The sequence below is a fragment of the Pogonomyrmex barbatus genome, unplaced genomic scaffold, assembly GCF_055798465.1.
Source record: "Pogonomyrmex barbatus isolate J1 unplaced genomic scaffold, ASM5579846v1 scaffold17, whole genome shotgun sequence".
Taxonomy (NCBI): domain Eukaryota; kingdom Metazoa; phylum Arthropoda; class Insecta; order Hymenoptera; family Formicidae; genus Pogonomyrmex; species Pogonomyrmex barbatus.
In genome coordinates, this window is record NW_028297113.1 from 188,298 (window position 1) to 332,476 (window position 144,179).

Consider the following 144,179-nt stretch of genomic DNA (forward strand, 5'->3'; position numbering starts at 1 on the left):
AAACAAACAATAACGATCTTATAAAGCCTCCAATTACAACAGAAAAAATTGAAAAAAGCAATATACTTCGCAAAAAATAACAAAACGATGGGATCAGATGAAATGCCATCAAATCAAAACTCTTAAATAGGAGAGGCATGGTGATTCTGCACAGGATATTCAACAGAATATATGATACTGACTATATCGCTCACATCAAATTTTGTACTCTTGCCAAAAGGAGCAATGCAAAAAAGTGTGGGGACAAACTTAAAACGGAGTAGTTTTTCCCGAGTAGCATTCGTTTGACCACACGTTAATATTGACCACAGTCCCAATTGACTACGTTGCAATTAGCCACGTTGCGATTGCCCACGTTGATATTGACCACTTTGCAATTGACCACCGTCCCGATTGTCCACCGTCCCGATTGACCATAATCCCGGTGGATACCGTCCAGATTAGCTATTTTGAAATTGATTATATTTAATGTACTGTTGTTATCATTGTGATTAATAGTATTTTTTTACTTCATATCAAATAATATGTGTAGTCTATTCTAATACGCGGGATATTCGTTTTCTCCTAACTCTGCCGAATCTTACATGTTGCAATAATAATTAATCTTAAATCTTGATAATATATAAAGAAGAATTAGTTTTCCAGAGATTATGAAATATAATATATCAAATGTACTATATAATTGTCACTATATTTATATTCATCATTTCGTGTAATAATAGTGTAAGTTTTACCTAAAAATAGTTATTCAAAAACGTACGTGGAATATAACGTGGATTTCGTTTTGCCTATAAGTATCGGGAGGCAGGGAGGGTGGAGATGGACCTCGCAATGTAGAAACTACCCCTATGTAGAAACACGATCTTTTTTCCGATAGCACATATAGTCGTTGACTATTTAGGATGTGCACTATCAGAAAGAAATGCATTTTTTTTCCGATAGCGCATATTATCTAATAAGTTAACATTAGTACATTGAATATGATCAATTTCAAAATAGCCAATCTGGATGGTGATCAATCGAGACGGTGGTCAAATGGGATTATGGCCAAACAGAACTGTGATCAATCAGGGCTATGGTCAATCGGGACGGTGGTCAATCGAGATGGTGATCAATTGCAATGTGGCCAATCGCAACGTGGTCAATTAGGACTGTGGTCAATATTAACGTGGTCAAACGGGACGCTTCCGTTTTTCCTCGTCTGAATCGGATGTGTTTAATTTGAGCGCGGAATAGCTCGTCGATCGTACGGTTAATTAGTCGTCAGACGTCCGTGTAAACTTAACAATTAATTTATTGAATAATTGATTGATTATAAAATATTGGCTGTACAAGTATCGATGTTGATACAAAATATAATATGTTACAATGTTCGATCGATGATAATTTATATTGTAACAATTGTTACAATTTATTTCAGCCGCACGCGAATAACGCGCGATTCGCAAGTCGCGCGTTGCAGACGGGTACTTTTTACGACGGTCAACAAATCTCGGGATAGCGCTTGGGTGTCAAAACGAAAATAATGGTCGCGGCGTGTTGTCAATCTCGCGTGCCTGATAACGCACGACGCTATTTTTTATAATATCGCAACGCGAACTTAATTCGCGGCGAGGCGTTACAAAGTACCGCGTTTGCCCCTCCCGAACTAATCGCGTTTGCGTTTTGCGGCGCGACGCGTATCGATGACCGGTGAAATTTGGATGGAGAATTAGGATCTTATATGGAGGCGCAACCGACCGGCAACTTCCGGGCGGAAGCAGGTTACCCTCATCTCAGTTTGTGCACTTTTTCGGACTGATTAAAATCGATATTAGAATTCAATGGTACTGGTAATTTCTGGAGGCAGGGAACGATCCTTACCTGATATATTTCTCTCGTCGGACTAGGATGCGGAGGTTTTCTGGATTCGCTCAGTCCGCCGGTAATTTCCTGATGCGGGCGGATTGCTCTCACTTCAAGTACTGAGTTCTTTAGGAACGGAGCGTGGATCAGCTCGTGGAAGTGAGTCTCGATTCAAAGAAGATCTGATCTCTCGGAGCGGAGGGTAGCTTTTTGTACCGCTGCAATTCGATATTCGAATAGATTCGATCGGATTCGGATCGGATCGTGAGTAATTAAGCCGCCGCCGCCGCTCCGATATATTTTTATCTTTAATTATTTTTTCGGCGATGTTCAGTTGTTTTCGTATGTCGCCAAGATAAGATCTCATCTCGTCGGCGGTGCTCGGCTGTATTCGGCGAATCGGCGTGGGACGCATAATAAACAGCCGTTTTGTATACACGTTGTATACAAAATACGCGGATTTTAAGACGATTAAAATTGATGCAAAACATCTTATGCCGACGATGCCGGTCGAGCTCACTTAGATAGCGAATGGCGACCGCGGAATGGTGCATAAAATATGCACCTGTTACGTCCTAATTGTCCGTTTTTAGATCAATACATTTAAGTACTTTACCCTGGGATTGGACCGGTTTGTGAATTAATCAACCCCGAAACGAATTTAGGAAACGAATTTTATAAATTTTATATCGGGGATATAAAATCTCCTTCTTATTAATTTGATTATAATTTGGATAATTTACCTCGAAATCAATTTTTCTTAATTTATATTTAGGAATTTGCTTAATTATTTTAGTTTTAATTTGTCTTTCTCAATTTTTAAGTTTTAGGAATAATGAGAAGGGATCTTTATTTAAAATTATCGTTTAATTTAACTGAAATCTTAATCTTTTAACTTTGAACTTTGCGCCCTCCTCTTTTGGGCATGAATACGTTTGAAAATAATTATTTATTTTTTATATTTTTATTTTATTTTATTTTATTTTATTTTATTTTATATTTTTATATTTTTATTTTTATTTTTTAATTATTTATTATATTAAGATTCTAAATTCAAATTATTCAGTCGCAACACCATTGGCTGCGACTAAATGGTACGCTACGCTATTGTTAGCGACCGGTTTTGGATTTAGAATTATGATCTTGATTTTAATTATGAAGAATTTAAGATTTCAGTTTTCCCAATTATTTTAGTTTAAAATTACCTTTATTTAATCGAGGAGGCTTTTAAATTCTCCTAAGAGAAATATTACAAAAATTGATTATAAATTTAAGAATTTAACCCTAAGGTTGATCCACTGATAAGGCGCCACTGACTAATGTCACCGCTTAGTTAGTACCGAAAAAAGGCACGGCCGCTTTTTCCGCATATTTATAGATGGTCAGAATCCCCGCGCGAGCTTCTCACCACTTCCTTCTTTCAAACCCATAATTAAGAGGGGGAAGGTTCTTTCTCAGAGGTGTCATCTGAATCTTCGTTGGCAACAATCGAAGGTACCAACTGGTACCAACAAGAATTCAATCAATAAATCAATAAATCAATATTTTATCATATTACGCGCATTCCTTCATTTAAAATTATAAGATGTAGATAGCCGTGACACCTCCCCTCTTAAGTCATACGTACTACCTTATGTTATTACGTACGAATAATACTAATTAATCTGATACAAAATTAGCTTATTTCTATACAGAGATTACTATTATTCTTATTATCATTGTATTTATATATTTGTTATTATTTTGTTTTTTTTTATGATTATTTATTTATTATTTGTTGTTATTTATTTATTTGAAAGTAATATGGTTTAAATACAAAATATGTTCCACTTTTCCCCTTTTATTTGTTTGTTTGTTTGTTTGTTTTTATATTGTTTATTTGTTTATTTTATTGGGTAATTGCTGTATTATTGAGTATTTATTTATTTCATATATTTCATGTTAAATAAGTATATTTTCTCTGTGATTGGTTTTTTTTCTAATATATAATTTCTAATACATTTTTCACAATTTATTAATTTTTTAAATTTAAAAAGTGTCTTATTACATTTTGCGCATTTTGTTTTGATGTCTATATTATTCTCATTTATAATTGTGTGACTATGTCATCTTGCAAGGGGAACTTTTTTGAAGTTTTCTGCGCTATTTTTCATTGGGTTAAAACAATCTCCACATATTTTCCTTCTGGGAGGTAAAGTTTCATAAAAATATATAATCATAATACTTTATCTGTATTTATAATCGTATCTGTATAATTTATTAAATTTGTCTGATCCTGTAATGCATTTTAGATCTGGATCTCCTAGCATCTTTTCGTAGTTTATTTTTTGGTTTTGTTATTTCTGTATCTTAAAAGGAAATAAATTTATTATTATATTTATTATATTTATTTATTAATTAATTTTCTCAGTTACTTACAGCACAATCAAATTCTGGATCTTTTATTTGTTTTTTAAAGTTTTCTATTTCCTTTTCGTCTTTTTGCATTTTATCCATTGGTTTAAAATTTTGATGTGTAGTATGAGTCCGTCTCATACGAAGAACAGAATGATTCTGAATGATTTTTTCGGCAAGGCTCTTGGCCCTTAGCTTATGCACTATGCCACTCTTATCTTATAACGCTTTTTGTTTAGGTGGGAAAGGTATTGGATTTCATTACCTTTGTTTAATGTGGACTTATCTATTGCTTCCTGTTTCATTTTTCATGTATGTAGTGTGTTGGTATATATGTCTTAGTAATGTATGCATGAATTTGCTTTATGTATATTCTCTTTATTTTTAGTATTATACTTTTTATTTAGGAATTTGTTACATATTATTATATATATATTTGATTTTATATTTTTATCATTTATTATTACGAAGGTATATAGTTATTATTAATTTATTTATATTATTATTTCTATACTTTATTACAGTATTATTTCTATATTATACTATATTACTATATACTATATTATTTCTATTTATATGTATGTAATATATAATTAATTTTCAATATTTTCATAATTTCATACATCTATTTCGTCTTTCCAGTAAAATTCTTCCTCATTATTAATAAATTCTTCTATGCATTTTATACATTCTTTAGCTGGTCTTAAATATAATCTTTAATATAATTTTTCCGCAACAATAGCATGTACGTTTAATTCCCTGAATTTGTTCTTCAACCTTACAAAGCATGTGCCAATTTCTTACTTCCTCGATAAAATTGTGAATGTCGAGAGCAATGTCCCAGAAACATTCATCGCAGACTCATCTATAGGGTATGTCTTTTTCCCTGTAGATTGTCTCTTCTTCGTTTATTGCCGTAATGCACATTGTTGTTTCTTTCAGTAAAGCTTCACAGACGTCTGGATGATTTTGGAGTAGTACACCGTCTAATTGTAGTTTTTCTTCTTGTTGTGTCGGCGGTCTCATTTTCTCTTTTGTATATAAAAAGAATTAGTAAAATTTAATTTTGATGAGTTAAAATGTGATTTAAAATTTACCTGATTTGTTTTGTAAGGTTGTTTTTTATTAATTTACTATTATAATTTTGTTCTTTCTTCTTACACGGCTGAACTTCAACTGTTAATTAACTCTACCGTAAGAATTTGCACCTGTTATCTTTATTTGTCGCTTGATACATGTTTTGTTCGATCGATATAGGGCTCGTCTTTCATGCTATCTTTTCGTTATCTCTTTATAATCACGGATATAGGGTTTGAATTTCGTTGCGGATAAAAGTTTGACTTGAATTTCCAATTTCATTTTCTATTTCAACTTGTGTTTGTTGTTGTGTAGATATTTGTGTTATTTCTTGTTGTTCATTTGATTGTTGATTTCCTTCCTCTAGTCTTTTTTCTTCTAATTTTCTTTCTTCTTGGGGTTTTTGTTTGGCTAGATGTAATAATAGATTTGTGACTGAGTCCCAAAGTGCTCCGATGAGATATGTTAACCAACCATAAATTGTGTGAAGTGCATAGCCATGAATTAGTGTGTTTATTATTAATTTGATTGTTCTTATGCAGAAATATAATCCAATTAGTCCTGCACTTGCGTTTCCGATAGATAGGAATGTTCCCCAAATTTTCTTCCATGCAGATTCGATAATTTTATATAGAGAATTTTCATCGAGAAGATGAGATAGTGATATTCCTTGAGATAAGGTCGATTCTCCTATTACACCACGGGCCATCGTGTTTAAAATTCCGTTCCTCTCTGCTGGAAACATAATATGATCTCGTAAATTTTCGAGTTCGCTGTTTGTATATATGCCGCTTGCTGCCAATGATCCAGGATCGTTGTATTGCCAAATCGGTTTCGTCATTGGTGTTAGTTTTAATGGAGATTTGCTGTATTCCAGAATTGGTGTAATTTTATACCATCCATCGTTTAAATAATACATTGTTGGAATTATTCTGCTGCAAGTGATTTGCGTTCCGGTTTTGAAAAGAATATGAGTTCGTGGTGCTAAAAAGTATGTTTCATTTCCTTTTAATATTGGTAATTGTTGATAACACCTCCTTCTTATGATAAATTTTAACTTCGACTCGACTTCGACATTTGATTATATGGACGACTTCTCCTGATATTGCTGCCATATATCCAGGTCCTTTCATAATTTGATATGCGAAATTGTTTGGAGAATGTGTGGCTATGCTAAGTGCATTTTTCATAATTTGTTGCTCCAAATTGCACCGTTGTTTACATCTGTGTATAAATGATTCATATTTTGTGTTCGTATATGTCTTTCTACGTAAACAAATTTTGAATTTACATAAGCAAAAATATCTAAATTTTCAACTGATAATTTTCGAATAAAAGTTCCTTCATTTTTAATTTCAAGAATTAATAATTTTGGATGTTCTGTTTTTATTAAAGTATATATCCGCAAAAAAACTCTTCTCCAGTTTGAGTAAGCGCAAAAGTTGTATTTTGAGTTGACAAGGAATAAATTATTTGTAATTTTTCATTTATGTTACTAATCATTTTGTTCGCTTTTTCTTCATATAATACGTCATAATAATTAAATTTACAAAAATTCGTTGATATTCCAAAATGGTTTTCCAAAAAGTATATCTACCTTCGATATCTATGCAATTTCCATCTGAATATTGACAAATTGTTCCTGTTTTTAAGTGAATTTGATTTGTTTCAACATTTATTATTGCTTGATATGAAAATAAACTTATATTATAGTCATTATTCCTTGTACAACTTGCCAAGTTCCATATGGATCTGAATATTGTGTTCCAAAGCATTTTCCATCGGTTGTTACAGATCCAGCAAAAATAATTGGTCGTGAAGTTGTATAATTTACTTTTAATTAATAATACTTTTTAATTATATTATTTATGTTTACAGTTAATGTTCCGGTTTTGTGCATATTTTTACATTGGTCGAATGTTGTGTCGATTATATATTCTGCTTGCGCATTTTGTACAGTTGATATATATGTGAATACATGCCGCAATAATAAATTGTTCGCAAAATTGAGATTTTACATTGTATAATATTGATAGATTCGAATTTTGACAATTGTAATAATTGAATTTTAATTTCTTGTATTTGTGATTCGATTAGTGGTATATTACTTTCTTCTGTTTCCAACAATGACAATGTTGTGACATTCAGGTTGGATGTTCCGCAGTCAAAGCCGATAATTCCATAGTTTTCTTCTACCAAGATGTTCTGGATGAGAATTAAGAGAAAGATTTTTGCTTTCATCTGTTTTGAAAGAAATATTATTATGAATGAAGTTGAAATTGTTGCGCGGTACAAGTTCAATTTCTTAGGTAATTGTCATTTTTTGGTTTTTCGAATTTTATTAGGATGAACAATCTTTCCTTTGAAAAGAATTTTGATATTTCCATTTGATAATATATCTGTTATTATATATGATCCAGAATATTGATTACCTAGTTTTCCTTTTCTTGGTTCACATAAAAGAAAAACTTGATCGTTAACTTGAAACTCTTGTGGATTAATTTTTCGATCATAATAATGTTTGGATTTAATTTTTGAAGCTATTAAACATTCTCGAGCCAATTCTTGTAAGTTGTGAATATTTGTCATTAATTTACATAAATAATCGTCATATGTTTTTCCGTTTTCTGTATCATTAATTATTTCACTGGACAGTTGTCTGGCTATTTTGCCAAACACCAACTCATATGGAGTATATCCAGTTGATTCATGTGTACTCGTATTATAAGAAAAAGTTGCATATTCTAATAATTCATCCCATTCAGTAAATTTATTAACATATTGTTTTAAATATTCAATTAATACTAAATGAGATCTTTCCAAAGCTCCATTGGCTTGTGATAAAAGGATGTTGTTTTAAATTATTTAATTCGAAATTGTTTTGTAAATCTTTTCATTAAGTTACTCATAAAATTCATTCTTTGATCTGTTAATATAGCCTTAGGGGCTCCAAAAATATAAATAAAAATATAAATAAAATATTTTAATAATGCGTCAACGACTTTTACGGCAGTTATTGATTTTAAAGGTATTGCTAGGGAAAATTTGGTTAAGTGATCTTGGATTAGGATGTAGGAATTTCCTTTCGATGTTTCTGGTAAAAGTCCGACTATGTCCATTGATATTTTTTCAAATGAAGAAAAGGGTGTGTCAATTATTAACATAGATTATTTGGTTTTGACTCGAACTAACTTTTTTATTTGACATTGTAAACATTGATTTATATAATTTCGAATTTCAGTCTTTAAATTATCCCAATAAAAATTTTGCCTAATTCGATTATATGTTTTAGTTACTCCTTTATGGCCTCCAATTTTTGATGAATGAGCTTCTTCTATTATATTTTTTCGATTTTCAACTTCTGGAATTCTGACTAGATCGTGACAAATTATTAATTTAACTGGAATTCCTATAATGGATTCTCGAATTCGATTTAAGATTTCTTCCCATTTTATATTATCAATTTCTTGTGTTTTTGCAATATTTAAAATTTTAATTGAATTTTCCTTAATTGCTTTTCGTAATTTAGTAGTTAAACAATGCAATGTTTCCTTAGTTATCTTTTCATTAATATTATTTTTGCAAATAAAAATTAAATGAAATTTATTTCCTTTCTTTACTATTTCAATATTTCTTATTTTTCCTTCTTTAATTTTAGAAATTAAATTTCTACTTTGTAATGCTTTTGATCCGTTATCACAAGGTTTGACCGTCTGCAGTTAAAAGGTACAAATAATTTTCTTTTTGCATAAAAATTTTGTCACGACTGTTTATTATACTTTGCTTTTGTCCGCGTGTCATTATCTGTCTTTCTTTGTGTCACTTATTTCGTCAAAAGTCATTTGTAAGTTTCGTCTATGTCTTATTCGCTGTCATTGTCTTCGTCTTCGTCAAATTTTTCTTCATTGTTCTCTTCGATATCTTTTTCTTCAATGTAGTCGTCAATGAAAATTTGGTTCTTTGGACAATTTTTTTTTTCATTTTCGCTTTCTGGCATCAAATTTTCTTGAACTTCTCCTCGATTAATTTTATTATTGTTTCCTGTTAAGTTATCAAGAATTTGTAAAAGTTTTGGTGGTATTTCTATTCGTGAATTTGAATTATTATGATTTTGTGAATTTAATTCATCATAATTTTCTGCATCTTCGTAATTTGAAATTTCTGACTCTAGTGTTGAGTTTTGTTGTATATTATTTTCTGTGCTGTTATTAAATAAATTTTCTGTGTAATCAGTTTCGTCTGTTTCTTCTAATGGATTATTATGTATTTCTGCCTGAAATATATTAGGTGTACAAAAAAGTTCTGAGCTTTAGATTTCATACAACCGAAATAACAATTTAAATTTTATATATCTTCCCGCCCTTTTGCGGTTTTAAAGCGTTGACATTTGGCCTTCTAAAATGCCATACGGTTTGGCGTTTGATGCACATAACCTCAAAAATCAGTAGTGTTCACGATGGCAATAACAAAAAAGCATATTCGATTTTCCATCCACTTCGCGTTTCATCTGAAGAAAAATGCTGCTGAAGCCACTGCAATGATTTGTGCTGCATATGGAGAGAACGCTATAAGTCATACTATATGTAAAAGATGGTATCAAAAATTTCGCCAAGGAGATTTCAGTCTTGAAGATGAACCGCGTGCTGGACGCCCTCAAAAGATTGAAATGCACGAATTGCAAGCACTGCTGGATATAAACTCTGCGCAAACTGAAAAAGAGCTTGCAGAACAGTTTGGCGTTACGCAGCAAACCATTTCCGTACATTTACATACGATGGGAAAGGTTCAGAAGGAAGGCAGATGGATTCCGCATGAATTGTCCGAAGACAACAAAAATCGTCGGCGTGACACTGCACTCACTTTACTTTCAAAGTTCCGGAAAAAAGATTTTCTGCGCAAAATCATTACAGGCGATGAAAAGTGGATTCTTTATGATAACCCTAAACGTAGAAAATCATGGGTTGACCCTAGTCAACCTTCGACATCGACGCCAAAGCCCAATATCCACGCCAAGAAGGTTTTGCTCTGTATCTGATGGGATTGGATAGGTGTGTTGTATTACGAATTGTTACAACCGGGCGAAACAATCACAGCAGACCGCTACCAACAACAATTGACCAATTTGAGCGATGCATTAGAAGAAAAAAGGCCATTTACTGGTCAAGGACGTCGTAAAGTGATTTTGCTTCATGACAATGCTCGATCACATGTTGCGAAAGCGACTCAGGACCATATCTTTGCGTTAAGCTGGAAACTTCTCCCGCACGCGGCGTATAGCCCAGACATGGCGCCTTCCGATTACTACCTATTCCGGTCGCTACAGCATCATTTAGCTGATACACATTTCGTGAGATTTGAAGAGATACGAAAATGCATTGATGACTTTATCGCTTCGAAGCCGGTGAGCTTCTATCGTCAAGGAATTCGCAAGCTACCCGAAAAATGGCAAAAGGTCGTTGATGCAAAAATATTTCGCGGGGAATATTTCGCTGATTAAAATTTTTCGTTTGTTTTTGAATAAAGATTGAATTTTACAAAAAAAAGCTCAGAACTTTTTTGTACATCTAATATATTCATAAAATAAAGATCCATTTAATTCTTTTTTAGTAAATGGTACACTTTCTCCTTCTGACTTTTCTGTATTACGCGTCTTCATCCCTAAAACTGATGGCTCTAGTTTTTCTATCATTGTTCTTCTTCTTGGTGAAGATGATAAAGATCTTGGATTTGCATTTCTGTATCTAGCTTCTTCATCTTCTGAACATTCTTCTATCTCATCGTACTGAGGTTGTATTGGATATATATTTGCTGTAAGATTTCTAGATAAAGCATCGGCATTAGCGTTAATTTTTCCTGGTTTATATATTATTTCATAATCATATTCGGCCAATTTTATTCTCCATCTTGCTAAGCGAGAAGTTGGATCTTTCAATTTATGAAGCCAAATTAATGATCGGTTATTAAGAAAAATTTTTTACCATAAATATAAAGTCGAAAATGTTGAACAGCATATACAATTGCTAATAATTCTTTTTCTATAGTCGAATAATTTTTCTCTGCATCATTTAATACACGCGAAGTATAACTAATTGGTTGATCTTTTCCAATCTGACCCTGACTTAAAATTGCACCTATTGCTGTTCCAGAAGCGTCAGTAGTTAAAAGAAAAGGTTTTGTAAAATCAGAATATTGTAATATCGGTTCTTCATAATGCATTTCTTAACATATTAAAATATTCTTGTTCTTTATCTCCCCATTTAAACTCTATTTCCTTTTTTAATAAATTAGTTAGCGGTTTAGCTATTTTTGAAAATCCTTTAATAAATCTTCGATAATACCCAGCTAATCCAAGAAATTGTTTTATATTTTTTGCATTTTTGGGAATTGGAAAATTTTGAACTGCTTCAATCTTTTTAGGATCAGGTCGGACTCCGTTTTCTCCAATTATATGTCCTAAATAAGTTATTTCTCTTCTTAAAAATTCACATTTGTCTGATTGTAATTTTAAATTTGCTTCTCTTAATCGTGAAATTAATTTCTCAAATTTAATTGCGTGTTCTGTTAATGAACTAGCATATAATACTATGTCATCTAGATATATAAAAATTTCGCTTCCTTGCATTCCCGTCAAAACTAAATCCATTAATCTTTGAAATGTGGCAGGCGCATTTTTAAGTCCAAAAATTCTATCAAATTCATAATGACCATGAGGGGTAGAAAATGCTGTTTTATGACTATCATCCGGATGCATTTTGATTTGATGAAAACTTGAAGCAAGGTCGAATACAGAAAAATATTTTGCATCACCCAGCTGACCAAGTATTTCTGTTATGTTTGGAAGTGGATACGCGTCACCTATTGTCTTATCATTTAGGTCACGGAAATCTAACACCATTCTCCATCTCTTGTTTCCTTTCGAGTCCGACTTCTTAGGGACTATCCACACAGGCGTATTATAAGGTGATTTTGATGGTTTAATTATATTTTGCTCTAACAATTCATTTACTTGTCTGTTAATTTCATCTTTATGAATTACTGGAAATTTGTATTGTTTAGTATTTATTGGAATCTCATTTACTGTTGGAATGCGATGTTTTAAGACATTAGTATGATTAAGATTTTCACCGAGCAGATGAAAACAATCGGCACTTTTCTTTATTAATCTTTCATGTTCACGCTCTTCATTATTTAAATGCTCAAATCTTAATGCATCAATTATTTTATTCTTTCTTTCATTTTGATTTATAGAGAAACATGATCTTGAATTCGAGCTTATATTAAGATTTTCATTTGAACTTGACTTTGAGTTTGAATTTGAGTCGAGTGTGAGATTTCTTTATCATTTGTTTCAAATTTGTATATTTCAATTGTGAGAATTAATATCCTTTCTTCTTCTTCATTTGTATTTATTACTTGTAGATAAGCTTTACCGTCTCTAACTGTAACTAAAGCATCACCTAAGTAGATACCGTCTGTTACAATTAATCGCGGGACATATCCTTTTAATTCTGAATTCGTGACTCTAATATACATTTGTGAAATAGATCTAACAGGAATTGTAAATTCTTCTTCTTGTTCTTCTTTTAATGCAAAAGATATAATAATACCGTTCCATTCTAATTGATTTTCTTGGTAATTAACATTTACTTGAAATTGTTTGAAAAAGTCTGAATCCAGAATCCCATGTTGTGGTATTGGAAAATCATCTTCCACCAAATGAAAAGAAACTGGACATCCTAAGATATCTATCAGTGCCAGTCCTAAGGTGGTCACGTGATGCGTTGTAATTCCACTTAGTTTCAAAATTTCATTCCTGTTCACGAAAGTATCTGGTGTTATAATACTTTTAATTATATTCGGCCCTGATCCACTACAAGGAAATTGAGAGTTTCTTTAAAATTTAAGCTTTCTAATTTCACTGTTGATACCTCCTTAATAGGCTAAATTTATTGTTCTGCATTTGATTCGATTTGAGCATTGATTTTCTGTGCGGGGCGGACATTGGTTTTTCCCGGGGTTGCCCCGTTCCTCTCGGGAATCTGCCCGTTTCCCTGAGCTTGTAAATTTTGTCTAAAATTATTTCCATTGTTGTTATTTCGATTGTTGTTCAAATTATTATTATAGCTATTATTACGAGTTCCGTTGTTATTGTTATTATTATTATTATTATTAAAAATTCTTTTCCGACATTCCTCAATAATGTGCCCTAATTTTTTGCAATATCTGCAAGTTATCGAATTTTGATTATTCCAACTTGATTGAAATCGTGGAAGTGGGGATTGTACTCGATTGTTGTTTTTATTATAATTATTGTTATTTAAATAATTATTATTCTTTTGTGTATTTTGGGAAAATCCCAATCTATTTTGATTTTGATTTTTATTAATCAACCAATAACGATCAGCTGTATGACCTACTTTTCGACAAAATTGGCATGTTATTATTTCAGCTTCAATGCGACGGGTCGTCTTTCAGCCGGCGCGTTCTCTGCGAGTACTACACGTCTTATCATGTTTACAGTTTCTAATTCTTTCTCCGCGTCAATTGCCCGTGCCTCTACTTCTTCAAATGTTCCTTCTTTTGATATTATTATTTCTCTATTTAATCCGCGTAAGAAGCTTGTTTTTAAATGTTTCTTAATTGAATTTTGAAATTCCAAACTTAATATTCGGTTTCTTTTTTTTTGTGCATCAAGAATTCGCTTTCCTAATTCCCTAACTCGATTTGCATATGCTGCGACCTTCTCGTCCCTCTTTTGATATAGATAAGCTAATCGTCCTTGCGCTTCGTAAACTGTTTCCGCGGCCCGTATTTTGCTCTTAAAAATTCAATTAGTTCTTGCATGTTTTCAAAGATTTTTCCCAATATTGATCTGTGAACATCTCCTTTTAATTTATTACGTATTGCCCGAACTAGAATTACTTCTTGCGTGGAGTAAACGCGACTATACTTAATGCTTCTTCGCAACCCTCGACGAAGTATACAAACGGAATATTTTCTCTATCGAAATTAGACACCGCTTCTAACGCGTCTCTGATCGAAAATTGTAAAAAATTATTTATCGTTCCTTCCGATGATAAATTAATGGCTTGACTTCGTTGCTGTTGCTGAAGCTGTTGTATCGTTCGTTGTTGCTCCTCAATTAGCCTCCGTAATTCATTCATGTCTGTCTCTCCTGAGTTTTCCATGGTATTTCTTGATGTTATTTGACCAGATCCCTTCATGTTCTTTAATTTATTATTTTTTATTTATTTTTTTTTGTTCACTTTTTCACTGTCTACTATTGTTTCTTTCCATAAACCGTTTTAGTATCCCACCGCTGTCACCAAAAAAATGTTACGTTCTGATTGTCCGTTTTTAGGTCAATACATTTAAGTACTTTACCCTGAGATTGGACCGGTTTGTGAATTAATCAACCCCGAAACGAATTTAGGAAACGAATTTTATAAATTTTATATCGGGGATATAAAATCCCCTTCTTATTAATTTGATTATAATTTGGATAATTTACCTCGAAATCAATTTTTCTTAATTTATATTTAGGAATTTGCTTAATTATTTTAGTTTTAGTTTGTCTTTCCAAATTTTTAAGTTTTAGGAATAATGAGAAGGGATCTTTATTTAAAATTATCATTTGATTTAACTGAAATCTTAATCTTTTAATTTGAACTTTGCGCCCTCCTCTTTTGGGCATGAATACGTTTGAAAATAATTATTTATTATTAAGATGCTAAATTCAAATTATTCAGTCGCAACACCATTGGCTGCTAAATGGTACGCTATGCTATTGTTAGCGACCGGTTTTGGATTTAGAATTATGATCTTGATTTTAATTAAGAAGAATTTAAGATTTCAGTTTTCCCAATTATTTTAGTTTAAAATTACCTTTATTTAATCGAGGAGGCTTTTAAATTCTCCTAAGAGAAATATTACAGAAATTGATTATAAATTTAAGAATTTAACCCTAAAGTTGATCCACTGATAAGGCGCCACTGACTAATGTCACCGCCTAGTTAGTACCGAAAAAAGGCACGGCTTTTTCCGCACGCATATTTATAGGTGGAAATGGTCAGAATCCCCGCGCGAGTTTCTCATCATTTCCTTCTTTCAAACCCATAATTAAGAGGGGGAAGGTTCTTTCTCAGAGGTGTCATCTGAATCTTCGTTGGCAACAATCGAAGCCTGGTATCAACAAGAATTCAATCAATAAATCAATAAATCAATATTTTATCATATTACGCGCATTCCTTCATTTAAAATTATAAGATGTAGATAGCCGCGACACATCATTACAAACTTAGCCTTGAGTCACACATTAAAATTGTTTCTTAGGGTGACGTCACATGCGGCGTAACTTGTATAAGCGTAACTTGCGCTGACCAATCACATCGTTTCATTTGAACATCAGATTTCGCCTAATTATTTTTTGCTGTTTACGTTATTATTATTACGCTGAATCTAATTTTTTTCGGAAGAAACAGTAATGAATAATTAATAGAATAATCAAAGCTTTTTTGCAGCAAAATGAATAAATATCAAATCAGGGTATGTTAAGACATAGCTTCATTGAATTAATTTAGCTATTTATTTAATATCTATAATAATGTTTTAAAAATTTATATCTATTTCTCACAATATGTCAATACAAAATTGTAAGGTTGAAGTTATATATCAAACCTGTCCATGTTGCTTGTATTTTTTGCATGTAAAATATTTGCTTTCTCTATATTAAATGCTTAATGTATATTTATTTTGTTTTAAATATTACAAACAATTTATTTTGTTTTAAATGCAGAAAGTTTTGAAAGTTACAAGTAATCTAATATCAAGATATTCAAATGATATAATAATATAATAATAATATAATGTATAATAATATAATTTGTTGTTGTTGTTGTTGTTATTATTATTATTATTATTATTATTATTATTATTATATAATATATTATAATATAATATATCCTAATTTTCGTTGTTGAAGTTGCTTCGTCTTCTTCCACTTTTGCTATCGCTTCCATATTATTAATAATAACAAATCAAGATTTATGATGACTTCTGAATACATTCATACAAGTTAGGTTCGAATCTAATTGACTCATTCGTACACATACTCGTATGTAGTCTCGGTTCCTCATGAAGCGTATTTTTCCAGATACGCAAATCACAAAAACCAATCACAAATTTGTTTATTTCTATTAGAGAATATAAAAGCCCTAATCAACAATTGATTGTATTTATTACGCATTTCTCGAAATTCCGCGAAATATGCCCTATATAAAAGCCGATTTTCAGAATGGCGTATTCTAGTAAAATATTAGAATACGCATATTACACTTACACTGTTACGCATATGACGCACCCTCAAAGTTATACATTAAAGAATATTCAAAAAATGTGAATAAATTAATGAATCGTAATTCGGATTTAGACAGAGTTTGGATACGGAGGCTGTAGTGGTAATACAGATCCTAGTGTAGAATTGCTACGATCAGAAGAAGAAAGTGCTTATGCTTCAAAGATTATGAAAAAGTCTTTGATAAAGTACATCACAAACTTATGGAGATTCTAAGAAGACATAAACAAAAAATCCGCTATATAGAGAATCCAATCTATATTGGAATCAATCGGCCAGGATAAAAATCGAGGAAGAAATATCTGATAAAAATTCGCAAAGGAGTTTGACAGGAATGTATTCTTTCACCCTTCTATTTTGAAAATATTTGAAGAGGTACCCGAGAGCATTGAGAAGGGTATAAAGATCAATGGAAGCTAACAATTTTCGATATGCAGATGTTATATAGTGCTAATCGTCAATAAAAATGGAGCAACTATTAAATATCAAGAAGCCATAATAAAAATATGACTTTAAATATTAACACAAAATGAAATTTATGATTATCAGTCGAGAAACAGACATAAACAACGAACAGAAACATTGCACTGAATTTTGAAAATCAATTAAGTGATTAAGAAAATATTTCAAGATTTGGCTATGTAAAAACTGTATTTGATATAAAAATAAAAGATCGAATAGAAGTTGCTCGAGGAGCATTCACAAGATTTAAAAATGTTCTTACTATCACTGATTTTGATTTTAACTTTAGATTAAGATTTGTCAGATGCTATATATCAGTGCTTTTGTATGGCCTGGAGGAGTGGACATTAAAAATACCTATGGAATAAAATAGAAGTCTTCAAAATGTGGTTATATTATAGAATTCTCAAAATACCATAGTCGGCAAGAATAACCAACGATAAAGTCTTAGGCGGATGAATGGATGAGGACGTGAAATAATGACTGCAATAAGAGAAGGAAAATAGTATACCTGGGACATATCATACAACACAAAATATTACCTGTTAGCAGCTGAATATTGAAAAGATTGACGGTAGGAGTGGGCTAGAAAGAAAATGTCATGGCTCCGAAACATAAGACAGTGGACAGGAATCAAGAATGCCGGAAAATTTGAGTAAACTATCTCTGCGAGATAGTTTATTTTGCTGACATGCTATGCCAGAAGATTGGCGGCAGAAATCGAACAGAGCCTGTTGACATACTATGCGAACAGCTTGGTGACAGAAACCGAACAGAGCCTGCTGACATGCTGTGCCAGCAGATTGGCGGCAAAAACTGAGCAGAGCCTGTTGACATATTATGCGAACAGATTGGCGGCAAAAATCGAACAGAGCTTGCCCTAACTTTCTTGTTGGACGATTATGTCTTGCATCAAACATATACGTAAATAATAAATGCATGTTTAAATTTTGATTATGATTTCGCTTATATAGAAAGTTTGATAAATTTTGCATGCGAGAAACGGACATCATCTAGCAGTAGTTTTCCAATTATTGTGTTTAAATATGCTGTCGCGAGCGCCGAGAATGCAATCGCGCCCACCGCTGACAAAGCGGATTGCGGCAAGCGATATTTTATCCGATGAATTATTATTTTACCAAGCGACAGCGAATTGTATTAATCGCGCAAATATGGTGTAATCGTTCGACATGAAGCAACTGTTAACCGGGTTGCGCGGCCCTTACGCGGAAAACCGCCGCGCGACCCAGAAATATATCGCGAACGCTGACGAGCATGTTGATGATACGGCAAGGACCGGCCGCCCGGAACAGGATAAAAACGGGAGACCGATATGAGGAGAGGACTCGTCGAGATCCGCGTGCCGTCACGTCTGTCGCGGTCTGAATAAAAAAGGACAAACTGTATTGAGTGTTAATAAAATTTATTGCAATTAAACTAAAGTGGTGAGTGCTTCCTCCCGCCGACTCCTGGACCGATCCTTCGAAACGATCCGCACAACATATCTGGTGGCAGCGGTGGGATCGTTTCGCAGCTATACCCAGTCATCTGGAAGGAACAGACGATCGGAATTCAAGGAAAAGGCCGGAAAAGAAGTCGACATCCCCGCAGTGAGAAAGAGTCACGGTAGAGCCACAACGCAGAGCATATCAGTGACACCGGAGAAGCCACGACCTACCGCAACAGCCAGCGCCGTGTCACAAACATGCGAATTGCGAGCGTAATGTAAGTCATAGAAAAATAAGCCAAGCGCATTAGATAGCGAGAGAAGCGTGTAGGTAGATGTCGAACGAGGGAGTTAACCAAACTCCTGCCCAAAGAAACACGTCGTGGCTACATAGTGCGTCAGCCAGCCGAGCGCTCAGCCCGAGCCCTCCGAGCCTTGAGCAGACGGAAAATTCACGCGATCCGCGCGATAACGTACGCCGCGATTTAAGTAATTATTATTCTGACGATAGTCTGACGAGTCAACCGGAATTACATCCGAACATTGTAATTGAACGCGTGTTTTCGCTTAGTGACATAGATAATAGCCGACTACCGAGTAGTGAGAGACGCGACGACGCTCTATTGCAACCAACAGACGCAAGATCTGACCATAGCGACGGCACAAACGCAAGTAATCCTAGCCGCGGAGAATTCTCATTGACATCTTACGATAGTAGCGTGTTCGATCCAACCGAATTTTACACCGCTTCACGAAACATAAATCCAGCGGAAATGGCAAATCAACCCTCGGGCACACCGTTAAAATCGATCGCGGAAGAACAAGTAGTAAACAAAGAATTGGACGACGAAGTAAAAAGGATGAGAGCCACTTTAAGCCAGGCGCACTGGAAACCTGACCCGGCGGAATCTTCGCACGACGCGCGAGATGCAATGTTGGTCGAATTGATAGAAGGCATGCGAGCACTACAGGGCCGCATAAGCCAACTAGAAGTCGTTAATTACGATCGGAGTGCAGAAAATGACGAACCGATAGAAATGACATACGGGCGTACACGAGACGATGTCCGAAATTCGCGAGATCCCGCACATACGTTTATGAAATTGAAAGAAGCCCGCGATATGATTCCGGAAATGGACGGATCATCGCGGAACCAAGTTCAAAAATTTTTAAATGCAAGCACGTACGCGATGAGCGAAATAAATCCTGCCGACGAAAAATCATTATTAAAAGCGATCCTGTGCACGAAACTAACAGGGAAAGCCATGCACGATTTCCAAACGAGGGATATACGCACGTTCATGCAACTGAAGCGCGAGATCGAAATGTGCTATTTGGCAAAGCGTAGCACTACGCACATTCAGCGAGAGTTTAATATAACCCGTCAAAAACCCGGGGAAAGCGCGCGAGAATACGGACTCCGCGTTGACAAACTAGCCATGGAACTCTATCAATCTATGGTAGAAGGACGCGAGCACACCGCGGAACAACGAAAGGCAATCCTAGATACGATACAAGAATTAGCCCTAGAAAATTTCCAACTAGGATTACGCGACGAGATACAAACAATAGTACGATCCAGGAACTATACGAATTTAACAGCCGCGATGCTAGGCGCGACAGCCGAAGAAAAATTAAAAGGTAGCCAACCTATAAAAATGTATAATAACGAGAAAGCTAGAAGCAACCAAGAACCGTATAGAAACCGCAATCAAAAACTGGAGTGCCACAAATGCGGTAGGCTAGGACATTTGGCGCGCGACTGTCGTTCAAGCCGATACATAAATAAATATCCGCTACCGCGAGCCGAACGACCGACGAACGTAAATAATATTGAGAAATACTGCGCGTACTGCAAAAAGGCAGGTCATAAGCGCGACGAATGCTGGTCACTGAACGGCCGCCCGAGAAAGGGGCAACCGAGACGCACGAGACAAGATAATGAAAAAGGGCGACAAATAAATACCGCTGTAATAATGAAAAAGAATAAGCAGCAAAGGGAGAGCGATGACCTATCGTTCACAAGCAGTGGCGACGACGAAGAAGAAGAGAAACCGAGAACAAAGATAACGCAAACCGTACGCGAGCATCAAGTGACACAGGTGAATACGCCTCACACAAACGCCACGTTAGACTTGATTACCCTGCCGATGCGAGAGACAAGAAAGGGAAAAACAAGTTTCCTCCTCGATACAGGCGCCACTTTGACATTAATAAAAGTAGGAAATCTAAAGGGAGACACACTAATGCGCGAAGAACGTTTAGCCCTAACCGGAGTTACGGGCCACAAGATACACACACTCGGAAAGATAAGAGCAACGATAACGCTAGGAGACCGAGAGATACGGCACACTATGTACGTGGTAAGAGATGACTTCCCAATAAATTATGAAGGGATACTGGGACTAGACTTTTTGAATAAACAACAAGCGAAATGCGATCATGGGAAAAAACAAGTCCGTATTGGCAACACAACTTTCAAACTCTATCCGTACAAGAAAACCATGCTAACGCCTCGCAGTGAAACCATAATTCAGGCAATAACCGATAGGAATAGCATTGGAATAGTAAATGCAGTCGAAACCAAACCCGGAATCTTCATAGGAAATTGTTTGGTCATACCGGAAGAAAACGTATATCCAATAAGTGTGATAAACACCACAGGAGAATCAGTGGAGATAACAACGCCGCTAGTCACGGTGGACGAGATAAGGACAAAAGACGCCGCACACATGTATACCATGGAGGTGTCAAGTAACGAAACAAGCGACGAGCCCATTCAAGCTCGTAAAGAAAAATTGCACAGACAAATGCGAACCGAGCATTTAAATAATGAGGAAAAGAAAACCTTGCACCAGATTTGCGAAGATTTCTGTGATATCTTCCACCTAGAAAACGATCGCCTATCGTACACTAATGCAGTAGCACATGAAATAAATACGCGAGCAGATAGCGCGCCGGTGAATGTCCGACCATACAGATTACCAGAGAAGCACAAGGCAGAAGTAAATAAACAGATAGCGAAAATGCTGGACGACGAGATAATCCGTCCCAGCACGAGTGGAACGCACCCTTACTAGTAGTACCAAAGAAAATAGACGCATCTGGAGAGCGAAAATTACGAATAGTTGTGGACTTTCGGAAATTAAATGACTTAACAATCGGCGATTCTTTCCCGCTCCCGAATATCACTGACATACTAGATCAACTAGGAAACGCGAAATATTTTACAACATTGGATTTAGCATCGGGATACCATCAAATCCCTATGCATGAGGAACACAAACAAAAAACAGCATTCTCCACACCTTACGGGCACTACGAATTTAATAGAATGCCTTTTGGACTAAAAAATGCGCCTGCAACATTCCAGAGACTTATGAATTCCGTATTAACCGGATTACAAGGCCTCAAATGCCTAGTCTATCTAGATGATATCGTAATATATGGACCAAATTTGAAAGAGCATAACAAAAGACTAATTGAAGTGTTCAAAAAACTGAGAAACTACAATCTGAAACTACAACCGAATAAATGTGAATTCTTAAGAAAGGAAGTGACATACTTAGGACACATTATCTCCGAAAACGGTATAATACCAGATCCTGCGAAAATAACGGCCGTAGCAAACTTTCCAATACCAAAACGGGTAAAAGATGTGCAATCCTTCATAGGATTAGCCGGATATTATAGAAGATTCATTGAGAATTTTTCGAAGATAGCAAAACCCCTGACAAAACTAACAAAAAAGAATGAGAAGTTCGTTTGGACAGCGGAACAACAGAACGCATTCGAAACATTAAAAGAAAAATTAACGACCACACCAGTTCTAGCTTATCCGGACTTCACTAAACAATTTATAGTAACGACAGACGCATCCGGATATGCCATCGGAGCAGTATTGTCGCAAGGGCCAGTAGGCCAAGATCGACCAATTGCATACGCAAGCAGAATTCTGAATAAAGCGGAACAAAACTACAATACAACAGAGAAAGAATTGCTAGCCATAGTATGGGCCGTCAAACATTTTCGACCATACCTCTATGGAACAAAATTTCAAATAATTACAGATCACAAGCCATTGATCTGGCTATTTAGTATAACAGATCCTGGTTCACGATTAATCAGATGGAGGCTCAAATTAGAAGAGTACGACTATGAGGTGATACACAAGGCAGGTAAAGGCAATACAAATGCTGACGCGCTCAGCAGAAATCCGATCGCGCCTGACACACAGATAAACAGCATCGAGCGCGACAAGGAAGAACGCGAATATAACAAAAAAGACAAGGAGCAAATAATGTACGAATATCATAATGCCCTCCTCGGCGGACATCAAGGCGTAACACGTACCGTAAATCGAATACGACTAATGCACAATTGGCACGGACTAATACGAGATGTGGAAGAATACATCGCCAAATGTGAATACTGCCAGAAAAACAAACTAAGCAAGAAAACCAAAATGCCTCTAGTACTGACCGACACGGCAGAAAGACCGTTTCAAAAATGCGCCCTGGACATCGTAGGACCACTCACGGTCACCATGAAAGGAAATAAATACCTACTAACATTTCAAGACGACTTAACAAAATTTAGTAAGGCAATACCGATATCAGATCAGGAAGCAAACACGATTGCCAAAGAGTTCACCACAAAAATAATATGCGAATTCGGAATACCGGAGACAGTACTGACAGATCAAGGAACGAATTTCGTCAGTGAAATGTTCAAGGATGTATGCACCCTCTTAAAAATAACGAAAATTCAAACAACCGCGTACCATCCTGAAAGCAACGGAGCCCTGGAGAGATCGCACAGGACTCTGATTGAATACTTAAGGCATTATATAAATGAGGATCAAACCAACTGGGATGAATGGATTCCATACGCGATGTTCACGTACAACACAACACCGCATACAGCAACGGGCTATACACCTTTCGAATTGATGTACGGGCACCAAGCAACATTACCTACAGCCCTGGCAGCGCCGCCGAAACCATATTACACATACGATAACTACGCGCAAGAATTAAGAGAACGACTCAGAGCCACACAGAAAGTAGCAAAAGAACATATTCGCGAAGCAAAACAAAAGGCAAAAAACTATGCAGATAAAAATACGAATACTAAAATTTTCAAAGTAGGAGATAAGGTCCTCCTGCATGACGAAGCAGTGCGCAGAGGACGATCGAAGAAATTGGAAGCACCATGGATAGGTCCATATCAGATAATCGAGAAAACCTCTGATGTCAATTACAGGATTAAACAGAAACGAAAAGTTACGACGGTGCACGCGAACCGACTCAAATTATTCATCGAAGATTAGCAAACAACGTATACGAATAATTACCCGCAACAAGCAAAAAGCAAAAGCAGTAAAATAAAGATAGTAACCACAAAGATAGCATAGATTAGACTTAGAAAAAAAAAAAAAAAAAAAAAAATATACAGGACTCACCAGTCACGAAGGACAGCGACGAACCGTTGCCCGGTGGCAACACAAACCCGCACCCGTAACGGGTCGCGGGGGTAGAGCTCCTCACAGGCGGGTTGAGGGGGCACAGGAGACCTCTCCACGCACGTTTGAGGACAGGGACGACGCTCCCCCGTCCAGACGACCGTAGTCGGCCACCTGGACGACATCCTTACAGCAACCCGTAGGGCCGCCAGGCGGTAGGACCGCCGCACACACTCACTACACATTATCGGAACATGTTCCCGCCCGCACCTAGTGCACTGCATGACGGAAAATACGATGAAAAACACTTGATAAACAAAAAAACCACCCACGACGTGCGATAGACCACGGTCGAAGGCAGACTGAACAATTTATAATATTAAAAGTAGCGCATAAAAAAATGCACGACGAGGATTCACGGAAAAGTAACCTGAACCTAAACTTGCAGGATGCTCCTTATGTGGAGAAGAGCAGGACAAGCGACACCTGACTCTCAGTATAATCTTGACTGGGAATTGTTCTCACACCAGCCAGGAATCTACTACGAGGAAATCGGTCAGCTGAGACAGGCTGAATCGGCATGGAAATTAGTGATAAAATTGAGCGCAAAAGAATTAGAGATCAGACATCAGCAATTGCAAGACTATATGGAGGAAACCGAAATACAGTGCCGAAAAGTAATAGGCAACGCACAGTTAGGTTGCCGAAACATTATGAGGATAATAGAAAGAAAAAACACCAAACTGATCACGCTGTTGACACAAGTAGAAACGCTATACAAAACGACTGACAAACGACGAGGACTGCTAGATGCGGTCGGGTCGGTCAGCAAAATATTATTCGGAACGATGGACGCCGACGATCAGAAACTAATAGACGAACAACTGCAAACGTTACGAACAAACGGCAAGGTACTGCAGCACGCAGTAGCAAACCAAATAAAAGTAATCAACGCCACAATAGCGCACTTGGACGAATTAGAAAATACTCTAAATTATAATGAAAATCTGATAATGAGTGCGACAAAACGACTAGAACAACGATTGACCGAGTCAACACTACAGGCAGACGTAGACGAACACTTATTAATCCTGACAACGATAATGAACGATTTAACGAAGGACACACCAAATGTAATATTAAAAACACGAAAAATTGAGGGAATAAAATATATTCAAAACTACCTCCCCGAATACAATATAACATTAGAAATAAAAAATAAGGACACCGATAAGAACAAGCTAGCGAAAACCGACACGTTACGACAAATAATTAAGAACCCCGTAGATTTAACCAAGTTAAGCATAAGTCTAGAAGAAATAAGAGAAACTCTAGAAGATAGCGATTATAATTTACTCAAAAATAAATACACTGTATACTCTATGGGAACAGGCACCTGCGTAGTAATAATAACTATAATAGGATTAATAACATGGCGCATAAACAAAAACAAAAATAAAAAGCAGAAGAAAAGCGAGACTGCACAGAGGCGCCGCGACGATGCTATGTTATATTAGTCATAAGCACACGATTATATTACAGTCACGCGACAACATATGTAAACTAACAAGTAAGATCACCTTCCATCGAAGGGGGGGAGGGATGCCGCGAGCGCCAAGTAAGGGGCACATGAAAGCCGAACCCCCATGGTTCCCTTCCATCACAGGGGGAGGGATGTCGCGAGCGCCGAGAATGCAATCGCGCCCACCGCTGACAAAGCGGATTGCGGCAAGCGATATTTTATCCGATGAATTATTATTTTACCAAGCGACAGCGAATTGTGCTAATCGCGCAAATATGGTGTAATCGTTCGACATGAAGCAACTGTTAACCGGGTTGCGCGGCCCTTACGCGGAAAACCGCCGCGCGACCCAGAAATATACCGCGAACGCTGACGAGCATGTTGATGATACGGCAAGGACCGGCCGCCCGGAACAGGATAAAAACGGGAGACCGATATGAGGAGAGGACTCGTCGAGATCCGCGTGCCGTCACGTCTGTCGCGGTCCGAATAAAAAAGGACAAACTGTATTGAGTGTTAATAAAATTTATTGCAATTAAACTAAAGTGGTGAGTGCTTCCTCCCGCCGACTCCTGGACCGATCCTTCGAAACGACCCGCACAACAATGCGTAATGACAGGCTCTGCTCGGTTTTGCTGCCAATCTGCTGGATAGCATGGCAGGCTTTATTCGATTTTTGCTAGTAATCTGTTGGCATAGCATATCAGCAAGCTTTATCATATTTTTGAGGAGAGTTTGCTCACATTGTCAGACATTACAGATATTACAGATTCTGTGTGCAATTTGTTGCCTTTTTGCCATCAAACGTTGGTAACAGGTTCTGCTCGGTTTTTGCTAGCAATCTGCATAGCATATCAGGCTTTGTTCTATTTTTGAGGACAGTTTGCTCCCAATGTCAGATATTACAGAATCTGTGTGCAATTTGTTGCTTTTTTCAAATATTGGTAGCAAGCTCTGCTCAAAATCTGTTTCTGCAAGTTTTGCTATCGGGGTAATACTTCTATTTTCTTATCTCTTATTTAAAAAAAAAATAATTTTGAATTAATTTATTAATAAAGAAGTTAATATATTCATTATAACACAAATAAGTTATGAAAATTTTTTAAAAGTATAAAGTATATAGCTCTTAATTTATTACTATATTATTCACTGTCTTTCTGCAAAGACACAATCACATCCAACAGTAAATGTGTGTAGAAGATATGCAGATAATAATGGCATATCAGAATTTTGCTTATTGCAATTTTGATTTTGTAGAGAATCCGACAAATTTTATAGCGAGAAACGGACGCTACAATCTAGCTGTAGTCTTATTATTACGTTTAACGATAGCGCAGAATTTGATCGATTTCTGCTGTCAATCTGTTATCAGCATTATGCAGATCCCACTTGATTTCTGTCACTATGTTGTCAGCAAGTTTTGTTTAGAAGTCTTTATTAGAAGAGGTGCCAATTGCCTCAATGACGACCTAATTATAAGGCGCGAATTATGAATGAAATACAAGTTGCCTTTGATCATTCACTATCATAACAAGAAATTTGTGGCGGTATTCATAGGACGGTATTTATAAAACAAAAAAACAAAATAACAAAATACTGTAACAAAATATTGTACCTATAACACTTACTATACCTCGAAGCGTCCCAGATGCGCATTTTCAATCAGACACACCACTCACATCAGCAGATGCTTAGGAATTTTCTAATGAGCCTATCAAAAATTTTTTTATTTAATCGACCAATCGGCAATATGTCCGATTGTATCTCACCCTACCTATTTCTATAACAAAATGCTGTACCTCACAAAGATACCTCTTTTACCAATCTTCAGTTAAGCTAACTGATGGTTAACTTGATTGCCAACAACTGAGAACTAAACTGTTTATTATAGATAAGTGTTAAAATTTTTATTTAAGCGAATGATTAATAATTTTTATTTACATTAATTATTAGATATTACTTACAATTTCATCTACCTACTAAAATAACTATAACACGAAAAGAATATTAGGTTAAAGAATACACACTACTTTTTGAGCATTGAATTACAGTTGGCACTCCTGCGAGTTAATCGTCGGTTAATTTAATCGAAGATTAGTAAGAGAGACTCAAAGATTGGTGAAAGAGGCTCAAAGAGTGATACCCATTTGACCACTAGCCATTCACAGCACTTGAACAGTGGAAAAATTCTAGATGCTGGCCCTTGTGGTCAATCGGGACGTGGTCAAACGGGTGTTATCCCTCAAAGCCTGCTATTGCCATTTGATGTTCAATTTGTTCATCCAAATCCATATATTTCTAATGGCAAATTTCGAATGGCATCAGACTTTTCTGTTGGTATACAGTGAAAATACTTCCCTTTTTTCTGCTGCGAAAAACAATTAACCGCACAACACTGTGGCATTTTTACTTAAAACAGCGAAAGATTAAATCTAATTAAATCCGAATTTTAAATCTCTGACAATTCTGGCTGCGTTTCAATATTCACTGCCAGTCCTGAAAATATATAGTTTGGATCACGTATATTATAGATTTTCAGTAATAGTGGCAGTGAATATTGGAACGCAATCTCTGAGCGTTCCAATATTCAAGTCAATCATGGCAATCAAAAAGAGAGGGGTTAATAGAAAAACGCGATTGTCAGCATTTGCTCAGATAAAACGATGGCACCACTCTTCTAATATAGAGCTCTAGTTTTGTTTAGAGTTCCTAGACCAGAGTCTGGCCATTGAGGCTAGTGCAGAATAAAATGGCGTCTATTACATGATTCGTATGTTATAACGTCATATGATATCGAAATATTACGATTGATACTGTAACACTTATAAAATATCTTAAATAGTGCAACTATTATATTGAATCTTGCTTTTGACAATATATAACTGTAAGAAAAATCTCACCAAACTCTCATTAACCTTTTAATTTTTAATTATTCATTTTGAAAGTCTTTTTTTTTTTTCCCTCCGGGAAGGATGGAGGATGTCGAATATTTCCGACTGTGTGTCTTCAACCCTAGGGTTATATGACATAGGTTTATCTGATTCCTTTTTAAGTTTCTCTGTATCTTGTATTAGATAATTAAATGATTCTATTTATTTTTCTAAAGAACTTGTAAATACACTTCAACACCATCCAATCCAGTTCTCTTATCGCGTCCATTAGGTTCACCTCTCCTCTCACCCCCATTCTCTTCAGCTCCAAGTCCATCCCCACTCTCTCCTCATCATACCTCACACATCTCCACACCACATGCTCCAAACTTTCGCACTCATTACCGCAATCGCACCTAGCGTCCTCTGTATACCCTTTCCTGGCTAATGATTCATTCAAATTGAAGTGATTTGATCTGATTCTATTAATCCATACTATAAAATACCTTTCCTCGTTAGTATTACCGAACCACGGTTTTCTCCTTTTTCTTTTATAAAAGTTCTCAAAATAGAATTTTCCTTTGTACTCTGCATCTTTTATAATCTTATTTTGTGTATTATTCCATAATTCTCGTTTAAAGATACTTCTGAAGTATATGGGACCTTAATTTCCTCCGAGGGGGGTTCTTGAGAAGCCTCTTTCGCCAATTTATCTGCTATTTCATTACCCGTGATCCCTTCGTATGCAGGGACCCATCCTATAATAATCCTGCATTTCTTGCTGTTTATTATCTTCCTATATAGGGATCTGGCTTTTATTATATACATATTTTTGTATACCTGAAGTAAGTTGTTTTCTAGAGCTTGTATAGTTGACAGTGAATCAGTGAGAATTAAGTAGTTTTGTCTTTCTTCTATTTTTTCTTGATGTATAAGTTCTAGTATGGTTTTGATTGCGAAAACTTCTGCTGTGAATGATGAACATTCTTTTGGCAGGCTTATATTGTATGCTGTTTCTTGTTCTTCTATGACCAATCCCACTCCTGTAGATTTGCTCGCTCTCCCCCTGGAGTCGTCAGTGTACATTACGTTGATAGTGCCTCTGATTTTGTTATTTTCTATGATAGTTTCAATCAACTGTTTGTCTGTGTGAATTTTCTTTTTCCATTGTTTCGCTGTGTATTTGTCGGTTTCCATTTCCTCAGTAATTTCCTCATAATCTGTCTCGAAAATCTCAAATTTTCTACTTTCTCCTGCGTGTTTCTTTAACCATTTTATCCTCGACCAAGCATATCCCAGACAACTTTTGTTTTTCGATGTGGGTCTAATATAATGTTCGTAGTTTTCGTTTGCCTCCAATTGATCTATTCTCCGTCTCATCTCTTCATTTCCATATATCATTATTTTTAAAAGAAAATTCCTCGCTAGCATTTCTGTTCTATCCTGTAACAACATAACTTTTGATTCCGCTATAATTACATTATTCGGTGTGCTATTTCTGTAGCCTAATGCTGTCCTGAGACCTGCGTACTGAGTCCTTTCCATTACTAACCTTTGGTTGGCTTCTCTAGGGAAATAAATAAATAGGCCATAGTCCACGACTGACCTTACTATACTCTTGTAAAGCAGCAGTGCCGTGTTAACTTCCATACCTCTTTTTTTTTTATTTAGATATTTCATGAGACCATTTGCCTTCTTAACTTTATTTCTGACCAGGTCGACCTGATGATGAAAGTTAACCTTGTTGTCAAACCATAATCCAAGAAATCTTGCCCACGCTATTCTGTATGTCCACCTCTCCTAACCTTATCTTCACTCTTTTATCTCGTACTCCCTGCTTGTTGAATTCCACCAGAACCGTTTTCCTAGGTTCTAATTCCAGTCCCAACGTCTCCAATCTGTTCGCCAGATGGTTGGCCGCCTCTTGAATTGCGAGAGTGTTTGACTCTCTATTTAGACTTGTGGTGTACATAGCAATATCGTCTGCAAATTGAATTGTTCGTATTCCCCTTCCTAACTCCTCAGTAATATTCCTCCTATATATTGAATACAGCAGTGGGCTCAGCACAGCTCCCTGCGGTAGACCTTTATAAACCTTTCTATCCACAGTTTCTTCTCCAGATACGATAAACTGGGTATACCTGACCCTGCTTCAAGCATACACAAATCTTACTATGTCACTGGGACATCCTATCTCTTCTAGCTTCTCAATAAGTATGTTTAAATCTACGTTATCGTAGGCCACAGTTACGTCCACAAATAGCGCTGTGGTGTGCTCCCCTCTGAAAAATCCATTCCTGATGTCAGTGGTGATTTGCGTCAAGTTGTCGGCACAAGACCTTCCTCTTCTGAATCCATTTTGGTCCCTGGTTATTAAGTTATTCTTTTCTACCCACCATACCAATCTTTCGTTTACCATTCTCTCCATTACTTTACCTATACAAGACGCAAGAGCTATCGGTCTGATCTTCTCTTGCCCTGGTTTGTCAATGAAAATCACTTGATATTCCTGCCAACTCTTTGGTAGCAAATTCCTCTTCCATATATCGTTAAGTACCACCAGCATTTCCTGTTGCATTTTATATGGTAATAACTTGATCATGTCATACTCAATACCGTCCCTTCCCGGTGATGTATTCTTTCTTATCATACTTAATGCTCTTTTCCATTCCGCTGCTGTAAAATTGTCCTTCCATCCCAATCTCTCCTCTCGTTCCTTTCTAATTTCCATCGGTGGATTCTCCACAGATGAGGGAGCTAGTTTTTCTATCATTTCTTTTATACTTTCCTCTCTGTTCCTGCTTTTCCATTTGTTCCATTCTATCTTTGCTTTGCAGTTCTTGAATATCCTCATCGTATTTCATACATAATTCATACTTATATTCTTATTAATAGATTTACAGAATGATTCAAAGTTCTGTGTCTTTTTTGATTTAATCACTTTTCTCGCTATGGCTGCACCTCTTGTATTCTATATATGCGTGCATCGTTCCTTTTCTGACAAATTTCTTTTGTGCTTTTTTTCTGTTTCTAATCACTTCTTCGCATTCTCCGTCCCACCATTTAACTGGGAGTAATCTTTTTTTGTTCATCTTATTATTTTCATTTTCTTTCTTCTTGTCTCTTCTCCTCGGGGTGATCTCTTCTATGGCCATTTTCATACTTTCACATAGTAAATTGTATCTTATCCGTGTGTCCTTATCTCCTGAATCCAATTTTAACACTTTCCTTGCCTTTTTCCAGATTTCAGTAACCTTTCTGCTATACTCATCCCATTTTGTCTTACTAGATGAGATTCTATTTGTCTTTTTAATGTAGTTTGTGACCTCAAAGTCCATTTCCATTATTATTGGGTAATGATCTGAACCCCAGGAATCCTGCAGCTGATATGTCCTTATATTATCCAAATCCTAGTATTAAATCTAAATTGTTAGACGTTTGGTCTACCATTCCCATTCTGGATTTTGTATCTTCATTATAACATACCAAATCCCTCTCGTTCATTATCTCACACATGTTTTCACCATTTCTATCTGTATCTCCACAGTTCCATACAGTATTGTGTGCATTGAAGTCTCCAACATAATATGTTTTGTATGTATTTTCGTTGTTTGTGAGTATCTTTCGCCATGTGGATTTACCCAACCTAATGTCTGGTCTCCTGTATACCGCGACTATGTTGACTTTTTCTGAAATATTCTTTAACGTAATGCCCAACCTTTCAACCGATTCGTGTATATCCTCCCGGCACTTTAAGATATCGAATTCTAGTCTATTGTGTATCACCATAGCTATTCCTCCCTTACTATCTAGATTATTTGATCGATATGTTTTATAACCTGTAAAATAAATTGGAACATTTTTTGGTTGTTTAGTTTTTCCGTTATAACTGCTATATCATAATTTCCTATTCTCATGGCCAATTCTTCTTTTTTATTTCTGATCCCTCTACAGTTCCATACTAATATTGTGACTGAGGCCATTGTGTATGGGTATAATAAAATAGCAACTTAAATATTTTATAAAAAGAAAAATTACTCTAGGTAAAAATTTTCGTAGTGGCCTTTCTTATAAAATAACGATAATAAAATGTAAAATAAATAGAAATAAAGTTAAAATAAAAATAAAATAATCTAAGAATATAAATATAAGAATATAAGAATATAAATAAAAAATTTTTTTTTAAATAAAAATAAAAATAAAAAAAAACAAAAAGCAATTGAGTATCAAATTTAACAATGCATACTAAAAGTATCAGTCTTATGGATTGACTATGATTCTACTTGTACTATGAAACGTAATGATTATGAACTACCTTATTGTTAATCTTATTGTCTAATATTCTTTAAGTTTTATCTGTATCTTGTAAACGATCTAAATCTTCCTAATCTTATTATAAACTATAAAAAATGGTAAACGGTTCTTAATTTGTCTCTTAGGTTCTAACTTAATGCTATGATATGTCTTTTGATCTATTCGTTATCCTTCCAAAAGTCCTGTCTCATTTTTTCCACTATCCTATTTTCTCTGTGTTTTCTTTCTTCTCTATATATCCTATTTCTGTCTCATATAATGTCCTTCTGGTTGTTCCTTATCTTGCTCTCTGTTCGTCTGGTCTCCTTCCCAACTCTTGTCTCGTTTGAGCTCGTGTGCCTGTTCCAAGAGGGATTTCAAATCCCAATCCTTCTCCACTGCCACCAGTCTGGCTATAAATTCCTTTCTTTTTTCATTCTCTGTGATCAATGTCTTCCCTATTGAGTAGCCCTCCTGTTCATTGCTAGAGAAGTTTGTCAAATTTCCTTCCTTCTCCTGTGACGCAATTCCTCTCCTTTCCTTCGTAATTTCTCCTTCTCTCGTGTTGAACTGTGCGTAATAATTGGTTCTCGTTGCAGGTACCTTTGTCCTTCTTCTTCCGTCCTCACTCTTCTTTGCCTGTCTTATGAACCCGGAATTGTCAGGTGAGAAGTATGGCAGATCATCGCTGCTTGTATCATCTGCATCTTTCACTTCCCCTTCCATTCCTTTTCCTTTTCTGTTGTTTTCTTTACCTATCACTTTATCTCTATACAGAGGTTTCTGCCTCTGATTCACCTTCTGTCCTGGTTTGTTAAGGAGTGGCCAAGTATTTGGTTTTTCGTACTTGTCGTAAACCTCTGTTGAACCTTCCTCACTGCCTTCCAGGATTTCAATGGCTTCCTTATATGAAGCGTTATTATATGCCATCACTTTTTTAATCCTTTGGTTTCTTTCATATACATCGCACTTCCTGTCTGTAGATTTATGTCCCTTTCCACAGTTGCGACACTTTGTTGGTTTGTCGCAGTGGCCATGTGCTTTTTCACCGCAGTTGATGCAGCATTCTTCACTCTTACAATGTATCTTTCTGTGACCATATCTGAAGCACTTATAACATTGCATTACTGGGGCCACATATGGTCTTACTCTTAGTACAGCTAGATCGTTAAAAAAACTTATCTTGTCCCTAGGCTGGTTTCCTTTAAAAGTGATTATCACCGAATCAACCGGCTCGAATTCTATCTTATTCTCCTTGTTCCATCTTTTTCTCATCATTTTTTCTATTCTTACGACATCCTCTGTGACATCCTTTGTGAGTAAATCGTAGAAGTCCATGATTGAGTCTAGGTATAGCGGTACACCTTTGAAGCACCTGTCCCGGTCTTCTATTCCCGCTCTGTACCCTTCTTTTTCTTTGTCTTCATTAATCTTCTTAATGGCACTGTTCGCGTCTATTGGATTTAAAAAATACAATATAGCCATCTTAAATCCGTTCATCATTATACGTTTAGGATATATTCTTTTATCTTTTAACATATGCATAATCTTAAAGTAGTTGCTGCCTTTTTTGGCTGTACCTGTTCTTTCCGTTATCCTAAGTGTGACCTTGTAGTTGCTTCCGAAATTTTCTTCAAATTCCAGTCTCCTACTAACCTTAGACACATCGATCTCACTAATGTGCAGCTTAAGCACACCATCCTCCCTCACGTATGCTTCCCTCTTCCTTTGCTCATTACTCGTTGCCATATTGTTCGTAGTATTTGTCCGTTGTATTTCGCTACTTACTGACTGCGAGCCTTTGTTGCAGCCCGCCGTTGCTAACGTGTCTCCTTCCCCCTCCGTTTCCATTTCTTTTTCCGATTGGTCCCCTCCTATATCATGTGTCTTTGAGCCATTCGGATTGTTAGTTTCTCCCGCGCACTTCTCAGTCTTTGAAATTTCTTGCCTTTTTCTTCTTTCTTTCTACAGTTTTCCATTCTTCATTCTCATTCTCGGTGTTCGTCGCATCTAACATCAATTGATCCAGCGTGTCTTCTGTCGCTGGCCTTTTTCCTTTGTTACTTTCTTCATTCATCTCTACGTTTAGTCTTGCTTCGAGCCTCCTTATTATCCTCTTTAGTATCTCATTCTCTCTCAGTGCCAAGCTTATGCTTTCCCTTCTCTCCTCTCGCTCCCCCTCTCCCGAGGGCTCCTCGCAATCCTTTATTTCTTCTATATTGCCCTAATAATACATCCGTTCCTTAATAGATTCTACTATTGCACGTCAATCTATACCTATTAAGCTCTGAAAAGAGCTGATTTACCTAATCCGAGGGTTTCTAACACTAAAAAACCGCCAGGCACCACTCGAACACGTCCGCACCACTCGAACCGCCCTCTCTGCTCTCTATTTTGAAAGTCCGTTGGAAGAAGGTTAAGAATCTTCTTCCTTTTACATTAATAATTATAAAATTAAATAATTAAAATAATAACAGTAAACAATACACAGAAATTATTGCGTTTTGGAGTGTAAAAATAATAAAAAAGTGATTTTCTATGCACCCACTTCCAACTGATCTTACAAAAAAATTATTATGAATTATTATATTGAAAAAATTAATAGAAAAGATTGGAATTCCTAAAAAAATGGTTTATATGTAAAAAAAAAAATGTTAAAGAAAATTTTTATAAAATTAAAAATGTTAAAATGTTAAATGTTAAATGTTAAATACTAAATGTTAAATGTTAAATATTAAACATCGAATTAAAAATTACCGTGACGCATCAAATGTTTAAAAATTAAAAATGTTAAAAAAAAATTAAAATGTTTTAGAAAAAACACTTTATTTTTTGTCAGTGAACAAGTTTTTGAATATATTTATAAAATGGAAATAATTATTCATAAATATCTGCCATATTTAGGAAATAGTAAATGTAACTTTATTCATTTCGTTTTGAAAAAAATGCAAAGCATTTTAATTGTGAAACAATAAAAAATTGTCACCTATCTATAAAAATTGTCAACTATCTATAAAAATAAGAAGCGTTTTATATGTTTACGTATGAGAATCGCATGTCAAAAGAGTTGATTAAAAAATGTAGTATACAATAGCAAAACAATGGCAATGCATTCTGCAACTAGATAATTTTTAAATAATTTTAATGCTATAAGAGAATAAAAAATCTACACTTAAAATTGTTTTCTGATTTATTGTATCTCTCTTGTTTGAATTAGCCGAAATTTTGTAATAACTCTCATTGGTTCCGCCACACTATTCTTAAGCTTAATTCAGTCAATAGGCGCGAATACAGTGAGTAACCAGGCTCTGATTTAGGGACTCTAGTTTTGTTTCGATTACTGCCGCCATCTATCGGCATAATATGTTAGTACGTTTTATCATATTTTTGACAGTCTATCGATATCATTAGATATTACAAATTTTTGAAATTTATTGCTTTTCTATCATCATTGATACATATTCATATTATATTAAAAATTTGTCTGTGCAAGTTTGATTAGAATAAGAAAGGGAGCGTCCCGTTTGACCACGTTGCGATTGACCACAGCCATTTACAGCGGCCAGTACCTAGAGGTTTTCCTCTGTTCAAATGCTATGAATGGCTGGTGATCAATTGCAACGTGGTCAAACGGATCGCATAAGAAAAGTAACATCTCATCATCTTTAAAATATATTGCATATAAAATCTTAAATCTTGTTTGAATTATACAAGAGTCGCTTCCAATTTCTGAAATGTGTCCAAATTCTGAAATTTTTAAATATTTTACATATAAAAACTTGAAATCCATGAAATATGAATTTTATTTTATTTGTAATTTATTACAAAATGGGAATGCTTGTGTAAATTTGCACTCGCACTGTACAAACGCGAGTACAGATTTATTCCTAATCCGAAAATTAATGTAACCCAAACCAACTTTTAGTTTTAAATTAGAAATTAATTTGGATAAGGTTCGATTTTTGAATAAAAAAAAAGTGAAAGAAAGAAATCAGATCTCGCACTTTATTTTCACAATATTTTTGTGTTTCATTATATTATTTTGAAGAGCGAGCGTAGCATAGTAGTGCACTGGCCTATTATGCTAGAGGTTCTGAGTTCGATTCCCGGCAGAGCCAAAAATATTTACGCTCGTCTCCTCTCGAAAGGCAATGGCAAAACCACCGAGAGTAATTTTGCTATGAACGTCTTTCTATCAAAAATTTGCCGGAACTGGCGTTAAACTGGTCCTATATACCTGTGTATAGTCGTGCGCATTACAGATATATGAGAGAAATCACTACGTCCGGACACGAACAATAGGACTAGATGATGATATTGTTTTGATTTTTATAAAAAAAATATATCTTATATGTATCATTCATTTTCAGTTAATTTATTAATATCAACTGAAACAATACAAGCATACCGGTAAGCAATTTGTTAGCAGTTAGATATCAGATTGTCGACAAATTCAAACAGATTTGTCTGACAAATCTATAGTCAGTTGATAAACATGTGATCTACAAATAATACACTATTTGTTTATAATGTATACTTCAAACATTTTATTAGAGGCGCACTAAGCTGATGTCCTATTATTTTTAGACCTCACATCTAAATATTTCGCCGCTCTACTAGCAACTGCAAATGCGCATAATGCTAAATGGTCATATCTCGCTGCATTTAATATTATTTGTTAATGGGCTGGATAGATACGCGCTATTCGGCAATCTTTAATAATTAATAATTTATTGCGAAAATCGATACAAAATGGTTTTTTTTCTACGAAGTTTGACCCATTTTATTTGCATACCGTTGTACTATTTTAACCTTGTATTAAAAATGTATAAAAAATAATTGGTAAATAATAAAAAGTAAGTTTAAAATCCTATCCGACTGTGTAATGTTATAAGCTTATTGTCTGTTCAACATGTCCGATACATATCCAGATACATATACTTATTTGTTAATCGATATGTATATCTTATTATTATTGGAATGGTGCTTAATTTTGTAGCATTCTTTTGTCAGTTTATTATACGATTGTTGAATGAACGCAGCTTCACATTGGCCAATTCTGTAATTAATTAATATCATGAATTAAAATATTTAAACGGTCAAAGTTCACATGTTCGTCCTGAGCGTGGAATATCTCCATTTATGTCAAAATTTCCCTCCCTAAAACGAGAAAACTGTTTTCTTGCTATTTTCGCCAATTACATCCTCCACATATACATTATTTCTAACTGCCTCTGCTGAAGTGATTCCCTAATTAAACTTAAACAAAAGCACATATTCGGAAATTTTCTTTTTCTTTTACTTGACACTCCATAATCCTTACTCAACTAAAAAAAAATTATTCAAAAGATTCGAAACAATAAGATCAGGGCTTTAAAATAATTTGTATAGAACATTATAAACATTCTTTTTTTTAAATAAACTTCCATTAAACAGAAAACGATATGAAATTATGCATCAATCCAATGGAAACCGAAAGCATTTCTTATATATCACAGAATTTTATATTATGCAATATATTCCAAGATTAAGTTAATCGATGAAGTAAATCTTTTTTATACATTTACCATGAATAAATTTTATAGAAAATTTAAAAAGAAAAGATAAGGCATTTCAGGAAGTATCCTAATTCTTTTGTAGCAATCATATATTAAAGTTTATTTAAATAATATATACAATTAGAAATCAAAAGTCATAAAGAATTGATTAAATTGAACTAAAACTAATATTTTTTGCAGGGTAAAGTAATCATGCACGATCCGTTTGCCATGAGACCGTTCTTTGGTTATAATTTCGGACACTATCTCACTCATTGGTTAAGTATGGCGCATGTGAAGAATGCTAAATTGCCAGCAATATTTCACGTAAATTGGTTTAGAAAAGATTCGAATGGAAAATTTCTATGGCCCGGATTCGGTGAGAACTCACGTGTTCTTGACTGGATTCTTCGGAGAATTGAAGGTGAAGATATTGCCGAAGATTCAGCTATTGGTTTATTGCCAAAACCAGGATCTATCAATATAGAAAACCTCAAAGTTAATGTGAATATGACAGAATTATTTAGATTGCCAAAAACTTTCTGGCAAAAAGAAGTCGAAGATTTGATGAAATATTTTGATGCTCAAGTAGGAAACGATTTACCTGAAGCTATAGTAACAGAACTTACTCGTCTTTCTAATAACGTTAATAATCTTTAATATTTCATAATCATATATATAATTATGTTTAATAATTACATTTTATATTTAATATTATGCTTTAAGTATTTACAACTTTAATATGAAATTATAATAACAATACAATTATAATTTTGGTTGTTATGTAATAAAATTACATAATAAAACTTTATTATAATGATTTTGAATAAAAGAAAAGATTTTGCAAAGGTAGAATATTGTAACAAAATTTAATGTAACAATTTTATATTAAAGTAAAAAAATACCAATAAAAAATTGTTTACAAAGAATAGAAAAATTTAAGAATTTCTTATATAAAATGTTTAGAGAGCTCTTTGATAAATTGTTTGACAAACTTTTCTTGGCAAAAACTTAATGGATATTATTAATTTTCAATATTACATATATAATTAAATTTTTAAAATTAAAATAGATTAATATTTAAAATATAAATATAAGATTTTGCTATTTATTTATATTATTAAATTTTTTTTAAATTAATAAAAAATAATTAATTAATAATAATTAATAATAATTAATAAAATAATTTTTTCAATTATATGGATTTATTAATTATATTCTTATATATATTCTCTTACTTCAATGTTAAATTGAAAATAATTTATTTTATAATACGAATTGAAAATATGCACATAATGTGACTAGTATTAAAAGAATAAATGCTTCATATTCCAAATGTTCCAAAAAATAAATTCTGTTTTAATTGCATTTTTATTAAATTTCAATAAGAATATTTTTAATACTGTATTAAATATAATAATATTATTTATATTATGTCTTTGCTATTATGATTTATGTCTCCATTTAATGGAAATTTATTAATTTGCAATAATATGTGAAAATAATAGTAATATTATAACAATAATAATACAATATTGAATAATTATTTTAATAATATTATAAGTGTATGTGTATTTAAGGCTCTTGACTATTCAGCTAAGTACTCCGCGTTGACGGTGGCGACACAATGTCGCAGCAATATTTAGAATTATTCATTCTTGTTCATCTTATTCATTTTTATCCTTGTTCTTATCTATTTTTATATTAGGCGTAAAAATAATATGTTGACAATACAATGACATTTTTTATTGCATATTCTTTCGTTATTATGTACTTAATGATACAGATGTAACTTATCTCGTATTTATTAAATTCATAAAAATGGACAGCAAATAAAGTTACCTTTGAATTTTATATAAAAGCATATTTTTCATTTTTTCAACAGCTGTCAAATCGTATGTTTTTTTATCCAAATAAACTTTATTTCACATGCTTTTTATGGCTATTTATTGACTATTGACTAAGAAAGTATAGTAGAGAAATTATAGCCATTTCTACAAGTGTCTTAAAACCATCTCAAGTATCGTTTTATTCAAATATCTTTTTATTTGTAAATTTACGTGCAATAAATGTCACTGTGTCATTTCTCGTTTATGACGATTCCAATATGACCAATAGTCAGGGGCCTTAAAAGATGTATTTTTATGAAACAAGAAATAATTCTTTATATTCTAACTAAAAACGATCTCGCTCCCGGGATGTAGAATGCGAAATGATAGTTAGAATATTAGGCAGAAAGAGTTATATGTAAGATATTGAAAGTTTTGTTAAATAAAGAATATTTAATAAAAGAAATATAACAGCTGTTTTCCGTGAACCTTTACTATGAAACTTTGACTTCTGAGCAATATTCGATAGCATACTCGATACTATATGGTTAGGCGTAGGGTTAATGACGACTTGCAATTGTGTGTCTTCGCTCTTGGAAAAATTTATTCTAAATAAAGTTTTTAAAAATAATTAAAAGTGTATTTAAGAATTTTGTAATCTAAAGTGATCTAAGAAATTTAAAGTATTTCAAAATCGACTTTAAAATAATCTTCAGGTACTCTAAAGAAAAAGTAGCTTTAAAGTAATGTCAGTAAATCTTAGGTAATTCAAAAGTAACATTAAACTTTTAAGTTTTCTTATAATTTTTTATCTTAAACTTAAAGTGGAAATAAACTTTTAAGAAGATTTACCTTATGGTTAATTTTAAAGTTACTATTAAGACTAAAAGTACTATTACGGTCTCACTCTAGTTAACTTAATCGATCGATTATCTTATTGAAATTGAACTAACACACTTGTCGTTAAACTTGTCGTTAAACAAAATATACCAGAATTGATCACTCATGATTGGCACATTTATGCTTGATTCCACAAACGTAGATTAACTTTAATCTTGGTTCAACTTGCTCTTTATTTTTTATGAATTTTTAGAATTAGAGATCGAGATTAAAGTTAATCTATATAGAATCTTTGTGGAATCGAGCATTAGTCGATTAGTTTAACCGGAGTTGGTAAGACCGATTAAAATTATTCTCTTTATTTGCTTTATCTAAAAATTTTAAAGATTTTTAAGAGGATGCTGGACTGACGAGCGAACTCTGACGAGAACGTTCACATATGCACATTTAAATATACATAGGTACATTTGTATGCATACATGCACTACATATATTTCTGTATACATATGAACTTAACTTCCTAAACTTCGCCTACTTTCGTACTTTTCCATTTACTTCTATAAGCTTTCAAATCATATTTTGAAGTGCTTAAAATATTCTTAGATATTGTACAAATATGGGTAGGTAAATTTTAAATTCAATAGTTATTTGGTATTATTTATATCAAGTGAATAAGTAAATTAGACGGTAACAAAAAACTGTAATACAAAATTTGTTTTTGTTTTTTTATATCAACTAATATCTTTCCATACTTAGTTGGATATTTTCTCTCATTCTATAAAAGGATTTTTTAATTTATGTAAGGAAAGCGGAGAAAATAGAAAAGTACTAAATATATATTCAGTCGGTGAAACAGACGAGTCTAGCATCCTCTTAAGTTTCCTTTTAAAATAAAACTAATCACTTAGCTACTTTCATATCTCACATAGAACCGTCCAATAAACGTCCATTAGACATCAGTTATGGATATTCGGAATTTCCAATAGACGTCCACAAGAAATCCACAGTTCCGTTTTGTGGAAGTCTATGAGATCTCCATTAGACATCTTCCAGACGTCTGTTAGACGTTTGTTAAGTGGATCACTAATAGACGGAGTCTCGGTAGACGACCACACAGAATAAAAACCTCTAATATGTCCTCTCTAGATGTCCATTAGAGGTCCATCATGGAAGTTTGTAACCTCCATTAGACATTCATGAACCTTCCAAAAGACCTCTACAGAAAAAGTTAATAAAAAGAATTTTTTATAATGCTGAACAAAAATATTTCTTTGAAGGAACGAAGCGCATATACATACGTAACGTGCAATGGAACTAATGAGATCTTTTGTTGCGAAAGAGTAAAAGTTTATTCGTACTTTATCTAGAACATGAAAATATAGGCCGGGAATAGAGAGAGCCGAGAAAGATAACGAATTCGGAAGTGACAATTGATCGATCTATATCTCGATCAATATATATATCGATCAATAGACTAGTTCAGAAAGTTCCTGCGCATATGCGTTAAGTCAGAATTTGGCAGAACCGACTTTGTACTGATAATCGCTTTCTTTAGTCTCGGCTATCATAGAGTACGCATCCGTACTATTAGTACTGTAAGCGCGAGTGATTGTACTAAACGTTCACTAATTAATAAAAGAAAATTAATCAACCGTCTAATATCTTTTTTATCTTGTAATGTCGGTAATGTCAGTTTTCTGAGGGTCATCCATCCTTGTAGTATGGTCGAACTCGTTTCACCTTTGTGACCGGCTGAAATAAGATACTAGAATAATAATATAATTAAACTTAGAATTTTGATGTAAAATATGACAGATCTCCGATCAGTAAATGTTAACACATTGTTATAAAAATTCAAATAGTGTCAATGTCCTGATAGCGTGTGTAATTTTTATAGATAATTTAATTATATATTAGGTGTACAAAAAAGTTCTGAGCTTTAGATTTCATACATCCGAAATAACAATTTAAATTTTATATATCTTCCCGCCCTTTTGCGGTTTTAAAGCATTTGACATTTGGCCTTCTAAAATGTCATACGGTTTGGCGTTTGATTCACATAACCTCAAAAATCAGTAGTGTTCACGATGGCAATAACAAAAGATCATATTCGATTTTCCATCCACGCGTTTCATCTGAAGAAAAATGCTGCTGAAGCCATTGCAATGATTTATGCTGCATATGGAGAGAACGCTGTAATTCATATTACATGTAAAAGATGGTATCAAAAATTTCACCAAGGAGATTTCAGTCTTGAAGATGAACCGCGTGCTGGACGCCCTCAAAAGATTGAAATGGGCGAATTGCAAGCACTGCTAGATATAAACTCTGCGCAAACTGAAAAGGAGCTTGCAGAACAGCTTGGCGCAGCAAACCATTTCCGTACATTACGATGGGAGAGGTTCAGAAGGAAGGCAGATGGGTTCCGCATGAATTGTCCGAAGACAACAAAAATCGTCGGCGTGACACTGCACTCACTTTGCTTTCAAAGTTCCGGAAAAAAGATTTTCTGCGCAAAATCATTACAGGCGATGAAAAGTGGATTCTTTATGATAACCCTAAACGTAGAAAATCATGGGTTGACCCTAGTCAACCTTCGACATCGACGCCAAAGCCTAATATCCACGCCAAGAAGGTTTTGCTCTGTATCTGATGGGATTGGATAGGTGTGTTGTATTACGAATTGTTACAACCGGGCGAAACAATCACAGCAGACCGCTACCAACAACAATTGACCAATTTGAGCGATGCATTAGAAGAAAAGAGGCTATTTACTGGTCAAGGACGTCGTAAAATGATTTTGCTTCATGACAATGCTCGATCACATGTTGCGAAAGCGACTCAGGACCATATCTTTGCGTTAGGCTGGGAACTTCTCCCGCACGCGGCGTATAGCCCAGACATGGCGCCTTCCGATTACTACCTATTCCGGTCGCTGCAGAATCATTTAGCTGATATACATTTCGTGAGATTTGAAGAGATACGAAAATGCATTGATGACTTTATCGCTTCGAAGCCGGTGAGCTTCTATCAAGGAATTCGCAAGCTACCGGAAAGATGGCAAAAGGTCGTTGATGCAAACGGGGAATATTTCGCTGATTAATATTTTTTTGTTTGTTTTTGAATAAAGATTGAATTTTATAAAAAAAAGCTCAGAACTTTTTTGTACGCCTAATAAAATTAAATAAAAAATATTGTTAAATAGCACGACTAATTATGTAGCTAAAAATATTTTTTCCAAGATGGAGATTTAATGGAATGTATTTTTTTTATTTTTATACCTTCAGGTATGTCGTGCGCACACAAACCGTAGCGTATATGAATGTATACTTGGAGAATAAAGTTAAGTATACCTTTCTCCCTTAAATATTTAATATAATATTTAATATAATAGTATGCTATAGTACCGTATTTACTATAATTCACTGGGAGCAGGGGTGGAAATTGTTAAGATTGGTAAATAAATTTAACAGGTTTTTCAATACGTTCGTATGCGCATTTGACATACCTGAAGATATAAAAATAAAAAAAAAATACATTCCAGTAAATCTCCATCTTGGAAAAAATATTGTTATAGCTTGAAATGAGTTTTTGTTCACTATGCTACGATTAATAGAACCGTGATGTTAAATGTTAAAAATATACATGCACTAATTTTTCACTAATATTTAAAAATTAATAATAAAAAAAAATATTTTGGACAAATGAAAAAACACGTATCTCTTTTTTTAGTGTATATTATATGTAAAAAAAATTTCAATCGATTTAAAAAGTATGCTTTTTTTGCTTGACTGTTTTCAGCTGGAATGACCCATATATTTATTATTATTATATTATTATTTATATTATTTATATTATTATATTGTTATATTATTTATATTATTATATTATTATATTATATTATTTATATTATTTATATTATTATATTATTATTTATATTTATTATTATTTATATTATTTTAGAATATGAAAATGTGAAGAAGAAAGTATGAGGAAACTAGAAAACGAACAAGAGAATTTATTTTATTAATATATGTATGATTCAGGTTTGATAAATATTTAATACTAGCAATTTTAAAAATATTAAAATATTTTCAAATATTTCGACACATTACAGCCGGCATCTTTGAATTGGCTTTACAGATTACAAAATCCTTTTGTGCAATTGAAACATAGCACAAAAAAGAAGTGCAGGATTTTTTATCGATTTCGATAAAAAATTAAATTCACTTTATTCTAGCAAACAAGCTTATTGAACATCTATCGACTCCATAGATCGTTTGTCTTTATCTTTCCTCTGCAACGCCATCTATTGCAAGATCTATCAACTACAATTACTGCTGTACTGCTTTACTGCTCTACTATATATATATATATATATAAGTATTATATATATATATATATATATATATATAAGTTTTATAGTTTCTCGTATGGACAAAATAATATAGTTCCGCAGTTTGAATTATTTTAAAGAACAATATTGATTGACGCCGTGATTTTATGGTAGATGGCGTTACAATCTGATTCTGATGAAAGACAAGGATAAATACACGAAAAGAAAGACGGACGATGTCGTCGAAATGAGAAATAATTATACGCATACTGTTGATGCTTAGATCTTTTTTGTTAAGCTTTTGATTGTAATTTTACAAGCTCAGTATTGTTCTTTAAAGTAATCCGAAGTGCGGAACTATATCATTTTGTACATGCAAAGCTGCAAAACTTTTACATTCGTCGAAATAAGATATCGTGTTTCTGTCTTGCAAAACATATAAGACAAATGTACAAATTGTAACTTAGAAAAGAAATTTTCCCAAATATATCTGTCATACATTTTGTTAACTATTTCAATCATGTATACAATAGGAATATCAGAATCGAAACGGTGATCGACGAAGTTCTATGGTAGAGTGGCAACGTATAAGACTTGACATGCGAAAAGCTCGGGTTCGATCTCCAGCCATTCTACGCTAGGAGATTATGCTATCCGCTCATACCTCCTTTTTTTTTATCTTTCTTAGAACATAAAATATACGACTGATGTCTGAAAAATTTAATTAGAATAAAAAATTTTTAACATTTTATTTGCAAAAAACATTATGGTGCTATATATTTGTGAATTTTTATCATGGTGCGGGTGTATCTTTAAAAATATGAACAATTTATATATCATTGGACATTACAAATATATAATGTAATATATTTGTACATTATTTATATATATAAATATTATAAATATATTTTACATATTTGTAATGTCCAATGATATATAAATTGTTCATATTTTTAAAGATACACCCGTACCATGATAAAAATTCACAAATATACAGCGCATAATATTTTTATTTTGCAAATAAAATGTTATTAAAAATTTTTTATTCTAATTAAATTTGTCAGACATTAGTCGTATATTTTATGTTGTAAGAAAAATAAAAAAAAAGAAGATATGAGCAAATAGCATATCTTCTAACGGAAAGTGACTAGGAATCAAACTCCAGCTTTTCGCACAGAAAGTCTCATACATTGCACTCTATCAATGTAGAACTTCTGATTGGTCATCGTTTCAATTCTGATATTTTTATTGTATACATGATTGAAATAGTTAACAAAACGTGCAACAGACATATTTGCGAAAAGGACTATATTTTATTGTATTATTACACACACAATTTATTACATAATTTATTCTCTTTTTTACTGTCGTACATAAAATTTATTTCCGATAAATTTATTTCTCGAAATCGGCCGCTGTAATATAAGACCGATGCGAGGCGTACACACACACACACACACACACACACACACGCGCGCGCGCGCGCGCGCGCGCGCGCGCGCACGCACACACATACACACATCTTCTAAAATTACATATATAAATATGTAGTGCGCGCGCGCGCGCGCGCGTGTGTGGTGTGTGTGTGTGTGTGTGTGTGTGTGTGTGTGTGTGTGTGTGTGTGTGTGTGTGTGTGTGTGGAGTAGTGGAAGAATATGCAATATTATCACAAAATTTAATAAAATTATATACATGTTTGTACTAGATATCGTAGACAACTAGTCAATAGCAATAATACAAATAGTTCCATGTCTTTCTATAGCAAAGAATTGCTTCACTACGTATGTGCAATATATGTTCTCTTTGAGAAAAATACATGTAGTCCTTTGTATCCTGGCCTATGAGGATATTGGATATAGCGAACGTCGTGAAGAATGACTACTGCATTGACAATGTATACAATATATACATGTGTTTTCATTTATTTAGTAAAATGATAAGGTAAAAATTAATATGAGTAAACGGAATTAATCATATCGATAAGATATAGACTTTTTAAATTGTCGATAATATCGACTTTTTAAATTGTCGATCGTTACCGACATTTTTTTAATTCCGTTTAAATGACATTAACGGACGGCCGTCGGAGTTCGTTCTTCGCTTTAGGATCCCCTTAATGTCGAATTTGAGATGGATAAACATATCTGTCTTAAAAAATATGTATAGTATAAGATATGTATAAAAAATATGTATAATAAATTAAAAACAATCCTTATTCGTCATAACTAGATACTCATGTTAATATTTCTTTTGTGATTTTATACCATTTTTCAAATTCGTCAAATTGCATGCAGAATAAATTTTCGATTCTAAAAAGTTTTAAAATAAAGAAAAAAGAGCAGTAATATCAATATTAAATTGATAATCAATAATGTTAACAAGCATCTAAAATATAAAATGATGTGAATAAGAAAATTTTCCCTTTTGAAAAACAGTTAAAAGAATTTATTAGGCGCGCATTTCATATACTTAAAAATAATATTTAAAATTACACAAGACATTAGCATGAACATCCAGCTTTAATCGTATAAAGCTTGATTTTAATTAATTATGTTTTTACATGTCGATCAATATTTTCTTATTATACATAATCTTTAAAATCAACTTATAAAAATTCAAGAAAATTACAATGAAATACATCGATGATTTAATATTTCCAAAAAAAGGTCGTATATAAAAAAATACATATTAATTTATCTTCTGTGGACATAAACATATATGCATATTTTTCTATTATACAACACATATATCAATTTTTTATTATAACTAATAAATCACACACACACACACACACACACACACACACACACACACACACACACACACACAGTAATAAGCTAGGAACTATTTTCTTTAATAAATTGTATTGTGTATCAATACTTTCACAGTCTTTCACTGACTTGATGACTCTCATTTGATACTCACACACTTGATCGATAGACTTATTTACAAACAAATTTATTAGTTTGTTATTATCAATCACTATCGATTAATTATTCGGTGATTAAAAATAACTTGAAAGAAAGAAATACACATTATATGTAATCACAGTAATCTATCAGAAGTTCTCTTTTATAAATTGTCAACATGTTGACGGATTTACTCACGCATTTGATCAATAAAATCATTTATGAACAAATCTATCGGGTCATTACTATTAATCATCACTGGTTAATTATCCCGCCAATTGAAAATTATTACAAAAAACGCGTTACATACACAGCGCACGTAACCCGTCGCGGACTCTGCTCGACAACAATCAGACAGATTATGTTCTTAGTGTAGTAAAGTTAATTAATTCGCCAAGTAATAATGAACTAACTTATCGACCTAATGTAATGTAAATCAGATCGATAAGTCAGCCTATTATCATGATGCAGCGCGTTAATGACCGATAGTGAAACGCTTCGTAATACCAAGTAATAATAGATAAGTTCGATAGATGATATCGGCAGGTAATGTCCTCCTGTCGAACATAATTGATTTGATTTTTTGTTGATTTTTTTTTTAATAATTTGTGAATTCGAAGAGAATGTCCCCCGAAATAAAATATTTGGTTGCCTTGAAAAGGGCAGATAAATTATTATAGAAAACTTCTTTTCTTTTCATAATAAATGTTTGAAATGTCCTTTCTAATGCAAGCTCTCATGCGTTTCAGTAAATTTTCTTGCGTTTTCTCCATAACTTCGTTGTCGATTGACCAAATGGCATGGTGAAGTTTGTTATTTAGTTCTTTGACATTCTCGGGAAACTGTCTGTAAATGATTTCCTTGCAGTATCCCCACAAGAAAAAATCTAATGGATTGAGGTCTGGGGATCTTGCAGGCTAACGTATCGGTCCATACCGGCCCATCCAACGACCAGGAAATTGCTGATTTAAAAAGTGACTTTCTGGTGTTCTATTCTGGTGTTATGTGGACCAGCACCGTTCTGTTGAAATATAATTTTATTTCTGTTTAATAATGGTATCTCTTCCAAAAAGTTCCGGCAGATTTTCTGATAAAAATTCCAAATACGATGCGCTATTTAATCTTTCTGGAAGAATAACTGGACGCAATATTTTTGTACCCATAATCCCAGCCCAGACATTTAGTTTCCAACGAACTTAATAATTTCTGAGTCGTATCGCTAGAGGATTCTTCGTCCTTCATCGTCCCATGTGCACATTATGCGAATTTAAAATTCCTTCTTGTGTGAACAGCGATTCATCACTGAATATTACACGAGAAGGAAATTCTCGATCTTCGTCTACTCTTCTTAGGAAATTCTCTTTCTCCGAGGATAGTTTTCTTGTCGCAAATGTTGCACGCGAGTATAATGATAGGCATGTAATTTTTCTTCTTTGAGTATTCTTTGGATGGTGGAATAAGATAATTCGTGCTCTCGAGCAATGTCCCGAATACTAGTTTCAGGTTCTTGCTCAACAGCACGAAGGATTGTTTCCACGTTTCGTAAATTTCTTGCAACACGATGTCTGCCAGTGTCCTTTCTTTTTGGTAACACGCTTCCGGTTTCATATAATCTTTGAGCCGCTTCAAGTATAAAAGTTATATAACACTAGATCTTGGATGTCTTGTTCGGTTTGGATATAATTCGACGTATCTCCTCGCAGCAACGTGATATTGCCCTTGACACTCGCCAAGTACCATCATCATGTCGTAATACTCTTCATTCGTGTAGACTGCCATATCGTTCATGTTGTCAACAATATTTTAATAATCAAAAGAGTGAGGAAAGATTGTTGATATCGTCCTGACAAGAACGTTCTAATAATCAAAGAATTATTGAGGAAGTATCGATGTCGCTCTGATAAGAACGTTTTAATAATCGGAGAATTGTTGATTGAAGTCTCGATGTCGCTCTGAGAATGTCCTACAGTCGACGGTTTATTGATTGAAGTATCGATCGGTTCACTTTATTTATACGGTGTTCGTGGAGGGATCGATGTCTTCTCTCCGCCTTTTCCGTCGAATGGGACATTGGGATCCGCGCACCGCTATCGGCGACAGACCGCGACGTCCCATTCGGCGGAGGAGGCGGAAAGGAGACATCGATCCCCCCACGAACATTGAGAAACGCACGCCAGCCTGATCGCTATGCACATACGCGCGCTCATTCGTCACTTTTAATCCGATCCACTGTAAAAACTACTCGTTGCACACAATTTTGCTAAAGGAAAAAGTTGTTTCTTTTAGCATAAAGAATCACGTACTCCAAATGCAGGAGTTTTGGGACACCCTGTATATGTAATATTACTTGTTAAGAGAGAGAGAGAGAGAGAGAGCGTGAGAGGACGAGAGAGAAAGAAAATAAAATAACGAAAATAAGAGAATAAAAGATTAAGATAAGATTATAATGTAAAAGATAGATTGTGAATGAATAAGTAAATGAATGAGTGAGTGAGTGAGTGAGTGAGTGAGTGAATGATGAGTGAGTGAGTGAATGATGAGTGAGTGAGTGAGTGAGAGAGAGAGAGAGAGAGAGAGAGAGAGAGAGAGAGAGAGAGAGAGAGAGAGAGAGAGAGAGAGAGAGAGAGAGAGAGAGAGAGAGAGAGAGAGAGAGAGAGAGAGAGAGAGAGAGAGAAAGTATGAAAGCAAGAGAATCATATAGTGTGAAAAAGCCAAGGATAGAGTGAAAGAAAGGAAGAAAGAGAGAAATGTAAAGAAATGGAGAGATATTACTTTTTTCTTTTTTCTTCCTCTTCTTTTCTTTTTTCTTTCTTTCTTTTTTTTCTTGCTTGCTTCTTTTTTTTCTTACTTTCCCTTTTTCTTAATTTTTTCTTTTTCTTTTCTTTCTTTTATTTTTCTTTATTTTTTAAAGTTTATCATTTTATCTATTGTAATAACGTATGAGCACTTAAATGTTTGACTTAATTAAATAACAAGTGATATTTGTTTATTTATTTTCACATATTAAATTCATATGGCAACGAAATATATTTGAAGTTAAACGTTTCATTGATCCTTAAGAGTGTATTACAATTGTCATATGCAAATTTTTCAAGCATGTTGATTGGTTGCGAGATATAATTCTCGAGTGTCTAAAAATCTCCTATTCTATAGTTAATATAAATGTAATACCAGCCTAATAAAACTATGATATATGATTAATTCTTTTACTGCGTTTACTTTATGAGATATTTACTACGTTTACAAGTTAATCCGGTTTAGTAACAACCGTAATTAGTGAAATCTCGTGTTAGATTGGTACATTCTTTTAAATCTAAAATTGTGATCCAATTAAATATAAAAAATCACTAACAACGGTTGTTACTAAATCGATTTAACGGCGCCGTGTAAGCGTAATAATTGTTTTTGTTTGACATTTTGACAAATCAAGACGTCAAGCATTTTGACACATCACATCAAATAGCAGATTTATCAAAATTGTTTTTCAAAAAGACATTATTACGAAAAAATTGTTACCAAAAGAAAAAGTTACTTCGAAAGAATTTCAATGGCTTGTTAGTATTATAATAAAAAATTTATGTATGTGTTATATAATATGAAAATATATATATATATGTGAACATTTTTATGTCCACAGAAGATAAACTAGTATGTACGTATTCTTTTTATTATATATGACTTTTTTATTGGAAATATTAAATCATCAATGTATTTCATATAATTTTCTTGAATTTTTATATGTTGATTGTAAGAATTACATATAATAAAAAAATATTGATAATATTGACATATTGACATATTGATAATTGAAAATATTGACATGTGAAATCATAATCAATAAAAAACAAGCTTTATTCTATTAGAGCTGGATATTCATGCTAATACGTCTTGATTTTAAATATCATTTTTAAGTATTCAAACTACACGTCTAATAAATTCTTTTAACAGTTTTTCAAGAGGGAAAATTTTCTTATTGACATTATTTTACATTAGATACTTGTTAAGATTATTATTAAATTGATTATCAATTTAATATCAATATTACTGTTCTTCTTTCTTTATCTTAAAACTTTTCAAAATTGAAAATTTATTCTGTGCAATTCGAATTTGAAAAATGGTATAAAATCACAAAAGAAATATTAACACGTATTCAATTTTGATCGAATAAGGATTGTTTTTAATTTATTATACATATTTTTTATACATATCTTATATTTTTTAAGACAGATATTTATCATCGTCAAGACATATGTTCATCCATTTCAAATTTGATATTAAGTTGACTTGTATTCACGTACTGATATGTACTGTTCCGGTGGATTCGAGAGAATACATGTATATATGTATATTGTAATATATGTATATATATATGTATCATTGTATTGTTGACGTGTTATTCTAAACGTTACTAAATATCATCACATGCCTCGGTAGTCGAAGGGATAAGATGCCTGCTCAGTAAGCAGGAGATTCAGGTTCGATTTCTGAGGTGATACTTTTTCGTAAAATAATTACGAGTTTTCACGACTGGTTCGTAGTCGGGCCCTGCCGTGATGCACACTCTCCCTTCTTATTTGGGAGGGTGTGCCATATTGAACATTTTGCAATATTATGTACTCATATTTATTAATTGAGAGGTAAGTGAAACTTTGAATCTTAGAAACTTTGTGTCTGTAAAGATTTTGTCTAAATTTAAACTGTTTGCACGATTTATCGAATATGAAATTCAATATAAGTAGATATACTAGGCCGGTTCTAACCCAGGTCTTCCGAGGGGGTGCGGGGGGGAACGGAGGGCGCGGGGAAGAGGGGAGGGGAAAGTCAGAGATGGCGATCCTTTGAACTGAGCCGTGGGGGAGAAGATAAGATAGTAGGATTCGGTGAAGGGGACATAAACAAGTGAATAAAAAAGTAGATAAACAAATAGATAAACAAGAAGAGAAATACATAGATAAACAAATAGAAAATTGTGACTCGAAGGACATGACATCACAGGAGGGGGGGTAGTGAAGAAAGACGAAACGAGATGAGATAAACAAATAGAATAAGATAGCAAGGCAGATATAAACAAAACGGGTGGCGAAGATGATATAAAAAAATTGGACAGGGCGCGTGGACATGACGTCAGGGGGGGGGGCCACTGCCGCGCCCGCCGCCGTCGCCGCCACCGTCGCGCTCGCCGCCACCGCCGCGTCGCCCGATGCCATGTTCTTTCTCTATACTTACTTACTCTATACTTATTTATGCGTCTCTCTCTCCCTTCCTCCAGACTCTTTTTATATCCGTAATGATTTTTGACTTTTTTTAGTTACATGTGTTTATATATGCATTTATATGTGTTGTAAAAAGATTTTTTTATAGAAGAGTATAAAAATATGTTTTAGCAATTTGTGTTTTGGATGGCGGGGAAAAAGAATAAAAATACATAATTCGTATATCATATTTAGTTATTTTATTCATGGTTATCTGACCACCAATTAAATAATTTGAATACATTTTGTAATACGCAATTAGTATAGTGATATCCACTGCATCGCATAGTATTATCAGCGTCCAGTTTAGAGAATCTATATCGTCTTCAACATCCAGAGTCTCGATGTACACGCGCTCATCGTCCAGAAGCAAATTCCACAGCCATTGTCGTTTTTCATGTCCCTTGACATATACGACAGCATCGCTGTCATCGTCGTCATCGTCGTCGTCGTCTTCTTCCGTTCCATGCACAGCTTTTGTAATCAAACTCTTAGCTTTGCTGTATGAAATCGTTCCGTCATCCCATCGCAGTCTGTGATGACGTATCACCCAGCGTGCGCGAGTTGTCGGCACTTGCGAGGAAATGCCATGGTATAGGGCTTGTGAAAATGTAGTGAGAGAGAACGGTTCATTTTCTGAGAGCGGTAAACTCCTTTACAACAAACTGTCCTCCAACGAGAAAACCTTGCAAGTCTACGAACGTTGGCACGACCATGACGAGCAATTTTTGGAGACTGCGGTCGATTTCGATGTATCGTAAATTTTATTGTCTCTCTCTCTCTCTCATGTGCCAGCGATGCTCTTAGGTGATCTTGCGTACAACATTGGTCAACGGATTGTAGTGAACCACGCGATCGTGTATAATGAGACAGTATGCGGTATTCATCGGTATGTTCTCCTTAGTCTCAAATTTCAATCTCACGTCCACGGTTGCGCTCTTGACCGATTCGTTTTGTCAAGAACAATCGATGATTATGAATGGACCGTTATGAGAAAAGACGTGACGATGAGACTCGGCTCGAGATATTCATATCCGTAGTAACCCTTGCAGAAATGCGCGTATGTTTCATACAATACGGACCATCTGTTTTTGTCGAAATCAAGATTCATATCGTCGTACGGATAACATTCCGAGTTCAGATAGAGTTTCACGTTGATTAAGTTGCAGTTATCGAATCGGCTCGTATTCTCAGCCATGACATTTTTGTGACTTGCTTGCAGAGCGAAGATGACGTATCGCGGCTTCTCGAGCTGAGTAGCAGTCTTGATGGCCCACGAATGCTTGGTTGTACGCTGTAACAGCGGAAACTCGTACAGATTCCACGAGCGAAAAGCTATGTTTAAGTATCGTCCGCTTTCCAAAGTGCGCAGCATCGATAGTTTTTTTATCTCGCTCAATAACATGTGCGGCATTCGCCATTGTATCTTGAATAAGTCGATCACGGGATCCAACGTCGAATTTCCCATCAGGCAATTGTTGTCGTTACGCGATCGTATCAAGATCAACTCGTGACGAGCGTTGATTATCATGCGTCTGTAATCCTCGCAAAATCCCAACAGTGCGTAGAGAGATACGCAAAAGTTAAAATATCCATCCGCGTTAGTACGCGCATCCCAGCCGGCATTCCTCAGAATCACGTTTTTGTCGGATGATGTCGTTACGTAATGTTTGAGCGTGCTGGTTATGCCCACGTTTCTGTTACGATCAATCTCCACATCATCAAGCTCGTATCGAATCTCATCGAACAGGAACGCGACAAAATTATTTCCCAATACCACATCAGATCCTTCGACAACTCTGTTCTTCGTTAGTTTTCCCTCGATATATAGAAAGCTTTCGTACGGCAATGTATACAGATCCTGTTGCTGTATGGGTATTCTCATCTCATCGCTGTACCCGAACGTCGTATTGGCGAACGGGTTGTACGCATGAGTCTTAATCTTGACGATGCGATCGTCAAAGATTGGCTCATCTTCGATGTTTAGGATATCAGTCATTTCACAAGTTGCGCACCGCGAATCCTAAAGTTTGTAAAAATTTAACGTTCAACGCGTTAAGTTTCTTCCTCTTCTTGACGCAGCCGGATGAGCGAATATTGTTGATCGATGTTTTCTTTGTAAAAGAAAACATCGATGCGTTATCTCTCTGTATATGCTTCGCTTCGTTCAACACGAGCATCTCAAATGTCACGCTCGCGTTATCGCTGTCTCTGTCGTACGTGCAATCTGACGGTGATCTCTTCTCCTCTGAAATCGAGCAATCGTCCGTTCTGGTCAACAATGCGTATCGTTAGCTTCGTAATGCTCCGTACGATGACTGGCAGGTAAATGATCTGCATCAAATGGCCTTTCCGATATTTTATATCCTGGCGACACGCTCGGCGAAAATTCGTGTATCGTGTGCACACTTTTGTCGTTGCTGTATGCGCCCGCGATCACGTTGCACTCTACACGGATAATGTTTACGTTCATTATATTGATCGACACGTCCGATTCGTGCCACCTTCGCGATTGCAGTATACGCCTCGAGAAACCCAGCAGCGATCCAATGTTATGGGGCTTGTTAAAGTTTATTCTGTAGACGCATTTAATCTCATCGTGTTGTAATTTGCGCGGAGCACTATCGGGTATTCTCCAATCTCGTCATCGCCGCGCGCGGTGTCATCAGCGTTACCCTCGGACGCGTCGCGTCGCGGACGTTTCCGTAAAATCTCACGTTTCAAAAATTCATTTATGGCATGCAGTTCATACGACTCCTCGGGAATCGTAATTTCTGCGTCGTCTTTGCCAAAATAAAATGTATTGTTCGAAGCATTTACATTCGGTATTGTGTGATAAGTCTCCAAAATTGTTAGATCAAGCTTGTAGTCATCGTTGCTCAAATCTATGGCTGGAAAATAATTTGCCGCGAGAACGCTGTTCTTCCCGTTCAGCGTAAGCGTCAGCGACATGTTGAAAAAAGCGTTCGATGAATACTGAGACGCCGCGACATTTTGTCGGACTTTATAAATTCACGCGCGTCGGCCGTTTTGGAGAAGAAACCACAAGCACAGCTGTCCGCAGACGCTCTGATCGTACGTCTGATAGGACGTTCGATTGTACTCTATCGTAGCATCGTCTCCGAAATATCGTATCAGTTCCTTGGGCGGTCAAAGATTACCGAAACTGTCAAAGTACACAACGCGATTGTTTCTCTTTGCGTACGCTATCCAATGCTGGGAGTGCCGGGATCCACCGTGTCGTCCAGATTTACGATACTGCTCTCTTTTCGACGCGCGCCGTTAATCGGTAATGCGTCACGCATAAAAACGCCTTTAAAATATGATACGCGCATACAGCTGGTCCAAATATGGTACGTTGGTGGTTACACCCGTAGGTATTTTTATTGTCTCTTTGGCGTTTTTTTTCTTTTTTCGCTGTTACTCCGCGTTTGTACGGAGCGAGATATAGTCCCCGTCCGTATTTGTACGGAGCGAGATACAGTCTCTGTCCGCGCGTTTCCATCGCGCGACGTTGCAGTTCCTTGAGTTGACGTTGCGCGGCTTTCCTGTCGTTTATTGCTTTCGCCACGCTGGTCGTTCCGCCGATCAAAGATCCGAGCGCGCCCAAAATTGGCAAAATCGGTAACACGCCGTCTCGTTTCGCCGTTGGAAGTATTTGTTTCTTTTTTTTGGCAGGCTTTTTCTCGTCTTCGCCTTCATATCGATTTTGGTCTTGGCTTTCATCGCTGCCCAAACGGCTGCAGCTGCAGCTTTCTCGCTCAGAGCCGAATTTCTCGCGATGACGCGTCCTAGGACTTTATCGGCGAGTACCTTGTCCGCCGCGTGTCTGTCAGTGAGATCGTTGCTCTGAGAATACGCAATGTCGTGTTCACGGCACCCCGCATCCAATGGATTTATGCCCGTTTCACCTCTGGCTAATCGCTTTTTCAGCCAAGTACCCGGGCCGCAAAACTGATAGCCGGGGATATGTAGTTCGAAAGGAAGAGTGTTTATCGCTCGATTGAGCAGACCTCCAATGTAGCCTTCGTTTGATGCTGCTGACATGCGCTACAATCCTTTATCTTCGATGCAGGACCGTCTATATGATCTCGATCCCATGATTGATTATAATGCTCGACGCAGCGACGATAAGTTTGAACCTCCAAATCCGCCTTTATATACTCCGGAAGCTTATCCCACACGTGATCGATATAGTCGCCGCACACGCGTAACAGTATGACCTTCGGTATATATTGCAACTGCTCAGCGCTCAAATCCGGAATATCGGAGGGATGCGACAGCGCGAAATACATTTTTGTTACTAAGCGGTTCGTGGTTTCGTGCGCCTATAAATAGACGTTCGATCGAACCCTAGATAACGCAGTGCGAACATGAAATTTGTACGGCAGCCACTGACAATACGCGTCGCGAACTGTGACGAGAAAGCGCGAATGATGGGAGACATCGCGACGAAGCGCAAGCACGGTGAAATGTTACCGAGTACTATACGCGCCATCATTTGCGAGCCGTCGAATTGCGGTAAAATCAACGTTCTCATAAGCTTGCTCGAGAGTCCGCACGGTATATGTTTCGAGAACGTGTACGTATACTCGAAATTGCTGCAACAACCGAAATATCGATACTTGGAAAATTTACTAACATCGATAGAAGAAATCGGCTACTTTACGTTCTCCAACAACAGTGACGTCATTCCACCGAGCGAGGCACGTCCCAATTCGATTTTCGTTTTCGACGACGTTGCGTGTCTTGCGATAAGCAAGATGCTGTGAGAGAATACTTTTCGATGGGCCGCCACTCGAACGTCGATTGCTTCTATCTCTGTCAGACGTACGCGAGGATACCTAAACATCTGATACACGACAATGCGAACCTGCTGATTCTGTTCAAACAGGATGGTACCAACTTGAAACATGTTTACAACGATCACGTGAATACCGACATGTCATACGATGAATTCTGTGTGTTATGCCGCGATTGTTGGCAGCGCGAGTATGAATTTCTAGTGATAGATAAGGACAGTTCACTTAATAACTCAATGGGCGATACAGAAAGGAATTTAATACCGTTCGCGATACCGTAACGTGGTTAATCGATGTCGAGACGTCAAGCAGGCAACATGGATAACACCAAAGATCGCGAGAAAATAGCGAAGCAGATTGCGAAAACGAGCGATTCGATTCGCAAAAAATAATCGCGCTTACAAAATTGGTAAAATAACTGAAGATACAGCGCTTCAAGCCCATCGTCGAACTAAAACAGATTGTTGAAAAAACTGAGGAATCTCAATCGATTGAAAAAGAAGCAAAGGATCTTGGTATTAAGAAAAAACAAAAACGTGAAGACAGCGATGACAATGATAACGATATTACTACTACTGACAAGGATTCATATTGGACGGATGTTGGATAGTTGAAATTAACGCCGCAGTCTAAAAAACGACGTACAACGAAAGAATTAAAAGCCGCGTCAGATTCACTCGTGTTCGAGTCTACACCGATACAACCATCGAAAGACCCACCGAAAGAACCACCGCTGTTCCTATAAAAGGAAGATGTTTTCGAAACAAAAGATGTCAGTGAACCGTCATTCGAAACAATCATCAAACGGACTCTGCAAACGCAACAAGGTCGAGAGGCGTTGCATAATCAGCTGGGGCAAAAGTACGTAAGCCCTCTCCTCGATGATAATGGAAAAAACGATACATTTGATCACGTATACGGTGTTTATTTCGATAAAAACAGTGGTGCGATACTTGGTGACAAGAAATTTGACGTTGATAAAAATGACTCCATAATCATAGACAATGTGAAATACAATGGTACACCAGGATTGTACGAATTGATCTTCAAGAGACTTCCCGATGACGTGGTTTTTACCGAGGATGACAAACAAATGTATAAAAGTATATTGTTAACAACAAATGACATGGTCACAGCGCTCATAATCCCATCAAGGGCAATAGGGGATCCAAGTATATTAACATCATCACTCCGCTCGTATTTACATATGGAAGTAGCGGTAAAAAGGGTGCAGGCGTGAGCAATATACCAACCATGAAATTAAACGACAACAAGATCAATTACGTGCATTGGGATGATCCCAACGAACTGGTGGATCGACTCCGATTGCTCGACGCTTCGCACCGAGCTGGTAACAACACTCACGACAACGAGATGCTGTCGATCATCGAGGAACTTCGCGAAGCCGGCATTATTATAAATTAATCGCGTATCGACGAAACGAGCCAGTCGATTAACGTCAGTGAGGAAAAAAATAATTTTAAATTGTATATCTTATTGTATATCTTATTTACTATTAAACATACGTCGAAACATGCGATCCGATGGACGTGAAAAAAATGTTAGCTCCGAGAGGCGACGACTCGTTAAGGAATTACACGCTCCGGCGAGGAGAAATTTTCTACGAAGACGTGTCATAATTCGGGGATACGACGATCTGTGGCAGGCTGACATCGTCGAGATGCGTCCGTACTCGAGGTTCAACAGAGGCCATCACTACATACTCACCGTCATCGATGCGTTGAGCAAGTACGCCTGGGCCATACCGCTCAAGAGCAAGGTCGGAAACGAGACGGCTAACGCTATCGCTAAGATAATTCGAGAGAGCGGAAGATGCCCGAGAAACTTGCAAATGGATATGGGAAAGGAATTTTACAACGCCGATGTGCAAAAACTCTTGAAAAAACACAATGTTAATCATTATTCCACGTATACGGTGTTGAAGGCATCGATCGTCGAACGATTCAATCGTACGCTTAAGAACGATATGTGGAAGATGTTTACACTCAATAGCACTTACAAGTGGGTCGACGCGCTACCGCATCTCGTGTCAGATTACAACGCGCGCAAGCATCGCACTATCAGCATGCGACCCGCTGACGTAACTCCCGCGATCGCCAAAAGACTCTTGGATACGGTATACAGCGCGATAAAGATCGCAGGTCCAACAAAATTCAAAGTAGGCGAATTGGTACGCGTGAGCAAGTACAAGACAGTTTTCGAAAATGGTTACACGCCAAATTGGATCACCGAGATGTTTAAGATCGTTAAAGTGCAGCGTACTAATCCCATAACTTATCTGCTGGAGGACGCGGAAAATCGATCGCGGGCGCGTTCTACGAGCACGAATTGCATCACGCGACTCATCCGGACGTGTATCTCGTGGAGAAAGTATTACGCAGGAAAGGAGACAAGGTTTACGTCAAGTGGCTGGGATTCGATAGATCGCATAACTCATGGATAAACAGTGTGATTTAATTCATTTTTTTATTTTACAATGTATTAAAAAATAAATATACACTGTATACATGTATACAAAGAGTTTTTATTATTTTTTTCTTCCATTATATTTTTTTAAACTATATATGTATGCAATTTACGAGACACATGTAAAACTACATGTATTATAAACAATATATGTATTAAGCCGAGTATACATTAAATAAATCGAAGAGAGAATTAAAGCTAATTCCTCAGCAAGCAGGATCTTGGTTGCTATTATAAATTTTATATATAAAATAAATTTGAACAGCTAAATTTTATTGTAAAACTACATATAAAAACTACAAAAAATACATACATCTATACTACATATATAACAGTATCGTATAAAACTACAAGAATACATACGTTCATACATACATACATACATATGATACATAGGTACGTACATACATACATACGTGCATATATGCATACATATAAACTATATATACAAATATATAAAATATATGTACATTATATATACATGTATATTACAATGGAATCCAATGTCCCCACGGTAACGTCTCCGTCGAATCCGGTACGATGTATCGTTTGTCGTCGTACGGCGACTCAAAGCGATTTTCGACTCGGACACCGTATATATTTGATGTAGCTTGGATCTTATACATGATTGGCGACGAGTCATTTCGATCTCTTTATTCAAGCACCGCGTGTAATCGTCGAACGTTATTGTTCGCGTTACGACGTTATTCTTTACACCTTTCGCCTTTTTAATGTTTTTTCTGCCGTCCATCTTCACCGCATACATCTTCGCTCTGAGTCCGAATTCTGTTCATTCATTATCGCACCGTTATTCTCATCCTTCATTAGACCGGGTACTTTTTTATTCACGAGAGGCATCCCATACGCGTTGCCCGGTGGATAATCGCTCGTATCGAATCTAGCGTTAGCGAATATCGCGTTTCATCGTCTCGTACACGTCGTCGCACTGGATGTGATATACAAGACTGTCCGTGTCGGTGTACATGATCTTACATTTCTCGCGATACAGCGGTGACATGTATTCGTGGTGAAATTCGTACAAGCAGATTTTCGATATGTCGAGTATACACATACCCACGTAAATCGGTTTGTCGAATTTCACTTCGAGTTTACGCAGTTCGATGGCGATTAAGTTTTCCGCAAAGACGCTGCGGCTGTGGAAATTTGATTTCGCGATCATTGCTTCCGCGCCATACCGTCTGTCCCATTTGGTCAAAAGTTTAACGTCGACATGATTGCGCACATTTTCCATTGTTTTACCGAATACCGCGTTGTTCATCAATTTGTACAAATTTTTTTCGAAATCATTTTTTGCACACGTTCTAAAGTGTGTATTGAGTTCGATGTAATCGCGGAGCCAGGCGGATTGAGCAAATTGTAGTACGCGATGTATCTTTACGAAGACCATGGCGCGTACATTGTTGCAGGTTGCGATAATGGATGACGTACCGCTTCTTATCGTATAACGTTGCGAGAAGTTTATCCTGTCGCGTGCCGGGTGGTTTATCGCGCGTCGGACAGAAAGTAGATCAGTGTGTCGATCGTGCAGATGATGCGGATACTCGAGATCGACCTCGAGAATATAACCCGTAGACGAATCCGGAGCGATCGCGCTCGCGTCAAAGTTCTCAATGTCTTCTATCCATTGAAATTTGGCATAGAGCAGCGGTTGACACATCGCCCATCCGTACAGATTATTTACGTCAAAGTACATAAGATATGACGACGGTATCGACGGACACATGTACTTGTTATTGGCCTACGTGTATCTGCCGGAACATTGACTGAGACCGCCGCGTATACTGCGCTCGATAAACATAATCATGTCGGTGAGCAACTCAAATTTTACACGCGTATGTTTCAGCATGGCGTCCCACGTGAAACCTGACAATGTGTAGTAATGAGCGGGATCGAGTCCATAACTCGCGACGCAACTTTCGCGGAAATTTTCAAAAACGTCGACCAATAACAAGATATCGATCTTGAGATATAGATCGCTGTTCGCCGAGCGTTCGGATGGAGAACCGCTGCCAAACATTCGCGGCGTGCGCGTAATCATTCTCCGACACTGTATCACCGATCAACGAGCTATAGAATGATTCGCACAGTGGTAGGCACGTGTCCTGTAACTTGTCCGCGTGATCCACGTATTCGTATGGAAAGACACCTTTGCGCGTCAACAAGTCAAGATCTTCGTTCTTTGATACCATGGAAAATTCGGAACGTAAAATTTTCAATTTTTCTTTCGTTAAAAAAGATGCCAATTTATCGAGGCTGGTATTTAAAAATTTGTACGAATCTATGAACCGCAGGTGTACGCAATTTCGTGAATCTGATCTCTCGGTGGTATCTTGAACATGTTTTGTAAACGAAATATATTTTTCTTTTGTTATCGGCAGCACGTCGATCCTGCCTTCGAACGTAGCTATTTCTGTAATGATAAAGTGCGCGTCATAACCGGATAAGTTGTGAAATACTATGGGAATGCAATATGAACCTTTATAATTTAGATTACAATTTGAGTGCGCAGGACTACGGTAACGACCGGTAAGATGGCAATGACCGCGTACCCGCGTGTCGTCCGATGCAAATGGTTTTTTATAAATATGACAACGCGTCGCGCTATGATATGCCTCCCACTGCTTTCTCGACAACGTTTCCATGGAGACATTCACGGATAACAGAACTTTTACTTGATACGCCAAGTCTTCGAATTGCCGAACGAACCACGCAACGCAGTTTTCGCTACGACGAAATCGATATACCGATAACGCGTCGTCGTACGAGCATCGCACGTAGTATCCGATGCTAAATATCTCGTGCTGCTAATAAGTGTACGATGCGTCTTCCTTCTCTGCCGGTTCCGTTTGCCGTAATACGCACTCCAAGTCCACGTAAACTGATGAATGGAAGTCGTCCCTTATTCATGTGGTTCTTGAATTCGAGCCACTTGTCGTCCTCGCTCGGCACTCGGATGGCGCAATTGTTCATCTTTTCGCAGTCCGTTGTATGTGACTGCAATTTTTCAGACAAACTGAAGTAATGTAGGCATCTGCAAACGGAAAATATGATTTTTTAATAAACAATTTTATAAGAGAAATAATAAAATTTGTTAAAATACATACCGGTCGCAAAAGTATTTTTTGTGTTCTTTTTTACTCAGTTGCGAGCTCACAAGACGGAACAGATCTTTGATGTACGCGAAGTGTCCCGCGTTGTCATCGCACGGATCCTGCACGTACAATAGATTTGCGTGCTTCTCCATCTTCCTTGATATCAGCCGTATCGGGAGAATCTCCTTTCCTCCCTCGAAGTCGTAAACATTAATGGAGATGTCATTGATTCGTTCAAACTTCTTTATTTGATCTAACGTCATCGGAAAACGTAATGTCTTGCAAATTTAACACTGTCGTATAATGCGGGTACGACAATTTCCGATCCGTATGCCTTTCAGCCGGATGCAGAGCCGCGATCACCGACCACGCGAAACACGCATTGTCCTTGGATCGTACATTGATCACCGCTCGCTTTAACATAATTTCCCGCGGTAATTCGATGTAACATCCCGCGTGCATTGGATTATATTTGTTCACGTTTACAGTCAAATTTAGAATTCGCGACAACGCCCATGACAACGTCCACTGTCGCGTTCTTGGAATTCTTCGAGCGACGCCAACGTGAGTTCGATAACATACTGCTCGTACCACTCGTCCAAATTTGACACTCGAAAGAGTTCACTATTTTTAGTGTTTATACTTTTGTTTGCGCGTTTATCGCCCGTTACAAACTCACCGTTAAATTGCGGTGTTAACTTTCGTGTCTTTGTACAATGTCTCGCACTCGCTCGAGCACTACATCACCAGCGTCTTCTAAAAATTGTCGCGGCTCGATATAGTCCACATTGATCACTGCACCTGTGTCAATATGCGGCTTTCAAATGCCGTATTAATCTCGCGCCAAATGAGAGATCCAGTGTCTCTACTCGCGTACTCACCAACGTGCACGAAACGTCTTTCTAGTTGTACTTTTGCACCCGCGATCCTCGCCACCACAGATTATCTATTTGCAACGGTGAGTCGAGGACGTTTAACACGGCTAAGTTCCTCGAGTTGTTCGATGCACTCCTCACATCGTTGCAACCATGCGAAACACTCCACCAAGGTAGCGACTTGGCTGCACTGCTCCAGCAGCTCGCGTTCCACTCGCTCTAGGTTCCATATTGCGAAATCTTGATTCTTTTAAATTGTTGTACTGTCTCATCAAAGCAATTTTACATTTTTTTTTACTTTCTTTTTTTTTTCTCTGTAGCTACTTTAACTCGAAGCCAGTATATAAAGCATTGTATTTCCGACATGTCCGGAGATTGATGGGAATAGAACAACCATATATGATTATCCTCGCTTTTTGGAATTATCTCTGCTACTTTTTGCCGCGAGAGAGGTAGTAATATATTGTATGCGTGTCCTCTATAATGATAATATGTGCACGCCTCCAGAATTATTTCCGCTCTCTCAGAAGGAACGGAGAAACAGAGAGTCGAATTGTTCTTTAATTCATGAACGAGGAATCGGGAAATGGGGAGTTGGGGTATAGTGTCTCTTTATAAAATACACCGCCATGTTCACTGGTAGATGAGAGATTGAGTCCTATAACGGAGAACTTGTTAATTCTTCCAATGACCTTTCCATATTGTTTTTATATCACATTACACTCTTCCATGGAGCACTTGCATATGACTCGTTCACAACGTTGTCTTTTTTCAATTTGTGCAAATTGGGCACATGTTGCATGGCATTATCACACAGACAGACTGTTGACAATTGGAGCAAAATCGGCTGTTTAGCGCATTGAGAGTATCTATCTCATGCTTCCTAACGGCACACAATATTCCAATGTCAGTGTCCGCCAGACGAACCATGCATTCGGCACATAGAGTTAGTGCATCACCCCATTGAATAATAAAATTGTATTGAACAATACTTTTTATTATTATTCAACGCAAGGAGTTCCGAACGGGTAACAATTTTTTCTGCGTAATCCGTAAGGTCATCACTTTGATCACTTATGTAATTGCTATCGTCAGACAATGCGTGCTCTTCAATATCAATGTCAATATTGTCAATATTGTCAATTTCCATTTCTTCTTCATTTCTAAACACTTCGTCCACTATATTCACAAAGTCTTCCTCATCCATATTAAACACATTTTCTATATTTAACACATTATCTATTTTCACCGCCAACTATTTTTTTTCTCTCACATTAGACTTCCATCTACTGTGATCCTGCACACCCCATGACCCATTATATATCATCGACAATTTCTTTGTCTCTTTGTCGGAGCAGATCTCCCCCATTTGTTTATAGCAGCCGGAGTATCAGTGCTTCTCTTGACACGTCGCGACACGTACGTCGATTTCTACGAAGAGCTATCTTTTCGCGGGTTTTTCCTAGAAAAAAATTTGTTATCGCGCTCCTTTGCGAACATGTCGCTACATGTTTGATTGCAACAATAAAATTCTTAGAAAAAAAGGGGGAAGGAGGGGGGGATTAACGGTTTGCCATGTCAAAAATTTACGCGATCCTCCTCCATCGAACGATCTGCACGACAAAAAAGGTACTCCGCTCCTTCATCATTCGAACAACACAATGTATTCCACCAAAGGAAGCAGTGCACCATACAATGGCGAAAAACAAAAGAAGGAATGTAACGCGTAAGTTTCAACTGCATTTTTTTTATTTTTTTCTCTTTTTTTCCAATATTGTGCAATATTATATATTTAATTTCCACAGTATTTCGGTGGAGCGTCGCGCGGTGTGCTTACTGAGCAGACGTTACACTCTGACGGCCACGGGCTACAAATTTCTGGAAATTGGAATCAACGTTGGTCCACCGAGCTACGTGGAGATCGCTCTGGGAAATCATCGGGGAATTGATACTGTCTCTCGAAACGTGGAAGGGACTCTACGAGCAGCGGTGGAATATCTACAAATTGCTGCGAAACGATTACAAAGATAATTTTATAAGCGTCGGACCGTTAACCGTCAGAGTTTACCAGATGAACGACGTTACACTCGTATGTCTTGAATCTTTGAACGTACGCGTAACAATGATCGAATCGATCCTGCGCCGTATGTTTGATCTGGACGAATGTATCGATGTGACGTTCGATCGACTCGTCAGATTCGTCGATACGATCGATACCAAGCGATTCTCCAACATCGTGTCTGTTGTAACAGATCCCGAGGAAGTGCCGAATGCGATACACGATTGCGATACATTCGATAGACGTCAACTCGTCGATTGCGAACTGTTAGCTTTAGTTTTTAGTGTATAAGAAAAATGTGAATAAAAAAATTTCACACTTAAATGTATTCAATTGTTGTTTAAAAATATATATATATATATATATATATATAATATGCAAAAAACATGTATTTCTTTCATTTCTTTCTTCCCCACCATAAAATAATTAGAAAAATAACATTCGCCATAAGAGAAAAAGAGAGAACCGCAACGGAAGAGATAATAGGTATACGAGAGAGAGAGAGAAATATTTATTTTTTACTCGGCGGCGGCGGCGGCGGCGGCGGTGGCGGCGGTGGCTCCCCCTCCTGACGTCATGTCCACGCGCCATCTCCAATTTTTTTATATCATCTTCGCCGCCCATTTTGTTTATATCGCCTTGCTATCTTATCCTATTTGTTTATCTCACCTCGTTTCGTCTTTCTTGTACCCCCCCCCCCGACGTCATGTCCTTTGAGTCGCAATTTTCTATTTGTTTATCTATGTATTTATCTTCTTGTTTATCTATTTTTTTATTCATTTGTTTATATCCTCTTCACCGAATCCTACTATCTTATCTCCTCCCCCACGGCTCAGTTCAAAGGATCGCTGCCTCTGATTTTCCCCTCCCCTCTTCCCCGCGCCCTCCGCCCCCCTCGCACACCCGCACCCCCCCTCGGAGGACCTGGGTTAGAACCGGCCTAGTATTACTACTAATATAACATTTTTTATTAAAGAACATTGATTCCTATTAACTTTTAATTTTACAATTTCATGAAAGTTTAAAACAAACTACATAAAAAATACAGAATAAAGAAGACGTCAAAGTAAAGAAGATGGTGCTTCTAAAAAATTGTAAATAGTTTAAATTATTATAATTATTTAAAAATAATAAAATGTACATGTGCAAATATAAAATTTATTTATTTATTTTATAAAATTTATGATGATGAATTTCTGTGAGCAAAAGTAATAGTATGTATGGTATTGTATATGTACATATGTATACAACCAAAATAGGTGAACTCTCTTAATCCTACATTTTCAAAATTTTTACATATGTATACTGTAAAATATTTATAAAAAATGGTTATCCTATTTAAGGTGCTTGACACTCAATACCTTGAATATGAAACGTTAATATAATAACATTAATATAATTTCTTACTTTGTTACAGGTTGCCGAAATTTTGGAGCAACAAGTTCTTTAAATTTAAATAATTAAGTTTAAATTTCACTATTATAAATTATTTAATTATTATATTGTTAAATTGAGTATTGTATTATTGTTAATATAAATTATATTATATATCATATAATATCATTAATTATTAATAATTACTAACTAATAATTGTTTCAGCCATTTATGCTTAAATTATTATTATTATAAATTATTATTATTATTATTATAAATTATTACTAAAAATATAATTATATTAATATAAATAAATAAATAATCAAGAGACACGGGTGGTGTCTTGACGCCAAGTTTACCTGCAGCGAAGTTCGTTAGAACGGCGACGAGACGCCCGTGACTCTATTTATGCGAGACCCCAGGATGAACTCGGTCTACATTTTCATATTTCAGCAATAACTGCATGATTAAGTTTTACGCTTAATCGACAGCTGAGTATCAAATTATATAAGAAAAGTGTTTTTATTTTTTTTGTCCGTGTTCTACAAACTGAAATATCGCAACGCAATCGTGACGCAAAGTTCAAATTAGTAAATTTAAGAAATGTCCTAATCGTCGTCGTGACTCTCCTTTTTCTGTCACAAGAGGCGCTAATGAACGTCTCTATATGATAGCTCTTGCAGCGCTCATTTTTTTTATTTGATATGTCTTTGATAGATGTCCTTCGTGTGAAATTGTACGTATTGATTAATAAAAAAGAAGATATAACGTGTATCACTTATAATAGTAAGTAATATTGTAATAATATATAATATATTGAAGAAATAGAATAAGAAATGGAAATAGAAATAAAAATAGAATTAGATTTTTACAACAAATTACATTAGATTTTTACAACAAATTAAATTATTTATTTAGATTTATTTAGATTTTTATTATATTATTAGATTATTGACAATAAATGTATTAGATTTTTACAACAAATTATTTACATTTATTAACAATTATTAACAAATTATTACATTAAACATAAATTAATTAAACATAAATAACATAAAAAAACATAACAAAATATAAATTAATAACATATAACATAAAACATATTAATAACATAAAACAATATAAATAATATGTTATATGTTGTATGTTGTAATTATATGTTATGTTATATGTTAACGGCATTTGAAACTGCAAAATAGTTAATTCAGAAATAGATAATGAATTGTAAAAACAAATGCATCTCAAGATGATCCAGAAAATGCAATAAGTATGCAAAATATAAAGACGGGCAAGACGGGCATATGAAGCCATGCAGAACTTTAAAGATCTTGGAGTTAAAATTAAAGAAGAGGATGTTTCTGAAATAATAATAAAATTAAACATGGATCAAAAGAGAGTATTTGATAGATATTATTAGCACTATTAAATTAAATAAATCAGTATTACGATTATATGTTAGCGATGAAAGTGGTACTGGAAAAAGTTTTCTAATTAAGACTATTAAATGTTGGATAAAACAAAATCTTAATAAAGAAACTGCTGTAGCAGCACCTACAGGTATTGCAGCATTTAATATAGTCGGTTTGACAATTCACAAATTGTTCCAATTACCTGTTGAACATGATCATACTCCTAAATATAAATAATTATCTGATCATGTATTGAAAGTTCTACGAGCGGATTTAAATGATATTATACTTTTTATAATTTATAGATAAAATATCAATGATATCTAATTTAATTTTAATGTATATACATCTTCGATCTGCGAAATATATTATATGACACTATTGAATGATGGCTAGTTTCCTAGAAAACATATTCTTTTATTTGGAGATCTTCTTCAATTACCTCCGATACACAAAGATTTTGTTTTTGTTCATTTATTAAAAGAAAAAATTGATAAATATATTGGCACTTTAGGAACCATTAATTTGTGGACTACATTATTTAAATATGATGAATTGATAATTAATATGTGACAGTAAGGAGATATGGCTTATCGTGAATTATTATCGCGTATTCGTATTGATTTATTGACAAATATTGATTCTTCAAAATAGAAAAATATTTCTATATAGTATCCTTTATGAATACTTCTTTTAATTCAAAATTGAATGAAATATGTAATTTTATTATCAATTTACCAGTTGACACTGTGCATTTATTTCCTAATTGTTATATACTATATGTGATATTTTAAACACTGCAATGTTGAATCGTATTAATTCAAAAAAATATTATTAATTGTTGAAGACACGATAAATTGTATTCCATACATAAAAAAGAAAGTATTGAAAGTATTATCGAAAAATGATAAAGATGATACTAGAACAGCTGGACTTTCGAAACAAATTATTATTAAGATTGGAGCAAAGTAATGATAAGACATAATATTGATGCTAATTTGGGACTGGTAAATGGTACAATCGCGAAAGTAATATCAATTATTCAAGTTATAAATACTGAATATGTAGAAAAGATCAAACTTTTATTACCTACAGGTTCAGAATACTTGATTAAAAGAGTCAGCGTTAAATTTCAAGTGATAGATAGAGCTTACGTTATCAGAAAACAATTTCTATTATCATTAAGTTATGGAATCACATTCATAAAAGCCAAGGATTAAGTTTACAAAATGCTATTATGGACATTGGTAATTCTGTATTTAATGCAGGACAAGTTTATATTGCTTTGTCACGAGTAACATCTAGAGAAGGTTTGTATTTAATTAATTATGATCCCTCATCTATAAAAGCTAATGAAGATGCAATTATTGAATATAATCGATTAAAACAAACGTATAAATCAGAAGCGAAATTAATTACTATTTCAAAACAAAAATATACTAAAATAAAAGATACTTTATGGACATTATCAAAAGTTATTTTATTTCTTTTGTTCAAGAATCACATGAACGGTTCAAAAAAATACTGTTTGGGTACCAAAACTACATGGGTTCCAAAATAAGGATAAAGTTTCATCTTACACAAATGCAGTTTTGCAATGTCTTTTGCATTTAAATGTTATTAGAAAATTTTTGAGTGTGAAATTAAATGTTTTAGGTATATTAATGAATCGATATGAAAACGGAATATCTGATTTGAATACATTTACAGTACGACAAAATTTAGGAGGTAATTTTTCTAGCTGTATAAAACAAAATGCATCTAAATTTCTCATAGCTATCTGTGAAAAATATGATTATATAAAAAATCTAGTTAAGCATCAAATACGTTTCACTATACGGTGCAAAACTTGTGATAATACAATTGTTATTATTAATGATAATATTCTTATTTCAATTCCTATTATTAATTTAAAGAAAGACAGTTACGATCTTAATGATTTATTAAATATTACTTTTTCGAGGTGGTATCACTCTCATGACTTATGTAAAAATTGTACAGGGAAAGATACAATATTTAAAAAAGAATTAACATTAACACGAGAAATATTTATCATTTATTTACAATTATTTTCAGAAAATAAATTAATAAAAATAGATCAATTTAATTTGCGTGCAGTACCAACAATTACAATATCAGTAGGGGAACAATTTTATAAGGTAATAAATGCCATTTTTCATTATGGATGATCTATTGAAGATGGTCATTATACAAGTATATGTAGAGATGAAACGTCTAATGGATGGATAGACATTGATGATGCGCAACTTAACAAGAAAAAATGACCTAGAAGAGCAAAAAATGTGTATATATTTTTTTTAAAAAAGATTATTAAAAAATAATGACTGAATACTGATTGTTTTTTCTAGTATATATAAAGTAAAAAAATGTTTGAAATATGCTAAATTAAATACTATTTGTTACTAAAAAATAAGTGATATCCTAATAAAATTACCTTTTAAAAAAGATAAAAAATAACTCCAAGTTCACGCACTCGTTTTCTTATTTATGTAAAAGATAGAATTTTATACAAAAATTTCCATTTACAAAAGTCTTTTTAATAATAAATTTCATATTGGTACAAAAGATATGATATGAAGAACTGACGCCAACTTCTAATTTAATAAAATAAAAAGAGTTTTACATTGAAATACATTTTATTTTGTAGTTCATTTTTATTTGAAAAATCATTTCATTATTTCTACAAAAAACATAATATCAAAAATTGGCGCAAACTTTTAATTATATGAAATAAAAAAGAAACTTTGCAAAGGTGAAAAAAGATGTTATCAATCCAAAATTAATGTCAATTTGTAGTTGCCAAAAAATTTTTATTGAATTATTGTATTTGTATTTATAAAAATAAAATAAAAAAGAAAATCTGATGTGTAAGAAAAAAAAACGACGTACAAAAACTTGACGCGCCCAATATTAAAACACGTACACACTTACTGTATTACATTGCACTCTTACAGTTTATCTTTTTATATTAATGTATATATTACTTTTAAAAATATTTGTAAATAAATGTTTTATATAATTATTATATAATTTTCTTTAACATTATATGTAAATATATAATATTAAAAAAATTTATTAATAAATATTAAAACACATGCGTTTATACTGGATAACATTCTAATAAAATAAACGCTTAAGTTTCTTGCATTATTTATGTAAAAAATGTTTCATTAATTAATAATTAATTATATATTTCACTAATTTTATTTAGTTATAATATTAAAAAAGAAATAAGTTTAAAAATAAAAAATTTTTAAATATATTAAATTTTAATTCAAACTGTTTTCTATTTGTCTGTCACATAATTCATTATTATTAAAAGTAGTTTTAGACGCAGTGAGGTCGATTCGCTAGTTGAACGCATTCTAAAAGCACAGGGAACAGGTCAACATCGGTGACGCTATAACCCTTATCTGCGCTAGCGCGGTCGGTAGTTCGTTTTTAGGTCAGAGAATCGAATCTCTTCAACCAGAGATGATCCTCGTGCGACCTTCAGGTTTGAGAATGATTCGGGGTCAAGATTTTTTTTAAATAAATTGAAACGTAATTCGGTAATATTATTAAATCACAACTATAATTTAATAATAAAAAAAAAAAAAGAAATACAAACATCTTAATTCTACGTTTCTACATAATAGCAAGCGAACACAAATGTTGGAGTGTATATTTGAATACTTTCGTTTCATGAAAAACTTTTGTTTACATAACTTTCGTTTACATAAAAAAAAACTTATATAATTAAGAATCCGCTTATCTCTAAATTCTCAATTGTTCTAATTGTGGTAAAAAATTATAGCCAGCGTGTCAACGGGATCGGGTTGAAGGTGTGGATTAGGATGAGCGCTACGGGAAGCTTTGACGCGAATGAGATGGGGAAGAGGGTCACGGGAACATACAGAGAGATGGTGTCATGAGGTTGATGTTTCGAGATTTCTTCCCAAAATTCGTTGTTGAGCTTGAATTTTCATTTTATATAGAAAACTCCCGGTGGTGGATGTGTGAGAGATCGAGGAAATTGGCGGACGAGATGGTAGAACTTCTCCACGTCGAAGTTCTCTGGAGTGCACTGGTTTTCAAATTCTGCCGCGGAACGGAGGGTGATGGCGTACTCTTGTAATGAGATATTAGCGAGTCTAAGTTCTATTTTGATCAACTGCTCCGCGAGTTCCCCGGCGTGTTCGGTTTCGCGACGAATCCGCTTGTTATGTTTCTCTCGACGATGTCGCAATGCCCGCTTTGTTTGTTTATTTGAGATGGCCGTTACTTTCGTTTGGTTGACTATGATAAATGTAAGAGTTAAGTTAGAAAGAAAGAGAGTGAGTTTGAGAGAGGTAAAAGAATTGAGGAATCGTGGTAGGGCAGCTTCACCGAGTCAATCGGCGGTTTGCCAATTTGGAATGTGAGGGTGATTTAAGGAAACAATTAAGTTAAGATTGCGAACCAAACAGCCAGTCAACCGCGGAAAAGAATAATAACGACGAACTTACTTTTATTGTGGCGGGGCGCAGGTGATGGACGAGAGCTGTGGTGGCTTGGCTGGATCGTGAATCACACGGAATTGAAGTTTCGCGCACAAATTCTAACTGAAAATGTATTTCGCCAACAGCTTCAAAAGGTCCCGTCCGTGAAGGTGGAGTAAAGAGAAGAGAGCGATCCACTCCAAGTCGCAGTTTATAAAGGGTTCCGGAATGGTAGGAATATCTGAGGGCGTGATGAATTTCTGTGTTGGCTGTCGAATGATAGTTTAGAAAAATTGCGAGTGTAGGGGAAGAAGGGGAGCGGTGTTCTATGGATTGTGATTGTTTTTATGTTTCCGGATTTCCTGGCGAATGACGGAATTAATTAGTAAAAATTTCATCCGCCATTCTACACTCTCAATTATTCATTGGTGTACCCGCCAACGGCTGCTAATCGCTTCTTCTTGATTGGCATTTTCTTAGTTTTCCCACCAGTTTGGGGAGTACCGCCCTCGAACGATCCAGACGCGTTTCTCATGCATCAGGAATTCGATTTTGTTAATATTTCGAATTTTATTAGTATGTTATAAATCTTTTGGCGCTGACAAAGCTGTCTTCCACAAAGAATTATTTTTTTGATGGCGAGATGTGTCTCGAGAGGAATTTTTGTATATTTGTTCAGGATCTTTCTAGATCGCTCGAGGCGCTTCGTTTTCTGATTAGCAGCCGTTATCTTTCTCCGAAAGAGAATAATTCGTGAAGTGCCCCGGACGTAACAGAATCTATCAACAAAGTCTGCTGACATGTTACATCAACAGATTAATAAAAATTGCATGCAAAAAATACAATGATAAAGTAACAAAAATCTTACTCAATTTCTGTCGCCAATTTACTGACATAGTATATCAGCAGACTTTATCATATTTCTGGTAACAATTTATCACAGCATTACAGTATTGTCAGCTATTATAGACAATGCGAAATTTATTACTTTTCTGTCATTAAAAGTTAATAGCATATTCTTTATCTAATAAATCTATCTCTGCAAGTTTTGTCATATTTTTAAAATTGCATATGTATTCTTAGTACATAATATAAAATTATATAATAATATAAAAAGCTCGGTGACGCGCGCGAAGTGCGCGCTGTTATGTTCTAGTTATAATAAATATTATATGTAAAGTACAATGATTATATGTAACGATTTCCCTTTTTGGTTCACATTAGTAATATCTGCTTACTCTTTTCATTCATTCGCTATATGTCAACAATTGTCAGCGGCAACCAAGATACGTACGAGATGCTCGATCATCGCATCGAGAGCGAAAGAATACGATATTTCTATTCTCTCCTCTCGACACGTCGAACGCGACACAGTACGCAGGTCTCTATTCTCTTCTACCGTCTGAAGCCGAAACGCTGGGTGCATGTACGTGCCTCATGTTTTGTGTGTATGCTTCACATTGCTCCATACTTTCGGTCTTTACATGTGTTACGTCCGAGGTTTTAGAGGAAAGATAATACCTTCCGTCAGGAGGAGGAGAACTCACGTGAACGCACGGAACTTTTGTTGCTCTCACAGATCGACGTCGTGAGGTCGTCGATCCGCGAGTCGAACGCGCGTTAAGGGGATAGGAATCGGGTCAGCGTCGGTGACGTTATAACCCTTACCTGCGTCAGTGCTATCGGTGGTCCGTTTTAGGTCAGAGAACCGAATCTCTTTAACCAGGGATGGACCTCGTGCGATTTTCAGGGAGCCGTGAATGGTTCGGGGACGAGTTTTTTTGATAAATAAATCGAGACGGATTTCGAGTTAACTATGATTTAATAATAAAAAAAAAGGAAATACAATATGTTGACTCTAAGATTCTATGAAGTGGCGCAAATATTACAGTGTATATTTGAATATGGAAGTACTGGTTACAAAAATTTTATACATAGAACTTCAAATAATAATAAATAAAAAAAATCTGATTCCCAATTGTTCTAATTGGGGCAAAAAATTGGTAATCGCGAGCATATCGATGGGATCGGGTTGCAGGTGTGGCGGGGGATTAGGGTGAGCACTACGGAAAGCCTTCACTGGAACAAGATAGGGAAGAGGATCATGAGAAATGTACATAGGGATAATATCGCGAACTTGGTGTTTTGAGATTTGATCCCAAAACTAGCTGTCAATTTTGAACTTTCTTTTAATGTAAAAGGTTCCAGGAGGTGGATGCGTGGGAGAGCGGGGAAATTGACGGACGAGGTCGTAGAATTTTTTCACATCGAAGTGCTCTGCACTATTTCTCAAAGTCTGCCGCGGAGCGGAGGGCGGTGGCGTATTGGTGTAAAGAGATGTCAGAGAGTCTCGGCTCTATTTCGATTAAGCGCTCCGCGAGTTCCTCGGCGTGTCTAGTTTCGTAACGAATTCGTTTGTTGAGCTTCTCCCAACTGTGTCGCAATGCCCGTTTCGTTTGCTTGTTCGGGATGGCGTTCGTTTGGTTCACTATATAAATACAAGAGTTAGGTGAGAGAGAGAGTGAGGTGAGAGTGGTAGAAGAATTGAGGAATCGTGATAAGGCAGCTTCACCGAGTCAATCGGCGGCTTGCCAAGTCAGTATGTGGAGAAATCAGGGAAGGCAACTTCACCGAGTTAATCGGCGGCTTGCCCATTTGGAATGTTGAAGAGTTTTAAGAAAGCAATTATGTCAAGATCGCGAATCAAACAGCCAATCTACCGCGGGAAAGGGGTAATAAAAATGGACTTACTTTTGTCGTGGCGGGCGAGAAGTGTAGTGCCTACGCTGGATCGTGGATTGTATCACACGTGAATAAAGGTGAAAAATATCGCACACAGATTCTAACTGAGAGAAAGAAAAAATTGGCGACAACCTCGGATGGTCCCATCCGTCAAAGCGTGGGACGATGTGAAGAGAGAAGAAGAGAGCGATCCGCTCCAAATTTTTTAGCGGTTTCCCGCGGTTTTTAAAGTTCCGAAAGAGTGAGAATATCTGAGGGCGTGATGGATTTCCGCGTTGACGTGTTGAATGATAGTTTAGAAAAATTGTGAGTATAGAGGAAGGAGAGGAGCGGTGTTCTGTGAATTGTGGTTGTTTTTATATTTCCAGATTTCCTAGCGAATGATGGAATTAGTTAGTGAAAATTTTCCTGCCGTTCCACACCCTCAATCATTCATTGGTGTACCCATCAACGGCCGCTAATCGTTTCTTCTTGATTGGCGTTTCCCTTAGTTTCCCCACCAATTTGGGGAGTGTCACCCTCGAACAATCCGACGCGTTTCTTATCCGTTAGGAATTTGCTTTTGTTAATATTTTTTATTTTTATTGATATGTTATAAATTTGTCGGTGCCGACAAAACTATCTATCGCAAGAATTATTTTTTTTGATAGTGAGACGTATCTCGAGAGGAATTTTTGTGTGTTTATTAAATGTACAAAAAAATTCTGAGCTTTTTTTTGTAAAATTCAATCTTTATTCAAAAAATATTAATCAGCGAAATATTCCCCGTTTGCATCAACGACCTTTTGCCATCTTTTGGGTAGCTTGCGAATTCCTTGACGATAGAAGCTCACCGGCTTCGAAGCGATAAAGTCATTAATGCATTTTCGTATCTCTTCAAATCTCACGAAATGTGTATCAGCCAAATGATGCTGCAGCGACCAGAATAGGTAGTAATCGGAAGGCGCCATGTCTGGGCTATATGCCGCGTGCGGGAGAAGTTCTTAGCTTAACGCAAAGATATGGTCCTGAGTCGCTTTCGCAACATGTGGTCGAGCATTGTCATGAAGCAAGATCACTTTACGACGTCCTTGGCCAGTAAATGACCTCTTTTCTTCTAATGCATCGCTCAAATTGGTCAATTGTTGTTGGTACCGGTCTGCCGTGATTGTTTCATCCGGTTGTAACAACTCATAATACAACACACTTTTTCAATCCCACCAGATACAGAGCAAAACTTCTTGGCGTGGATATTTTGCTTTGGCGTCGATGTCGAAGGTTGATTAGGGTCAACCCATGATTTTCTACGTTTAGGGTTATCATAAAGAATCCACTTTTCATCGCCTGTAATGATTTTGTGCAGACAATCTTTTTTCCAGAATTTTGAAAGCAAAGTGAGTGCAGTGTCACGCCGACGATTTTTGTTGTCTTCGGACAATTCATGCGGAACCCATCTGCCTTCCTTCTGAATCTTTCCCATATGTAAACGTACGGAAATGGTTTGCTGCGTAACGCCAAGCTGTTCTGCAAGCTCCTTTTCAGTTTGCGCTGAGTTTATATCCAGTAGTGCTTGCAATTCGTTCGTTTCAATCTTTTGAGGGCGTCCAGCACGCGGTTCATCTTCAAGACTGAAATCTCCTTGGCGAAATTTTTGATACCATCTTTTACATGTAGTATGACTTACAAACTTTCTCTCCATATGCAGCACAAATCATTGCAATGGCTTCAGCAGCATTTTTCTTCAAATGAAACGCGAAGTGGATGGAAAATCGAATATACTCTTTTGTTATTGCCATCGTGAATACTACTGATTTTTGGGGTTATGTGCATCAAACCGTATGGCATTTTAGAAAGCCAAATGTCAACGCTTTAAAACCGCAAAAGGGCGGGAAGATATATAAAATTTAAATTGTTATTTCGGTTGTATGAAATCTAAAGCTCAGAACTTTTTTGTACACCTAATAAAATCACCAATATATTTTCATCATTTTCAAGTGTCAAAAAATTTTCCAATTCCACACTTTCTTTAACAAAAGTTGTATTATATGTATGTCGTCACTAAACATTTTGAACCAGTACAATGTGAATTTCAAAATTTTTTCAAACTAATAATAGAAATATAATTGCCAAAAGAAATAGATTATACTGACTACTACTTTCTGATTGGTTGATCGTAAAGCGTTAACATGATGGAATTTTTGCGACTACGATTACGACTTTGCGATTATGATTTTTCACTCATATTATTCCATTTATTAATACGTGCCAGAAACTTATGATCTTACGATTATGACTAAAATTTTTTAACATGCAATGGCCTTAAGTGAACACGGAAATTTTAACATAAAATATGATAGATCGGTTAATGAATGTTACTATATTGTCATATAAAACAGTCTTAATTTTAAAATCTCAATTGCATATGTAATTCTTGTGGATAATTTAATTACATATATAGAGCCGTAAACCTATATTATGTTTAATGAGAATCGTTTTTATTATGAAAATTGTTTATAAATTGTTGAGTATATTTTGGTTATTTGTTTATGAATTTGTCCATAATTGTATTAAATATGGGAAATATTTTTCTTATTTATATATTACAGTTAATTAAAGATAGTAATTAATAAAGTTATTTCATTGTTTATTCATTAAAAATGACTTAAAAATGATGATTAAATGCCAATATATTATAATATAATTATAATAATATATTTATAATATAATATTTTGTGAAAAATATTACGTTTATTTTACGTTGTTTTTTAGTACACTGATGAAAAATGACCTTAAATCATCGTCATAATGACGTCATTTTGCTACTTGGGATACATAAATTTTATACGAATAATCTTAGTATATTCGGTGTGATCACAGTACATTCAGAAATATAGAAATATAGAATATTCGTATGATATCATGTGCTGCTAAGGTATATTCGGTATATTCTGGAGATGAGTTTATATATAAGAATATACGAGAAATAATATATCATCAAAATGTCATGTGAATGTTCTCTAGTATCATAAGCAATAATATGTATAACCATAGTACCACAGTACTTTCAGATTGTAGAATATTCGAATGATATCATGTGCAATTAGGGATACAATGTTCTATTTTTAATTAATGATCTAAATATTTAGAAAACTAAATAAAAAGTCTAGAAAGTTTTTCTCAGATTGTGATTTTAAGCAAAATATAATTTAATTAAAAAAAAATTCATATTGAATAGATATGTCGAAATGATGTAAAAGTTATTTCTTTAAATAATTTCTTTAAATTTATTTCTTTAAATAAAATTATATAATTTTTTTTACACAATTTATCTAGTTATTTTGATGAAACCTTTAAAATTCTACATTGATTTAATATATTTCTACATTGATTGTCATCCACAAAATTATACGGAAATGTCAACCTTTTACAAAAAATAATTGTACGGCAGTGTAACACATACTCAAAGTTTTATAATAAATAATTAAAATTTTTTAAACTCTTTTAATTATCTTTTTATTATTATTCAAATAAGAAGGGAGGATATGCGTCACGGCGGGGCCCAACCACGGACCAGTCGTGAAAATTCGTAATTATTTTGCGAAAAAATATCACCTTAGCCAGGAATCCTGGATCTCCTGCTTACCGGGCAGGCACTTTATCCCTTCGACTACCAAGGCATGTAATGATATTTATCGCAAATAACGTATTTAGAATAACATGTCAACAATACAATGATACATATATATATATATATATATATACGTATATTACAATATACATATATACATGTATTCTTTCGAATCCTCACGATCGGTACTCTAAAGAGATGATGGTCCTATTCTCTCTAGATGGATGCAGATCGGACTGCAACGGCGACACCTCCAACGCCATTGGCAAATATACAAATAATCCTCCTGAAGCATGACAGGAGAGATTGCATCAAACATGGCTCGAGCCCCCGAATAAGAAGGAGGATGTGCGTCACGGCGGGGCCCGATCACGAACGAAAATTGTGCAACAATTAATATTTTAGTTTAAAATAAAAGATAAATTAAAAAAAGATTAATTGTATTAAAAAATATAACGTTTATTTAAAAAAAAAATGTGATACTTGGAGAACTCGAACTCGCGTCGGCCGCGAAAAAAAGAGTACCGCACACCTCAGGCTGCTCAAATTTACTTGTAATTTTTTCAGAAACCAAAGCCCACACATATATGTGCTTCATGTTTTGTGCGTGTGCTTCGCATTGCTCCACACTTTTGGTCATGTACAGTGCCGATTTCTGAATGCACTGTTGCCATATTTCTAAAATTTGTAAAATTATCAAACAGGATGACGAATCGAGTTCATTTTCATTCACTGCGAGAAGAGGATTGAGATACTATTGTACTTTCTCGTCCTCGATGCGCTATACGATATACGATGTTCGAGTGTCTCTACATTCTTACCGCTGACGATTGTTGACATGTAGCGTATGAATTGAAAAGAATAAGCAGATATTGATACTGTGAACGAAAATGTAAATCGTTACATATGATCATTATACTTTCATATAATATTTATTATAAGCCGTTATATAATTTTATCTATAAAAATTTAAAATAATGTAATATATGAGAATGCATGAAATTATTTTATAATATATTGTCAGTTATTCTTTTAAAAATTCAAAGTTTGCTATGTTTTGAGTTAATTAATTAATATAAATTTGATAAATTTGTTGCACGATTAATGAAATAATTAATTTTACGTCTTACTTTTCTCTATTTTTTTATTTGATTGATTATTTGACAAGAAACGTAGAGACATTCGAACATCGTATATCGTATAGCACATCGAGGGCGAGAGAGTACGATAGTATCTCTATCCTCGTTCCAGGGTGACACTCCCCAAATTGGTGGGGAAACTAAGGGAAACGCCAATCAAGAAGAAACGATTAGCGATGGCGGGCACACCATTGAATGATTGAGGGTGTGGAATGGCGGGAAAATTTTCACTAACTAATTCCATCATTCGCTAGGAAATCTGGAAATATAAAAACAACCACAATTCACAGAACACCGCTCCTTCCTCTATACTCACAATTTTTCTAAACTATCATTCGACAAGCCAACGCCGGAAATCCATCACGCCCTCAGATATTCCCACCTCTTCGGAACCCTTTAAAAACCGCGACTTGGAGCGGATCACTCTCTTCTTCTCTCTTCACATCGTCCCACGCTTTGATGGACAGGACCATCCGAGTTGTCGCCAATTTTTTTTTTCTCTCAGTTAGAATCTGTGCGCGATACCTTTATTCACGTGTGATCCACGATCCACGATCCAGCGTAGGCATCACACTTTTCGCCCATCACCAGCGCTCGCCACGACAAAAGTAAGTCCATTTTTATTACCCCTTTCCCGCGGTAGATTGGCTGTTTGATTCGCGATCTTGACATAATTGCTTTCTTAAAACTCTTCAACATTCCAAATGGGCAAGCCGCCGATTAACTCGGCGAAGCTGCCTTTCCTGATTTCTCCACATACTGACTTGGCAAGCCGCCGATTGACTCGGTGAAGCTGCCTCCCTCGATTCCCCAACATTCCCACCTGGCAAGCCGCCGATTGATTCGGTGAAGCTGTCTTATCACGATTTCTCAATTCTTCTACCACTCTCACCTCACTCTCTCTCTCACCTAACTCTTGTATTTATATAGTGAACCAAACGAACGCCATCCCGAACAAGCGAACGAAACGGGCATTGCGACACCGTCGAGAAAAGCTCAACAAACGAATTCGTCGCGAAACCGGACACGCCAAGGAACTCGCGGAGCGCTTAATCGAAATAGAGCCGAGACTCTCTGACATCTCTTTACACCAATACGCCACCGCCCTCCGCTCCGCGGCAGACTTTGAGAAATAGTGCAGAGCACTTCGACGTGAAAAAATTCTCGTCCGTCAATTTCCCCGCTCTTCCACCCATCCACCTCCTGGAACTTTTTACATTAAAAAAAAGTTCAAAACCGACAGTCAGTTTTGGGATCAAATCTCAAAACACCAAGTTCGCGATATTATCTCTATGTACATTTCCCATGACCCTCTTCCCTACCTTGTTCTAGTGAAGGCTTTCCGTAGCGCTTACTCTAATCCCCCGTCACACCTGCAACCCGATTCCATCGATATGCTCGCGATTACAATTTTTTGCCCTAATTAGAACAATTGGGAATATAGATATCAGATTTTTTTTATTTATTATTATTTGAAGTTCTATGTATAAAATTTTTGTAACCAATACTTCCATATTCAAATGTACACTGTAATATTTGCGCCACTTCGTAGAATCTTAGAGTTAACATATTGTATTTCCTTTTTTTTTATTATTAAATCATAGTTAACTCGAATTCCGTCTCAATTTATTTACCAAAAAAACTTGACCCCGAACCATTCACGGCTCCCTGAAGATCGTACGAGGTCCATCCCTGGTTAAAGAGATTCGGTTCTCTGACCTAAAACGGACCACCGATAGCGCTGGCGCAAGTAAGGGTTATAACGTCATCGACGCTGACCCGATTCCTGTCCCCTTAACGCGCGTTCGACTCGCGGATCGACCTCACGATGTCGATCTGTGAGAGCAACAAAGATTCTGTGCATCCACCCGAGTTCTCCTCCTCCTGACGGAAGGTATTATCTTTTCTCTAAAACCTCGGACATAACATTATCAAAAGAACATCAAAACTTTGATCTTTTATTAACAAATTGTACTGTTCATCAATCCACATCTTTTAAATCTGTATGCACTTTCGATATTCCCAATAGTTATCAATCTACTTTATCCACAGTAACATATAAAAATTTTGATAATCTTTTGAGTTATGATTCTACTTCTTCAAGCCAAGAAAGTCTTAAAATTATCTCGGAATTATCTCGGAATCTCTAACAAAGATAATCAAAAAAATTTATCTCCAAATCGATTAAATAAACCTCATGCTATAAATGAAGAAATTTCGATTGAAAACTCATCATCATCTTCAACTTTATCTTTGTCTAATATTCCGACAAAATGTTTTGTTAGCGGCAGTCAACGGAAAAAAAATAAATCTGATCCATTTGAAAGTTCATTTATAAATGACGCAAATATATTTAAAAAATATATATTTGAAAAAAAAAAGAAAAAAAGAATGCTTTATCTGCGCAATGCTAAATTTATTGCATCCTGTCTTGTATAGTTTCCATAAGAGATAAGAAACGCAAAAAGATAATCGATATATAATATTATCTAACTAATACTCTGAATAAATTTTTTCCTTTTTTAATTTTTAAAATAAAAATACAAATATGTGGGCGGATTAATAATGCTATTTATGTTTCACAATTATTGTTGTGCAATTTAAATGTTTTAGTCACAGAGTAATTTCAATAGTTTTATTTAAAAAAGATTGTGTGCTAAAGATTGTGTGCTAAAAGATTGTGTTATGTTGAGCTTTTAATTAAGAATTTTAATTTATGTCTGTATAAAATTTTTTTATTTATGTTTGTATAAGTTTCAATTAATTATGTAGCTGTACTTTCTATCTATGTGAATGTAATATTTATTTAAAAAATAATACTTTTAATAATAATATTTATAAAAGTACATACAATAATGATTTCAATCGCTCCTTTTAATAAATATAATTTTAATATTAAGTTAAATTTAAGTCTAGGCATTATCAAAATCTAGGCAGCATAATGTCCTCTGTGAATATATTCATACGGCATTTCGCCTTCTGGAGTTAAGAAATATTGTGCTAAAATATCTCTTCGAAATGCAACTCGCGCAGCTCGTCAAGAAAGCCCTTTTCTTATAGTTCGCATATTGGTATAGATCTCCAAGTTCCTGGCATCAGATTGCCATTTTCCTCTTCTTCTAATCGATAAAATTTGGAGGACAATACATTCTTTTTGATATAATTTGCTCGTCGTTCTTTGATTTTATAAAATTATGTAAACAAATAGCACTTATAACAATACTATCAGCAATACAAGGATTCATAGCAATTGGCTTCCGAAAAATTCTCCGAACAGACAAAATACCAAAAGTATTTTCAATAGTGCGTCTAGCGTGAGAGAGTCGATAATTGAAGATTTTTTTCTTTATTATTAAGATGTCTTTTTGAATATAGTTTCATTATATTTTTTGTAAGAGCAAAGACATCGTCTGCGACAAAGAAATATGGCGTTTGCAATTCAGAACCAGGTAATTTTGCAATTCCCATTGGTAAATTCAAAGACCATCACGAAGTGACAGATTCGATTCAGCAAATATTTCACTATCAGACTCACTCCCGTATGCACCAACATCTACCAAAGTAAATTTATATTTATAGGCACAAGCAGCTATAGCAATACTAAAGCTTCTTTTATAATTAATATAGATAATTAGTATAGACTGCCGGAATTTGGTGCCTGAATTTATATATATTTCCCATCGCGCCAACACAATTGGGAAAATTCCAGTCTTGTAAATCAGGGATCGGCAAAACGCTAAAATTGGGCACGGGCGTCCGCGCGCCTGTTGTGCACATCTCAGGAGGCATATCTAATATTTTTTGTACCTTGGGATAAAGTTTCGCATTTCACACTTACAAAAATAGCGTTGCGTGTATATATGACCGATAGTGCAGTCTTAAATTATTAGTACTCGAATCTTTGTAATATCATAAAATTTTTTTATAACAGTTTTTAGCTAAACCAGTTTAAGAATAAAATCTGCAAAAATATGTGGTAATATATAGGACTCAAAATGCATAAGTTCTTATGAATTCAACTTATATCTAGTTAATTTTTTTTATTAGTCAAATAAAGAAATGTGTCCTAGCATGTTTTAATTGTCCTAATAATAAAAGCATTCATCATAGAAAAATTTTAATTAAAATGTTTATCTCTATTTTTAAATAATGTAAGTTGTCAAAATTTGTGCTTTAGTATATAATTTATTAAAAATTGTATAATATAATTATTACATTTAAATATTAAACAAAAATTTAAATATAACATTAATAAATATAAGAAATAATAATAAACAATAACAATGTATTGAAATATAAACTTACAATACGATCATAAAATTATGAATACATATATCACGTTTAACAGAAATTAGCGCTTTAAAATTATATTTTTAAATCCAGAAGAATAGTCCTTTTTCCGCGAAGAAAACTTCCAACAGTTTCAAAATAAACATCTGCTAAACACTCAAAATGAAAGAAAAACAGTAACTAAGCAACAGTAATCAAATTGTCTAGAACAGTCAGACATATTTGCAATTTTGTAATTTAACGTTTGTGATGGATAATCAAAGTAATAAAAATAAATATAATGAGTATAGTATAATGAGTATGTATAATGAGTATGTTCGGTTATACATATTCATGTGAATAATTATTTTCTATTATGAAATTAAATAAATCGCGATTACGCGAACAGTTAACAGTTTCACATTTGAATGCAATAATTCGTTTAAGTTGTGCCAAAACGATAATACCTGATATATTGTATGTAATATCGGAAAACCATGAATCAAATACTAATTAAATGTTACAAGAATTATTTATTTAATATTATTGTAAGAATTGTTTATTTAAAATATAGATAGTTATTTTATGCTAAATTTTGGGTCTGAATTTATGCGATACGATATTTTTTGACTCTTTGAACAACACGTTCAACGAACAGACGTTCCTGCTATCCCCTCTCCTCATTTTATTGCGTCTAGCGGCCTAATGCTAGCCCTAGCGCACTCAACTATTGCTCGCGAGCATTGGGCGCCCGCAAGCAGTGCCCACTTGCCGATTTCTGTTGTAAACACCTGCACATATTTCTTTCCATTCATCTTTATTTGGAGAACGCAAGTAAAGAGGTGATAACGCAGCTACTATTGCAGCACATGTTTCTTTTACAACGGCATGTGCTGTTGATTCGCCCACATGATAAGCTAATGCTATCGATAATTGATTTTTGATTGCCTGTAGCGAGATATCTATAATAAAATTATATATATTTCGCTTATATATATAATAAAATTATATCATTTTTTACAGATTACAAATATTCTTTTATTAGCTTTTGTACTTTTATCTTAAATTACATTTTTATTGAATTTTATTAAAATGTGATTTTAATCATCTTTCGATTTTCTTTTTATTTTTCTTTTTCCTTTAATAATTTATATACAAAAGTTGCAAATGCTTCAAATTATTTAGATCTTTCTTAATGTATATCAATTTTTAAAAATCGTTATATGCTTTATATTGTTGCGGCCGTGCGGCGCTGCTAAGAAATAATCAATATCAATCGATAAGAGTTCGAATAGAGGATCGGCCCTTGGCAACGCGTCGTTCTCCGACTGTTTTTGAGATTTGACGGCCGGATTCTGCGGTGGCCGGACGCGTTTCTGTACCGTTGGTTTAATAAAGAGCGAGTCTTTCTTAAAACAGTGTTCTTCCTTTCCGAGAGCGCTCCGCCGAGTATCGCGATCACGGGAAGTAACGCCGCGAACGCGACAATTTTGGGGGCTCGTCCGGGATCGAATTTTTCGATTCGTGTGTGTGTGTGTGTGTGTGTAAGAGATAATGGCGGAGCGACAAACAGAAGAGATGGGGACTGGACAGGAAGAGGCGAAAAGTCGGAGAGTAATCTCTGCGAGAAAAAGGGCCTGTACTCGAGCGGAAGGGCCGGAGGCGTCTCCGAACTTGGAGGAGATTCTTCGCTTGAGGAGCTCGCTGGAGGAGCTTCGCTCTCTGAGGGAGGAGCGCGCTCGTCGAGAGACAGAAACATTTTCAATGCCCGGTCTGCAGGAAGAGATTTCGCAACGTCCGATATCAGGCCAGTCATTTCCTTTTTCAAATTTTAATTCCGACTTTAAACTTAAGCCCGATATTTACGATGGTAGTGTTCCGTTGCGCGAATATCTTACGCAGTTTAATTTAATTGCGCGGGCGAATAATTTGGGAAACGCGGAAAAGGCTGTTGTATTAGCATCATGTCTCCGAGGAAAAGCGCATGCGATTTTGGAAGGGGGCACGGATTTTGAGAACTCTCAATTTGAAAATTTAGTCGCGCGTTTAGAGCTACGTTTTGGGGAAAATTTATCCTCGCAAAATTATTATTTTCAATTTACGAATCGAAAACAGAAATTCGGAGAAGATTTAGCTGCATTAGGCTCGGATATTGAGTGTTTATCTCGATTAGCTTATCCTGAATGTTCTCCTGGAGTTCGTGACAAAATTGCTTGTTCTCAATTTGTAGTTGCATTGTCTGATGTGAATGTTAAACAGACATTGCAGCTAGAAGGGTTAACGTCTTTGAGGGCCGCAGTAGAAAGGGCTTTGGCTATTAAAATTATTAGGGAGAATTGTTTAAAAGAGCGGAGAAATTTTGATTTTAAAGAGGTTAAAGATTGCTCGAATTATAAGAGCAATCCTGAAGAATTTTAAGTAGAGATTTTCGGGGCCCGGTTTTCCAATTTCGACATTACTTTTATTTCTTGTTAATTGTTTTGAGTTACTGTGTTCTGTTTTATTTTTCTTTAAGCTTCCTTCCGTCGTGAGAAGCGTCGTGGGGAGATCCTCGAGCCTGACCACCAAGCAAGATCTTCAGGCTCGTGCTTCAAACTGAAAAGAAGTCTGCCTCGCCCCCGGTTTTCCGAGTCGTGGTTTTTCCGGGGGACGATGGGCGAATGCCGAGGCAGGGGCTTAGTGTGTCTTTTAGAAAGACGAAAGGGTCCACGACGATTACCCCCACTTTGCCCGAAAAATAGAAGAGAGAAGTGCGCAAAGCTCAAGACGAAGAGTCAAGAGTGAAACGCGCGAGAATTTCAAGAACAAGATTCTTCTGAAGAGTAGAGAAGACTGGGATTGGAAGTAGCGGCGCCCGGTAACCTGAGGCAGCAGCCCAGGGTAGGGCAGGAAGTCGCCAGGAGCCCAGAAGTCTTTTCCTAAGAAGAAGTTCTTGAAAGAGGAAGAATTGTCGGGACGACAATTTTATGAAGAGGGGGGCAGTGTTGCGGCCGTGCGGTATTCCGTTCGGCGCTGCTAAGAAATAATCAATATCAATCGATAAGAGTTCGAATAGAGGATCGGCCCTTGGCAACGCGTCGTTCTCCGACTGTTTTTGAGATTTGACGGCCGGATTCTGCGGTGGCCGGACGCGTTTCTGTACCGTTGGTTTAATAAAGAGCGAGTCTTTCTTAAAACAGTGTTCTTCCTTTCCGAGAGCGCTCCGCCGAGTATCGCGATCACGGGAAGTAACGCCGCGAACGCGACAATATTTTTATTATTAAGATTATTTTCACATATTTAATTTTATGATAAATTTTATTAATAATTTTATTAATAATTTCTCAGAACATAAATAAATATAATTAGAAAGATTCAACAATATATAATTAGAAAGATTCAAAATATAAATCGAAATATCTGCTATTAATAAATATGAACCATTGAAAATAATAAAGAAATAATTTAAAAAGATAATTTTTAATCGAAATTGATTTGACCTATTGTTTATTTTAAATAATAATTGTTTGAAAAAAGTTACCTAAGCGTAATTGCGAGACGTTGCTCGGATGGCTTTCGGACTTTCTTTTGATAGATACAAGAGCATCGTTAATAAAACGAAAAACGTATTTATGTCCATCCTTGTGTATCGAAAAAATAAATTTGGATCTTCATCTCTTGAAAAAGATGTTGGAAATCGCCTTATAGTATCCCTAATAGCACTCGTCTACTCTGAGAACGTTCCACGGGATATAAATATATCCGAGATATTCTCCGAACATTTGAAATACGTACTGCGATATACTGGAATGTACTTAGATAGTTACTATCGCTCACTAACCTAATCTCTAGTATGTACTGGAGAATATCCCGTATGGCTATAGGATAAAAATGGTTTAAAAACAGTATATCATGTAGATGTGGCTATCCAGATAGCCATACAGATTGTGAAAATCTATAATATACGTGAGAGAAAGTAACGAAACATTTTTTTATTTTGTATCATTGCACGTTTTAAAACAGTCATCCATCCTATTTGAGATCCTGCTCGATGCTGCTTAACTTCTAACGGAATGAAACCTGCAACTGAAATGATGATATAAGTCAACACGAAATTTTGACATAAAATGATACTTGTATCGATACTTCGTGGACATAGCACGGAACAGAACCATAAAATCGTGGACATAGTTGTGTTGCCTACCGACCAATTTCGTGGACATGTGCATTATGTAGTTCAATGTCCACGATCGTGGACATTGGCGCTTCAAAATAAGGTAACAAATAAATCGCGACCATGGCTGCTCTCAGGCTTCTCTCTGCTACGAAAGCGTTTCTGAACGTAATCTGTGTGTGTGTGTGTGTGTGTGTGTGTGTGTGTGTGTGTGTGTGTGTGTGTGTTTGTGTATCTTTACTTCGAAAATGGTACAGAGCGGAATTATAGATGTTGGTAAGTTATCATGCGACATTTTAGTTCCCTCTAGATGAGGGCGATTTCTTATGAGAGTTCAACCGTTGCTTTAGCATCCCCTTAAAGATAATAAATTAGGAAAAGCAATTTCACAAGGACATTTAAATAAAATAAAAAAATGGTTTGCTATGAAGTCAAAAACGTAAATCAAAGTCATTATAATATTTTTATGTAATGTCATATCAGTTTTTTGTACTTTTTATTTTATTTTTATTTCTATTTTTATTTACTTTTAAATTCTTTTTTAATTTTATTTTAATTTTATTTTTTGTTCTCTTTTAATTTATTTTTATTTTTATTTTTTGTATTATTTTATTTTTAGTTTAAAAAATTAAAAATAAAATGAGGGATTAATTGGCATCGTCCCAGATGCGCACATTTCAATCGGACACATCACTCATATCAGCCGATGCCTAGGAATTTTCTAGTGAGTCACCTATCAAAAATTTTTTAATCGACCAATCGACAATGTGTCCGATTGGACCTCACCCGATTAATTACATATACTTGTATCTATCAAAAGCATAATGTTACGTTATAAAGGCGTATGATATTTTATACATGTTGTATATTGTTATAGAATTTTATATTGACAAAAACATATTTATATATTGAAAAATTCAATATAAATATTTTCATAATATATTGTATGTGTGCGGTTTATTTTATAATAAGTATATTTATTTTGTATATAGTGTTTATCTTTGTTTTTATTAATTTTACATATCTATTTAATCATCTAATTATCATTTAATATCTATTTTAAAAAAATGAAATTTCAAACTATTAAAAAGATTACATGTATACATGAGACGAAACCCGTCAAACCTATGGTTCGCACTCCACCACCAGATGCCAGTGTCTTTTGTTGCCCATCTTATATACAGAGCTTTCATTTCTCTTAGTATATGTTCTACGTCTCACCAAATTGTCATTACTACACATTGTAATATCATTATTATTAAAACAGTAAAAATATAAGAAAAACATTTGTTTTGATTATATGTGTTATATGAAAAGAATGTATGTTCTCTTTAATGAAAAAATATTTATATTTAAATTGGGAATAATCGATTACACGCGAATGAAATAATAAGAATGTTTTAATGTAATTTTTAAATAGGATTATTTGAACAAAATGGAATGCATTGAAGAAGATTGGTTTGTAGAATGTTCCGATGATGAAAAATATGAAGTGGATGAAAAGGTATGAAATAGTCTAATTTACTTCGAAAGAGAATTCGAAATCTAATTATCATTGCGATCTTTTATACAACTTGAGAGCTTTTTATTACATAATTTATATATTTGATCAGTTTTATATTTACAATTAACAAATGTTGCATTAAAAACTTTTTTATGTTAAGTTTTATTAAAAATATATGTGTCCATATTTGCATAGCATGAATGGAATATAAAGGCTGAAAATATAGTCTCATTAATTGAAAGTTTGGAAGTAAATCGCATTCTAGAACTTGAATGGAAATGTCCTGGCAGACGAGGACCTTCCCCTATTCCTTCAAATAATCTACAACAAGAACTTGAATCTCCAGAATATAAGTAAATTATTATAATTTGTTTTAATCATATTTAATTTTTTATATTAATAATACTTTTACAGAATTGAGGAGAAATCTGACTTTGATTTTATGGATGAAATGTCATCACCAAGATTACCTGTTCGAAGGATTGGTGAAAGCACTCCAAAAGGTAGTGCTAAGAAAAAAATTGCTAGCTTTAATGGAGTGATATCCACAATGCTGAGACATCGTAGATTGGAACAACAAGAAATAAATTTAAATCCAAAAAAAAAGTGAATCTGCTGGATTAAAAACATACCTTCCTACTTAAAGATTAATTATCTCTATTTTTTATTTATCTCTATTGTTTATCTCTTTGTGACATTAATTTATATACATTTTGAAGTGGAATAACATAAATATAAAAAAAGTAAATGCAATATAAATATAAAACCGCTATAAATATAGAAATATTGCTCTACATGCAATAAGAATGTTTTGATTAGAAAATGAAATATGTTAAAATTAGAGAAAAAATATTTTTAATTAATCTATGAAGAGGAAGAAACTACATGTAAGATGAATGCAATATAAACATTGATATTTTTTATATTATATTTCCATATTATAATTTCTGTGTATTCATATATATTTAGATATTTGTATTTTTGCTGATATAAAAATATATGATAAAATATATGATAAAAAGAAATTTCTATGAAAGTAATAAATAATTTCTACCTTATAAAATTAAAAGCATTATGTTTTAGGAAAAAATGTGTTGGCATCTTCTTTTATTTCTTTGAAATATAAATTTAATTAAGTTTATATTTTTTATTATATTTAATATCAAATAATATAATTTTTTATAAAATAAAGTATTTGTCAATATAAAACACAAGATAACAGAAATTTAATATAAAAATGAGATAAAAAATTTTTAAATTAATGCTTTCGTGCGGGAACTAATTGCAAATATGTATTGTCATAAAGTGGACATTATAGATTTCATGGGTTAGGAATTAGCACGTCAAGTGATACAATCATTGGTCACGTTCAGCAAAATAACTATTAATTTTACAATTATTTGAAGTATTTTCTATACTAAAATTGAATTATTCTTCTAGATCTATAATATATAATTTAATCTCTTAAAGAAAATTTTATAACAATTGTAAAATAAACATTCTGTTGAATGTATAATCAATCAAAATTATTTTTTTAAAAAAAGATGTCAAGTAAAGAGACATACGTGCCCTACGGAGCGGAGATATTCCTACACAAAGTGCGATTCGTAAATTGTTACTTTAAGAAACGTCATTATTTGTATAAGATTTGATATTAATAACTGGCATCTAAACATGAAACCTTCAGAGAACGTTATATTTTGGCTGTAGATTAGCAAATTGATAACGTTTTATGTATATAGGTTCATAAAAGATTCGTAAACGCTTAAAAATAATATTTTATTTGCGTCATTCCGTGAAACAAACGTCGTGCCACAAACGTCGCATTTTCGCCCTAAATATGATCATTTGAAACGTTTCGTGACGTAGAAGTAACGTTTTGTGTAGAATGTTTTTTTTTGCAACTTTAAAAACAACATTACATATACAATGTTTCTGAAACATTCATTTTGTTATGTACCTTTAATAGTTTTCTTCCCTAATAATACAAGGACGTCCTCAGGACGTCCTATTAGATGAGCCGGATATGTTGAGGACTACCTATGATTCTGAAACGTAAACAGGATGTCCTGTGGACCAACAAATGAATGCCTCATTTTCAAGACGTCCTCACGTTCTTTACTCAGCTTTAGGCTATCCTGAGGATAGCCTGAGGCTGAGAGGAAGACGTCCCGAGGATGTCTCCAGGTCGTGATGAGGCGCTTTATTTGCTAGTCCACAGGATATCCAGAAATTTTTGTCTGAGTAAAAATATTTTTCTGAAGCTTTTTTAAAAATTATGAAAAAATCTATAAATTGAAACACTTAAAAAAAAATAAGAAACGTCAGAAAAATACTATATGTTATAAAAATTAAAAAAAACTGATTTTCTAAAAATATTTATTTATTTTCTGATTATTTCTGTAATATTTTTCTTTTCTTTGTAAAATACTAAAAATTTCTGAAAAATATCTTTTATTAAAATTTATCAAAGATAAATACAGACAAATTTAAATATTACTTTTAATTATATCTTAGTTTCTTAGAATTACTGTTCAATAGATATGAATTTCTCTGATTTCCACTAATATTTAATATATTTTTTGAAGTGATTTTTGCAAAATTATACAGCATAATATTTCTGAAATTTCTTTATTCTTTTTCCATTTCTTTGATAAAGTAGGAATTATTCTATTAAAAAAGTGAGGTCATAATATTTTTATTTTAACTTTATTATACATATATATATATATATATATATATATATATGCAATATGTTACATATAAATTACAATATGTTACAAATTGTTTTATAGAAATTATATAAATAAAATATAATATTTATATATATTCTAAATCAAATAAATATATCATATACGATTATATCAAATATGGTTTAGAATATTTAATATTAATCTATTAATTTGAAACAAAATATTTATTATATATATTAATTATATTTAAAAAAATTAAACAAAATTTTGCAAATATTTGATTTTGCAATCTTGATATCAAAAATTCTTTATATAAATATTAAACATAAGTAAATAAAACATAAAGAACTAAACAAAAAATAAAAAAAAACAAAATTCAATATATGTGAAAATAAAATGCAGAAGATTGTAATATAGATTAAAATTAAAAATAAAAAATAAAAAAAAATTAAAATTAAAATTAAAATTAAATGAAATTAAACATAAGTAAATATTAAACATTCAGAATTAATAACATTTTTGTAAAAATATAAATATGTTAAATTAAATATTAAAAAACTGATTTTTATGTGTAAAGGAGAAGAAATCGCCGGCGTGCTAGAGCCTAAGGCTCGAATGCTCGAAATCCCACTGATATGTTGTCGTGTGTTAAGAATCGTTAATATTTTTATAAATGGGAAAGTTTGTATCATTTTTTGCCGCATTGTCCCAGCCTGCGAAAGTCACATAAGTACTACGCAGTATAAAAATACTACGTTTAAAGATTATAATTTAAAATGTTAAACGTAAATATAAATGATATTTAGACAATCCTACAAAGACAATGCCACGAACCACAAAATACAGGAGGAAACAAGAGATAAGAAATTTCTTTCTCTCTCTCTTTGAAATATCTCTGATTGCCAAATGTGCTCTAAAGTATTTATTTTTTTCTCGCACCTATTATAGCAATGTAAACAACGTCTCTGTAATGCTTATTGTGAATCAGTAACGGAATTCGAAAATGAAATTCCTGAGAAAAATGAATGTTAATACAAGTTATATATCGCATAATATACTCTCACACAATAATGTAGAAACATATGTAAAGAATACATATTTTTAAACATTCTTACTATTATATAAAGTAACTTAAAATTTCGAATGTATTTAATATATTAAAATCAGGATTTCAGATCACGTAAAAATAGTTCTGCAAGCCATAGCATTTATGAATCAGAATCAGACTTGGAATATGGTACATCTATAATGCAAGATAATATTGCTATTAATAATCAATGGAATGATGATAATAATGAAGATGATAATATTGATAATAAGATGATAATATTGTTGCGGCCGTGCGGTATTCCGTTCGGCGCTGCTAAGAAATAATCAATATCAATCGATAAGAGTTCGAATAGAGGATCGGCCCTTGGCAACGCGTCGTTCTCCGACTGGTTTTTCAGATTTGACGGCCGGATTCTGCGGTGGCCGGACGCGTTTCTGTACCGTTGGTTTAATAAAGAGCGAGTCTTTCTTAAAACAGTGTTCTTCCTTTCCGAGAGCGCTCCGCCGAGTATCGCGATCACGGGAATTAACGCCGCGAACGCGACAATATTAATAATAAATTTAATTATAACAGTGTCAAAAACAAGAATATTGATAATGACGATAAGGATAATAATTCTTTAAATTTCTATTTGCTTCAAATAGAGTCAAGTTCAGAATCTGAAATATTAGGGGAAACAGATATAAATAATAAAAATAATATCGTAAGTAATAATAATGGAAAATCTTCAGAAATGTCGCAAGTTTATGTAAATAAATTTTTTTATAATATATTCTTACTTTAATTCTTTCATAGAGAAATATCATGAGAATGATGAAAGAAATCAATATAATAATAAGAAATTACGTCAAAAAGATTAATACTTTTTCGGGTATTATCCGTCATGATACAACATTTCGTGAACATTCCATTTTACTTCATCAGAGCCAGGCGCAACCTGCGTTACTTTTCTGTCGGAGTTCTCTTATATATACACTGTACAGAAGAGGGAGAGGAAAGAAAGAATGGGGAGAAGAGTTGTTAAGACTATGGTGAAAGGGGAAGGGGGCTCATTTTCAATTGATTTACAATGTATCATGACATGGATATCCGAAAAAGTATTAATATTTTTTAAGAGAGTAACCGTGGAAGTCTTAAAGATATTTAAAAAATTACATTTCCATTTATAACATTAAAGATTCATATGTGTGTGTGCGTGCGTGCGTGCGTGCGTGCGTGCGTGCGTGTGCGTGTGCGTGTGCGTGTGCGTGTGCGTGTGCGTGTGCGTGTGCGTGTGCGTGTGCGTGTGCGTGTGCGTGTGCGTGTGTGTGTGTGTGTGTGTGTGTGTGTGTGTGTGTGTGTGTGTGTGTGTGTGTGTGTGTGTGTGTGTGTGGCGTACGTGCGTGCGTGCGTGCATGCGTGCGTGTGTGTAAAGCTACATATGTAAAAAAAATAACAAAATAGAATTATGACATTTTTTATATCCTATTTTATGTCTTTGAAAATATAATTTTATTACAAATAGTTTTCGCATTTTTATGTAAACTTTTCAAAATATTCATGTTATGTGTGAAATTCATCCTGTCTAAAATAAAATAAATATGAATATATTTATGTTATTAAAAAGTTCTTAACTACAATATTATATTATCCGGTCATGATGTACGATTAATTTTTTTAAATAAAATTATTAAAAAGTATCTTTATTTTAAACATAATAAATAATGTACTAATATAAATTTATAAGTATAGTAAGATTTTTTTTGTAGGACTGTCCCGAAGACTTCAATACTCAATTTATAGATAAATATAATTCAGTTCTCAATGAATATCTTTGTAATTGTATGACAAAAACACGTGCAGAAGCTTTATTAATGTGCATGGTATTAAGTCGCCATTCTTTAACTTTAACTACAACAATTGATATTTTAAAAATGATAAATCTAATTTTTGATAAAAAATGTAAACTTCCGATAGCAAACATGAAGTATCAAAATATTTTTCAATACCACAAAATACAATAAAATATCACTTCTATTACCCTCTTTGTATAAAGTATTTAAAAATATGAACAAAAATAGAAGCAGAAAAAAATTACTTGTGGTTTAATAATTGATGAATGAAATACAAATGTTTTTATAACTTTAGATTTTTGCACTCAATTAAAAAATTTATTAGAAAATACAGATGTACAAGAAAGTCTAAAAATTAGATATTATAAAAGAAACGATAATAATTCTTTACAAGATATATGCGACGTGCAATGTATAAAAAATTATGCGCACCCAACAAATTTTTAACAAATAAATGGAATTTTTCATATACTTTTAATACGGATGATTGTCAAGCTGCAAATTCTAGTAAAGTTACTATTTGGCCTATTTATGCTACACTAAACAAATTACCATATAAAATTAGAGCAAAATACATGATATTAATTGGTATATGAGTCAATAAACATGAACTAACCATGCAAATATTTTTATAACCTTTTGTAAAAAAGGCAAATTATTTATCTACTTATGGTTTGCAATGGCAATATAAAAATACTGTAATTACAAGCCGTTTTATATCATTATGTTGTTGTGTAGATTCAGTTGCTCGACCAACTGTGCTGAATATGAAACAATTTAACGGTCATTATGGTTGCACATTTTATGAACATCCGAATATGTAAGAGAGCTATCGAAAATACACTGTACAAATGTACCTCCTAATAGATGCATCTATAAAGCGAAATATGATTATTGCTCAATGCTCGATTCCTGTTAAAGACGTGAAAGGACTTTCGCCATTAATGAATTTAAAATATTTTTATTTGGTAAATTTGGAATGGTTCCTTATATGCATTCTTAGGGGTTACAAGACAGTTAACGGAAATATATTTATCTTCAACAGAACAAAAATTTTATGTGGGAAAGCCAAATGTGTTTGAAATCATAAATAATCGATTGTTGTATATAACACCTTCAAAGAGTATTACACATCAATTGAGAAGTTTACATGAGCAATTTTTATGGAAGGTTTCTGAATGAAGATCATGGTTGCTTTTTTATTCTTTGATATGTTTGCATGACATTCTACCAAAAAAATATTTGCATCATCTTGCAATGCTAGTTCATGCAATTCACATTCTTTTATAAAAATCTATTTCAATTCACATGATACAAAAATCACATATGTTGACAAAATTTGTCATTTTCAAAAATATTTTAGAAAACGTTTTATGACGTACAATGTTCATTTATTGCTTCATCTTTCTAAGAATGTAGAAAATTGGGATCCATTATGGGTAATAAATACATTTTCATTTAAAAATGAAAATAGATTATTAATACAAATGAAAAAGTGTCCTACACATATTGCATTGCAAATTTCACGCAAGTTTCTATTGGAAAAATCTGTTATAACATATTCTATAATGTATGTACATATTCTAAATGTTGAAATTAGGAGGAAGGAAGTTCAAAAATTTTGTGATAATATATATAAAACGAAATTGAAATTTACATTACATACGCAACATTGTACTTTACTTGGTTCCGGGAAAAAGTATACCCTTCGTCTAGAAGAAGCACAATGTCTTCAACATAATGTAATCGATTGTAAGTCATATAAGAAAACAATATACAACAACATTCGTTTTACGACAGAATGTTACGCAAATGCGAAAAGAATAAAAGATTATGTCATAGAAACTGAAAATAATATTTTTGGTATAATTACCAATATTTGCAGTTATAAGTTAATATTTGCAGTATAATGGAGAAATGAAAATAACTATTTTTATGAAAAAAATAATATCAGACCCAAACTCCTTTTATTTCAACAAATGATGTCACGATAACACACATACGAAAATGTTACATTAATAACACATGCCTCGGTAGTCGAAAGGATAAGATGCCTGCCCGGTAGGCAGGAGATCCAGGTTCGATTCCTGGCTGAGGTGGTATTTTTTCGCAAAATAATTACGAGTTTTCACGACTGGTTCGTGGTCGGGCCCCGCCGTGACGCACACCCTCCCTTCTTATTTGGTTCTCTATAAGCTATTAATCCTTAATCTTTATTGAGATAATATATTTTAATAAATCTCAATAATATGTACTGTATATATACTATTCCGATAGGTTGTTTCGGTGATTGAATGATATACTATAGATATAATGTTTTCAAATATTGCAGATTACTTATATAAAATAAGAGTAAAAACATATATGAAAATCGCTATTAAAATTGTTATTGCTACTTTTTATATATTATCTAATATAATAATTAAAAATATAATGTATAATCAAATGTATCTTCTACAAACATAATAAATAAAAACATAAATAAATTAAATAAAGAATTTGTTGATGAATTATATCTCAAAATTTTATGAATTTTTGTATCATATGTTTTTGTGTTTTCGTTAAATTTATTTTAAGTAAAGAAACAAATAATTTTGATCATTTTTTATTAATCCTCAATTTTTGAAATATGACGCAAAAAACGCAAAAAAAGTATTTCTTTCTGAAAATTACTAAGATTTTTATTAAAGGATATCGGTCGAATATGTTTAATGAAATTATATATAAAAAAAAGAATATTATTATCATTTTACTTTTGAAAATGTTATATAAATAAACTTAAAATAAAAATAAATAACAAAATAAGATTTGATATATATTCATGAAAAAAACTTACAAAAATTTTAATTTTGTTGAAAAATAATTTATATTTAAAATGGATTCTGGATTTTTATTGACTGTTTGAAAAAGTTAAAAAGTTAATTATTTCTAGAAAAATTTTTATGATTTTTTTTATTACTCATTTGAAACTTATTCCAACTTTCATTTAACGTGAATATTAATATATCTTTATATTAGATAATATTTTAATTTCAGTAAAAATCATATTTTATGAGGGAATTTTAGAAAAAGTATACATATTATTTCAAAAAAAGTACGCGTTATTCTTGAAATTGTTTGAACAAATATTGAAAATATAATTTTAATATGACAAGATTATTGTATTAAAAATACAAGATCAGAGAAGACATGTAACATAAACAGAAAAATTATAATTTTATCCTAAAAAGTATTCCATTTTACACTATTCTGAAAAAAATTAAGTTTTAGGAAAATTTCTAATTATATATTGGATATCAGATAGGTAAAAAAAATCTCTTACATCCAAATAAAATTTCAGTTTTTTTTTTATACATTATTAGAATTTTACTACAAACGAAAAAGAAAGTTTTAGTATTTCAGAGAAAATTTCGCCAATTTCTATGACAAAGATTAAGAATGTTTTATATTCTATGAAAAACCTAATTTTTAAAAAAGTTATATTTAAAAAAAAAAATTTTTCACCAGGATTTTTTTAGACGGAAATAATCAGATACAGTTGTTCTTTTCGACAATCCAGCGATATTCGGTACAATAGTTTATTGCATTGCTTAACCCAGAGATTTGTTTTTTATTCTTGAACTTTCTGAACTAGTATAAGAAGTGTACATTAAAACGTTTTCTATTCTCAAAATGACGTCAACGATACTGTTCGTTATTCTAGTGTAACAGAACTTAGGGTGCCGTCACATGCGGCGTAACTTGCGTAAACGTAATCTGCGTATTCTAATGATTTACTAAAATATGTTACGTTCTGAAAGCCTTCTTTCACATAGAGCATATTTCGCGTAATTTCAAGAAATGCGTAATTAATACAATCAATTGCTGATTAGGATTTCTGTTGTACTCTCTAACAGAAATGCTAAATTAATTTGTGATTGGTTTTTGTAATCTGTGTCTCTGGAAAAGTATGCTTCATGGGAAACCGAGACTTTACAAATATGTATGTGTACGAATAAGTCAAATAGATGCGAACCTAATCTGTACGAACATATTCAGAAGTCATCATGAATGACCTGTTGACTTGTTGTTTGACTTGTTGTTATTAATAATATGGAAGCGATGGCAAAAGTGAAAGAAGATGAAACAATCTCAACATAAAATTAGACGATATAATATATTAAAATTGTTTGGAATATGGAAACTGATGGTATACCAACAGGAAAAAGCTTGTCATAGAATGTAGGTGCGTCCGATATTCGCAGAAAGACGAAGATTTATTACAGGGTGATAGTGACAACTTGGTCAAAGAAATGGAATTTGAAAATTACGAAATGTTCTATAATTATTGTAAAATGTCCATAGAAATATTTAATCAGTTGTTAGATCATGATTATTGTTGGGCTACACATTGAAAAACATTATAAATTAATTTATATATATATATATATATATATATATATATATATTGGTGTACAAAAAAGTTCTGAGCTTTAGATTTCATACAACCGAAATAACAATTTAAATTTTATATATCTTCCCGCCCTTTTGCGGTTTTAAAGCGTTGACATTTGACCTTCTAAAATGCATATATACGTTTGGCGTTTGATGCACATAACCTCAAAAATCAGTAGTGTTCACGATGGCAATAACAAAAGAGCATATTCGATTTTCCATCCACTTCGCGTTTCATCTGAAGAAAAATGCTGCTGAAGCCACTGCAATGATTTGTGCTGCATATGGAGAGAATGCTGTAATTCATACTACATGTAAAAGATGGTATCAAAAATTTCGCCAAGGAGATTTCAGTCTTGAAGATGAACCGCGTGCTAGACGTCCTCAAAAAATTGAAACGGACGAATTGCAAGCACTGCTGGATATAAACTCTGCGCAAACTGAAAAGGAGCTTGCAGAATAGCTTGGCGTTACGCAGCAAACCATTTCCGTACGTTTACATACGATGAGAAAGGTTCAGAAGGAAGGCAGATGGGTTCCGCATGAATTGTCCGAAGACAACAAAAATCGTCGGCGTGACACTGCACTCACTTTGCTTTCAAAGTTCCGGAAAAAAGATTTTCTGCACAAAATCATTACAGGCGATGAAAAGTGGATTCTTTATGATAACGCTAAACGTAGAAAATCATGGATTGACCCTGGTCAACCTTCGACATCGACGCCAAAGCCCAATATCCATCCCAAGAAGGTTTTGCTCTGTATCTGGTGGGATTGGAAAGGTGTGTTGTATTACGAGTTGTTACAACCGGATGAAACAATCACGACAGACCGCTACCAATAACAATTAACCAATTTGAGCGATGCATTAGAAGAAAAGAGGCCATTTACTGGCCAAGGACGTCATAAAGTGATCTTGCTTCATGACAATGCTCGCCCACATGTTGCGAAAGCGACTCAAGACCATATCATTGCGTTAGGCTGAGAACTTCTCCCGCACACGGCGTATAGCCCAGACAAGGCGCCTTCCGATTACTATCTATTCCGGTCGCTGCAGCATCATTTGGCTGATACACATTTCGTGAGATTATAGATAAGATATGGTCCTTTGGCATCGATGTCGAAGGTTGACCAGGGTCAACCCATGATTTTCTACGTTTAGGGTTATCATAAAGAATCCACTTTTCATCGCCTGTAATGATTTTGTGCAGAAAATCTTTTTTCCGGAACTTTGAAAGCAAAGTGAGTGCAGTGTCACGCCGACGATTTTTGTTGTTTTCGGACAATTCATGCGGAACCCATCTGCCTTCCTTCTGAACCTTTCCCATCGTATGTAAACATACGGAAATGGTTTGCTGCGTAACGCCAAGCTGTCCTGCAAGATCCTTTTCAGTTTGCGCAGAGTTTATATCCAGCAGTGCTTGCAATTTGCTGAAACTTTTCGTACGCAGTAATGTCTCATACGCAAATAAATGCTCTTTTACAGGTTATTCGAATACATTCTTGTTTATTCACGTTGCCAAAGAATTGTAGAACGTTTTTAAAAACTCCACGGATCGTGCATCCCATACTTAACATTACAGGAGATAAATATCTCCACTTAGGATTTGAGGCAGGAATTCTTTCCATTCTTCAACAAACCTCTCCAGAACTAATTCCACTTGATACTTTGATGGTAGACTTTGATACTGATGGTGCCACACTGGATAGATAGGGCAAAATTCAAATGTGGCCGATACAAATTACAAGGATTGCAAATATTCCTCAAAGTAAACCTACAATCGTAGGCATTTGGCGAGGTTCATCGAAACCAACTAACGCGAAGGAATTATTTCAATCTTTTGTGGATAAAGTTCGAGATGTATTAAATTGTGGAGGAATTATTTTTCATAATCAACAAAAACTGATTAAATCGAGGTGTTTTATAGCTGATTCTCCTGCGCGGGCTTTTGTTTTAGATCATAAAGGTCGGTAGTCTATTTCCATGTTCGAAATGTTGGATTCGAGGAAGTTGGCTTCATCGTGGAGTAGTATTTAAAATAGACCCCGTACAAATGAAGAGTTCAAACATCACATAGAGAACATCATACAGATTTTGATTCTGTTTTGCTTCCTTTAGGGATGGGGTTGATAATTCAAACGGTCTTCGACTACATGCATACAGTTTGTCTTGGTTTTCCAAAATAAGTAGCGTTCTTGTCGATGGTAAATGTAATCCAAATTTAAAATTTTCAATCAGATCACTTGAAATTATGACGAAACGTTGCAGCAAGTTAAAAATTACTGTTCTAAGGAATTTTCGCGGAAACCGCAATTAATGAAAAAATATAGAGGATTTAAGGCCACGGAAAATCATCAACTTCTTCTGTATACTGCCCCAGTTATTTATTATGGACTCGTAAAACCTGTTGTGTACAAACATTTTCTTTTATTACATTCCGCCATTCGAGTTCTTCCTTATTGGAAGACTTGATTTTGCACAAAGCATTAAACATTTTTGTGAATAGAGCAGAAGATATATATGATTCAGAATTTCTTTCATATATTATTCATTGTCTTTTACATCTCATAGATGACGTGAGACGCTCTGGTTCATTAAATGAATTGTCTATGTTTCCATATGAAAATAATATTATGTTTTTTTTTAATGCTTGGCGCAAACCTCATCAACATTTGCAGCAAATCGTAAATAAGCGACATGAAAAGTTTCAAATTACACAAAATATTGTAAATATAACTGAGGAAGTAATGCGTTCCAGTAGGCCCTGGGTTAGTCCTGTATTTTTGATTTTCCATTAGATAGTCGTCAGTTTCAGATTCTTAAATACAGGAAATTTCATTTATTAGTGAAGGATCAGGATAACACGATAATATTACAAAATTCAAAGATTTGTCTTATTCAGAGTATCATTCTCTCGCATGATCATTATCAGTTGGTTAAAGAGTTTCGCAGAGTTGAAGATTTTTTCGAAGTTGGTTTATCATTGTCATCAGTAGGTATGTTTCGATGTTCTTTATTATCTGAAGTTATTAACTATAGATCTTAGTGAAGTGCGAAGTAAGTGTTTCCGCATGCCTTATTGGCACACTGAAGGCCATATAGATCCTATTATTGATGTTTGAATAGTTGCAGTCATTCTACATACTATGGCTTAGAATAACTTTCATTACGTGAATTCTCTTTAAGATTTTCCACACAAACTTTTCCGTAACGCGTAACATTACGTAAAATACTGATGATAAACCTGTACATGAATTTCAGTCAAAGCACAAACAAAAACGGCACGTAGTATCATGCGTTATGATTTTCTTTGTGCGTTGATTAAAATTCAAATTTATGTACGGGTTTAGTTTATGGTCAGTTTAAGTAATGTTATGCATTAGTGCGGAAGTGTTCTCGTTGTCGCGAGCGCCGAGAACGCAATCACGCCCATCGCTGACAAAGCGGATTGCGGCAAACGATACTTTACCCGACAAATTATTTTATCGAGCGATAGTGATTACCAACGCTACCGTGCTAATCGCGCATTTATTGTGTAACCGCTCCATGTGAAGCAACTGCTAACCGGGTTGCGCGGCCCTTACGCGCGAAAAGTCGCCGCGCGATCCAGAAATATACCGCGAACGCTGACGAACATTTTGATGACACGGCAAGGACCGGCCGCCTGGAACAGGATAAAAACGGAAGACCGGTACTAGGAGAGGACTGGTCGAGATCCGCCATCACGTCTGTCGCGGTCCGAATTAAGAAGGACAACCTGTATCAATTTTAATAAAGTTTATTAAGTAGTAAACAAAAGTGGTGAGCGCCTCTTTCCCGCCGACTCCTTGGTCGATCCCCGAAATGACCCGCACAACATCGTGAAGGGTCTAATTTTTATTAAGATGAGGACGAGGAAGAGGAAAAAAAGCGGACGAGACATTTAAAGCGTTGCGATTGCTAAATAAAGATATTGAAAAACATTCCACATCTCAAAAAAGACACATACAAGAACATATGATCCAAGACTACACAGAACCAGACAGCACCATTATCACAATATTCACAACATTCACAATCGTCATTATCCTTATATGTTCCATCATCATCATCATGTAAAAAATCATATAAACACATGTCCTCTTCATCAGCACCATTAAAACATAAATCTTGTCATACTCGCCTTCAGTAGCCACTCAATCATTTGCACGAAACATTCCTTCAACATCAAAACAACCACTACAACACAAATAAACATTATCACGCTCGCCTTCATTATCCAAACAATCATTCACACAAAACATTCATCCATCATCAAAACCATCACATCATAAACAAACAGTACTATTATAACATAAACTATCTCATCACACTCACCTTCAGCCACTCAATCATTCACACACAACATTTATCCATCATCAAAAAAACTACCATTACAACACAGATAAACATTATCACATTCGCCTTCATCATTCAAACAATCATTCACACAAAATATTCATCCATCATCAAAATTTTATCTATATAAGCAGGGTTCACAGGAGCAAACAATCCATAATTTCCTTCTATTTTTGTATTCATATTACAAGCAAGATGAAGTGATGCGATATGTAAGTTCTCAAGGTAAATTTTTTTTTACAGAGCGTTTAAATTATTCTATTAATTTAACTTATAATTTAAATATTCAATATGCTATGATTTATTATTTTCATGTCAAGATATCAGCATGATACATTATGATGTACATTAAGCGTTACGACCATATCAAGAAGTAGGCTTGATAGAAGTTTGCGTACAATTATCATTTTGCTTGATCTATGACCACTGCTGTAAATCTCGCGCTTGCAATTAATGTAGATCTCGCCGCCATGCCATTTGATCATGATGATGAACTAAGAAAGAAATTATGGTTAAAGATAGGTAATTTTGAATCACTTTAAAATTAAGAATCAATTTTAATTCAGTTAAAAAATTAATTTTTAAATGTGCCACAAATTGATTTATTTGAAATTTGTAATTATAATTTATTATAGATTATTTATGTATATTCCTAAAAGACTTGATTGAATAAGCTCGTAATTTATTGTCTGTTATTTATAATAGACTAGTAACTATTATAATAGACTATTATTTTCATTTATAATAGACTAGTAATGGTCTGTTATTTATAATCACTAGTAATTAATCTTTAATGTTAAAACAATCTCCATATTTTTTTCGTCAAACTTGTTGAATTTATTGAATTTTCCTATCTATCCAATGTAAATTAAAGCGACGATGCAAAATTCATTTAAAACATCCTGTATGATTCATACCTGCAATAAACTAATGCAGAAAGCCTTTACAATATGCTTTACATTTTTCGCTCCTTCTACTTAGGCATATCCTTAATGCCAATTGCTTTGCAATACGCTTTTATCGCACAGTAGCAAACAAGCCCTTTCATACATTTTCTTTATGAATATCTTTGTTTCTAAATTGAGTGAAAAAGTCATGCAACACTAAAACAGTCATACTGAGTCATTGAGTCATATTAAGATTATTAAAAGTCATCTCCATTGTTACATGATTAAATTCTCAGAAAGAGAATTAAATCAAGAAAATAAGCGAGATGCCAATCTAGCATATCACATAATTATTTCTTACCAGTATGTTCTTTGTACCTAAGTATATACATTAATCTTAGACCTGCTCTATTATTGGCTATCTTTAAAGGTGCTTTTTGTACAGGTGCTTTAGCTAGCACAAACTCAGTCAGACCATTGCCATTTCCTGTTACAACAAATGCACTAATGCGATTCTTGTGTCCCAAATCAGTCATACAGCTGACTAATTTGCTTTCTAAAACCCAAGTTTCAAAACCATCAGAGGTATCTGTAAGATAGATATATTGCAGTATAAGACTTTGTTATCACTATTATAAATTATAAAGAAATAAATTATTAGAGCATTACATTAAAAAATTATGTAATTTTTATCATCACATTGCTACAATATAATATTACACATATACACATTTACCGCGCGCGTGTGTACATTTAGTATATTAAAGAAATATATATATATATATATATATATATATATATACATATGTACATATATACATACATGTGTATATATTTGTAACAGTTACTAAATATATTAAAAATCTTCTTCAATAAGAAAAAATGATCCAATCTTTCTGTCACTCATTTGAAGGCTTGTTCAATCACGTTTCAATGATAATTTGATCCGTTTTGATTTAATCTGATACTTTTGCTGTAGTTTTGCAAACTTCTCTTTTTTAGAATCTAAAAGTGACCTCTGCTGTTGAACAAGCTCTTTCCTTTGAATACAAGAAATATAAATTTTGGTATTGGAATTTTTTTACACCAATAATTGGATTCCTATTTTTTTTATTTCTCTATTAAATCCCTTTTTCTTGCTAATTCTTTCACTCTACCTCTATGTCTTCCTGCATCACTAACAGTCGTCATAGCTTTCTATAATTCATCTGCAGATTCTAAAGAATGCAATAAGATACTAATTTCTATATATTTTCTATGAGTTTATTTAAAATCTTACACTAAAATTTCACTTACTATTTACAAAAAATGTTGAATTCTTCGTATCACATATCAGAGGAATATGTATTTTTAACAAATGTAACTGACAGAACACACATTTTGTGCATCTGAAAAAATATTATAATCTCCTTAATATACATTCACAAATAAGTCGTATTAAAAATTCGATTAAATATTTGTGCAAGTTATACTCTGTAGAGAAATGATGTTTCGTTCGTGTATTCTGCACTATTGCTTATCACACCGTTCTATTGCTTATACATGCGATAATCTTTGTCATCTTTGCAAAATTTCCGAAATATATAATATTCGAATCGAGGCCATTTTTAATTCCTTTGATAGAATAAATGATAATGATAAAGTTAAAAGACAAAACTATATCTCGAGGCTGTTGGATCTTCTTTCTGTCTTTCGTATTACTTATGCGGGAAAAATTAGTCTTACTCCATTTTTTACCAGTCATGTGTATGCATACACAAAATTGCGCACGCATTGCTGTTCTATAGTGCTAATAAAATATCGCCAAAATAAAGTTCTTAGATTGGTTAAAATATCCCAAGTAATATGTGATTGGCTATGACGTATATTCACTCCAGGCATCAGTTTTTCAAACGTTTCTTTCAATTGTTATACTTTTATATCTATTGTTGTGGCGATAAAAGTAAAATAATTAGTGTCTCTACAGTTGCTGTGGCGATAAAAGTGAAATAATTAATTGTACTTTTGCTGTGGAGCAATTAGTCTTTCTATAGTTGTTGATTATAAAACTGAGGCAATTAATATTTCTTTGCTGCTATGACGAAAAACTGGAGCAATAGGTATTTGCTCAGTTATCTTACCAAGAACTTAAAACAACCGACTCTAAGACGTTAAAAGACGTCTTACGTCCTAATTTTGGACTTCGCATTGTCTGGGTATGTACATATTTTTCAATACAAACGCCAACAAAAATGCATAATATATAAAAAAATCTATCACATTTTTCAGTTATTGGATTCAATTAGATTGTCCTCTCTTTCGTCGTTCCAATAATCTCGATCTCGCCTTGCTGCTCGCACACGCATACGTGGACCACATATTCTGTTGCGATATCTTTCTTTTGCCGTACAAAGTGCCTCTTTCATATAAGTTTGGAACTCAGAGCGAGTGGGTTTTTCAAAATGTCGATTTCTACATGTGACTTCTAAAAAAGAAAGATAAGAAAAGATTATTAATATAATGATAACCCCAAATAAAACATATAATAAGATCATAATATCAAATAGAAATTATTTTAAGAAAAATTATAATCTCATTCGGTACTTTTGATAATGATTTTATGATAAATTCTTAATATAACTTTAAACTTATTTGTTAACTATATATGTATGCATAACAACATCACTTTAAAATCATTGCTTGCATACTGCGAATTTATCAAAATAAAATCATCATCAAAAATATATCGAATAAAATCATTATGACTTTTCTTTGAAAATGATTTCTATTTGATGTCATCTTGATCTTACTATAATTGTATTCTATTTGAGACGTTATCAAAGTCCCAAATATTAATTTAAAAAATTTTATCATAAATAGCAGTAATCAATCGAGTATTATATAGAGGTCGTTGTCTTTCCTCGCGTTTTTGGTTCCCATCAAGTAAAGAAAGATACTAATGAATCTGCGATTCCTTCCTTAAAGCAATGATTATGACTTCTTTCAGAGTAAAACCGCCAATGTAAGTAAAATATTTAATCTGAAAATATGAGTTTGTATAATATATAAAAATGTAAACAAAACATTAATATAAGTGAATAATATTAATAAACAACTGAAAGGAATATAAAAATGTAATGTACAATATGTCTCATAGTATGTTCTTTTTGGATTACATTTTTCGTCTTTTAAAAATGTAACTTGAGAAAATGTATTATTATACTATAATTATATGAAAAAAATTTGACATGTCCAAAAATGACATTGTATATTAATGAAATATAAACTATAAAGTCTATAATTTGCTTATTGCTTCAATTTTATATATGTTTATCTGTCATGTGACTTCTAAAAAAAAAAGGTAAGAAAAGATTACTGAGATACTGAGTCAAGAACGAACTTTCATACAACAAAATCAAAAAGAAGAAAGAAAATTGATGTATATCTTTTGACTTACAGATCCAGAATTTCTCTTCCTACTTACGATTTCAAAGTAATTATCCTCATCAGTGTCTTCAAAAGCGACTATTTGCGTTAATGATTTATTGGGAGGCAGACTGACTTTTGCGTGAAAGTTTGACGGTCTTATAGACATTTTAAAATCTTCTGTAGCACACCATTCATTTTTCTGCGAAAAAAATGCAAAGTAGCATTAGTAGTTAGCATTAGTAGTTAGTATTAATAATAGTAAGTAATATAAGAAAAGCTATTACAATAAATGTAATCCCAAATAGCAAGCTGATGTTGTTTGTCGTAATATTGTCATTTTACGTAAAAATGATGTTTAGTGTCATTAAAATAGCGACAAATAATCCCAGTTTGTTATTTGGAATATATTTAATACTTACTTCAGTTCTGTTTCTATACGAGTTAGACGTTCTTGTGTCCTGCAAGTAATATTGAACATTCAAAGCTCTGTATATATAATATAGTAAAATTTATATCATTTGAACATATCCATTGTCTCCTTTTGTATATTGTACTTGTAAATTTTCATCAAGACTATAATTGTCGACTATAATTTCGTGATTCGTAGTATTCAATCCTATCTCTATACAAATTAAACGTTCTTGTATCTTTCTGAAAATAATATTCAGAGTTTTGTGTGTGCGTATGTGTGCACGCGCGCGCGCGTGGTGCGTTAAATAATTATATAGAAAAAGAGCATATAAAGCATAAAGAAGAAAAAAAATTAAGATATAGATTATTGAGAAACTTATCACAATATTTTTAATAAGTTTTAGAATATATATAAAAATCATTAGACAACACACAAATTTTTTATTATTGTACAACTTATTGCGTTGCATAAAAAAATAAAAAATATGGTAATATGGTAAATATGGTAAATATATGGTAATATATGATAAATATGGCAATATATAGTAATATTTAAATACAATAAAGTTTAACATACAATTTAATACAATAAAGTTTTATCTTATTTCTTATATACCCATTGTTTCCTTTTTTAGGTTGCATTTCAGCAAGCCGACCAATAATTCCTTCATGCCGATCATTAATTTCGTCATGTGCAACAGTATTATGATGATAATTGCCGTCAAAAGTCCATGTGTCTGTATTACACCGTAGTTGTGTAAATGTCTTCCCATCATGTATTAGCTGTCTGGTAGGTTCTGCTTGGACATATATTACCTGTGTGGCACACGAATCAGCAAGTATGTATGTTTTCACATTCATTTATGATTGGATACATATATTATATATGTGTTTGCAAAAGATGAATCATAATTTTGATTTGCATCTTCCTGCAGGGTTCTTTTTATCGATGTCTTTATCGATGCTCGTATTTGTGCATCTTTTCTTCTTTGGACTTTCATCCGAAAACGTCGTTATATAGACTTGGTTTAGGCACACACACCTCTTCGGCCGTTCCATCTTCTGCCTTTATCTATAAATAAAAGTATATATTAATTAGATCATATATGTAGATAATATATGTACATGATATATAATATATTTACTTTATGATATTGTGATAATCACTAATACATAACATGAGATTATAAAATAATGTTTTAAATGGTTAACCAATCTATAATATATTTACATAATTTTTTATAGAGACAATTATATATATTGATTAATAACTAATTGATATAATATTTTAAAACATCAAAATTTAATATAAAAAGGATATTAAAACAATTTTTAAAAATGTATATACATATTTATATCCCTGTTACGATTTTCAAAGTACTCTTTTATTACATAATCCTGATTATATTTATAGATACTTACGTTTTTATTGTATTTTGTTGCAATTATTTTGTTTCGGTAACAACAGCAATATTTTTCGGCTTCTCTGAGTATCGTTGACTGAGACTAGGATGAGAATAGGATTCAACATAAAAATAACAAAAATTGTTACCGTCTTTTAATTTTTAAATAGGATACAAAAGAAAAAAAAGAAGAAATTACACATAAGAGGAAAAACGAGAAGGAAGTAATTATAAAACGTGCAACATGTAAGTGAAAAAAAAATATAATTAAACTTCTTAAAAAAATAAAATTTGGATATTATAAAAATTATCTTTATTCGCTGTGAATCATAGTAGCGATAATATATGTTGATATTTCCATATCGCTGTCATTACCATCAGCCGAGAAAAGCATTCTGTAACATTTTGCATGAACTTCCTCTAAATTAATATACAACTTATCGATACTTAAAGTATCGATAAGTATTACATTTGTAAATTTGGAAAACTGATAGATATGTAGCATACCAATATCATAAAAATTATCGACATTTAAACATTTTTTTACACCTAAGCGATAGATGTTATCAACAATAATATTACAAACAATACAAATTGATCCGTCGCGTAAGATACAACAATTATCATGTAAATTTGTTTTTAGTTATATAATATTCCGTTAAACTGTATATCATACGATATTCGTTAGCATTATGTGTTAGCTTTATAGATACGCAAATAGAAGAATTAACGTGATGATCATATCATCCATACATTTGTATTTCTGCCAGTCTATTTGCAAACTGTTGGAGGAGTAAATCTAGCTTTTTGCAATATTTCGAAAAAATAGACATATTACTTTCGTATAGAAAAGCTGAAAATGAGTCTAAATTACCTAAAAGACATCGTTAGTTAGATGAAAAATTCCATGCACATTATAACTATTAAAAGTTAGATCATATAGATCAATACAACGAAGAACAAATTTTTGTAACGCTAGCTCAGCGAAATTTAAATTGTCTTGATGGACATTTGGAGATTAAGACCCTAATAGCACTATGCAGGAATAAGAAATGCTTGTACAATTCATCGTTCAATAAATCATACATTACGACTGGAACTATATAAAGCAAAAATTGACGAAATTCCGTTGCTTTATACTTTCAGCATAAATCTAAAGATCTGGCAAATTCTGAAGGACAATATTTTCGAAGAATATTTAATCTTGCATTGGCAAGAGAAATACATCGTCCCGACAATTTTGAGGCACGTGAATATTTACTATATATCCAGCAAATAGAAGCTTTTTCATAATTCGCCCAAGCATATAAGATGCATATACTCGAAAGGAACTTGTGATATCATGCTTATTGGAAGTAATGATAATGGGCTTGTACCATCTTTATGATGATCCTCATCTACACATTGAATATATTCGTTATCTGTTCATAAAGAATAATTGATATCATCGAAAATGTAATGATCTTCAACTTGTTTCTTCTCCACTTTGCATTTAGAACATGATCGAAAGGACATATGACTACGATGATTGAGAATAAATGCTCGTGCTGGTGCATCAGCTATAAAACATTTTAATTTAATTGGAATTTTCTTGCCACGAAAATTTATACTTCCCTTTGATATAATTGTTTTAAGATCTGTAATAAATTTATTAAAAAAAGTATTCGGATTATTTGATTTATGTGCACTTATATTCCTACTACTATTGGTTTCGTATGTTGTACATTGGACACTCTGCATTATATAAGCCATATTTGAACATTATTTGACTTATGTATATTACATCCATCTGTATTAAAATCTAATTCTAACTCTGTAATATTAGATGTAAATAATGGATTTGAAAGACTTTTAATAATTTCTACGTCAAAATGAATATATTCACCTGGCTCTATATTTGACAAAATAACAGGATTTCTTGGTGTATTAATAGACTTCTATCCTTTGGCAAATTAGAAAAACAAATATGTGTACGAAGAAGAGATAATATATTATTACTTTGCACATGCATTAAATTATTATCTATAAAACAAGATGTTAAATGGTCGCGAAAAGATGGTTCGGAAAAATAATTAGAATCTAACGATGAAGCACTATTAATTTTAGAAATATATGAAGAGGAAGAACAAGAAGAAGATTCATCATTTTCTATATGTACATCAGATTTAACATTAAAATTATTTGTCAAATCATAAGAATTATATTTAATATTTGACGGGTCAGGAATATCTTGTCTACAACTGTTTCCCGAAATCTTATCAACAATATTACATGAATTTTGTAAACGTGATAAATTTTTCCTAATTTTAAATGAAATTCTATTTCGTTATCTCTTGGATAATTTATAAGTTGCTTTTCTTGAAAAAGATTTTTTATGATTATTTAGTTCCATAATAATGATGTAAATTATTTTGTTATACTTGCGTAATAAAGGATATTTTGCTTGATGTCCAATACATTAAATATTACATCATATGTCTATTTTGTCTAAACTTGAAGGAATTCGATTCACTTTTTTTTTTTTCCTCCGGTTGGAGGATGTCGGATATTTCCGACTGTGTGTCTTCAACCCTAGGGTTATATGACACAGGCTTATCTAAATCCTTTTTTTAACTCTCTCTGTGTCTTATATTAAATAATTCTATTTATCTTTTTGAAAAACTTGTAAATGCTTTTTAATACTACCCAATCTAATTCTCTGATAGCCGCCATTAAATTCACTTCCCCTCTCACCCCCATACTCCTCAGCTCCAAGTCCATCCCCTCTCTCCCCTCGTCATACCTCACACACCTCCATATCACATGCTCCAGGCTTTCGCACTCATTTCCGCAATCGCACCTAGCGTCCTCTATATACCCTTTCCTAGCCAGTGACTCATTCAAATTATAATGATTTGACCTGATTCTATTAATCCACACTATAAGATACCTTTCCTCGTTAGTATTACTGAACCACGGTTTTCTTCTTTTTCTTTTATAGAAATTCTCAAAATAGAATTTTCCTTTATACTCTGCATCTTTTATAATCTTATTTTGTGTACTGTTCCAGAGCTCTCGTTTAAAAATGTTTCTAAAATCACTATACGGGACGGGATTAATTTCCTCCGCGGGGGGTTCCTGGGAGGCCTCTTTCGCCAATTTATCTGCTATTTCATTACCCGTAATCCCTACGTGCACAGGGACCCATCCTATAATTATCCTATATTTCCTGCTGTTTACAATTTTCCTATATAGAGCTCTGGTTTTTATAATATACATATTTTTATACCTGGAGTAAATTATTCTCCAGGGCTTATATGGTCGATAGTGAGTCAGTAAGTATTAAATAGTTTTGACTATCCTCTATTTTTTCTTGATAGATTAAGTCTAACATGATTTTAACTGCAAATGCTTCTGCTGTGAAAGATGAGCAGTCTTTTGGTAGGCTTATACTATACGCTGTTTCTTGTTCTTCTGTAACCAGTCCCACTCCTGTAGATTTGCTCGATTTACCTCTGGAGCCGTCCGTGTACATTACTTTGATCGCCTCTGATCTTGTTATTTTTTATAATGGCTTCGATCAGCTGTTCATCTGTGTGGAGTTTCTTTTTCCATTGCCTCGCTGTATATTTATCGATCTCTATTTCCTCCGTAATTTCCTTGTAACCCGACTCGAAAATTTCAAATTTTCTTCTTTCTCCCGTATGCTTCTTTAACCATTTTATCCTCGACCAAGCATTTACCAGGCAGCTTTTATTCGACGTAGGCCTGATATATCGTTCATAGTTTTCATTTGCTTCCAATTGATCTATTCTTAGTCTCGTCTCTTCATCTCCATATATCATAATTTTCAAGAGAAAATTCCTTGCTAGCATTTCTGCCCAATCCTGTAGCAACTTTCAATTCCGCTATAATTACGTTATTCGGTGTACTATTTCTGTAGCCTAATGCTATCCTAAGTCCTGCATACTGAGTCCTTTCCATTAATAGTCTTTGGTTAGGTTCCCTGGGGAAGTATATAAATAGTCCATAATCCGTGACTGACCTCACAATACTTTTGTAAAGCAGCAACGCCGTGTTAACTTCCATACCTCTTTTCTTTTTATTCAGATATTTCATTAGCCTGTTCGCCTTCTTAACCTTGTTTCTAACCAGATCAATCTGATGGTGAAAATTAATCTTATTGTCAAACCATAATTCAAGGAATCTTGCCCCTGCACTATTCTGTATATCAACCTTTCCTAGTCTTATTTTCTCTTTTATCTCGTACACCAGACTTATTAAATTCCACCAGAACAGTTTTTCTAGGTGCTAATTCCAATCCTAGCGCCTCCAATCTTTTCGCCAAACATTCCGCCGCATCTTGTATTGCGAAAGTATTTGCCTCTCTATATAAACTTGTGGTATATAAAGCAATATCGTCCGCAAATTGAACTGTGCGTATCCCCCCTCCTAACTCCTCAGTGATTTTCTTCGTGTACAAAGAATAGAGTAAGAGGCTCAACACAGCCCCTGCGGCAGGCCTTTGTGTACCCTTCTTCTCCCCAGCCACAATAAACTGGGTGTATCTGACTCTGCTCCACACGTACACAAATCTTACTATATCTCTGGGGCATCCGATCTCCTCTAATTTCTCGATAAGGATGTTTAAGTCTACATTATCATAGGCCACAGTTACATCCACGAATAGCGCTGTAGTGTATTCCCCTCTAAAGAATCCATTCTTGATGTCCATAGTGATTTGGGTCAGGTTATCCGCACAAGACGTTCCTCTCCTGAATCCGTTTTGATCCCTGGTTATTAAGTTATTCTTCTCTGCCCACCATACCAATCTCTCATTTACCATCCTTTCCATGACTTTACACATGCAGGACGCCAAAGCTATCGGCCTGACTTTTTCCTGCCCTGGTTTATCTATAAAGATCACTTGATATTCCTGCCAGCTTCTTGGTAGCATATTCCCCTTCCATATTCCATTAAGTACCGTCAGCATTTCTTGCTGCATCCTGTTTGATAGTAATTTGATCATGTCATACTCGATACCATCTCTTTCCGGTGATGTATTTTTTCTTATCATGCTTAATGCTTTTTTCCATTCCGCTGTTGTGAATCTTTCCTTCCATCCTTGTTTCTTCTCCTGTTCCTCTCCAATTTCTATCGGTGGGTTTTCCACAGACGGGGGAGCAAGCTTTTCTATCATTTCCCTTATACATTCCTCTCTGTTCTTACTTTTCTATTTATTCCATTCTATCTTTGCCCTACAATTCTTGAATATCCTCATCATGTTCCATACATAAGCCATACTTATATTCTTGTTTATTGATTTACAGAATAATTCGAAGTCTTGTGACTTTTTTGTTTTAACCACTTTTCTCGCAATAGTTCTGCACCTCTTATATTCGATGTATGCATGCATAGTTCCCTCTCTAATAAACCTCTTCTGTGCTTCCTTTCTATTTCTTATCGCTTCTTCACATTTCCCATCCCACCATTTATCTGGAAGGAATCTGTTTCTTTCTATTCTGTTATTTGTGTATCCTTTCTCCTTGCCTCTTCTCCTTGAGGTGATCTCTTCTATAGCCATTTTCATGCTTTCACATAATAAATTATATCTTACCCGTATGTCCCTGTCGCCTGAACCCAACCTTAACTCTCTCCTTGACTTTTCCCAGATTTCTGTAGCCTTTCTTCCATAATCTTCCCATTTCGTTTTTCTTGATGAAATTCTGTTTGTCTTTTTAATGTAATTTGTGATTTCAAAGTCCATCTCCATTATTATTGGATAGTGGTCCGACCCCCACGAATCCTGCAATTGGTATGTTCTTATATTGTCTAGGTCCTCCGGTGGTCCTAGTATTAAGTCTAAATTGTTAGAGATTTGATCTGCCATTCCCATTCTGGATTTTGTATCTTCGTTATAACATACCAAATCCTTTTCATTCATCACCTCACTCATATTTTCACCATTTCTATCTGTATCTCCACAGTTCCATATAGTATTATGTGCGTTAAAGTCTCCAACATAATATGTTTTATGTGTATTTCCATTGTTAGTGAGTATTTTCCGCCATGTGGATTTATCCAATCTAGTTCCTGGTCTCCTGTATATCACAACTATGTTAATTTTTCCTAAAACATTCTTCACCGTAATACCTATCTTTTCAACTGTCCCGTGGATATCCTCCTGACACTTTAGAATCTCGAACTCTAGTCTGTTATGTATCACAATGGCTATTCCTCCCTTGCTATCAAGATTATTCGATCGATATGTTTTATATCCTGAAAAGTAAATTGGAACATTTTTTGGCAGTTTAATTTCAGTTATAACCGCGATGTCGTAATCTCTTATTCTCATGGCCAATTCTTCTTTTTTATTTCTAATCCCTCTACAATTAATATTAATAATAATATTGTAATTGGGGCCGTTGTGTATATATCAAATAAGATAAAATAAAATAAAGAGGTACCTTTAAAAGAATTTACTATAGAGATAACAAAAGTTTTCGCAGTGGCCTTTCTTGTAAAACAAAAAAATAAAAAGCAAACAAAAACAAAACTAAAAATACAAAGAGCTTATGTATTGCACCCGAGCTTATATTATCCTATTGAGGTAAATGCCTTACAACTATTAATAAGAGAGTATGTATCCTTTCTTATAGCTAAAGCTTAAATCAATTTTACTGTTACGAAGTTAACCTACAATATAATATAACCCGACTTAGATATTCCTGCTTCAATCTTATAAATTACCTGTAATACTACTAATACTGAGAAACATAAAAATCTTGAACTATCAACTTTTCTTCTTGTCAATCTTGATATCTAATATTAACTTAACGTTGACTATTACAATTTATGCATAACCAAAATCTTGCTAAACTTATATCGAATTATCAAAAAAAACGATAATCAAATCTTAATCTAAGACTTGGGTTTTATGTAAAAAATTTTAACATAAGTACTATAATGTATCTATTATACCTGAATTAATTCGTTCCTTGCCTCTGTATCTTGAAACCTTCTATAGAAAAATATGTTCCCTTACCTTATATCTCCTGCTACTTTCTACTCTTTGTACTATTCTAACTTAAACTATCCAAGTACTTTCCTTGTCGTTTCTAATATTATATCTGTTGTGCTTATAATATCAATCTATTCGTTGCTCTTCCAAAAATTCTGTCTCATATTCTCTACTATTCTATTCTCTCTATATTTTCTTTCTTCCCTGTATATCCTATTTCTATCCTGCTGGATACCCTTCTGATGCTGTTCCTTGTCTTGCTCACTGCTCGTCTGATCTCCATCATAACCTTCCTCTCATCTGGTCTCATCCAGAGCCTGATCCAAAAGGGATTTCAAATCCCAGTCCCTGTCCGCTGCAGCCAACAGTCTTGATATAAATTCCTTTCTTCTTTCTTTTTCTGTAATCAATGCCTTCCCTATTGAATATCCTTCCTGGCCTTTGTCGGCTAAATTTCCTTCCTTGTCATGTACTAGCGCGATTCCTCTCTTTTCCTTAGTAATTTCTCCTTCCCTTGTGTTGAATTGTGCGTAGTAGTTAGTTCTCATTCTAGGCGCCTCTATTTTCCTTCTTCCATCCTCTCTCTTCCTTTCCTGCCTTATAAACCCTGAGTTGTCAGGGGAAAGATATGGCAGGTCATCGCTACTTGTGTCATCAGCATTCCTTGCTTTTTCTTCCTTTCCTTTTCCTTTTCTACTATTTGCTTTGCTAATCACTTCATCTCTATATGAAGATTTCTGCCTCTGACTCGTCTTCTGTCCTAGTTTACTAAGGAGCGGCCAATTATTCGGTTTTTCGTATCTGTCGTAGACTTCCGTAGGACCTTCATCACTGTCCTCTAGAATTTCGATCGCTTCTCTATATGAAGCATTATTAATATAAGATATAAGCCATCACTTTCTTGATCCTCTGATTTCTCTCGTACACGTCACACCTCCTGTCTGTGGATTTGTGACTCTCACCGCAGTTGCGACACTTCGTTGGTTTATCGCAGTGGCCATGCGCTCTTTCACCACAATTGATACAGCATTCCTCACTCTTACAATGAACTTTTCTATGGCCATACCTAAAGCACTTGTAACACTGCATCAGGGGCCACGTATGGTCTTACTCTTAATACAGCTAAGTCGTTGAAAAAACTTATCTTATCTCTGGGCTGGTTTCCTTTAAATGTAATTATCACAGAGTCGACCGGCTCAAATTCTACCTTATTTTCTTCCTTGTTCCATTTCCTTTTCTTCTCACCATTCTTTCAATTTTTAAAACATCCTCGGGTTTGGTGAGCAAACTATAGAAGTCTATGATTGAATCTAGATATAGCGGAACAACGCCTCTGAAGCACGTGTCCCGGTCTTCTATTCCCGCGCTGTATCCATCTTTTCCTTTATCCTCGTTGATTTTCTTAATTGCACTGTTAGCGTCTATTGGATTTAAAAAATATAATATAGCTGTCTTAAACCCGTTCATCATTATGCGTTTAGGATAAATTCTTTTATCTTTTAACATATATAAAATCTTAAAATAATTGCTGCCTTTTTTGGCAGTACCTGCTCTTTCCGTCATTCTGAGTGTAACCTTGTAGTTGCTTCCGAAATTTTCGTCAAATTCCAACCTCCTACTAATCTTGGACACGTCGATCTCACTGATGTGTTTGAGGATACCATCCTCCTTCACATATGCCTCTCTTTTCCTTATCTCGCTTCTCTTTGCCATGATATCCGCCGTATTTATCTGTTGCACTGTATCGCTATTTACTAACTGCGCGCCTTTATCGCAACTCGCCGGTACTGGCGTGTCTCCTTCCCCCTCAACTTCCATTTCCTCTTCCGATTGGTCCTCTCCTGTTTCACGTGACTTCTGATCAATAGTATTGCAAGTCTTTCCCGCGCTCTTCTCTACCTTTGAATTTTGTTTCCTTGCCTTCTTCTTCTTCCTCTCTACCATTTTCCAATCTTCACTCTCATTCTCTGTGTTCGTTGTATCTAGCATCAGTTGATCCAGCGTATCTTCCGTCGCCGGTCTTTTTCCTTTATTGCTATCTTCGTTCATTTCTACATTTAGTCTTGCTACCAGTCTCCTTATTGTCTTCTTCAGCGTCTCATTCTCTCTTAACGTAAGACTTATACTTTCTCTTCTCTCCTCTCGCCCCCCCCCTCTCCCTGGGGCTCTTCGTTATCCTTTAAATTATCTATGCTGCCTTAGTATTGCACCTATTCTTTACTAAATCCTAAATATTGCACACCTAGCTAATCCTATTGAGCTCTAAAAAGAGCTGATTTAACTAAACCGAGAGTTTCTAACACTAAAAATCGCCAGACACCACTCGCACATGTCCAAATTCGATTCACTGCACTACACCAGGTTATTGCACACTAAACTGGCTGGATTCCGTAAAGCGCATATGCCCTTTTGCCCTTTGTTATAGTATACGTGACATGAACTATAGATAAATGCGCATATGCGCTTTACGAAATCCAGCCACTGGATGCGATCCACTTGGGAAATGCGTTCGGAAATAACATCCGAGTGCAACCGAGTATCATTTTATCCTTGTTTTTTGTCGAATGTTCCACAAACAAGGATAAAATAATACCCGAGTGAACTCGGATGTTATTTCCAAATGCATCCTTGATGCTACAAATGCTTCGAAGTATTTCTTGATTCATAAAATTGCCAATTCATAAAATTCTTTGTTCTAATTGATTAATCAAACTTTGAAGTATTTGTAGCAGCAAGTGAATCGCACTTGCATCATACATGAAATTATTTAAATTTAAAATAAATAAATACTTCAAAACAATTATATAAATAGTCAACAATGAATTTTTCGTATTATTTAGTTATGAATATGAATTAATAATTTCATTATAAAAGAAGTAATATTATGCTACTACATTTGGATATTTCATATGTAGCAATCCTTAATGTGCATTAATCCAGTGTAGTGCAGCGAATTGAATTCGTTAAAAAACAGATGATTTAACTATCAATTAAAGCCACACAATGCTTTTTTTTCTGCTGGTTTACTAGCTGGATTCGCGTGTTTGCTGAGCTTCAATTGGTATATTCTTTTAGATCTAAAAGAATATACTAATCAAAGACAAGAGTTCAGCAAGCACGCAATTCAGCTAGCAAACCAGCAGAAAAAAAAGCATCGTGTGCTGCTGGCTTTAGGCTAGATCTTCATGCAGACACCGGAACTTTGACACAGAGTATTAATTGCTGAAAAATGAGTGAGAGTAAATAGTAAGTACTATTTACTCCCATCACTCATTTTTCAGCAATAGTACTTACTATTTACTCCCACCACTTATTTTTCATACTTTATGTCAAAGCGCCAGTGTTTGCATGAGATTCCAGCCTTAGCTTACTAAGAAGTTGGAATAACGTTCTCCCTTCCTTTTGCTTCCTTCCCTACTTCCTTTAATTTTTCCTTCCATCTTGTTAACAAATCTTTGCCGAACAATAACAGTTACAAAATTCATCTCAATCCAGACACATTTGCCAACATCAACATCACTCACAATTCCTTGTTCACTCTGAATGATAAGTGGTTCCTCAACTTGTCACCTATCCCGACAGACGTTCAAGGCTTATTACAATTAGATGAAAATTTTGCTTTACCTACCACAGACACTAAGAAAATGATAATTGAAACTATAAAAAATGTTGAGAAAAATATCGCTAAATGCCCACAGAATTTTCAATTACAGTTATGGAATAGATATACCACTAAGATTATTATTAAGATAGATTATACCACTAATTAATAATATATCTTCCTTTATCTCTTCAAATAATAGCATTAATGAAAGACTATCATTATTATATAAAAACACTTCTTCTTTCATTAAACAACATCCAGATATAATTTTCACTTGGGTCGATAAAGACAATGTGACTATTGCACTGGACAGGGACTTGTATATTTCCAAAGTTATGACTTATTAAAGGATACAGACATATCAAAATGAATAAAGATCCTACTAAAATCATTACTAAAAAATTGTGTGTCTCCTCAAGACGTGGCAAAAATCGAAATTTATATCGGAGTCTGGGTACTACAAGATGATGGTTAGCGATCTAGGAACTTCACCTAGGGCTTACAGCTTTACCGAAAATACATAAACAGAGTTGCCCATTCAGATTGATCGTTTCCTGTATTGACAGTCCGCTATATGTTTTGGCATCATCTCTTAATAAACTCATTATGAAGAGCATTCCAAAATCTAATATTGGCATTAATAATAGCTTTCAACTCATTCAAAAATTATCGGATGTACAGATGATAACTTCTCATTGATTTCATTGGATGTTAAATCTTTGTTCACAAATATCACAAATGTCAATTTGATTTGGGAATAGACAGCATTTTCCAAATCGATGGGGTGAATTATATAGCGCCGAATTGTAACATCCCTAAGGAAGAATTTCTTAAAGCGGTTTCTTTGGTTCTGCATTCCACATACTTCAAATTTGATAATCAGATTTACAAGCAAACTTTCGGCTTACCCATGGATTCTCCGTTGTCCGATTATAGCGGATTTGGTGATGAGAGATCTCGAGGAAAGGTTGAGAGCATAGATATTGACTTACCTTTTTACTATAGCTATGTGGATGATATAGCTTTGGCCGTCCCCCACGGTAAAATCAAAAATATTCTTGAGACATTCAATTCTTTCCACCCGCGTTACAATTTACTTGTGAGGTTGGCGGGAGAGAGTTGAGTTTCTTGGAGATTACCGTGAAAGTTGTGAATGGAGTTATGCACTTCGATTGGTATTATAAACCGACCTTTTCTGGGAGATATTTAAATTATCTATCACAACATCCTTTATCCCAGAAGAGAGGTATAGTTTATGATTTGGTAGATAAAGACTTCTCCTTGTCGCACCCTCAATATTACCAAAAAAACTTTGAATCTGTAGTTTCCATATTATTGAGTAATGATTATCCTCTCAATTTTATATTTAACTGCATAGCTCGAAGATTAAAAACTCTATTGTTTAGGAACGATGATACATTAAACATTGACAAAGAATCTAAGGACAATGACAAGAAAATTAAATGGTTCACGTTGCCATTCAACTCAACCATTGTAGGGAGAATCCAAGCCATTATTAATAATCAATACTAAATTGTCCTTCTTTAGCCTGAATAAATTGAGAGGAATAATTCGAACTCAGAAAGATAAGAACCCCGTGGAAACATGTAAAAATATTGTATATAAGATTGAATGCGACAATTGCGAAAAATGTTATGTGGGACAGATCAAGAAACAATTGAAGACTAGCTTGAGCGAATATCGTAGTCACATTCGCAGAAATACAAACAAAAATCCATTATTATAGATCACAGATTGTGCTCTAATCACGATTTTTCTTGGGATAGAGTAAAAATACTGACTACGAAACGTGACTGCGAAAAACGCTTGATTTCGGAAATGCTGTTCATCAAATTATAAAAAAACAACACATTAAATCTTCAAATAGATACAGAATGCCTTCATCATTCGTACGTCTCTGTTCTCGACAAATTGTAATTTTTATTGACCTTGTTATGTTGTTTATGTTTTTAATTATTGTTCCGATCAAATAACTTCCATTTTGTTTACCACTTATATACACTGTCGGATTGTCTTTTGACTAGCACACTTGATTATAAGCGTTCTCTTAAATCTTTTATAATTTTAATTTTATATTCTTGTAATTTTATTCGACGATACGTTTTATTCACATTTCAACATTATGTATGGCTTACATAATGTACTCTTCAGTAGTAAGTATCACAATTTTTAAATCAGTTTAATTCTATCGGGAGAATTTCAATGATATTGTGTGTGGCTTCATTAGGGATATGAATATATTTCCGTCACATAGCAATCGGCGCGGGCGACACCTTATCACATTACCTTATCACATTAGAGTGCAGTCTTGACTATTTGTTTTTACTGAAGATGGCTCAAATTTGAGCCGAAACATTTGAAGATTTTTTGAATAAAAAAAATATATTAGTTTTTCATATTTACTACAAAAATAGACTCATTAAAAATTTGTTCAAATTATATCTAAAAATATATAATTATACCTAATTATACATATATACATATATATATATATATATATACCCCAAGTAGCAAGATGATGTTATGATTTAAAATCATTTTTCGTTATTCGTCAGTGTACTAAATAATGACGTAAAATAAACGTAACATTTGTCACGAAATATTATCGTCATAAATATATCGTCATTTAATCGTTATTTTTAAGTAATTTTTAATGAATAAATAATAAAATAACATTATTAATTACTATCTTTCTTAATTAATTATAATATAATAATATTATAACTAAATAAGAAAAATATTTTTCATATTTAATACAATTATTAATAAATTCATAACCAAATAAATAAAATATTGTCACGTCCGCGACAGTCACAAACATCGCGCGCTCTTTTCGCGTCGCCACTCACTGATACAATCCGGAGGAAAACTGCGCTCGAAATTAATAATACTCCTTTACAAAATAAACCGTGAGTTGCAAATATCAAAACTTTATTAAAACGAAATAGAACAATCAGAACAATTTAAACACTACGGACACACGTCTGTTCATTTCGTATAATCGCATAAAACAACTACAATTAATTAATGTACAGAACCATTAATTTAATTTAATCAGTATTGATAAAAAAGTAAGTTATAAGGACATAAATAAAAAATATTAAAATTTTTATTCGAATTTAGAAAACTATCTATTCACTAACAACATTATTAAAAGAAGTTTTAATGCGATACCCAGGCTCGCCAAGTTTTTGTCTGTTTGATTTTAAATCGTTCTATATTTAAAATATATCACTCTATTTAAAATATATAGCAGAATGTGTAGAGAATAATGTCGGCAGAACGTGATGCGCGTGGCGCGAGAACTTAGAAGACACAAAGGATACAGAGTTAATGAAGAATTTAAAATAAGCGAGTCGAAGAAGACACTCAGCAAAAATACACACAGGCTCAGGGAGCGAAACACACGTACACACAACAACGGCGCAACACCCAACGAATCGAGGGAAAAAAAAGAAGGAAGAGCGCCACTATCGAACACAAGTCACAAGGTCACCACAAAAACCGTCTGTTCCGCTCCACACACACTTCCCCTCGAATTGTGTTCGGATCCCGCCCGAGAACTCACGGGTTGCAATTCGAACTTCCTAAGATAGTCTGCGTGTTTCTTCTTCTGGAGTCCTTTAGTCAAGAAGTCGGCGATCATGTCAGATATGTGACGATCTTTTGGTTGCAAAGCACTTCACGCACGTAGTGATATTTGATGTCGATGTACTTACTCCGCTGATGGAAGACAGAGTTCTCGGCCAGTTTGATGGCACCCTAATTGTCGCAATGGATAGTGACGTTGTCTCTGTCTATCTCGTTGAATTCCAATTCCTTTAGGAAGCATTGTAGGAACACAGCCTCCTTAGTCCCTTCGGTCAGGGCCATGTATTCTGCTTCGTAAGTGGATAGGACCACGGTGTTTTGTTTTCTTGAATCTTAGGTTACAGCGCATCCACTCAGCACAAACACGAATCAGAGTACAAGCGTCGATCCGTCCCGCAGTTTTCCCAATCGGAATCAACGTACCCTGTCAGAGGACTGGAAGCAGGACGATACATGAGACCGATTTCTCTCGTTCCTTTCAGGTATCTCAATACCCTTTTGGCTGCCTTCCAGTGAGATTCGAAGCAATTGTTATATTGTCCAAGGTGGCTGACAGCAAAGGCTATGTCGGGTCTAGTCGACGAGGCGAGATAAGTCGAGCACTCCACGAGCTCCCTATAAGGCATGTTCAGCTCTCCCCCCCCCCCCCCCCGCCGAACTTCCTTCGTCTGATTAACTTTATGTTGGGGTTGATCGATGATCCGACTGCGTTGCAATCGATCATCCCAAATAATTCGAGCACCTCGTTGATATAACCGGCCTGGTTAAAAGCGATAGTGTTCCCTTCTCGACAGAATTCCATGCCCAGACATCACCGTACCTCACCGAGATTTCTGATGGCGAAACGTCGCGAAATGGAACTCGAAAGTCTCCTGATTTTCTTCTCATCTTGCGAGGCTATTAGTATGTCGTCCACATGCAATCAGTAGAATTTCTCCCTCTGGCTAATACACAGTACAAGTATGCGTCGGCGTTAGTGGCGACGGCGCCGTTCTTTTTCAAGACTTTATTGAGGCTGCGATGCCAACTTTGCCCAGTCTGTCGCAAGCCATATAATGCTTTCTTCAGTCTGCAGACCTTGTTTCCGGACTTCAGTTCTTAGAGCATCTTTCATGCTCTCGTTCGAGTGTTCACCTTCCTGAAGTTCATCTTCTGCGTTGGCGATGAACTTCAACAGTGCGCCCAGTTCTTTGGGCGGTTCCAACAGAACATCCTCCTCCAGAGGTCTGTTCAAGTGTGCTGTACTGACGTCCAAATGGATCTTCACATTATATCGAGCAGTTAAGCTCACCATCAGACGAATAGATCCCAGATGCGTCACGGAGGCGAATGTTTCGTTGAAATGTATACCCGGTACTTGACGAAAGCCTTGAGTTACTAGCCTCGCCTTACGTCATTGAATCGATCCGTCGGGATTCAGCTTGTTCCGGAAACCCATACGACTGTCAATGATTATACGGTCGTCGGGTCGATCTACCAGGTTGTTGATTCCAGGTTGTTGATTCCAGGTTGTTGATTCCAGGTGTCGTTTTTGATGATAGATTTTAATTCGATTTTAATTTAATTTTAACTCGATCATCACAGCCCACCATTTGTCAACCTGCGGGCTCAACATGGCTTTGTTCATTGGAATCTGGGACAAGTGTGCCGAATGCGTCTCGGGATGCGCAGTCCCCTCAGGGTAATGACGAAATTTCTTTCGGGGCCTTCCTTTCGTTCCAGTTTTCACTGGAAGGAAGACTTTAAGTCTCTTGAGGAGATCTCTTGAGGAATCTCTCTCGACGCCGGCTTCAGTTGATTCCTCGCCTGTAATCGGTATTTCGACCGTATCTTCCTCGACACTTTCTCTCGGCGGGTATGCCGCGCTGTCGAGAGATATCAAATCCATGTTTACGAGATCATAGGACGGAAGATTCTCGCGTTCTTTATAAGAGTTCGTCAGTATCTCAGGGAGGAAATTTCCGAAATTGTATTTTTTGAAGAGGATGTATTTTACAAAAATTTTACGTCCCTCGATACAACGATCTTCTTTTTATTCGGGATCCAAATTCTGTAGTCTTTCGAAATTTCTGAATATCCCACGAAGATTCCCGCGAAGCTGCGAGAGTCGAATTTTCCAAGTCCGGGTCCAATATTCAAGACAAGTACTCGACTCCCGAATTCCCTGGAGTAACGTCGGGATGAGCTCGGAAAACGCTTCCAACGGGGTTTTTCCTCTTAGCGCCAGGACGGGCATCAGTTGTGAATGTGTTCGCCATATGTGCAGCTTCAGCCCAAAAATGCGGTGGGAGCTTGGATTGTAGCAGGAGACATCTCGCCATTTCCGCTATGGTGCGGTTTCTCCTCTCGACAATTTCGTTTTGTTACGGGTTGTATGGAACGGTCAACCTCCGAACGATTTCGCGCTCCCTTAGGAAGTCGTCGATACCGGCGTTGACGAATTCTTTTTCATTATCGGACTGTATACATTTGATCTTCTTGATTCGATCATCGTCATAAAGTCTTTAAGCATACCTAAGACATCAGATTTTGATTTGAAAAAGTAGACCTATCCCCATCTAGAACAATCATCTATAAATTATAGAATATACTTAACTCTACCAATCGGAGAGATCTTCATCGGATCGCATAGGTCGGTATGAAGATCTAATACCCCTGTTGATATGTCGGATTTCACAGGAATGGATTTCTGATCATTTTACCTTCCAAGCAAATGTTGTAATTGCCGATCACGGATTGCTCCGGGCTCACACCCGATCTCGACGAATAGCCTTACTCGGTCTCGACGAATAGCCTCCTGAAGATTCCTTGAATTCAGATGGCCGAATCTGCGGTGCCAATCCTCTGCCGTTGGTTGGACGACATCGTTGAGGCTTGTTTCTCCGACGATTGCAGTTTTATTGTTTGATCTCTCAATTACATATAGTCCGACTCTTTCTCTTGCAATCAATTTTACGTTGATCAAGGACAACCGCCTTAGTTTTATTAAATAAAATGTTGAAACCATGCTTGGTGATTTTGCTGATCGATAGATTCATGCGCAAATCGGGAACAAATTGAGTACCCTCAAGGTGAATGTGATTTTTCTTGCCGTGAACGCTTGCATTTAAGCGGACTACTCCTTCGCCTTTAATTTGAATCGAATTTTTGTCTGCGAGATTCAATCTTTCATTCTTGGCATTCAAGCCCACACTGAAACAGCGTGCGTCATGACAAACATGAGACTTTGCTCCGCTATCTAAATATCATTTATTTGTCTTGACTGTTCCGGCGAAATAAGCCTCCGACGTGATCATAGTAATATCTGAGAGGCTCTGCGAAGTTTTTTGATTCTTCTTTCTCCCGTTCTTGCAATCGACTTTGTGTCCGGTGATCTTACACTTGTGACACTTAAACTTAAAAGTATTATTCGAACTCGGCATTGCGTCATTTGGCTTTTTCTGTGATTTCTTACGTCTTCCGACGAACATTGCGTTAGATGCAGTACCGTTCGTGATGCTCTTTTTCGCGTCCGCTTTCTTCGTAATTTTCACGCGAAGGGACGGCAAAGCATCACGTGATTCAATGGCGCAACGACAATTGTCGAACTCACCTGAGAGACTAATTAGCAACAAATCTTGATCGATTTCGACGCCTATCTCATTTATTTTGTCCACAGTATCGAAAAACTGCCGGAGATGATCGCACATATCACTTTTGGATTGCATTTTGAATGTCGTTAACTGCCTCAAAAGAGCCGCCTTTCGCGCTAAAATTTAAACATTGATTTTAATATTTTAGTAAAATAAAGGTATACATAATAAAAGAGCAGAAGAAACAAGAAAAAAAATATTTGGGCATGTTATAGGTGTGTGCATGTATGTGTGATATCGCGGATGTTACATAAGTACGGAGGCCATCGAGTAGGATTCTTACGAGGGAGAGTGTGAATGTGTGAGTGAATCTTTGGTATATTTCCTACCCGGAAATACAATTAATATTCTTCTTAACTTAAACTAATGATTACATAATAAGCAAATGAAGGATTACAAAAATATATAATAAGGAAAATAATAAAAATCGTATATAATATGTGTATGATGACAGAAGATTAATATATGAGGATTAAGGAGGGGAATATTCTTGATGTTCCTCGAGAGATGGAGTGATTAGGTCGATAAGATAGGATTCTTCATCTTCTAAATCCTCAAAAAGAGATTCCATCATCTCGAAATAGAAGATCTAGGGATAGGGCATAGAAGTCTAAAAAGTATTCTGCATCGGATGAATGTGGGAGAATAATTAGATGCGATTGATTGATATTGACGTTGTGTCGGAAGGAGGAATAGAGTTAGATAAAGATAATAAAGCTGGTTAAGGGAACAGGTAAGGAGCGATGCTAAAAGTTGGTTGAAGAAAGATTCAGAAGCTGTAATAGTTAATGTTAGTGGTTCGATCTGCTCTTTCTATATCTGCTTAGACTTTTTTTTAATTCGGCTCTAATATTTCCAGCAATTCCAACCGCAACTACGACGACGATGAGATCATTTTTTTAGTATCGCGTTGTCGAATTAGAAGCTGGGACTTCCGTTTGATTCATTAGGAGGAAAAGGATTAATCAGTGAAGACAGATGTGAATGCGTATGAGAAAGAGAGAAAAGAAAGATCAAGGAGCCTTGTATAGCTCAGATCAGTTAAAAGAGAGAAAGAATGAGAAAAGGAACCGGAAGCCTCGCACAGCTCTAACCAGTAAATAGAAAGGAAAGAAGACAATCGGAAGCCTTGTATAGCTCTAACCAGTTAGTAAGAGAGAGAGAAAAAGGAAGATCAACCGGAAACCTCGCATAGCTCAGACTAGTTTAATGAGAGAGAAAAAGAAAAGAAAAGGTAGATTAGAGTGTCATAGAGCAGAAAAAAGAAATAAAAATCTGAAATTTATAATTGACTGATAATTAAATGAACTCACTTAGCTGGACTTAATTAGCTGGAGCGGTTATTTTGAAAGAACAAGTCTTGACTTTTCTTCAGAGAGTTGAGATTTTCGTGCATTAAGTCGAAATGTTCGAACGGTTTGAATGATTGGTTGAATGGATGGAAGTGACATTAATGAAAAATTACTTAATGCTGTAGTTCAGAAGCAGCCCTATTTATATGAAATGATCAGGATCTGAATGTTGATTGAGACAAGAGTGGTGGCAGGAACTCTGAGATGTGTGTGTGTGTGTGTGTGTGTGTGTGTGTGTGTGTGTGTGTGTGTGTGTGTGTTGTGTGAGGTTAGGATGTTTACATTAGATATCTCCTTTGCTTTTACTTGGCAAGGTGACAGTATTCAGACTTGCGACGGCTCTAATTCTGGATTAATAATAATAATAATTCTTTGCGTATTTTTTTAAAAATTCTTTTAAATTTCTTTTTAAAATTAAGCGTATCATTATAATCAGAGCAGTTGCAAATCTTTCTCTTGTTTCTTGAAATTTAATATAATTCAGTATCTTATCAATGAAAGAAGAAATCAATATTCTTATATAAAAAAAATTATATTATTCGTCTTTTTGGAAAGAAAAGAATCATGAGGCCACTGGACGTAACAATAGTCAATTAATTAATTAATTAGAAAACTTATGTTGAGTGTAATAATGAAGTGTTTAATGTTTAATGAAATGTTATTGTTATATAGAGCATCAAATTCTTTATAGTACATAATTATTAGATCTTATTTTTTGAAACTTTGAAATATAATAATTTATGAGAATAAACATTGAACGAACGATATTTAGAATCAAGCGTAGTGGAAGAGCGCAAATGAAAAGTCCATTGATATACTTCTATATATTAGGTTCTATTAAATCCATATATTTCGAACCAACTTCGGATCATCTTCAGTAGATACTGTCTTCAACTTTGAGTTACATACGGTGTGTTGGTCAAAAACTTAATCACACTTAATTCGCACCGATAATGCAATACATCGAGAGCATCCGTCCAAAACAGTTTCACAGATGTAGGAGAACTGTATAAGATCATTTAGATAATTTAAGTTGCATTCAAAACAATAGAATTTTAAAACAAAAGTGTCAAACAATAAGGTGGACGAGGAACCGTTAGAGACTCACCTCGATGATATCGTCAATAAAATGCACACAGATAATAAATAGTGTAAATATTGCAAATATTGCAAAGCATGGAATATTGCAAAATGGTCGAAAATAAAAAAGTTGTACAATAAATAAGTTCAATGTGGTTAATGAAAATAAAATAAAAATACATCTTAACTGTTTCGTGTTAAAAATTAAAATGTAAAAACGAAGATGGTAAATGATGAGAAAGTCAAGAATGTTGTGAAGAGAGATACGGTCACATGTTTATATATTGTTTATAACAGGGGTATACGCATGGCTCAGAAATTCTGTGTCTATTTGCAAATTGATTCCATTAGTTTGTTGTTTGATATACAGCATTTCAAGAATTAATCATTTGTTATAATTCTCAACATCCAGAACTTTCACGTTGGACTAATCGAAATCATGTCCTGTCTGTACCCTGTGATCTGTGATAACTGAATGTATGAAGGTATTCCATTTTATGTGATTTCGATGTTCATTAATTCTCAATTTCAAATGTCTACTAGTCTGTCCCACATAGAATGCATTACAATTCGCGCACTGTAGTTTGTAAATTACATTCTTTTTATCTAACAGTGGAAGGGGATCTTTTTGTACCCTAATACAATTGTTTAGTTTATTGATGTTGTACATTGCCAATTTAGTTTCCGTATCTTTTAATATATTTTTAAAATTCTCGGTAATATCCCTCACATAAGGTAGAGTAAACCATAGGATTTTTTTATTATTAACGGTGCATGTTATGTCATTATTATTGTGTTTTTTGTTACAATTATGGATTAAGTTTTTTAATCTTCTATTGATTGTTTGAAAAATAAAATGTAATGGATAGTCATTTTGTAGGAGCGTTTTAATTATGAAATCAAAATTCTTCTCATGAAATTGTGGATGTGAGAGATAAAAAATCCTGTCCACCATACCTATGACCGTACCTCTCTTCTGTAAGATGGGATGCTGAGACATAAATTTAAGTATCTACCAAAGAAAGTTGGTTTGTGGTACAAATCAAATACAATTGTATTATTTTTAACAACCAGAATCATGTCAAGAAAATTGATCTGACTGCCACCAATTTCCGAGGTAAATCGCAACCTCGGATTATAGAATTAAACTTCGGTATAGAATTAAACTTCAATAAGATGTCATTAACGTAATCGTCTGGTACTGCCAACAAAATGTCATCCACATACCTATAGTAGAAAGGTATACAGAAATCAAACGTCTCGCACTCCATTCTCTAAATCTTGCATGACCATATCCGGCACAATCAGGAAAAGTAGTGAGCCCATGGGTGTTCCGAAGTTCTGTTTGTAAATCTGATCATCAAAAATAAAAAAGGTAGATTCCAAAATTAGTCGTACTGCCCCCATAAACTCATTCTTAGGTATTTTACAGTCCTTAGATATAAAAACCTCTGTTTATTAAATATTTAATAGCCAGATCAATCGGAATATTGGTAAACAATGACACGTCTAACGACATTAATGAAAATTTGTTGTCAATCCGAATATTTGATAATTTTTTAACTAGTTCGAAGCTATTTTTGATAATTTTTTAACTAGTTCGAAGCTATTTTTTTGAACATGTAACCGTATCTCTCTTCACAATATTTTTGACTTTCTCACTACTTACCATCTTCGTTTTTACATTTTAATTTTTAACACGAAACAGTTAAGACGTCTTTTTATTTTATTTTCGTTAACCGCATTAAACTTATTTATTGTACAACTTAATAAAATGAAAATAAAATTCAACCATTTGCAATATTCACTATTTATTATATTATCTGTGTGCGTTTTATTGGGATAATTGACGATATCATCGAGGTAAGTCTCTAACGGTTCCTCGTCCACCTTATTGTTTGACACTTTTGTTTTAAAATTCTATTGTTTTGAATGCAACTTAAATTATCCAAATGATCTTATCGTACAGTTTTCCTACATCAGCTGTGGAACTGTTTTGGACGGATGCTCTCGATATATTGCATTATTGCTCTTATCGGTGCGAATTAAATGTGGTTAAGTTTTTGATCAACACGCCGTATGTAACTCAAAGTTGAAGACAGTATCTACTGAAGATGATCCGAAGTTGGATTGAAATGTATGGATTTAATAGAACCTAATATATAGAAGTATATCAATGGACTTTTCATTTGCGCTCTTTCACTGCGCTTGATTCTAAATTATTCCCTTATTCGTTCAATGTTTATTCTCATATTAGAGGAGTCCTCACACTTTAATTTTTAAATTAATTTTTAAGATAATAATTTATATAACTTGGTGCCAATTATTGATATCAGATCTTTTATATAAATTGTATACATTATTAAGGTATTAAAAAATATGTTATTTAGATTGGATACATATTATTTGAATTGAGTCAGGTAATGCAATTTCATGATATCATTATTTTTTAAAAAGAATTAGAACTATTGTCATTTGAGTTTTAAAATAAGAAAGCTTTAAGGGGATGCTGGACCGACGAGCGAACTCCGATGAAAACATTCACACATATGCACATCTACCATACATAAATACATTTACATACATACATACATACACTCATACACACATTTCTGTACACACATGATACACATATGAACAAATTTTTGTGATACTCCCCTGATTGTAATAAGCGTCTAAGCCTAATTCTAAGAACTCAATGTAGCTTCTTCATGTAACCTTCTAGTCTAGCAATATCAGTTTTGTAAGTACAGGCTATAACAGTTTCATATAGAGCAAATATTTACGCGACTTGTCAGCTTTGGATGTCATTTTAAGATACCAAATGGTAAAAAAGATCTAAATTTTAAAATTTATTTTCGTTCTTGATACGAAATTCATATGCTAAACACGTATTAATGCATAAACTTTAATTGTGAAAAAGGATTTTCAGATCTATAAAATTAATAAAAAATGAGAGTAATACAAAAATTACTGCGTTTTGTCGGTAATACAGACAAGTCCAGCATCGCCTTAATGAGAATATAAAAATACGTATCACATGGTTTTATTTTTTTAAAAGCAGATGTATATTAAACTTTCGAGATAACTATAACTTAGCGCCACTTTTTTTATATCAAATCTTTTATACAAATAATACATATTATTAGAAGTAAGTATTATATATTATTTGAATATCAATAAGATGACGTAATTTTTTTTATGACGTAATTTTATAAAACTCTTTTTCCATTAAAAAGTAACTTTCATATAATAATTTTTCACATACATACTGCGCATACACTCGACGACTTTTTTAATTTTTTTATAAAAAATAAGTTTGTTGTGATATCATTCATTTTGTTATGTTAATCATTTTATAAACGGTATATATATTTTTATTTTTTGTTACATGATTATATCATAATATGATAAATTCTATATAAATATATATGTCGATTCTACATAAAAAGCAATTGGAAAGTGAAAAAATTTGTAAAAGCTTCTGCGAATAAAAATTAAGTATAAATAAAAATTTGAGAATATATTATGTAAAATCTGCATCTATATTTTTATATTATGTTTTATTATATGTTTTCATTAAAACTTTTTTATAAAAATAATACATAAATATCTTTAGCACTTCTGGGCCTTTTTCTTAACTTGCGCATCATCAATTTCAATCCAGGATTTTTCTTCTCTACATATACTTGTGTAATGACCTTTCTCCTTTTCCATCTACAGAAGATTTTTGTAAATGAAAATTTTTATATAAAATTCTTTCTTTTACATAAATAAGAAAAGGGGCATATAAACTTGACATTATTTTATTTTTTTTAAGATAATTTTGTTAAGTTACAATAAACAATAAGTAATAGATAATAATAATAATAAATAATAGATCATTAGTCAGACTAAGAATTGATCAAACATAGTGTTATGTCGTGACTGCACGATTATTCTCTTTCGGGTATCAGTTATTAGAATTAAGCGAATAAACGGATGACATATGTTCTGTTGAGAAGCACTGTTACATCGCGACGATTACGCAACTGATCTCTTCCGGGGATCAGTTATTAGAATTCGCCTAAACAGATAATTCTTATTATCCTAATCGCGAAAGAACGATACGTATACAGATATTTTTCCTCAACAGAATCATATATATATATATATATATATATATATATATATATATATTGTATTTAGGACGAGAGAGTGCAGATTTCGTTTATATCATTAATTAGAGAGACGGAAGAGAGAGGGGGCAGGAGAAAAAGAGTGAGAATGGGGGAAAGGAGAGAGATAGGGGGAGAGAGAGAAAGAGAGACGGGGGGAGAAGGAGGAGAGGGAGGGAGGGAGGAAGAGGGAGAGGGAGAGCGGGAGAGAGAGAGAGAGAGAGAGATTGCATAAAATACATATGTTGTATTATTTATAAAAAACAATCAATACATAAATCAATATATAAATTAACATTTATACATTTATGTACATTTTAATTTTAAAGAAACCGTTTATAAATAAGAAATAATTTAACATATATAGCTTGACAATATGTTTGTCAACAATAGAAAGTAGATAATATAGATAATAATATTTCACAAGCACTTCAAAATTTGAAGCGCTTAATTTCTCTTAATTTATCTTATCTAATAATGTATGTATAATCTTTTTAATTCAATAAAAAAAATTGTTTCTAATTAATAAAAAAAAGTTGTCATCAAATTAATCAATTGTTTTATATGATTAAAAATGACAAGAAATTTAATTCTGTTTTACATAAAAATATATGTTTAAAAAAAATATATCATCTTAGGAAGGACACACGAAATAACTTACCTTTTTTAAATTATATTTTAATTTTTTCCTTTTTGCTTTTTTTACTTTCTTCTTTCTTTCCGTTTTTTCTTTTCTTCCTTCTTTCCTTGTTTGCTTCTTTCCTTTCTTCTTAACGTCATTTATTTTCTTTTTTTCTTTTTTCTTATTCCTTATCTTTTCTTTTACTTATTTTTTTCCTTAATTTTCTATATTTATTATAGTCGTCGTTGTATTGCTAAGATGAATGATTAAATATTTGAACGTTTTTTTTTTAAAAAACATTTATTTACAAAAAAAAAATTATTATATAATGTTTAAAATGTTAACTTCATATGGCAACGAAATATTTGAAGTTAAATATGTTTAATATTCCTTAATAGAACTATTCACATTCAATTAATTCTATTATTGCGTTTACTTCATGAAATATTTTTATTATGCAAATCAGGCATTTTAATTTTTATATGAATCATTGCCTAAGAGCGTATGTTACGAGCCGAGCATGAAAGAAGACAAATAGAATGAAAATATTGTACAAAATTATTACTAATAATCAATATTAATATTATTACTGTGTGTCCCAATCGTTTAATTAATTAATTACTCGGTCGCCGTTATTGTGTTAGTCAAATATTTACAAGAAAGTAGAAGGAAGAAAAGAAAGAAGAAAAGAGGAATAGAAAGAAACAATTAAAAAAATTAAGAAAAAGCAAGAAGGAAGAAAAGAATTAAATAAAAGGTAAGTTACATATCTTTACATACATAATACTATATATATATATGTACACACACACACACACACACACACACACACACACACACACACACACACACACACACACACACACACACATAATGAAAAATATATTGATACAAACACGAATTTGTTGATAAATAAAATATAAGATTATATAAGAACATTGTGATACATTTTGTAATTTTATTTAGTGTAAAATAAAGATTTAATTTTTAGTATTCTGGATAAAAGAAGTGAAAGGAAGGAAATAAATAAGGAAAAAAGAAAAGAAAAAAGGGACAAAAGGAAGAGGAAAGAAAGGAAATAAAAGAGATAAAGCAGAAAGGAAAGAAGAAAGGAAAAAAAAAGAATTAAGAAATTAAGAAAAAAGAAAGAGAAATGAAAAAATATAAAAAAAGATATGTCACGTTTTTCAAAATCTTTCAACTAATTGTATTTTCTCACATTTCTCTGCGTTTTATTTTTTATTTCATTTTTTTCGCTTTCTCACTCTATATCGCTTTTTCATTCTTTCACTCTCTCGCGCTGTTTCATTCTTACGCTCTATCAGTTTTTCATTCTCTTGTTCTCTCGTACTTCTGCTCTTTTATTCTCTGACTGTTTTACTTTCTAAGAAAGAAGCTAAAAAATATATAAAAGCTTCCAATAACTGTATAAAGATCTTTATTTTTAATTAAAATTTAAAACAATTCGGATTTTTATTTTTGTATTTTAACGTTTTTTTTTTTTAAATTAAATAATTACATTATTATAAGCATAAAATGAATACGCCATAAATAAAAAAATGATTATACAATATTCTAAATTTATTTATTTAATAGTTAAATAGTTTAATAGTATTTATTTAATAGTTTTGTAAATGCAATAATATTTAATTCATAAATCTATATTTAATTTAATCTATATTTAATCTATTATCTATTTATATGCTTAAAGAATTCAGAAAAAAGAAAATTATACTTTGTGTATCTTTTTATTATTTGCTTCGCGTATATTTTTGTTTGCTATTTTGTTATTTTTTTATTTTATTGCATTTATTTCCTGACTTTGTCTCCTGACTCATCTCTCTCTCTCTCTGTCTCTCTCTCTCTCTCTGTCGCTATAATACTGCTTTTAATTGTATTTAATGTCAAGTTTAAATTTAATTTCTATATTTCACTTTCGGATTAAAACAAAAAGAATCAAATATTAGGAAAGAAAAGAAGGAAGGGAGAAAAGAAAGAAGGAAGGTAATAAAGAAAGAATGAAAAAAGAACATAAGAAGAAAGAAAAGGAAGGAAAGAAAGAAAGAAAGAATAAAGAAGTTAAGAAAAAGAACTAAGAAAGGAAAGAATTCAGAAAAAGTAAGTTACATCTTTTTGAATCTTTTTATTATTTGCTTTTCCCTTTTTAATACAATTTTTAGAAATGTTTTGTATGAACAACCAAAAATTCGATTAATATATAATCAATTAAACCGGTAGTTATCATATTAATATTAATTCGTTGAATTTATAAAATGAATTATTATCAATTTATTTTATCAATTTATTTGGAAAATTGATTTGGTAAGTTTATTTGTTAAAATTATCATTTCTTTTTTTACTTATATATATATATATATATATATATATATATATATGTAAGTAAAAGTACAATTAAAATATTTTATATTTAAATATTAATATTTATTATTTTTTTATTTCAGGAAAGGAGTACGAAGGAGACGAAGGAGTGATAGGAGGGCATCTTCAGGAAGAAACGTCTTCCTGAAGGCGTTTCATTATTTTTCAATATTATTTTAAGTTATGTATGAATAAAATAACATATAAAATAACATAAAAATATTAGCGTGTAAATATTATTTTAAAATTAAATAAAATGTGATGACGATGATGATGATGATGATGATGATGATGACGATGACGACGATGACGACGATGACGACGATGATGATGATAACATAAAAAAGTTAATTATTTAAATAAAAGTAGTAGTAAGTGGGTAGCCATGGCGCGTCAAAACAAACTCCCACCATCTTCCCACGCCAGGGGCGTGGCCTCCAACTGGCAGCTACGTGGAAATGGAGCGTTCTGATTGATCGGTGGTCGTGGAAGGTGATAATTAGGTAATTAGTAGGAGCGTTCTGATTGGCTGACTCCGTAGTTGCCCGGCGCATGCGATTGGTTCTAGCCATAGTGCCCCAAGTGTGCGATTGGTTGTCGAAATGCTAGACGAAAAAGTAAAGGAAGGGGGAGAAAGTGTCTGAGACCGATCGGGGTCCGAAAACAAAATGGCGTCTGCGAAAAGAAATATGACGGATCTGTAAAAGGAATATACTTGTCGAGAATGGAATGCGATTTTTTGTGACACGCGGGACGGAGCAAAGAGAAGAAAACCAATTTTTGTGGGATTTTATTGGCTGTATATGGGATATGAAGAATCACGTTTTTCTTAGGGCGAAATGTTTCTCAGCGCCTTATAGTCGGTGAATTTAGATAAATTTCTCAACTCGTTTGTCATTTTTTTGTATGGAGGAAATGTAGGTTACAAGTGAATATAGGTTTTGAAGACGCAAGATTTGTCGGAGTGTAATAACCGTTAGAATTATTCAGCGTGTCGTACGGTATTTGGGAGAGGAAAACAGGAACGGACAGGTTCATACTAGAGGTTTCTGACGACGACGACGACGACGAGCTTGGAGTTATACGAGACTTTTATCCTATGACAAACACGCTGGTTGAAAAGATTTTCTAGATATAAAATTCCAGATTTTTCTTAGGATTTATACATTAGGAACATTAGGATTTATACACTAGCGAGATTATTTTCCCTAATTCTATGGTAAACAAACGAAAAATATTTAAAAACGAATAGATATTTCTAGCCTGGAATTATGTGGCTAAAACCGACTTTAGATCAGTGGGAAAGAAAGTAAAAGGGACAAAGAATTTATATTACAAAAAAAATTAGGTTTATTGTTATATCATTATACATATTATATCATAATAGTGTTTCTTTAATGTTTAATTATTCTTAAAAGTACAAGTTTGTATATGACAACACGTTACATGAGATTTTTCACATTTCTTTTTTCCATGAAGAAAAATTTTACAAAATAATTGTACGATTAGCTTATCATTATCTTCGTAATCTTCGCTGAATATTTTGAGAAATTGTTTAAGCTTATAACCGCGAGATAAATAATAAAGAAATACGCAGCAATATTGTCCACAGGTCTGAGAAAATGTGTCTTGTAATCGCACGATGTTCCATTTATGAGTAGTAGAGTTTCGTCGTAGATTGAATCTGGAATCCAGGGGTGGTAGTCCGTATCTATCGAAATACGTGCCTTCTCCGCGCTTGTCTAAGTAGAAAGCAACCCAGTGTTGCCCAGGATGATCGTGATTATCCGTGTTCGCGACGATGGCCGTCGACTTTGTCCACACCCTCGGGATTCTGTCGGCAGGATACACACCCGCATGTCCGACACTGAGATGATGCAACGCTCGTAAAATTTCGAGCGAATTCATCTTTCGCAGAGAGGAATAATGTTTGACTTGTTTCTTGGCTCGCCGGTGTTGTTATATTTTTATCCTCTTGCAAGGATTGTACGGTAGAAGCTTCCTTTTTTTCACGCTTGAGTTTCGATAGATCTTCTTTCTCCGCTTTTATTTGTTCGCACCTCGCTAGTTCTTTTTCTAATCTCTTATTTCTTCATGTAACGAGATTCGGAAAATTTCGTTTTATTGTAAAAACCTCGCTTTTTGTATCACTGTCATCGGAACTTTCATTGGTAAAAGAATTAGCACTACTTATGTCGCAGTTCCCTTCTTGAGATTGCATCCAGTATCTCAATTTGCATGCATTGCGTAACGCGCAATGAAATTTGTCGGAATTTCGATGAAACCCGTGATGACCGCAGAGCAATTCATATTCTTTGCCTTCCGACAGGTTTTTGAAAGCAGAAGAGATTCCTTCTAGATTATATATGTTTCTTGCGAGTGTATTTTCCAAATAATGTATCTTCTTTCGACCTCGGGTGTATATGTAACGCGCTTGCCGTGCAATTTCACATAGTTCCACCATGAAATGTTTGGAATTGACTGTTCCGTCAAACCACTCAATCCCATAGAAGTTTCGAGAGAGCCAATTGTTTTCTCGTCTGTATTTTTCGGGTAATTCGACAAATGGATAAGGAAGCATCATAATGCAGTGACTTATGAATGCTTCGTTAATGGCGATAACCGCTACTTCCTTCGGAATAAACTTCCCCTCAGCGTCGCAGAAATCTTGTATATCGATAACTATATCCATGATGCGTAGAATATATTTTGTTTTGCACGAAGTGACGACATTTGCGTCTAAAGTAAAACTGCGGCTATTTTTTGTTAAGCTTTCGAAGAAATAGAAATGAAAAATAGATAACGGTGGGAGGGGAGAAATTCGAGTATGTCTCATTCGCTAAAATCAACGATAATTTGACGCGAGGAATCGATCTCTAACACGTTATCGAATTCTGCGTAAACGTACAATTAATCGTTGAGGTAATAGCTTTTTCAAATCGCACCTCTAATCGTAAACTTCCATGTCTGACAAGATTCCATTATCTAGCGCAATTTGCCGATAGATCGGGAGTGAGATCGAAAGCGAAAAGCGTGAAACCTTTGGCATAATCTTCTTTGCTTATAGAATTCCCCTCGTTTAGAAAATGGATGTTTGTTTTTGAGAAGAGGATGTTATAAGCCTCGACATAGAGCGGATGGTCTTTTGAGAAATTCGGTTGCAGCGGTCTACTCGGAATTTGCACGCCATCGGCATATAGCGAGAAGAAATTTATGGCGTAATTTTTGAAATTAAATGGATTTAACTTTCTGTCGCCGTTAAACGCTTTGTTACCAACGAATCCGACTATTACTCGTTTCGGAAGTTGCCCGAGTATCGTGTTATCAATCGATTCTCCTACCACTCCGGCGTGAATCGTGAATGTTTTAACTTCAACTCGCGTCAGAGGATACTTGGCGGTTATTTTACTCAGCACTCTCGCATGTCGAATAATACTGCAGGGCTTATTTTTGCTCTTCTTATGAGTAAACTAGCATCTAGAATGCGTATTTTCGACGTTGAGTTGCCTTCCATGAGACAAAACGCATCTCTCGAGCGAACAAGTCTCATTCTAACCTCCACTCCGTTAATTAAAAATTTATCCTGATTAAAGACGTCGCAATGAAGATGACCTATTAGATCTACCGAACTTTCTCCTTGGATGTATCGGGCGCGTCTCATGAGAGCTTGATTGGGGTTGTCCGATTCTAATAGCACGTCCATATAACTGGGTTCGTCCGTGTCCCATAAACAGGAAGTTAGATGGGAAGTTTTTGCCGGTGAAGAATAATTTAACAATGCTTCGATATACGCGCGGTACGCGTAGGCGTTGTTTGAGGATGATACGAGTTTTTGATTGAAGTACACGTCGATCTGGTTGAACATCGAATGTAATAGATGATTCACAAGGCCTACTTTGTATCCTCCTGCTCCTCCTCCTCTTTCTCCTCTTCCTCCTCCTGTCGATGTTCCAAATAAATAAATTTAAAATCGTAAATGACGGATCAATCAAAAGTTGCCTTTTCATTACCAGTCTCTGATTATAGTGTCTCCTACAATCCCATCTACCATATAGTATATTTTACGAACATTCTATATTCGTGTCCGCCATAAATTATAAGATTTACGGAATATATATATATATATATATATATATATATATATATATATATCTGTATGTTTAATGTTCTGCAATTATATATATATATATATATCTGTATATGTTTATATATAGCTGTATAGCTGTATATGTATTTTACAACTAACATAGCTATCGAATGACGTTATCATTTTGATTTGTTATCAGGGGATTGTCATCTTGAAATTATACAATTTTGAATTTTTCGAAAAATTTCTTTTATCGTTACTAAACCATATGAAATATATCGAGCATAAGCTGCTACTTTAGACAAGGTGAGTTCTGACGAGGGGCACTCCAAGGCACTCATCTAACATCGGTTCATTTTGGGTAGACTCGGTAATATTCGGTTTAATTATGTTTTGTGCTCCATTTGAATAGTGATAAATGAAAGTTTGAAGAAATTAGAATTTTCGTTTGAAGTAAAAATATTAAAATAGTAATGAGTTTTTGCGTATATGATTGAAACATTAATGAAACAAAGTACAGATGTTAATTTAATAAATAAATTAAAAAGTAATTTAATAAATATTAAAAATAGAGGATTATTATTATATCCATCAAAAACTCTAACAAACATATGTAAGAATATAGAAAAAGCATTAACTACATATATACATATACATAAAACATATACATTAGATCAATTTAATATGAGTAAATTTACAAATAATATTATGGTAC

At 34.1% G+C, this 144,179-nt stretch overlaps 9 protein-coding genes and 7 pseudogenes across 16 annotated transcripts in view; 6 read left to right on the forward strand and 10 right to left on the reverse strand.

The window, feature by feature from the left end:
* LOC105426301 (phosphoenolpyruvate carboxykinase [GTP]) overlaps nt 1–40,564 on the forward strand; it is a 138,686-nt gene extending 98,122 nt beyond the window's left edge. For all 3 annotated transcript variants that reach the window (XM_089074225.1, XM_089074223.1, XM_089074224.1), the window contains exon 8: nt 38,466–40,564. In XM_089074225.1, the coding sequence (XP_088930351.1) occupies nt 38,466–38,924 (459 nt within the window). In that variant the 3' untranslated portion in view covers nt 38,925–40,564. The remainder of the gene's footprint in view (nt 1–38,465) is intronic.
* On the reverse strand, nt 5,345–8,272 carry LOC148937029 (uncharacterized; annotated as a pseudogene).
* LOC148937030 (uncharacterized) lies at nt 11,672–18,259 on the reverse strand (annotated as a pseudogene).
* LOC148937031 (uncharacterized) lies at nt 18,603–21,673 on the forward strand. Its single transcript, XM_089074222.1, has one exon. It carries the CDS (start codon nt 18,914–18,916, stop codon nt 21,656–21,658), a length of 2,745 nt encoding a protein of 914 aa, XP_088930348.1. The 5' UTR covers nt 18,603–18,913; the 3' UTR covers nt 21,659–21,673.
* On the reverse strand, nt 32,989–35,777 carry LOC148937032 (uncharacterized). The gene has a single exon (XM_089074387.1). It carries the CDS (start codon nt 34,576–34,578, stop codon nt 32,989–32,991), a length of 1,590 nt encoding a protein of 529 aa, XP_088930513.1. The 5' UTR covers nt 34,579–35,777.
* A 29,808-nt stretch (nt 40,565–70,372) lies between the features above and the next one.
* Nucleotides 70,373–72,408, forward strand: LOC148937033 (ATP-dependent DNA helicase PIF1-like; annotated as a pseudogene).
* Nucleotides 72,409–84,573: 12,165 nt separating this feature from the next.
* On the reverse strand, nt 84,574–89,956 carry LOC148937034 (uncharacterized; annotated as a pseudogene).
* Nucleotides 89,957–91,104: 1,148 nt separating this feature from the next.
* On the forward strand, nt 91,105–92,470 carry Pa1 (PTIP binding protein Pa1). 2 transcript variants are annotated; one of them, XM_011649933.3, is made up of 4 exons: nt 91,105–91,261; nt 91,362–91,445; nt 91,641–91,798; nt 91,860–92,470. In XM_011649933.3, exons 2-4 carry the CDS (start codon nt 91,377–91,379, stop codon nt 92,053–92,055), a joined length of 423 nt encoding a protein of 140 aa, XP_011648235.1. In that variant the 5' UTR covers nt 91,105–91,261; nt 91,362–91,376; the 3' UTR covers nt 92,056–92,470. The 2 variants fall into 2 exon arrangements, with proteins under 2 accessions (XP_011648235.1, XP_088930688.1); XM_089074562.1 differs by having other exon boundaries at nt 91,117–91,445.
* Nucleotides 92,471–98,020: 5,550 nt separating this feature from the next.
* LOC148937035 (uncharacterized) lies at nt 98,021–99,300 on the forward strand (annotated as a pseudogene).
* Nucleotides 99,301–102,821: 3,521 nt separating this feature from the next.
* LOC148937036 (uncharacterized) lies at nt 102,822–103,960 on the forward strand (annotated as a pseudogene).
* Nucleotides 103,961–103,993: 33 nt separating this feature from the next.
* Nucleotides 103,994–108,979, reverse strand: LOC148937037 (small ribosomal subunit protein uS5m-like; annotated as a pseudogene). Its single transcript, XR_016138738.1, has 4 exons — nt 108,014–108,979; nt 107,875–107,934; nt 107,079–107,306; nt 103,994–106,933 (listed from the first exon to the last, which is right to left on the reverse strand). The product of XR_016138738.1 is annotated as a small ribosomal subunit protein uS5m-like (transcript).
* A 275-nt stretch (nt 108,980–109,254) lies between these two features.
* On the reverse strand, nt 109,255–114,575 carry LOC105434265 (uncharacterized). Of its 3 annotated transcripts, none has more exons than XM_089074561.1 (5): nt 111,153–111,266; nt 110,680–110,776; nt 110,545–110,583; nt 110,181–110,324; nt 109,255–109,736 (listed from the first exon to the last, which is right to left on the reverse strand). In XM_089074561.1, the coding sequence occupies exons 1-5, from the start codon at nt 111,176–111,178 to the stop codon at nt 109,653–109,655; spliced, it is 390 nt and encodes a 129-aa protein (XP_088930687.1). In that variant the 5' UTR covers nt 111,179–111,266; the 3' UTR covers nt 109,255–109,652. The 3 variants fall into 3 exon arrangements, 1 of the variants encoding a protein (XP_088930687.1); XR_016138736.1 differs by lacking the exon at nt 109,255–109,736 and adding exons at nt 111,959–112,042; nt 114,364–114,575 and having other exon boundaries at nt 110,214–110,324; nt 110,545–110,776; nt 111,153–111,602; XR_016138735.1 differs by lacking the exon at nt 109,255–109,736 and adding exons at nt 111,959–112,042; nt 114,364–114,575 and having other exon boundaries at nt 110,214–110,324; nt 110,545–110,776; nt 111,153–111,608.
* Nucleotides 114,576–117,227: 2,652 nt separating this feature from the next.
* Nucleotides 117,228–118,275, reverse strand: LOC148937038 (uncharacterized). The gene is made up of 2 exons (XM_089074560.1): nt 117,536–118,275; nt 117,228–117,414 (listed from the first exon to the last, which is right to left on the reverse strand). The coding sequence occupies exons 1-2, from the start codon at nt 118,271–118,273 to the stop codon at nt 117,379–117,381; spliced, it is 774 nt and encodes a 257-aa protein (XP_088930686.1). The 5' UTR covers nt 118,274–118,275; the 3' UTR covers nt 117,228–117,378.
* A 957-nt stretch (nt 118,276–119,232) lies between these two features.
* LOC148937039 (uncharacterized) lies at nt 119,233–120,003 on the reverse strand. Its single transcript, XM_089074388.1, has 2 exons — nt 119,874–120,003; nt 119,233–119,816 (listed from the first exon to the last, which is right to left on the reverse strand). The coding sequence occupies exons 1-2, from the start codon at nt 120,001–120,003 to the stop codon at nt 119,236–119,238; spliced, it is 711 nt and encodes a 236-aa protein (XP_088930514.1). The 3' UTR covers nt 119,233–119,235.
* LOC105434263 (uncharacterized) lies at nt 119,889–121,495 on the reverse strand. Of its 2 annotated transcripts, XM_011649931.3 has the most exons (3): nt 120,487–121,495; nt 120,147–120,360; nt 119,889–120,061 (listed from the first exon to the last, which is right to left on the reverse strand). In XM_011649931.3, the coding sequence occupies exons 1-3, from the start codon at nt 120,986–120,988 to the stop codon at nt 120,028–120,030; spliced, it is 750 nt and encodes a 249-aa protein (XP_011648233.2). In that variant the 5' UTR covers nt 120,989–121,495; the 3' UTR covers nt 119,889–120,027. The 2 variants fall into 2 exon arrangements, with proteins under 2 accessions (XP_011648233.2, XP_088930680.1); XM_089074554.1 differs by having other exon boundaries at nt 120,147–121,495.
* A 4,831-nt stretch (nt 121,496–126,326) lies between these two features.
* On the reverse strand, nt 126,327–126,781 carry LOC148937040 (uncharacterized). The gene is made up of 2 exons (XM_089074389.1): nt 126,579–126,781; nt 126,327–126,480 (listed from the first exon to the last, which is right to left on the reverse strand). The coding sequence occupies exons 1-2, from the start codon at nt 126,779–126,781 to the stop codon at nt 126,327–126,329; spliced, it is 357 nt and encodes a 118-aa protein (XP_088930515.1).
* Between the last annotated feature and the right edge of the window lie 17,398 nt (nt 126,782–144,179).

Coding starts and splice junctions, on each gene's coding strand:
- LOC148937031 (XM_089074222.1), top strand. CDS start 18,914: ATGTCGAACGAGGGAGTTAACCAAACTCCTGCCCAAAGAAACACGTCG.
- LOC148937032 (XM_089074387.1), bottom strand. CDS start 34,578: ATGGAAACGGAGGGGGAAGGAGACACGTTAGCAACGGCGGGCTGCAAC.
- Pa1 (XM_011649933.3), top strand. CDS start 91,377: ATGGAATGCATTGAAGAAGATTGGTTTGTAGAATGTTCCGATGATGAA. Junction 91,446..91,640: donor AATATGAAGTGGATGAAAAG/GTATGAAATAGT, acceptor ATATTTGCATAG/CATGAATGGAATATAAAGGC. Junction 91,799..91,859: donor CTTGAATCTCCAGAATATAA/GTAAATTATTAT, acceptor ATACTTTTACAG/AATTGAGGAGAAATCTGACT.
- LOC105434265 (XM_089074561.1), bottom strand. CDS start 111,178: ATGCAACCTAAAAAAGGAAACAATGG. Junction 110,777..111,152: donor CCTAAAAAAGGAAACAATGG/GTATATAAGAAA, acceptor TATTATTTTCAG/AAAGATACAAGAACGTTTAA. Junction 110,584..110,679: donor GTCTTGATGAAAATTTACAA/GTACAATATACA, acceptor TATTACTTGCAG/GACACAAGAACGTCTAACTC.
- LOC148937038 (XM_089074560.1), bottom strand. CDS start 118,273: ATGAGAATAAGAGATTACGACATCGCGGTTATAACTGAAATTAAACTG. Junction 117,415..117,535: donor CAGGCGACAGGGACATACGG/GTAAGATATAAT, acceptor GATTCCTTCCAG/ATAAATGGTGGGATGGGAAA.
- LOC148937039 (XM_089074388.1), bottom strand. CDS start 120,003: ATGGCCATAGAAAAGTTCATTGTAAGAGTGAGGAATGCTGTATCAATT. Junction 119,817..119,873: donor CACAAATCCACAGACAGGAG/GTGTGACGTGTA, acceptor TTATATCTTATA/TTAATAATGCTTCATATAGA.
- LOC105434263 (XM_089074554.1), bottom strand. CDS start 120,988: ATGAACGAAGATAGCAATAAAGGAAAAAGACCGGCGACGGAAGATACG. Junction 120,062..120,146: donor GGAACAAGGAAGAAAATAAG/GTAGAATTTGAG, acceptor TCAACGACTTAG/CTGTATTAAGAGTAAGACCA.
- LOC148937040 (XM_089074389.1), bottom strand. CDS start 126,781: ATGCCTTATAGGGAGCTCGTGGAGTGCTCGACTTATCTCGCCTCGTCG. Junction 126,481..126,578: donor GCTTCCAGTCCTCTGACAGG/GTACGTTGATTC, acceptor CTAAGATTCAAG/AAAACAAAACACCGTGGTCC.